Source organism: Somniosus microcephalus, unplaced genomic scaffold, assembly GCF_052327205.1.
Source record: "Somniosus microcephalus isolate GS21.2 unplaced genomic scaffold, FLI_Smic_1.0 scaffold39, whole genome shotgun sequence".
Classification (NCBI taxonomy): Eukaryota; Metazoa; Chordata; class Chondrichthyes; order Squaliformes; family Somniosidae; genus Somniosus; species Somniosus microcephalus.
The window spans coordinates 292,697-436,875 of record NW_028225226.1 but is presented as its reverse complement, the minus strand read 5'-3'; the positions used below and the strand labels follow the sequence as shown (position 1 = coordinate 436,875).

At 47.7% G+C, this 144,179-nt stretch overlaps 1 protein-coding gene and 2 non-coding genes across 3 annotated transcripts; 1 reads left to right on the top strand and 2 right to left on the bottom strand.

The window, feature by feature from the left end:
* Positions 1–24,134: 24,134 nt before the first annotated feature.
* LOC147083699 (NACHT, LRR and PYD domains-containing protein 3-like) lies at positions 24,135–80,236 on the top strand. Its single transcript, XM_085980113.1, has 12 exons — positions 24,135–24,330; positions 25,730–25,901; positions 35,798–35,893; positions 39,636–39,802; positions 47,510–47,681; positions 47,787–47,852; positions 57,881–59,618; positions 68,197–68,283; positions 68,426–68,596; positions 68,739–68,909; positions 69,045–69,212; positions 69,360–80,236. The coding sequence occupies exons 3-12, from the start codon at positions 35,830–35,832 to the stop codon at positions 69,445–69,447; spliced, it is 2,892 nt and encodes a 963-aa protein (XP_085836239.1). The 5' UTR covers positions 24,135–24,330; positions 25,730–25,901; positions 35,798–35,829; the 3' UTR covers positions 69,448–80,236.
* A 19,945-nt stretch (positions 80,237–100,181) lies between these two features.
* Positions 100,182–100,255, bottom strand: trnan-guu (transfer RNA asparagine (anticodon GUU)). Its single transcript has one exon. It is a non-coding gene; the product is annotated as a tRNA-Asn (tRNA).
* A 25,035-nt stretch (positions 100,256–125,290) lies between these two features.
* Positions 125,291–125,362, bottom strand: trnaq-uug (transfer RNA glutamine (anticodon UUG)). The gene has a single exon. It is a non-coding gene; the product is annotated as a tRNA-Gln (tRNA).
* Between the last annotated feature and the right edge of the window lie 18,817 nt (positions 125,363–144,179).

The window sequence follows — 144,179 nt, the reverse complement described above, 5'->3', positions numbered from 1 at the left end:
CAGAGAGATCACACAGTGTGTAACCCAGGGAGGATGGGCAACGTGAGATCAGACAGTGTGTAACTCAGGAGGATGAGTCCAGTGAGATCAGACAGTGTGTATCCAGGAAGGATGGGCCCAGTGAGATCAGACAGTGTGTAACCCGGGGAGGATGGGCCCAGTGAGATCAGACATTGTGTACCCCGGGGAGGATGGCCCCAGTGAGATCAGGCAGTGTGTAACCTGGGGAGGATGGGCCCAGTGAGATCAGACAGTGTGTAACCCAGGGAGGATGGGCCCAGTGAGATCAGACATTGTGTAACCCGGGGAGGATGGGCCCAGTGTGATCAGACAGTGTGGAAACCGGGGTGGATGGGCCCAGCGTGATCAGACAGTGTGTAACCCGGGGTGGATGGGTCCAGTGTGATCAGACAGTGTGTAACCCGGGGAGGATGGGCCCAGTGTGATCAGACAGTGTATAACCCGGGGAGGATTGGCCCAGTGAGATCAGACAGTGTGGAAACCGGGGAGGATGGGCGCAGCGAGATCAGACAGTGTGTAACCCGGGGAGGATGGGTCCAGTGTGATCAGCCAGTGTGTAACCCGGGAAGGATGGGCCCAGTGAGATCAAACAGCGTGTAACATTGGGAGGATGGGCCCAGTGTGAACAGACAGTGTTTAATCCGGGGAGGTAGGGCCCAGTGTAATCAGGCAGCGTGTAACCCGGGGAGGATGGGCCCAGTGAGATCAGACAGTGTGTAACCCGTGGAGGATGGGCCCAGTGAGATCAGACAGTGTGTAACCCGTGGAGGATGAGCCCAGTGAGATCAGACAGTGTGTAACCCGTGGAGGATGAGCCCAGTGTGATCAGACAGTGTGTAACCCGGGGAGGATGGGCCCAGTGAGATCAGACAGTGTGTAACCCGTGGAGGATGAGCCCAGTGAGATCAGACAGTGTGTAACCTGGGGAGAATTGGCCCAGTGAGATCAGACAGTGTGTAACATTGGGAGGATGGGCCCAGTGAGATCAGACAGTGTGTAACATTGGGAGGATGGGCCCAGTGAGATCAGACAGTGTGTAACCCAGGGATGATGGGCAATGTGAGTTCAGACAGTGTGTAACCCGGGGAGGATGGGCCCAGTGAGATCAGACAGTGTGTAACTCGGGGAGGATGGGCAACGTGAGATCAGACAGTGTGTAACCTGGCGAGCATGGGCCCAGTCAGATCAGACAGTTTGTAACCCAGTGAGGATGGGCCCAGTTAGATCAGACAGTGTAATCGGGGGAATATTGGCCCAGTGTGATCAGACAGTGTGTAACCCGGGGAGGATGGCCCCAGTGAGATCAGGCAGTGTGTAACCAGGGGAGGGTGGGCCCAGTGAGATCAGACAGTGTGTAACCCGGGGAGGATGGGCCCAATGTGATCCGACAGTGTGTAACCCAGGGAGGATGGGCCCAGTGAGATCAGACAGGTGTAACATTGGGAGGATGGGCCCAGTTAGATCAGACAGTGTGTAACCCGGGGAGGATGGGCCCAGTGAGATCAGAGAGCGTGTAACCCGGGGAGGATGGTCCCAGTGAAATCAGACAGTGTGCAACCCGGGGAGAATGTGCCCAGTGAGATCAGACAGTGTGTAAGCCGGGGAGGATGGGCCCAGTGAGATCAGACAGTGCGTAACCTGGGGAGAATGTGCCCAGTGAGATCAGACAGTGTGTAACCCTGGGAGGATGGGCCCAGTGAGATCAGGCAGTGTGTAACCTGGGGAGGATGGGCCCAGTGAGATCAGACAGTGTGTTAGCTGGGGAGGATGGCCCAGTGAGATCAGACAGTGTGTGACCTGGGGAGGATGGGCCCAGTGAGAGCAGACAGTGTGTAACCTGGAGAGAATGGGCCCAGTGAGATCAGACAGTGTGTAACATTGGGAGGTTGAGCCCAGAGGGATCAGACAGTGTGTAACCCAGGGAGGATGAGTCCAGTGAGAGCAGACAGTGTGAATCCAGGAAGGATGGGCCCAATGAGATCAGACAGTGTATAACCCGGGGAGCATGGACCCAGTGAGATCAGACACTTTGTAATCCGGGGAATATGGGCCCAGTGAGATCAGACAGTGTGTAACGCAGGGAGGATGGGCCCAGTGAGATCAGACATTGTGTAACCCGGGGAGGATGGGCCCAGTGAGATCAGGCAGTGTGTAACCTGGGGAGCATGGACCCAGTGAGATCAGACACTTTGTAATCCGGGGAATATGGGCCCAGTGAGATCAGACAGTGTGTAACCCGGGGAGGATGGACCCAGTGAGATCAGACAGTGTGTAAGCCGGGGAGGAGGGGCCCAGTGAGCTCAGGCAGTGTATAACCCGGGGAGGATAGGCACAGTGAGATCAGACAGTGTGTAACCCAGGGAGGACGGCCCCAGTGAGATCAGACAGTGTGTAACATTGGGAGGATGGGCCCAGTGAGATCAGACAGTGTGTAACCCGGGGAGGATGGCCCCAGTGAGATCAGACAGTGTGTAACCCAGGGAGGATGGGCCCAGTGAGATCAGACAGAGTGTAACATTGGGAGGATGGGCCCAGTGAGATTAGATAGTGTGTAACCTGGGGAGGATGGGCCCAGTGAGATCAGAGAGTGTGTAACCCGGGGAGGATAGGCCCAGTGGGATCAGACAGTGTGTAATCCATGGAGAATGGGCCCAGTGTGATCAGACAATGTGTAACACGGGGAGGATGGGCTCAGTGAGATCAGACAGTGTGTAACCCGGGGAGAATGGGCCCAGTGAGATCAGACAGTGTGTTAGCTGGGGAGGATGGGCCCAGTGAGATCAGACAGTGTGTGACCCGGTGAGGATGGGCCCAGTGAGATCAGACAGTGTGTAACCCGGTGAGGATGGGCCCAGTGAGATCAGACAGTGTGTAACCCGGGGCGGATGGGTCCAGTGAGATCAGACAGTGTGTAACCCGGGGAGGATGGGCCCAGTGAGATCAGACAGTGTATAACCCAGGGAGGATCGGCCCAGTGTGATCAGACAGTGTGTAATCCGGGAAGAATAGGCCCAGTGAGATCAGACAGTGTGTAACCCGGGGAGGATGGGCCCAGTGAGATCAGACAGTGTGTAACCCAGGAAGGATGGGCCCAGTGAGATCAGACAGTATGTAACATTGGGAGGATGGGCCCAGTGAGATCAGACAGTGTGTAACCCGGGGAGAATGGGCCCAGTGAGATCAGACAGTCTGTGACCCCGGGAGGATGGGCCCAGTGAGATCAGACAGTTTGTAACCCGGGGAGGATGGGCCCAGTGAGATCAGACAGTCTGTAACCCGGGGAGGATGGGCCCAGTGAGATCAGACAGTGTTTAACCAGGGGAGGATGGGCCCAGTGAGATCAGACAGTGTGTAACCCGGGAAGGTTGGGCCCAGTGTGATCAGACAGTTTGTAACCCGGGGAGGATGGGCCCAGTGAGATTAGACAGTGTGTAACCAGGGGAGGTTGGGCCCAGTGTGATCAGACAGTTTGTAACCCGGGGAGGATGGGCCCAGTGAGATCAGACAGTGTGTAACCAGGGGAGGTTGGGCCCAGTGAGATCAGACAGTGTGTAACCCGGGGAGGTTGGGCCCAGTGTGATCAGACAGCGTGTAATCCAGGAAGAATGGGCCCAGTGAGATAAGACAGTGTGTAACCCGAGGAGGATGGGCCCAGTGAGATCAGACAGTGTGTAACCCGGGGAGGATGGGCCCAGTGAGATCAGACCGTGTGTAACCCGGGGAGGATGGGCCCAGTGAGATCAGACAGTGTGTAACCCGGGGAGGTTGGGCCCAGTGTGATCAGACAGTTTGTAACCCGGGGAGGATGGGCCCAGTGAGATCAGACAGTGTGTAACCAGGGGAGGATGGGCCCAGTGAGATCAGACAGTGTGTAACCCGGGGAGGTTGGGCCCAGTGTGATCAGACAGCGTGTAATCCAGGAAGAATGTGCCCAGTGAGATAAGACAGTGTGTAACCCGAGGAGGATGGGCCCAGTGAGATCAGACAGTGTGTAACCCGGGGAGGATGGGCCCAGTGAGATCAGACCGTGTGTAACCCGGGGAGGATGGGCCCAGTGAGATCAGACAGTGTGTAACCCGGGGAGGATGGGCCCAGTGAGATCAGACCGTGTGTAACCCGGGGAGGATGGGCCCAGTGAGATCAGACAGTGTGTAACCCCGGGAGGATGGGCCCAGTGAGATCAGACAGTTTTAACCCGGGGAGGATGGGCCCAGTGAGATCAGACAGTGTGTAACCAGGGGAGGATGGGCCCAGTGAGATCAGACAGTGTGTAACCCGGGGAGGTTGGGCCCAGTGTGATCAGACAGCGTGTAATCCAGGAAGAATGGGCCCAGTGAGATAAGACAGTGTGTAACCCGAGGAGGATGGGCCCAGTGAGATCAGACAGTGTGTAACCCGGGGAGGATGGGCCCAGTGAGATCAGACCGTGTGTAACCCGGGGAGGATGGGCCCAGTGAGATCAGACAGTGTGTAACCCGGGGAGAATGGGCCCAGTGAGATCAGACAGCCTGTAACCCGGGGAGGATGGGCCCAGTGAGATCAGACAGTTTGTAACCCGGGGAGGATGGGCCCAGTGAGATCAGACAGTGTATAACCCAGGGAGGATCGGCCCAGTGTGATCAGACAGCGTGTAATCCGGGAAGAATGGGCCCAGTGAGATCAGACAGTGTGTAACCCGGGGAGGATGGGCCCAGTGAGATCAGACAGTGTGTAACCCAGGAAGGATGGGCCCAGTGATATCAGACAGTATGTAACATTGGGAGGATGGGCCCAGTGAGATCAGACAGTGTGTAACCCAGGGCGGATGGGTCCAGTGAGATCAGACAGTGTGTAACCCGGGGAGGATGGGCCCAGTGAGATCAGACAGTGTGTAACCCGGGGAGAATGGGCCCAGTGAGATCAGACAGTCTGTAACCCGGGGAGGATGGGCCCAGTGAGATCAGACAGTTTGTAACCCGGGGAGGATGGGCCCAGTGAGATCAGACAGTCTGTAACCCGGGGAGGATGGGCCCAGTGAGATCAGACAGCGTGTAATCCAGGAAGAATGGGCCCAGTGAGATCAGACAGTGTGTAACCCGGGGAGGATGGGCCCAGTGAGATCAGACCGTGTGTAACCTGGGGAGGATGGGCCCAGTGAGATCAGACAGTGTGTAACCCGGGGAGGATGGGCCCAGTGAGATCAGACCGTGTGTAACCCGGGGAGGATGGGCCCAGTGAGATCAGACAGTGTATAACCCAGGGAGGATGGGCCCAGTGAGATCAGACAGTGTGTAACCCGGGGAGGATGGGCCCAGTGTGATCAGACAGCGTGTAATCCAGGAAGAATGGGCCCAGTGAGATCAGACAGTGTGTAACCCGGGGAGGATGGGCCCAGTGAGATCAGACCGTGTGTAACCTGGGGAGGATGGGCCCAGTGAGATCAGGCAGTGTGTAACCCGGGGAGGATGGGCCCAGTGAGATCAGACAGTGTGTAACCCGGGGAGGATGGGCCCAGTGAGATCAGACAGTGTGTTGTAATGATCAGTAACCTGGCATTCTGGAATGGTACACTATGTGGTGCTGTATGTATATAAGAGTGGGCTACCCACAATGCACCAGGCAACCCACAAGGTAGCAGTCAAGATGGATGCCTTTACAGATACTGTACCTAGTCCACATGTGCTCAATAAAGTGTCTAACAAAAGCTAGATGTTCCTAATAAAAATAAATAGTTATTAATGAACATAACATGGTACCAGGATTGGTAAGATCTGTTGAATATTGTGCAACGCGAGATGGAGAATTTGAAGCAACCAGAGCGTTTGAAACTCACAGGAAATATCGACAACAATTGGCAGACTTTTAAACAACAATTCGAACTCTACATTGCTGCCATCGGATACGGTATGAAGCCAAACGCAAGGAAAATAGCGTTGCTGCTCACGGTTGCAGGCCCACAGGCGATAGAGGTATTTAAAACATTTCTATTTAATCCAGAGCAGAACAGAGAAAAATTAGATGATGTGCTAAAGAAGTTTGATACACATTGTTCTCCCAAAAAGAATGAAACCTATGAGAGGTACATCTTCCATTCTCTGACACAGCAGCAAAATGAGACTTTTGATAGCTTTATGACTGATCTGAAACTGAAAGCACAGACATGTAATTTCTCTGAGCTGAAAGCATCCATGATTCGTGACCAGATTGTGTTTGGTATTCATGATAAAAAAGTCAGGGAACGTCTGTTGAGAGAAACCGAACTAACATTGGAGATTGCTGTGAAAATATGCCAAGCCAGCGAGCTAGCTCAAAAGCACGCGAAGACTTTCAGTGAAATCAATAATGATGCGATTGTAATGAGTGATGATGCTGCTGTCGGTGCTGTGTCCTACAAGGGGAAGAAACGTGGGCAGAACAGAAATGAAAAGCAATCGGAGGATGAAATTTTTAATTGTAAACGCTGTGGTTACAGACACCAGTTAAAACAATGCCCAGCGTTTGGAAAAATGTGCACAAAGTGTAATGGAAGGAATCACTTTGCCAAACAATGCTTTTCAAAAGTAAAAACAAAGAAAGGGCAACGAGTTAATGTGATTGAGGACACTGATTTAAGTGAGACATGTTTTGTAGGAATGGTGTCATGTGACAATATCAAAAAGGATACAGAAAATGTGCAGCCCTCAGGAATAACAGTGCTGAACATAAAGTTAATGCAGTAGAAGAGAACAAATGGATGATCCCACTGCAGGTAAATGGAGCATTAGTTACATTGAAACTAGACACTGGGGCAAAAGCAAACTTAATCAGTATGAGTGACATTAACAATATGAAAGAAAAGCCCAAAATACAGAAAATGTCAGTACTACTGTGGTGCGCTATCAATTACCCAAAAGACTGAGGTTAAGCGAGTAACTAACAGGCTTTTATTAACAAGAGAATGAAGGTGTGCCTCGAGTGGTCGACCAGTCCAGAATACAGAGGGACTGTGGAGCAGTCACCTTTATACCTGGACTTGTGGGAGGAGTCAGCCGAGGCATGTACAGACATGTACACAGTGGAATACAAACACCCATACAGGCAGGTATAACAGTGGTTTATCACATTCACCCCTTGTTTAAAAATGAGTCCGGCGGGGTGAAGTGTATTAAAAGTTTGTGTATTGGAGTCTCTCCGGAGGTCTTGTCTGCCGCTGTGATCGACGTGGCGATGGCAGGGGTAGTGAAGCTCCCGGCGTTGAGTCCCGCGTAGGCTGGGGCACTGGTGTGTAGTCCTCATGGGTGTCGAGCGGGTCGCGGGGCCCAGGCATGCCATCTGTTGGGGTTGGATATTGGATCGTGGGGGGGGGTGGTAGTGGGTAGTGGGTTACTGGGGCCCCCGAGGGTGCGAGGTCTCGTATGGAGACTGTGTCCTCCCGCCCGTCCGGGTACGCAATGTAAGCATACTGGGGGTTGGCGTGGAGGAGGTCGACCCTCTCGACCAGGGGGTCCGTTTTATGGGTCCTCACGTGTCTTCTCAGTAGAACCGGCCCTGGGGACATCAGCCATGGTGGTAGCGATGTCCCCGATGTGGACTTCCTTGGGAAGACAAACATTTTCTCATGAGGGGTGGCGTTAGTGGCAATGCAGAGCAGTGACCGAATAAAGTGGAGCGCATCGGGGAGCACATCCTGCCAGCGGGAGGTCGGAAGGCCCCTAGACTTTAAGTCTAGCAGGGCGGCCTTCCAAACTGTCGCATTCTCTCTTTCCACCTGTCCGTTCCCCCGGGGGTTGTAACTGGTGGTCCTGCTTGTGGCAATACCCCTAGCGAGCAGGTACTGGCGGAGTTCGTCGCTCATAAACGATGAGCCCTGGTCGCTATGGATATAGCTGGGGAAACCGAACAGGGTGAAGAAGTCGTTCAGACATTTAATGACCGTGGCAGTGGTCATGTCCGGGCAGGGGATGGCGAACGGGAAACGGGAGTACTCATCAATAATGTTGAGGAAGTACACATTGCGGTCGGAGGAGGGGAGAGGCCCTTTAAAATCAACGCTCAGGCACTTGAAGGGGCGAGTGGCTTTTATCAGGTGAGCCCTGTCTGGTCTAAAAAAGTGCGGTTTGCACTCAGCGCAGACTTGGCAGTTCCTGGTCATGGTCCTGACCTCCTCAATGGAGTAAGGCAGGTTGCGGGCCTTGATGAAGTGGAAGAACCTGGTGACCCCCGGGTGGCAGAGGTCATTGTGGAGGGCCCGCAGTCTATCGATCTGCGTGCTGGCGCAGGTGCCACGTGATAGAGCATCCGGGGGTTCATTGAGCTTCCTGTGCCGGTACAAGATCTCGTAATTGTAGGTGGAAAGTTCGATTCTCCACCTCAAGATCTTGTCGTTTTTGATTTTGCCCCTCTGCTTGTTGTTAAACATAAAAGCAACTGAACACTGGTCAGTGAGCAGGGTAAATCGTTTTCCGGCCAGGTAGTGCCTCCAATGATGCACAGCCTCCACAATAGCCTGGGCCTCCTTCTCAACAGCGGAGTGTCTGGTCTCCGGGCCCTGGAGGGTTCGTGAAAAGAAGGCCACGGGTCTCCCCGCCTGATTAAGGGTAGCGACCAGGGCAAAGTCGGACGCATCGCTTTCCACCTGGAAGGGGATGGATTCGTCCACTGCGTGCATGGTGGCTTTGGCAATGCCTTCCTTGATACAGTGGAAGGCTAAGCGGGCCTCTGCTGTCAAGGGAAAAGAGGTGGACTTGATCAGCGGACGGGCCTTGTCCGCATAGTGGGGGACCCACTGGGCGTAATAGGAGAAAAACCCTAGGCACCTCTTCAGGGCCTTGAGGCAGTGGGGCAGAGGGAATTCCATAAGGGGATGCATCCAGTCGGGGTCGGGACCGATGACTCCGTGTTCCACAACACAGCCAAGGATGGCAAGGCGGGTTGTGTGGAATATGCACTTCTCCTTGTTATACGTCAGGTTCAGGAGTTGGGTGGTGCAGAGGAATTTTTCGAGGTTTGCGTCATGGTCCTGCAAGTCATGGCCGCAGATGGTCACATTGTCCAGATATGGGAAAGTGGCCTGCAACGCATTTTGATCGACCATCCGGTCCATCTCCCTTTGGAAGATGGAGACCCCGTTGGTGACGCCAAAGGGAACCCTAAGGAAGTGATAGAGGCGGCCGTTTGCCTCAAAGGCAGTATACTGGCGGTCCTCAGGGCAGATAGGGAGCTGGTGGTACGCTGATTTCAGGTCAATGGTCGAGAAGACGCGGTACTGCGCGATCTGGTTGACCATATCAGCTATGCGGGGGAGTGGGTAAGCATCCAGCAGGGTGTAGCGATTTATTGTCTGGCTGTAGTCGATGACCAGGCGCTGCTTCTCGCCGGTCTTAACGACCACAACCTGGGCTCACCAGGAGCTGGTGCTGCCCTCAATAATCCCCTCCTTCAGGAGCCGCTCTACTTTGGTTTTACTGAAAACCCTGTCCCCGGCACTGTATCGCCAGCTCTTTGTGGTGATGGGCTTACAGTCGGGGGTGAGGTTAGCAAAAAGTGGGGGGGGAGGTGACTCTGAGTGTGGAGAGGTTGCACCTGATGCGCGGCGGGCAGTTTGGAAGCTGCTGGCTGCGGACTGTGAGTGGGGGGAGGGGTCCACCGTACGCCATCGTAACACTTTTAAGGTGGCACTGAAAATCTAACCCCAGTAGAACGGCAGCGCAGAGGTGGGGCAGGACAAGAAGTTTAAAATTATCGTACACAGTCCCGTCTACTAAGAGTGTCACCACGCAGTAGCCACCAATGTCCGCCGACTGGGACTCGGAGGCCATAGAAATCCGCTGGTGCGCAGGCAGGACTGGGAGAGAGCAACGCCGCACTGTGTCGGGGTGGATGAAGCTCTCTGTGCTCCCAGAGTCAAAAAGGCAGGTTGTTTCATGACCATTTACCTTAATGTCCATTGTGGACCGGACCAGTTGGTGCGGTCTCTCTTGGTCCAGCGTAATGGAGGCCAGCGTCGGGGTCGGTGTGTCGCTGCGGGTATCAGATGAGGTGGTGTTGGGGGCCTGCTGCGTCCCGGCTGGCGTCCAAGATGGCGGCGTCCATGATCACCATGTGGCTGGAGGCGTCCAAAATGGCTGCTGTTCCGGTGGTTCGCACATGGTTGGGGAGGCCCAAGATGGCGGCCCGCACGGCCCACACGTGGCGCTGCTGTGGTTCGGGGTGGCTTTGGCCCTGCAGACGCTGGCGTAGTGTCCCTTCTTCCCGCAGCCTGAGCAGATCGCATTTTTCGCCGGGCAGCGCGCTCTGGGGTTTTTGGCCTGGCCACAGAAGTAGCATTTCTGACCTTGGGACTCTGCTGCGGTAGTTGGGCCGTTGCTGGGATGCGGCTGGGGTGGCACGGTGCTATGAGACGGTCCTACCGTGTCCCAGGCTGTCATTCCCCGCGGCGTCCACGGTGCAGAGGAGTAGGCATCCATGCCCCGGTAGGCTGCATCCAATGATAGTGCGAGTTCAGAGGCCTTGTTGAGGTCGAGGTCACTCTGCTCCAACAGTCGCTGTCGGGTGTAATTGGACCTGTGGCCCGCTACAAAAGCGTCCCGGATGAGTTCCTCTGTGTACACGGCGGCCTTTACATCCTTACAACCACAGGCCCGGCCAAGCACAGACAGTGCCTGAAGGTATTCCTCGGTCGATTCCCCAGGTTGTTGTTTACGACTCCCCAGGAGGTGCCTGGCGTACACCTCGTTCACTGGGCGCGTGTACTGGTCCTTGAGTAGCTTGAGAGCAGCCGTGTACGAGGTCGCATCCTGGATGACCGAGTACGCTCGGTGGTTCACTTTGGAGGTCAGGACATCCAGTTTGTCCTCATCCGATTTGACCGTTGCAGCAGAGGCAATCAGGAATTTTTCAAAGCACCTAAGCCAGTGAGCAAACTTGGTGGATGCGTCTGCCTCCCGATGGTCTAAGTCCAGGCATGCTGGTGTGAGGATCTTCTCCATTATAAAAAATCTTGTTAATAAAATTGATGCGCTATCAATTACCCAAAAGACTGAGGTTAAGCAAGTAACTAACAGGCTTATATTAACAAGAGAATGAAGGTGTGCCTCGAGTGGTCGACAAGTCTAGAATACAGAGGGACTGTGGAGCAGTCACCTTTATACCTGGACTTGTGGGGGGAGTCAGCCGAGGCATGTACAGACATGCACACAGTGGAATACAAACACCCATACAGGCAGGTATAACAGTGGTTTACCACATACTGAAGGACTATAATGGACAGAAAATAGATAGCTTAGGTGTATGCAGACTTAAAGTTACAGTCAAAGACAAAGTGCATCAACTCATGTTTTCTGTTGTGGCTGAAGGACGTGATTCACTACTGGGTGACAAAGCTTGTGAGGACTTAGAACTGGTCCAGAGAGTCTACCGTATAAACTGTGCCATAAGCAGGCCAGATGACTCGGTGGATTCTGTAGTGAATAATTTCCAGGATGTGTTCAAAGGATTTGGAGTTCTACCATTCACTTACAAGATCCAGCTAAATGAGGATGCTCAGCCAGTGTTACATGCTCCACGAAGAGTTCCAGCACCCCTGCGTGACCGGCTCAAGAATGAACTGGACAGAATGACCACACTTAGGAGTCATCAGGAAAGTCGAAGAGCCAACAGACTTGGTTAACTCCATGGTATGTGTAAAGAAAAAGAACAATGATCTAAGAATATGCATGGATCCAAAGGACTTAAATGCAAACATAAAACGTGAACACTACCAGATTCCCAAGCGAGAAGAAATCACCAATGAAATGTCAGGTGCCAGATACTTTACAAAGCTCGATGCCTCACAAGGATTTTGGCAACTAAAACTGGATGAAGAGAGCACCAAATACTGTACCTTCAACACACCATTTGGCAGGTATTGTTTCCTCAGAATGCCTTTTGGGATAATATCTGCATCTGAAATCTTTCATAGAGCGATGGAACACATAATTGAAGGTCTGGAAGGAGTTCGGGTCTATGTTGATGATATCATCATCTGGGGCTCCACATTGAAAGAACACAATGAGAGACTGACTAAAGTGCTACAGAGCATACGCCGGAATGCACTAAAGCTCAACAAAGCCAAGTGTCAGTTTGGCATCCAGGAAGTCACTTTCCTAGGAGATAATCTATCTGGTAAATGAATAGAGCCAGATGTGGAAAAAGTAAATGCCATACTCAAAATGCCCCGACCCACTGACAAAAAAGGAGTGCTACGCATCATGGGGATGATAAACTTCATTGGAAAGTTCATTCCTAACTTGTCAGCCATGACAGCCTGTCTGCGAGACCTGCTACGTAAAACAAATGAGTTCGCATGGACAGAAAGACATGAACAAGAGTGGATAAACCTCAAAACAGTGCTGACAACCACACCTGTACTCACCTTCTTTGACCCAACAAAAAGAATCAAAGTGTCAACGGATGCATCAAAAGATGGCCTAGGTGCAGTCTTGCTACAAGCAGAGGGTGAAGATTGGAAGCCTGTTGCCTATGCCTCCAGGTCTATGACTGATACTGAGTGTTGATACGCCCAGATTGAAAAGGAATGTCTAGGCTTGGTAGTTGGACTAGAAAAGTTTCATGGCTACATATATGGACTTCCCACCTTCACAGTTGAGACAGACCACAGCCCACTGGTTTCCATCATAAAAAAGAACCTGAATGAGATGTCTCCAAGGATTCAACGACTCATGATGAAGCTGCAAAGAAATGACTTTGAACTGATCTACACACCAGGCAAATACATAGTGTTAGCAGATGCACTATCCCGAGCACCCACCATGTGAGCTCTACTGAAGAAGACGTGGATGTTCATGTGAGTATGGTCACTGCTGCGCTGCCCGTGTCAGACACAAAATCAAAGCAAATAGCAGAAGAAACAGTAAAAGATACAGTATTACAAACAGTAATAGAGAACATTCATCATGGTTGGCCAAAAGGTTCCTGTCCAAAATATTTTCACATAAGGTCAGAATTGAGTGTCGCAAGTGGTCTATTACTAAAACAGAACAGAATAGTCATTCCACAGGCTCTACGTCAAGACATGCTCAAAAGGATTCACGAGGGACACCTCAGAATTGAAAAATGCAAAAGGAGAGCAAGAGACACTGTTTATTGGCCTGACATAAATAAGGACACTGAGAACATGATAGGCAAATGTGAGACATGTCAGAAACACCAAAACAAACAAGCAAAGGAACCAATGATAGTAGCTGACATACCAACAGCACCATGGCAAAAGGTTGGTATGGACCTTATTCATTTAAATGGTAAAGACTATCTAATGGTGATTAACTACTATTCTAACTATCCTGAGATGGCGCTGCTCTCAATCACCACAGCAAGCAGTGTCATAATGCATGTGAAATCCATCTTCGCCAGACAAGGAATTCCCAGGATTGCCGTTAGCGACAATGGTCCGTGCTTCAACTGTAAGGAGTGGCAACAGTTTGCAGCACATTATGACTTTCAACACATCACATCCAGTCCTTTGTATGCTCAGTCGAATGGTAAGGCAGAGAAAGGTGTTCAAGTTCTCAAGCAGCTACTGAAGAAAGCGACAGAAAGCAAGTCTGATCCTTATCTCGCCCTGCTGAGCTACCGAGCCTCACCTTTAGACTCTGGTTCTTCACCTGCTGAACTCCTAATGGGTCACAAGTTGCGTACCACACTACCCTGCTGTGCAAAAGAAAAGCAGAGTAAGGAACTGAGACAGTGACTTCAACTGTTAAAGCTGAAACAGAAATCATACTATGACAAGTCATCCAAAACTCTGAAACCATTGACAAGGGATGATGTTGTCAGGATTGAAGATCCAGATGCATGGAACAGGAAAGATACAGTTCTTGAGGAAGTAGGATGAAGGTCATACACTGTTAGAACTGAGGAAGGACAGATTCTCAGGAGGAACCACTGTTCCCTCCTAAAAACACAGGAGACTATCGAAGAGCAAATCGATGACAATGCCGCAACTGAATCTTGTCACTCACCACCAAAACAATCTAACACAAATAAACATACAGGCTCTCATGAAAACACATCAGACTTACCTGTGCTGAGAAGATCCACACGTGAAGTAAAAAAGCCTGATAGACTTAATCTTTGATTAAAAAGAAAACTACATTGAAAATGTATTGACTGTTGAAGATGTTCATGTTGTTATGATTGATTGATATTGATTGATACTGATTTTGTTTAAGCTCAAAGAAAGGGGGATGTAATGATCAGTAACCTGTCATTCTGGAATGGTACACTAGGTGGTGCTGTATGTATATAAGAGTGGGCTACCCACAATGCACCAGGCAACCCACAAGGCAGCGGTCAAGATGGTTGCCTCTACAGATACAGTACCTAGTCCACATGTGCTCAACAAAGTGTCTAGCAAAAGCTAGCTGTTCTTAATAAAAACGATTAGTTATTAAAGAACATAGCATGTGTAACCCGGGGAGGATGGGCCCAGTGAGATCAGACAGTGTGTAATCCGGGGAGAATGGGCCCAGTGAGATCAGACAGTGTGTAACATTGGGAGGATGGGCCCAGTGAGATCAGACAGTGTGTAACCCAGGGAGGATGGGCCCAGTGAGATCAGACAGTGTGTAACCCGGGGAGGATGGGCCCAGTGTGATCAGATAGTGTGTAACCCGGGGAGGATGGGCCCAGTGAGATCAGACAGTGTGTAACCCGGGGAGAATGGGCCCAGTGAGATCAGACAGTGTGTAACATTGGGAGGATGGGCCCAGTGAGATCAGACAGTGTGTAACCCAGGGAGGATGGGCCCAGTGAGATCAGACAGTGTGTAACCCGGGGAGGATGGGCCCAGTGTGATCAGATAGTGTGTAACCCGGGGAGGATGGGCCCAGTGAGATCAGACAGTGTGTAACCCGGGGAGAATGGGCCCAGTGAGATCAGACAGTGTGTAACATTGGGAGGATGGGCCCAGTGAGATCAGACAGTGTGTAACCCAGGGAGGATGGGCCCAGTGAGATCAGACAGTGTGTAACCCGGGGAGGATGGGCCCAGTGTGATCAGATAGTGTGTAACCCGGGGAGGATGGGCCCAGTGAGATCAGACAGTGTGTAACCTGGGGAGGATGGGCCCAGTGTGATCAGATAGTGTGTAACCCGGGGAGGATGGGCCCAGTGAGATCAGACAGTGTGTAACTGGGGAGGATGGGCCCAGTGAGATCAGATAACGCCGGTTGCTCTAAAGCACAGAGAAATTGTATATTTCCATCCAGATTTCTGGTAATTTTTCAGAAGCCAAAGCGGGCAGGACGAGGATCTGAGGAAATGGAGAAAATGAAACAGAAATACTCGGCCCTGAACTTTTACTTCTCTGAAAAATTGGAGGAAAATTGTACACTACAATCCACTTCACAACATCAATATTGTTCTCATTTTCTGTTCTGTGGTAATTAGATCTCCCGGGAAGTGACGGAGTAATTGAGAAAGGTCCACAGCTGGCATAAACATGGATTGTAGACTGAGGAACAACAGCAGGTGAAATAGCACAGGATTGTGAGAGCACCAACCACAGAGAACCCTTGCGATTCAAAGAGCTTCTAGAGATCGACTGGGGAGAAAGGTCAGAGAGAGTCTCATTGACTCAGATACACACTGGCACTGGAGATGGACTGGGGAGAAAGGTCAGAGAGAATCCCATTGACTCAGATACACACTGGTCCTGGAGATGGACTGGGGAGAAAGGTCAGAGAGTCCCATTGACTCAGATACACACTGGTTCAGGAGATGGACTGGGGAGAAAGGTCAGAGAGTCCCATTGACACAGATACACACTGGTCCTGGAGATGGACTGGGGAGAAAGGTCAGAGAGTCCCATTGACTCAGATACACACTGGTCCTGGAGATGGACTGGGGAGAAAGGTCAGAGAGTCCCATTGACTCAGATACACATTGGTTCTGGAGATACACTGGGGAGAAAGGTCAGGGAGAGTCCCACTGACTCAGATACACACTGGTCCTGGAGATGGACGGGGGAGAAAGGTCAGAGAGTCCCATTGACTCAGATACACACTGGCCCTGGAGATGGACTGGGGAGAAAGGTCGGAGAGAGTCCCATTGACTCAGATAGACACTGGTCCTGGAGATGGGCTGGGGAGAAAGGTCAGAGAGAGTCCCATTGACTCAGATACACACTGCTCCTGGAGATGGACTGGGGAGAAAGGTCAGAGAGAGTCCCATTGACTCATACACACTGGTCCTGGAGCTGGACTGGGGCGAAAGTTCAGGGAGAGCCCCATTGACTCAAATACACACTGGTCCTGGAGATATACTGGGGAGAAAGGTCAGAGAGAGTCCCACTGACTCAAATACAGACTGGTCCTGGAGATATACTGGGGAGAAAGGTCAGAGAGAGTCCCACTGACTCAGATACACACTGGTCCTGGAGATGGATGGGGGAGAAAGGTCAGAGAGTCCCATTGACTCAGATACACACTGGCCCTGGAGATGGACTGGGGAGAAAGGTCAGAGAGAGTCCCATTGACTCAGATACACACTGGTCCTGGAGATATACTGGGGAGAAAGGTCAGGGAGAGTCCCACTGACTCAGATACACACTGGTCCTGGAGATGGACTGGGAAGATAGATCAGAGTCCCATTGACTCAGATACACACTGGTCCTGGAGATGGACTGGGGAGAAAGGTCAGAGAGAGTCCCATTGACTCAAATACACACTGGCCCTGGAGGTGGACTGGGGAGAAAGGTCAGGGAGAGTCCCACTGACTCAGATACACACTGGCCCTGGAGGTGGACTGGGGAGAAAGGTCAGGGAGAGTCCCACTGACTCAGATACACACTGGTCCTGGAGATGGACTGGGGAGAAAGGTCAGAGAGAGTCCCATTGACTCAAATACACACTGGTCCTGGAGATATACTGGGGAGAAAGGTCAGGGAGAGTCCCACTGACTCAGATACACACTGGTCCTGGAGATGGACTGGGAAGATAGATCAGAGTCCCATTGACTCAGATACACACTGGTCCTGTAGACAGTATACAAAGTTTACAGGTTAATGCAGGAAACGGTGAGAATGGGACTGGGAGAGTCTGACCACTGAGCACAATTATCCAGCATGAGGCCGTGCAATGGGATGTGAAGTGAGATCAGTTTCTGTCTCTAAACACACAGTCACACTGAATCTTGTGTGTTGTAGAGTACAGGGATTTGATCTAAGAGGTGACTCCAGTCTGAGGCCGAGGCCAGTAGACTTTAACTATCTCCCCGCCCCCAGCACCAACTCAAAGAACTGACCTTTATGATGGCCATGATATCAGTATTATACTGCCTGTTAAGGTGATACCAGACATTCAATTATATTTCCTATCCAACTCTCTAAAGTCTTATAATTCTGAACTGGATGCTGGGTTTTACGAAAATGTATTTACTCTGATTCTTTTGCTGGATTTCACAATTGAAGTTGATTTACATGATTAATTTCTTCATAAACTGGTGATAAAATGATATATAAATCTTATATTTTAATAAAGATTTGTAAAATTGCAAACAGTTTATTATTTTGTGTGGTCACCTGATCCAGCTCCCTTCCTTGGCCTAGGGTTCTGTTTATTAAACTGAGAGAGGTGTTTGTCCCGATATTTTCTAGATTCCTTTCCCTGCTCGTTCAGCACAGTCCCCTGATTATCGTGGAGCCTAAAAACACCATGTTTCAGCTCTTCAAAGACTGACTGGAGTTTCCAGAATTGTCCTTTACTGAAATTTTGTAACATTTCAGATGTGCAACGGTGACGATCGGATATTTCGCCATCAAGTTCAGTATATTGTGTAATTTAAATGGTTACTGTTAACAGTAACAGATGGTTTAAGACAATCTGATTTTCAGCAGTCACAGGGTGTATCTCCAACAATGTGACTTTTATTGATGTATTTCTGTAGATGTGGCGCTGCTTAATGTTCTGTACAGCTGGAACTGACGGTGGATTCAGTAAATCCGCAGTGTCAGGTCTGGTGGTGTAAAAAATCCGTTATTGGAATCGCAGCTTCATGGTTAGAAACACTGGCTGAATGTTCAGGGTTAATGTTCTGAACTAAACTCCGAACATGTGATGTTGGTTTTGCTATTTCTGTGTTCAGTTATTTTCGGCAATCGAGTTCCTCTATTTCTAGATCGCAGCACAAGGGGCCTTGGCTCCAATTTATATCCGAAGGACTGTGAAACTTCAGTGTAAACTGCAGTCTATGTATTCGGTAGTCTAGTAGGAACCAGTTGTTTCTGAGCAGTAGGTTATATAGATACATATATTTCGTAATACCTCCTCTTGCTATGATTTATTAACGCTTTGTTCTAAATTTGATAACACCTGTTTCAATACATTTTGTATAGAGAATATTGTTCCACGTTATTCGGTTCTGGGCACTGCTCCCTCGTAAGATATATTGGTCTTGGAGAGGATGCTGCACAGGTTCATTGGAATGACACCAGAGATAAAAATGTTCAATTATGAGGACAGGTTGCGTAGACTAGGTTTTGTATTCCCCAGAAGATGAAGTGGTGATCTAATTGAGGTTTTTAAGATGATTAAAGGATTCGGTAGGGTGGATAGACAGAAATTATTTCCTCTGGTGGAGGAGTCTTGAACAATGAGGCAGAACCTTCAAATTAGAACTAAGCTCTAATGATGTCAAAGTATTTCTTCACAAAAAGGGTTGTGGAAAACTGGAACTCTCTCCCCCTAAAAGCTGTTGCAGCTCGTTCAATTGAAAATGTCCAAACTGAGATTAGTAGATGTTTGTTAGGCATTAAGGGTTAATGAACTACAGCGCATGCATTGAGTGAAGACCCAGATCAGCCATGATCCTTGAATGGTGGAACAGTCTGAAGGGGCTGAATGGCCTCCTCCTGTCGCTATGTTCAGTTGTATTCCTCCCAGCACTGGGGGCGATGTAGTGAACATTCCCGCTGTCCACCTTTTCCCAGGAGCGCAGTGAAAAGACATCCCAGTCCCTCTGCCTCAGTCTGAGCAAAGCCATGGAGATTGAGTTGTGATGAATTAAAAGCCTGCTCCCTCTCCAAGGAGAAACTAGACCGCGAGAGGCAGCGACAGCGACCCTCCGCTCAGCAAACTCCAGCCCGGCTTTCACACCGGGAGGCGGAGGGGGATTATCATGCAGGCGCAGTGATGTCACAGTCAGCCTGAAATATCAGAAACAACAACGGGAAATGCTGGAAAAACTCAGCAGGCCAGGCAACATCCGTGGAGAGAAAAAACAGAGTCAACGTGTCGGGTCGAACCCTTTTTCAAAACTGGAAAGGAAATGAAATAGATCGAAAGGCAGTGCTGGGAGAGAACAAAAGAAGTGAAGAGACATTAAGAGGTATTCAAAACGAGACGCGATGGTGATAGGACGAGTGGAGACAAAAGACGGCTCCAGATTAGGTGTGAGATGTTCTGGCAGAATGGGAGACAGCTGCCATGTGGGAGATCTGTTTCATTTCCTTTCCAGTTTTGAGAAAGGGTTAGACCCGAAACGTCGGCTCTGTTTGTTCTCTCCACGGATGTTGCCTGGCCTGCTGAGTTTTTCCAGCATTTTCAGTTGTTTCGGATTTCCAGCATCTGCAGTATTTTGCTATCATACTGAAATATCAGAAATAACAACAGAAAATGCTGGAAATACTCAGCAGGCCAGGCAGCATCCGTGGAGAGAGAAACAGAGTTAACGTTTCAGGTCTGGGACCCTTCATCAGAACTGGAAAAAACTGGAGATGTAACATATTAAGCAGGTGCAGAGACAGGGGTGGGGGGGGCGGTTAGGAGGGGAGGAAGGAATTGAAAGAACACCCCGTACTATTGAAAGAGGCAGGAAAGATAAAATGTTGCAAATGGGAATGGCCTCTTACCCTCTCTAGATCTTATCATTGCTAACTGCCGACGTGACGTCGGCCGTCTCCATTTCTCTGCTCCCCTCACTCACTCCAACCTACCTCCCTCTGAACTTGCAGCACTCCGTTCGCTCCGATCCAACCCTAACATTATCATTAAACCTGCTGATAAGGGTGGTGCTGTTGTTGTTTGGCGAACTAACCTCTACCGTGCGGAACCTGAACGCCAACTCTCCAACACCTCCTCCTACCTCCGCCTGGACCATGACCCCGCTAGCAAACATCAAGCCATTGTTTTCAAGCGTGTCACTGACCTCATCTCCTCTGGAGATCTTCCCTCCATGGCCGCCAACCTCATAGTCCCCCAACCCCGCACAGCCCGCTTCTACCTCCTTCCCAAGATCCACAAACAGGACTGCCCTGGTAGTCCCATCATTTCAGCCTGTTCTTGCCCCACGGAACTTATCTCTTCCTATCTCGACTCTATTTTTTCTCCCCTTGTCCCATCTCTTCCCACCTACATTCGCGACTCTTCCGATGCCCTTCGTCACTTTAACAATTTCCAGTTTCCTGGCCCCAACTGCTTCCTTTTCACCATGGACGTCCAATCCCTCTACACCTCCATCCCCCACCAGGACGGCCTGAGGGCGCTCCGTTTCTTCCTTGAACAGAGGCCCAACCAGTCCCCATCCACCACCACCCGCCTCTGCCTGGCTGAACTTGTTCTCACATTGAACAACTTCTCCTTTGACTCCACTCACTTCCTCCAAATTAAAGGTATTGCTATGGGAACCCGCATGGGCCCTAGCTATGCCTGCCTGTTCATGGGATATGTGGAACATTCTTTGTTCCAGTCCTACTCGGGTCCTCTCCCTCACCTCTTTTTGCGGTACATCGATGACTGTATTGGTGCCGTTTCCTGCTCTCGCCCTGAACTAGATAAGTTGATTCACTTTACTTCCAATTTCCACCCTTCCCTCACCTTCACATGGTCCATCTCCGACTCTTCCCTTCCTTGACTTCTCCGTCTCCATTTCTGGCGATCGGCTTTCAACAAACATCCACTACAAGCCCACTGACTCCCACAGCTACCTGGACTACACTTCCTCCCACCCCGCTTCCTGTAAGGACTCTATTCCATTCTCCCAGTTTCTCCGTCTACACCGCGTCTGTTCTGACGATGCCACCTTCCATACTAATGCTTCCGACATGTCTTCCTTTTTCCTCAACCGAGGATTCCCCTCTACTGTGGTTGACATGGCCCTTGACCGTGTCTGTTCTAATTCCCGCACTTCTGCTCGCACCCCTTCCCCTCCCTCCCAGAACCACGATAGGGTTCCCCTTGTCCTCACCTTTCACCCCACCAGCCTCCACATTCAACGGATCATCCTCTGCCATTTCTGCCACCTCCAACGTGATCCCACCACCAAACACATCTTCCCCTCGCCTCCCCTTTCAGCATTCCGAAGGGACCACTCCCTCCACGACACCCTGGTCCACTCCTCAATCACCCGCAACAGCCCTTCTCCTTCACCTGGCACCTTCTCGTGCAAGCGCAGGAGATGCAACACATGCCCTTTTACCTCCTCCCTTCCCACTGTCCAGGGCCCTAAACACCCCTTCCAGGTGAAACAGCGATTTACTTGTACTTCTTGCAATTTAATATACTGTATTCGCTGCTCACGATGCGGTCTCCTCTACATTGGGGAGGCCAAACGCAGATTGGGCGACCGCTTTGCGGAACACCTCCGTTCAGTCTGTAAGGGTGACCCCGAGCTCCCGGTGGCCTGTCACTTTAATTCACCGCTTCATTCCCACTCTGATCTCTCTGACCTCGGGCTATTGCATTGTTCCAATGAAGCTCACGTAAGCTTGAGGAACAGCACCTCATCTTTCGATTGGGTACTTTGCAGTCTGCGGGACTCAACATTGAGTTCAACAATTTCAGAAAATTATCCCTGCCCCCATTTTTCATGCAGTATGATTTTTGCCATTCCCATTTGCAACATTTTATCTTTCCTGCCTCTTTCAATAGTACAGGGTGTTTTTTCAATAACTTCCTCCCCTGGCCATCTCTGCACCTGCTTAATATCTGTTACATCTCCAGCTTTTTCCAGTTCTGATGAAGGGTCCCAGACCTGAAACGTTAACTCTGTTTCTCTCTCCACGGATGCTGCCTGGCCCTCTGAGTATTTGCAGCATTTTCTGTTGTTGTTTCTGAAATCTGAGAGTTGCATTGCCTTCCCGCGCAGGCGCAGTCGCGCTCCCTCTCTCTGACGCAGGCGCAGTCGCACTCTCTGACGCAGGCGCAGTACCGCTCTCTGACGTAGGCGCAGTACCGCTCTCTGACGCAACCGCAGTATCGCTCTCTGACGCAGGCGCAGTGCCGCTCTCTCTCTGACGCAGGCGCAGTGCCGCTCTCTCTCTCTCCAATTCCAATTCCAATTAAAATGCTTTATTGGCATGAAAGTTTACAGAGAACCATATTGCCAAAGCTTACATAGCAAAAAGGTACAGTTTTCCAACATTCTGTAGGTGTCAATCGATTTGACATTTGTTGGGTACATACAATATTACTTTTAAACAATATTAATTTTAAACAGTCTTTGTACTTCATTTGGTACGTTCAATATTAATTTTAAACAGTCTTAATTTTAAACAGTCCTCAGGTTGTGACATGTTGTTACATATTTGGCCCCAAGGTATGGTCTGTCTCCTTCTCCTAGGACTAATCTCAATTTTGACAGATCATCCAATTCCTTGAAATCTGGGGTTGTTTGGCTTAGCTTGTTGAATAATATGTTTCTTGATGTGTTGAATTTTTCGCATTTTAGGAGGAAATGCATTTCTGTTTCAACCTCGCCAGCCAGACATTGATCGCATATTCTATTCTCTCTAGGCTGCCAGGATTTCTTGTATCTGCCTTTTTCAATTTCCAGTTGGTGGTCGCTTAGTCTGTACCTGGTGAGGGTCTGTCTCTGTTTTGTGTCTCTGATGGTCGTGAGGTAGTCTGCCAGTTTATATTCTCTTTTTAGGGCCCGGTAACATTCTAATCTGCTTTGGCTTTCGGTTATTTTGTTCCAATGTTCCAGGTAGGTTTCTTTGCATTTTTTAATGATTTGGTTCACTCGGATTGGTGTTTGGGCGGCTGTGTTGGTCTGGGGCTGGTCAGGGTCCGGCTGAGTACTTAGTTTCCATAGCAGCTGACTCAGGGGACTCTTTTCTGGGTTTAGCTCTTGGGTCTGAAAGGCTTTGAAATGAAGGGTGTCTGGGGAGCTAGATTTGAGGTGATTTAGGAAGTTTAGTGCTCGTTTTTGGATGTTTATTATCAGTGGGTATCTGCCTAGTTCGGCTCTGCATGCATTTGTTGGCGTTTTCCTTTGGGTGCGAAGGATGCTTCGGCAGAATTCTGCATGTAGGGCTTCTATTGTATGTTTTTCCCATTTAGTGTAGCTTTGGTGATTTAGCGGGCCCCATACTTCACTACCGTACAGTGCAATGGGCAGGATTATGCTGTCAAATATTTTGAGCCAGATTTTGATTGGGATTTGGATGTTGTAGAATTTTCTTTTTATTGCATATAGGGCTCTTCGGGCTTTTTCTTTTAGTGCATTCACTGCTATGCTGAAGCTCCCTGATGCTGTAATAGTTAGACCAAGGTAGGTGTAGCTCATAGTGTGTCCTATAGTGATATCACTGAGGGTAAACTGGTATTTGTTTTCCTGACATCTGGGCCTTTTTTGAAAAATCATGATGTTGGTTTTCTTTAGATTTACTGTTAGAGCCCAATTTTGGCAGTATTTGTCGAGTAGGTCTAGTTGTTGCTGTAATCCCTGTTCTGTGGGAGACAGCAGAACCAGGTCGTCCGCATAGAACAGGGATTTCACTTCTCCATCTAGGAGACGGAGACCTGGTGACTCGCTTTGCTCCAGCATGTCTGCTAATTCATTTATGTATATGTTGAACAGGGTCGGGCTCAAATTGCAGCCCTGCCGGACGCCTCTTCTCTGGGTGAAGAAATCGGTGCGTTTGTCTCCAATTTTGACCCCGCATTTGTTTTTCAGATACATTGATTTAATAAGGTCATAGACTTTGCCCCCTATTCCACATTGAAGAAGTTTATAATAGAGCCCTTCGTGCCATATAGAGTCTCTCTCTCTCTCTCTCTCTCTCTCTGACGCAGGCGCAGTCGCGCTCTCTCTCTAACGCAGGCGCAGTCGCGCTCTCTCTCTGACGCAGGCGCAGTACCGCTCTCCCTCTCTGACGCAGGCGCAGTCGTGCTCACTGCCGTCATTCCAGCTCAGTTTGCCTCTGGTGCCGGGCCGGGTTGATCGATGACTGAGGGTCAGGAACAGGATCATTGCCCAGGTTACGGGGGCCGCGCTCTGTGACTGAGGGAACTCGGCTCGACAGCGGCTGCTCAGCCCGGAGTTTAGATCACAGCGAGGGAGGGTCACCGCTCTGGTCAGTAACTCCGCACAGAAAATGGCGCATTTCCGTCTACAGCAGTGAGAATGCGGAAGTCTCTCTTCTCATTTTTTATATCACAGGGAGGAAGGGGATTCACAGGATCACAGCTCCGGTTAGTAACTCCCCGGGGAATGAGCTGAACCGGCTCACAATACAGGGGCTGGTCCGGGGGTGGAGGGCGCGGTGGGTTCATCAGGTCCCGGGGAATGAGCTGAACCGGCTCACAATACAGGGGCTGGTCCGGGGGTGGAGGGCGCGGTGGTTTCATCAGGTCCCGGGGAATGAGCTGAACCGGCTCACAATACAGGGGCTGGTCCGGGGGTGGAGGGCGCGGTGGTTTCATCAGGTCCCGGGGAATGAGCTGAACCCAATACAGGGGCTGGTCCGGGGGTGGAGGGCGCGGTGGGTTCATCAGGTTCCGGGGAATGAGCTGAACCCAATACAGGGGCTGGTCCGGGGGTGGAGGCCCCGGTGGGTTCATCAGGTCCCGGGGAATGTGCTGAACCGGCTCACAATACAGGGGCTGGTCCGGGGGTGGAGGGCGCGGTGGGTTCATCAGGTCCCGGGGAATGAGCTGAACCGGCTCACAATACAGGGGCTGGTCCGGGGGTGGAGGGTGCGGTGGGTTCATCAGGTCTCGGGGAATGAGCTGAACCGGCTCACAATACAGGGGCTGGTCCGGGGGTGGAGGGCGCGGTGGGTTCATCAGGTCTCGGGGAATGAGCTGAACCGGCTCACAATACAGGGGCTGGTCCGGGGGTGGAGGGCGCGGTGGGTTCATCAGGTCTCGGGGAATGAGCTGAACCGGCTCACAATACAGGGGCTGGTCCGGGGGTGGAGGGCGCGGTGGGTTCATCAGGTCTCGGGGAATGAGCTGAACCGGCTCACAATACAGGGGCTGGTCCGGGGGTGGAGGGCGCGGTGGGTTCATCAGGTCTCGGGGAATGAGCTGAACCGGCTCACAATACAGGGGCTGGCCCGGGGGTGGAGGGCGCGGTGGGTTCATCAGGTCCCGGGGAATGCGCTGAACCGGCTCACAATACAGGGGCTGGTCCGGGGGTGGAGGGCGCGGTGGGTTCATCAGGTCCCGGGGAATGAGCTGAACCGGCTCACAATACAGGGGGTGGAGGGCGCGGTGGGTTCATCAGCAGTTTGGACAGGAAATGGCGCATTTCTGCCCAGAGCAGTGTAAATGGGGGAGTCTCAGGAGGGTGGAAATTTACTGTGAGGAAAATCTCCAAACTAAACACACAGCTCCGGAACTGGGGATCTGAGGAAAGGGACAAAATCAAACAAATACTCGGCCTTGAAATTGAATTTTTAGTAAGCAGATTAAAAGTCTACATTACATTATTTCACGCTTTCAATATTGTTCTTATTTTCTGCTCTGCAGCAATTAGATCTCCCGGTGAATGATGGTGTGATTGCGGAAGGTGATCAGCTCGAAGTAAACAGGGATTGTAGACTGAGGAACAACAGTCGGTGAACCAACACAGGATTGTGAGCACCAACCGGAGAGAACTCTTCCGATTCGAAGAGCTTCCATCGATGGACTGGGCCGAAAGGTAAGAGAGAGTCCCATTGACTCAGATACACACTGGTCCTGGAGATGGACTGGGGAGAAAGGTCAGGGAGAGTCCCATTGACTCAGATACACACTGGTCTTGGAGATGGACAGGGGAGAAAGGTCAGAGAGAGTCTTATTGACTCAGATGCACACTGGTCCTGGTGATGTACTGGGGAGAAAGGTCAGAGAGAGTCCCATTGACTCAGATACACACTGGTCCTGGTGATGGACTGGGGAGAAAGGTCAGAGTCCCATTGACTCAGATACACACTGGTCCTGGAGATGGACTGGGGAGAAAGGTCAGAGAGTCCCATTGACTCAGATACACACTGGTCCTGGTGATGTACTGGGGAGAAAGGTCAGAGAGAGTCCCATTGACTCAGATACACACTGGTCCTGGAGATGGACTGGGGAGAAAGGTCAGGGAGAGTCCCATTGACTCAGATACACACTGGTCCTGGAGATGTACGGGGAGAAAGGTCAGAGAGAGTCCCATTGACTCAGATACACACTGGTCCTGGAGATGGACTGGGGAGAAAGGTCAGAGAGAGTCCCATTGACTCAGATACACACTGGTCCTGGAGATGTACGGGGAGGAAGGTCAGGGAGAGTCCCATTGACTCAGATACACACTGGTCCTGGAGATGGACTGGGGAGAAAGGTCAGGGAGAGTCCCATTGACTCATACGCACTGGTCCTGGAGATGGACTGGGGAGAAAGGTCAGGGAGAGTCCCATTGACTCAGATACACACTGGTCCTGCAGACAGTACACACAGGTTACAAAATAAGGCAGGACTTGGTGAGAATGAGAGTGGGAGTGTCTGACCACCGAGCACAATTATCCAGCATGAGGCCGTGCAATGGGATGTGAAGTGAGGTCAGTTTCTGTCTCTAAACACAGTCACAATGAATCTTGTGTATGTTTTAAAGTGAAGGGGTTTGATCTAAGAGGTGACTCTGCAGCAGAGCCCAGCAGATGGACACGTGTCTGTTTGTTAGGTGGGGCTGAACTCACACCGACACCTTCGGACCTCAGTGTTAAAATATTTCAGATCTGGTGACAAATCAAGGGGAAAGATTGAACAGGGAAACTAATTAAAATCAATTCATTGAACACGATTCAGAGACAAACCTATAGCCTGTGACCAGATATGGAGTATTGTCAGATAGTGAATGCTGAGCACAGCGTTATTATGTCAGAAGTAGGAGCAGAAGTCTGCCACACAGCCCCTAGAGCCTGTTGCACCATGCAATAAGATCATGGCTGATCATCGACCTCAACTCCACTCTCCTGCCCGATCTCCATATCCCTGGATTCCCCTAGAGTCCAAAAATCTATCTATCTCAGCCTTGAATATACTCAATGACTCAGCATTCACAGCACTCTGGGGCAGAGAATTCCAAAGAGTCACAACCCTCTGAGTGAAGAAATTCCTCCTCACCTGAGTCTTAAATGACCGACCACTTATCCTGAGACTATGCCCCCTAGTTCTCGACACTCCAGCCAGGTGGAACAACCTCTCGGCATCTACCCTGTCAATCCCCTTCAGAATCTTATATGTTTCAATGAGATCACACCTCATTCTTCTAAACCCCAGAGAGTATAGGCCCATTCTACACAATCTCTCATAGAACATTCCTCTCATCGCAGGGATCAATCCAGTGAACCTTCGTTGCACCGCCTCCAAGGCAAGTATATCCTTCCTTAGATAAGGAGGCCAAAACTGTGCCCAGTACTCCAGGTGTGGTCTCACCAAGGCCCTGTACAATTGTAGCAAGACTTCCTTACTCTTATACTCCAACCCCCTTGCAATAAAGGCCAACATGCCATTTGCCTTCCTCACTGCTTGCTGTACCTGCATGCTGGTTTTCTGTGTTTCCTGCATGAGGACACCCAAATCTCTGATCACCAACATTTGAAAGATTCTCACCATTTAAAAAGTGTTCTGTTTTTCTTCCTCACATTTCCCTACATTATACTCCATCTGCCACCTTACTGCCCACTCACTCAGTCTATCTATATCCCTTTGCAGACTCTGTGTTCCCCTCACAGCTTACTGTCCCACCTAGATTTGTATCATCAGCAAACTTGGATACATTTCACTCGGTCCCTTCATCGAGGTCATTAATATAGATTGTCAATAGCTGAGGCTCCAATACTGATCCTTGCGGCACCCCACTAGTTACAGCCTGCCAACCTGAAAAAGATCTGTTTATCCCGACTCTGTTTTCTGTCCGTTAACCAATCCTCTATCCATGCTGCTTTATTATCCCCAACCCCATGAGCCCTAATCTTGTGTAATAACCTTTTATGTGGCACCTTATCAAATGCCTTTTGGAAATCCAAATATACTACATCCACTGGTTCCCCTTTATCTACCCTGCTAGTTACATCCTCAAAAAACTCTAATTAATTTGTCATACACGATTTGCCTTTCATAAAACCATGTTGACTTTGCCTAATCATGTTATGATTTTTAAGTGCCCTGATACAACTTGCTTAACAATCGATTCCAGCATTTTCCGAATGACTGGCCTGTTGTTCCGTTTTCCCTCTCCCTCCTTTCTTGAATAGCGGTGTTACATTTGCGACCTTCCAATCCGCTGGGACCGTTCTAGAATCTAGGGAATTTTGGAAGATCAAAACCAATGCATCCACTATCTCTTCAGCCACCTCTTTTAGAACACTAGGATGTATGTCATTGGGTCCAGGGGATTTGTCGGCTTTTAGTCCCATTAGTTTCTCTAGTACTTTTTCTCGACTTGTATTAATTACCTTAAGTTCCTACCCTTGGTTCCCCACCATTTTTAGTCTGCTTTTTGTGTCTTCTACTGTGAAGACAGATACAAAATATTTGTTTAACGTTTCTGCCATTTCTTTATTCCCCATAATTTCTCCTGTCTCAGCCTCCAAGAGACCAATGTTTAGTTTTACTACTCTCTTCCTTTTTACATACTTGTAGAAGCTCTTACAATCTGCTTTTATATTTCTTGCTAGTTTTCTCTCATTGTATTTTTCCCTTATCAATGTTTTGGTCAACCTTTGCTGGTTTTTGAATCTTCCCCCAGTCCTCGGGCTTACTATTATTCTCTGCAACATTATAAGCTGCTTCTTTCAATCTAATGCTATCCATAACTTCTTTAGTTAGGGTGGGGGGCGGGGGGCTGGGCCAGTGGGTGTGGGGGGGGGCAGAGGCCTGGGCCAGTGGGGGAGAGCGGGGGCCTAGGCCAGTGAGGGGGCGGAGGCCTGGGCCAGTGGGGGAGAGTGGGGGCCTAGGCCAGTGAGGTGGCAGGGGGCTGGGCCAGTGTGTGTGGGGGGCGGAGGCCTGGGCCAGTGGGGGAGAGCGGGGGCCTAGGCCAGTGAGGTGGCGGGGGCCTAGGCCAGTGAGGGGGCGGAGGCCTGGGCCAGTGTTGGGGCGGTGCGGAGTGCTGGGCCGTAGGGGGCGGGTATCTGGGTCAGTGAGGTGGCGGGGGGCTGAGCCAGTTTGGGGGAGGGGGTGCTGTGCCCGTGGGGGGACAGAGGAACAACATCACTTGAATTGTACAGGATCGGTCAGAAGGTAAGTTCCATGTTGCTGAGCCTCGCTGCAAGTAAAATATGCATTGAATGAGGTGTTTGATAGAAACATAGAAGATAGGAGCAGGAGAAGGCCATTCGGCCCCTCGAGCCTGCTCCGCCGTTCAATTGGATCATGGATGATCATCCAATTTCAGTACACTGTCCCTGCCTTCTCCCCATATCCCTTGATCCCTTTAGCCTTTAGAACTATATCTAACTCCTTGAATATATTTAATGAATTGGCCTCAACTGCCTTCTGTGGTAGAGAATTCCACATGTTCACCACTCTCTGGGTGAAGAAATTCCTCCTCATCTCAGTCCTAAATGGCTTACCCCTTATCCTTAGACTGTGACCCCTGGTTCTTGACTCCCCCACCATCGGGAACTTCCTTCCTGCATCTAGTCTGTCTAGTCTTGTTAGAATTTTATACGTTTCAATGTGTCCTCCTTTGTGAAGACAGAACCAAAGTATGTATTTAATTGGTCTTCCATTTCTTTGTTCCCCATTATAAATGCATGAGGGAGAAAGGAATCTCAGGTTATGCTGATGGGGTTAGATGAAGAGTGCTGGCAGCAGGCTCGTGTGGACCATCAAGTGGCACAGACCACTTGGGCTGAATAGCTTGTTTCTCTGCTGTTAATTCCATGTAAAACAGGAGGTGACGATGCTGCATTTTCTGAGACAGTTTGGTATAAAGAGAACATCAGAAGCTTTGCTCTAATTCTGTAACCTGCAACAAGCAAACTCCTCCGGTGGAACTGGGAGATTCCAGTCGCCCAGCCAGAGCACGTGGAATATTCTGTAAAAGTGAAATGAGTTTAACTGTTTCTATAACATTGAATCACAGATAAGGTTTGTGTATTTCACAGAAGAGGGTTTGATCAGAGACTCGTCCCGTTTGACACGTGGGTGAAGAGTCAGGCAGGTGCATCTCCATCTCCAGCCTCCCTTTCCTCAGTGTTTTGCCACCTCCTGAATTTCTGCCCATCTTTTTCACAGCCTCATGTTTGAATCTCTCCAATCAGGTTTCTGCTCCTGCCACAGCACTGAAATGGCAGCAACCAAAGTCCCAATCGACACATTCTGAGACTGTGACCATGGTAAATGATCCCTCCTCATTCTTCTCGACCTCTGCCGTCTTTGACACGGTCGAGCACGACATCCTCCAAGGCCTCTCCCCCGTTGTCCAGCTCAGTGGGACTGCCCTCACTTGGTTCCACTTTTACCTACCCAGTCGTAGCCAGAGAATCTCCATCAATGGCTTCTCTTCCCGCTCCCGCACTGTTAACACTGGAGTCCCCCATTGATCGCCCCTCGCCCCCTCCTGTTTCTCATCTCCGTGCTACCCCTTGGAGACAGCCGAAGACAAGTGGTCAGCTTTCACATGTACCCTGACCCCACTCTGCTCCACATCTCCACCAGCTCTCTCGAACCCGCCACTGACTCTGCTTTCTCACGCTGCTTATCCAACATCCATCTGTGATTAGCTGCACATTTCTCCAATTAAACATTGGTAAGACCCAAGACATGGTCTTTGGCCCCTGCCAGGAATTCTGTTCCCTCCTTGTACCCAATCAGTGTCTCAGATTTAAACATACCATTCACACGTGATATCAAGAAATGGCTGCCTGCACTGGATACAGGAAAGGGTATGGGCCCCGACAACATCCCAGCTGTCGTGCTGAAGACTTGTGCTCCAGAACTAGCCGTGCCTCTAGCCAAGCTGTTCCAGTACAGCTACAACACTGGCATCTATCCGACAATGTGGAAAACTGCCCAGGTGTGCCCGGTCCACTAAAAGCAGGACAAATCCAACCTGGCCAATTACCGCCCCATCAGTCTACCCTCAATGATCAGCAAAGTGATGGAAGGTGTCGTCGACAGTGCTATCAAGAGGCACTTATTCACCAATAACCTGGTCAGTGATGCCCAGTTTGGGTTCCACCAGGACCACTCAGCTCCCGACCTCATTACAGCCTTGGTCCAAACATGGACAACAGAGCTGAATTCCAGAGGTGAGGGGGGGTGAGAGTGACTACCCTTGACATCAGGGCAGCATTTGACCAAGTGTAGCACCAAGAAGCCCTAGTAAAACTGAAGACAATGTGAATCGGGGTGGGGGGGGGAAACGCTCCACTGGCTGGAGTTATACCTAGCACAAAGGAAGATGGTTGTGGTGGTTGAAGGTCAATCATCACAGCCCCAGGATATCACTGCAGGAGTTCCTCAGGGCAGTGTCCTAGGCCCAACCACCTTCAGCTGCTTCATCAATGTCCTTCCCTGCAACATAAGGTCAGAAATGGGGATGTTCGCTGATGACTGCACAGTGTTCAGCGCCATTCGCAACTCCTCCGATAATGAAGCAGTCCATGCCCGCATGCAACAAGACCTGGACGACGTTCAGGCTTGGGCTTATAAGTGGCAGGTAACATTCGCACCACAGAAGTGCCAGGCAATGACTATCTCCAACAAGCGAGAGTCTAATCACCACCCCTTGACATTCAATGGCATTACCATCACAGAATCCCCCACCATCAGCATCCTGGGGCTTACCATTGACCAGAAACTTAAACTGGACCAGCCACATAAATACTGTGGCAACAAGAGCGGGTCAGAGGCTGGGTATTCTGCGGCGAGTGTCTCACCTCCTGACTGCCCAAAGCCTTTCCACCATCTACAAGGCACAAGTAAGGAGTGTAATGGAATACTCTCCACTTGCCTGGATGAGTGCAGCTCCAACTACACTAAATAAGCTCAACACCATCCAGGACAAAGAAGCCGTTTGATTGGCACCCCATCCACCACCTTAAACATTCACTCCCTCCACCACCGGCGTACCGTGGCTGCAGTGTGTACCATCTACAAGATGCACTGCAGCAACTCACCAAGGCTTCTTCGGCAGCACCTCGCAAACCCGTGACCTCTTCCACCTAGAAGGGACAAGGGCAGCAGGCGCATGGGAACACCACCACCTCCAAGACCACCTCCAAGTTCCCCTCCAAGTCACACACCATCCTGACTTAGAAGTATATCACCGATTCTTCATCATCGCTGGGTCAAAATCCTGGAACTCCCTACCTAACAGCACTGTGGGAGTACCTTCACTATAAGGACTGCAGCGGTTCAAGAAGGTGGCTCACCACCACCTTCAAGGGCAATTAGGGATGGGCAATAAATGCTGGCCTTGCCAGCGACGCCAGCTGCCATTAGCGAATAAAAAATAAAAAAAAGTTTTATGGGATGGACAATGGAGACGTGGAACATAGAAAAGGATACCAGATGAGAATATATCGAATGCTGTTGGAAGGTGAATGATGGACAAGGAAGGGTTACACACCATGGTCACAGTCACAGAGATTGGAGTTTGTGACTGTTCAGGGCAGATTAGATTTACATCGATACTGCAGCAGAGAAACAGTCCATTCGGCTCTAGTGGTCTATGCTGTGTTTATACTCCACGGGAGCCTCCTCCCACTCTAATTACATCTTGACACCGTATCCACTTACATTCAAGGGCGTTAGACTCGCGACACCAATATTAAATAACATTCAGAATGCCGGAGAACCCATCCTCCTGGAATGGATTGAGCGAGTTTGTCACACTCCCCTCACTTCAGGAAAAATGAGCTCATTCACGTTGGACCTAAAAAGGATAGATCAGAGAATTTTCTAAATGGTTAGAAGTTAGGAACTATGGATGATCAGAGAGAACTTGGGGGCCAAGTACAGAAATCACTAGAAGCTAGTTGATGGGCACCAAAATAAGTAAAAGTCTGATGGAATGTTGGGCTTTATCGCGAGGGCTGGAATACAAAGGGGTAGAAGTTCTGTTCCAGCTGTACAGAGCTCTGGTTAGACCCATTTAGAGAACCGCACCTTGGGAACAATATCTTGGCTTTGGAGGTGGTGCAGCTCAGATTCACCAGAACGATACCGGGACTAAAAGCTTTAAATTATGAGGATAGATTGCACAGACGAAGCTTTTATTCCCTTGATTATACAAAGTTAAGGGGTGATCTAATTGAGGTGTTTAAGATGATCAAAGGAATTGCTAGGACAGAGAGTTAAACTATGTCCTTTGATGGACCAGTCCAGAAAAAGGGGGCATAACCTTAAAGGCAGAACGAGGCCGTTCAGGGGTGATGTTAGAAAGCACTTCTTCAGACACAGTGTAGTGGAAATCTGGAACACTCGCCCTCAAAAAGCTGTTGAGTTTCGGTCAATTGAAAATGACAAAACTGTCATTGATAGATTTGTGTTAGGCAATGGTATTTAGGGTTATGGAACCAAGGCGGGGAGATGGAGCCATGATCGAATTGAATGGCGGAACAAGCTAGAACGAGTGAGTGGCCTACTCCTGTTCCTATGTTCCTGGGCCTCTATTTATAAAGCCAATGTTCCCATATATGTTTCTAAAAGCCGTATCGCCATGCCCTGCCACCTCATTGAAACTTATAAAATTCTGACAGGACTGGACAGACTTGATGCAGGAAGGGTGTTCCCGATGGTCGGGGAGTCCAGAACCAGGGGTCACAGTCTAAGGATAAGGGGTAAGCCATTTAGGACAGAGATGAGGAATTTCTTCACCCAGAGAGTGGTGAACCTGTGGAATTCTCTACCACAGAAGGCAGTTGAGGTCAATTCATTAAATATATTCAAGAAGGAGTTCGATATATTTCTTAAGGCTAAAGGGATCAAGGGATATGGGGAGAAGGCAGGGACAGGGTACTGAATTTGGTTGATCAGCCATGATCTCATTGAATAGCGGAGCAGGCTCGAGGGGCCGAATGGCCTACTCCTCCTATCATCGATGTTTCTATGTCAAAGATTTCTGTATCTATACCCCAAAGTACTTCTGTTCCTGCAACCTCTTTAAATTGTACCAGTTGGTTTAAATTGCATCGCCTCATTCTTCCTTCCATAATGCAGCATTTCACACTTCTCTGCATTAAATTTCACCTGCCATGTGTCAGCCCATTTCACCAGTGTCTCGATTTCCTCCTGAAGTCTTCTGCTATCCTCCTCGCGGTTTACGACTTTTCCGAGATTCGTGTCATCGACAAACTTTTAACTTATGCCCTGTATACCCAAGTCCATGTCATTGAAATATATCAAAAAGAGCAGTGGTCCTAATCCCGCCCCCTGGGGACACTGTATACTTCCCTCCAGTGTGAACAATATCGGTTCACAACTACTGTCTGTTTTCTGTCCCTTCACCAATTTAGTATCCACGCTGCCACTGCTCCTTTAATATCATTGGCTCCAATTTTGTTAACCAGTCTATTATGAGGTACTTTATCAAAGGCCTTCTGAAAGTCCATATACAGAACATCAGCTGCACCACCTTCATCAACCCTCCTATTTCATCGATTCGTTCATTCAAGTCAGCCAGATTTGATTTGCCTTTTAAAACAAATCCATTTTGGCTGTCACTAGTTAACCCATGCTCTTCCAAGTGACGGTTAATTTTGTTTTGGAAATGTTGTCCCGAGGAGTTTCATCAACACCGATGTTAAGCTGAGTTGCCTGTGGTTATTTGGTTCATCACTCTCTCCTTTTTTGAACAATGAAGTAATGTTTGCAGCCCTCCAGTCCTCTGGCACCTTTCTCAGATCCAAGGATTGGAAGATTGTGGCAGAGCGGGTGACATTTCTGCTTTGAGCCCAATCAACCGTTTTAATACATCGTCCTAATCGATTTATACCCTGTCCAATTTCTCTACCACCTCCTCCTTCACTGTACGATTGGCAGCATCCTCTGCTTTAGTGAATGCGGAGGCAAAGTGCTAATTTATTACCTCAGCTGTGTCCTCTGCTTCCACAAGATGATTGCCTTTTTGGCCCTTAATCGGCCCCACCTTTCCTTGGACTATTCTTTCACGCTTTATATGTTTATAAAAGGCGTTCGTGTTCCCTATTATGTTACCACTAATCATTTCTCATACATTCTCCCTGCCCCTCTGTTGCTGTTGTGTGTTTATTACACTAGTGGCAGCGTTTATAAAATTCAGTACGTTGCCGTTTCATTAAGTCTCAAACTGGTACTGAATTAACTGAATCGCTTTGACATTTCCACAGTGGGGAAAGGAAAGACCGCTGATTGATAGTTTCAATGGACACACGTGCGCGGGCTCACGCACAAATGGAGAATTATGATTGTAAAACAGCAGTCACATCTACCATTTGTATATTCATGGTGTTTTCTGAGATCCCAGAGCTGCCAGCTGCTGCACTGTTGAGGGAGGAGGGCCTTGATATCATGTTTAACAAGGCAACGTTCTCCTCATCATTTTAATATTTCCCTCGAACCCTCCTATTAATATATTTGTTACAGAGCATCAGAGCCTGGGAACGCCTGTCACCGCCATGGCCGAAGGTCCAAACAGGGAAGAAGATCCAACATCTTCAAAAAGAATGAGAATGGACACAGGTAGGTTCACAAAATACTTCAAATACAATTGCTGTCCTGATAAAATGTCCAGAACTAGTTCAAGAACCTGCAGCTCTCACAGGTCGAGGGAACAGGACAGGGGCTGAGTACGAAGAGGGAAACGAGTGACCATCTAGAGGGTCACTGCAGTCTCGGGTGGAGGCAGTCTCTGAGTACTGAAACTGTCCAATGGATGCCTGGTATTGGGGACTGTAAGGTGGAGAGAGTGATCAGAGGAGGGTTTTCCTGAGCAAACAGTGTGACTCCAGAGAGCAGGAGGCCACCCAGCAGGGTGAGAGTGAGAGGTAGGTGGGGCCCAGGAATAGGAGAGCGGTACTGGTGGCAGATTGTATAGTCAGGGGAATAAACAACCTCATCTGCGGCCCTGAGCATGCCCCGAATGGTTAGTTGCCTTCCTGGTGCCAGAGGGAATAACATCCTGGAACAGGTGGGGCCACCTCTGGGAAGGAAAGGAGAGCAGAAAATAGCCATGTTCAGAACCCGTAACACGGATAGAAATACGTTTCTAGAGGGACTATTGAGACTGAGGCACTAAACTAAGAAACCAGGCCTCAAGCTGTTGAGCTCCGGATTGTTTTGCACTGGGCTGCTTAAGGCGGGAAATATGAGGCTGGTCAATGTGCGGCTGCAGGGCTGGAGCAGGAGGGAAGTGTTCACGTTCTTGGGGTGTTAGTGAGTTCCGATGGAAGGGAAGCGACGGCCGCCATCTGTACCGACCAACAATAACGGTTTTACAGAAAAGGTGAATGGAGCAGTGGGAGGGTATCGGGATGTGACTGGAGATTGGGAAATATCCGGATCGGAGACAAGAGAGCGGAATTAATAAAAATGTAGGAGCTGAAACAGAAGATTTAAGAAATAGTGAAAAAGGTATTAGCAAGAAAAAGGAAGGAGGATTTGAAATAGTGAGAAACAAATTCACTTGGTTTTTAAAAAAAAAAAAAGAAACTGGGACAAGTCAACATTCCCAGTGTTGGAGCTAGTATTGAGTGTTGTGTGTGTGTACAAATCATTCCAAACATTCAGAAGTATGAGATATGTGATCAGGTATCTATAAGACAGGGCCTTGGTTTTCACAGGACTCAGAGGGAGATGTTCCTGGTGATAACATTTTGAGGGAAGAGTGAAAGTTTGTGACTGCCAGTATTAATAAAGCATTCGATGACAGCTTAGAACAACAACATGGACACACTTACGTTTATATAGCACCTTTAAAGTAGTAAAACGTCTCAAGGTGCCTCACAGGAGTGTTAGCAATCAAAGTTTGACACCGAGTCACATAAGGTGATATTAGGACAGGTGAGCAAAAGCTTGCTCAAAGAGGTAAAGTTTAAGGAACGTCGAAAGGAGGAGAGCGAGCAAGAGAGCGAGGCGGAGAGGCTTAGAAGATAAGGGTGTTCCAGGGAGCTATGCTAAGATGGAATCCATATGTACACAGTTCAGCAATAGGAAGGGAGTTAGCACAATTCTCAGTGGGTTTTACAGGTCAGCGAGCAGTGGAGCTGAGATAAAGGTGGGACTGGGGAAACTAGCTGTGAAGGATGCAATTTTGGGGAGATACCAAATATTTCCTTAACTTTCTAAAAATGATGGTTGAAGTGAGAATGTTGATGTACTGGAGGAGAATGTGGGTCCATAGTTAGAGATCACTGTAGAGAAGGATTTGGATCTGAGTAAAATAGCCAAGGTGGAGAAGTCACTGGGCTCAGAAATAATGCAGCCCAGACTGTTAGAGGAAGTCAGAGAGGCAATAGGAGGGACTGCCCCCAGCATTTCAACCCACGTTTAATATCAAAAATATACTGGTGTACTGAAGAAGCCCAAGTGATGATTCTGTTCTAATGTGGAGAGTGGATTAACCTGGTAACCAGAGACCATTGTATAGAAACTCCACCAAATCTGTTAATCCAGGTCGAATTAGTGAGCATTTAGCGAGAAAGAGTATGCTGAGGGGAGGCTGGAACGGATTGGATGTAGAAAAGTCGTATATGACAATTTTACGAACAATGACGGACAGGTAAAGATCCATTGGTCCATCCAGACTCTCCCAGGCAATTGCGATGCTTTGCCATACTTTGTTCTAGCCATCCCAAACCAAACCATGGGTGAGGTGAAAAAAAACAGGTAAAAACACAGGCCAATTTGGGGGATTAAAATAGGGGAAATTCCTCTCCGACCCTCTAGGCAATTGAAACTAGTCCAGCAGATGAATCTTACACTGAATTCCCGGAAGTGTCTTCCTGTTGTAAGAGGTGATGTCCGCACCGAACAGGAACAGGTCCAGCTCTTGCCTGAAGGAGTTCACCGAGTCACTGTCCACCGCCAGAGAAGGTATCCTGTTCCAGAGGTCGACTATCCTCTGGGAAAAGAACCACCTCCTGACACCTAACTTAAATCTGGCCTTGCACAACTTAAAATTGTGACCCCGGCCCTCCGTAAGCTATGTAATTGGAACAAAGTGTCAAATGGAACACAATCGATTCCCTCCATCATCTTATAAACCTCAATCAGATCACCGCTAAGTCTTTGCTTCTCTAAAGTATAGAGTCCAAACTCTTAGCCTATCTTGATAACTAAGCTGCTTTATACAGGAAACTTTGTGCTATCCGGCACCCATGGGACCGAGCTACTGCCGTTTTTTTAAAAGCTCCGGATAGACCAGCGTCAATGTTATCAGATAGGAGCTTTTCATCGCAGTATCTGACCACAAACACTGTTGCTCAGCAACAGCTTGTAAACACTCGGCCCGTGGCTTGGAAGCGTCTCTGAAGCTGTTGCTAAGATACAGAGACGCTTTCTAGAGCCTGCTGTATCTGACCACAAACACTGTTGCTCAGCAACAGCTTGTAAACACTCGGCCCGTGGCTTGGAAGCGTCTCTGAAGCTGTTGCTAAGATACAGAGACGCTTTCTAGAGCCTGCCGTGTCTGACCACAAACACTGTTGCTCAGCAACAGCTTGTAAACACTCGGCCCAGTAGCTTGGAAGCGTCTCTGAAGCTGTTACTAAGCGACAAAGACGCTTTCCAGAGCCTGCCTGTGAAAAGAATGCTAGGAGAAAAAAAACACCTAACCAAAACAGCTGCTGATTTCTGCCATTAGATCAAAGTTGCTGGACATTCAACTTCCGGATAGCACAAAGTTTCCTGTACTGGAAATTAGTCTAATGTCCCTCCTCTGCAACAGTTTAAAAGCCTCAATCTCACCCACCATGTGAGGAGACCAAAACTGGACACAGTATTGCAAGTGAGGCCTTTACCAAGGTCTTGTACTAAGAGAAAATAGGTTGTCTTGTACCCAACTGTCCTATGAATGCACCCTAATACCCCTTTGTTCTAACTATCGCTTCACGGCATTGCTCCTGTACTTTTAGAGATGTATGTACTAGAATGCCCGGATCTTCCTTTCTTCCCCTTATTTAATGCCATGAAGGGTGTATGAATGTTGAGCACTCGCCCTGCCCACAGGCATAACATGGCACTGATCCAAGCTAAACATCATTTGCCAGTCATGTGCCCAATCTCCCAACACATTAAGATGCAGTTTTGTGGAGATGTGACTATACAGGGTTTTGGAATGTTGCCCATGCGGTGTGAAAGTGTTATCAGAAGGTGATCGATAATGTGGCTCACAGGAAGCTGCAGCCGTTTGGTATACGATGAAATGTAGCCGCCTGGGTAGAAAGTGGATAATGTGTTTAGTTTTCTCCATTTGTGTTCACAGATCCGGACTCTACAATCACTGAGTTCTTGACAAAGTGCGACGATTACCAGCTGTTCCAGTTCACGAAATTCTACCGGGACAGACTGGAACAGGCGATTGAAGGAGGGGTGGACGGAGTCAGCTCGTTGTTAACATACGAGAGGCATTTCAGTGGACAAGAACATCGGGTGAGTGGGAGGCACACAGAATGAGTTTGGAATATTTAAACATCACAGAACTGACAGGATATCAGAACTTAGAATCACAGAATGTTACATAAGAGAAACATGTCAAATAGGAAAGAAATGGATAAAACGGAAAATATTTATAAGGCCCAGAAATTCGGGTCTCCACGGGTGACTACGCACGGGGTATTCACCCGTAGGCCCAATGGAAGTGCCGGTTTCCTGCATGCACGGGAAACCGGCACTTCTGTTCCCCTGAAAGATGGGGTTAAGAGGTCGAACACGTGCGCAGGAGAGGCTGTGCGTGCGCATCGAACTTGTGTTCTTTTTGCAGGTTTTCCCGGGAGGGTAAGTCTCCAGAAGTTACACATTTAAAAAGCAGGCGTAAGGCCTGTTTTTTTACAAGGTAAGTGGTGAATTAATTAAAATTAAAACATTTTTTCCACAGGTTTATTATTTTTAAATACTTTAAAGCAAGGTAAGTTTATTTTTAGCCCCGTTAGAAAATAAAATTATTTTTTCAAATTTAAATTATTGTATAAAAGTTATTTCATGTAATTTATAGTTTATTTAAAAAATGTGATTTTTTAAAAATTTATTTGAAGATTTAGTGATGTTTTGGGGCCCGTAGTATTTATAAGTTTTGACAGCTCTTCCTGTCAAACTTATGAATGATGCATACCCTGCTCCCCATGGCCCACGTGATCCCAGGGGACGCATCAAACTAACTGCGCCCCTGGGATACGCAAGCACTGCGCGCCGACAGTTGGAGGAGGCCCAGGATCGGAATCCCACACGGGCCCACAGCTCAACGGTCGGCGCGCTAGGTAAGTGCAGGTCGGGGGCTTGCACCCGCGGGAAGCCCCCGACCCGAATTTCTGGGCCATCGTGAATCTGAAACGATACAAAGAGGTGAAAATACCCAGCGGATCCATCCCTATCTGTACAAGGGACAGGGGAACGGTTTGGGTATAACTCTTTGTGGACTGAAAACAAAGGGAAACAGTTTTAGTGGGACTGGGAAAAGGAGAGACCAGAGGCAACAGACAGCAGTATTTTGCTATCGTGTTAGAGGGAAGGTCATGAGTTTACTGACTTGCAAACGACTTAACGTAAATTAAGGAACTGGGAGATGACAAAAATCACCTGTAGAGTAAATGAGAGGTATTTCAAGAACAAAAACAAAATGGTAAAATGGTTAAAATGTAGAGACCCGAACAAGAAATCTTAACGCCCAAAAAATGGGAATTGAAAACCCAAGGCAGTGCAGGTTTTTCCTCCCCCTGCATCACCAGGAGTCAATTCCAACTTCGGCAAGAGACTCAATACGAGCGCTAGAACCTGTCGTGGAGCGTCACTCCCCGGGACAGCACTTCAGGAAATTACAGCAAGCAGCCTGTAATGTTCTATCAATTACCTGTAATGAAACAGAACTAAATGGAAATTATAATCGGGCAGGGTGTATAATGGACGGTTGATCTGCGACCACATTTCCAAGTTAATAATCTGGGAAACTTACTCTCATCCCAACCTCCTGCTCACTACGCATTACTGTTAATATCCCACCTAGTCTAATCCCAACCTCCTGCTCACTACCCATTACCGTTAATATCCCACCTAGTCTAATCCCAACCTCCTGCTCACTACCCATTACCGTTAATATCCCACCTAGTCTAATCCCAACCTCCTGCTCACTACCCATTACTGTTAATATCCCACCTAGTCTAATCCCAACCTCCTGCTCACTACCCATTACTGTTAATATCCCACCTAGTCTAATCCGAACCTCCTGCTCACTACCCATTACCGTTAATATCCCACCTAGTCTAATCCCAACCTCCTGCTCACTACCCATTACTGTTAATATCCCACCTAGTCTAATCCGAACCTCCTGCTCACTACCCATTACCGTTAATATCCCACCGAGTCTAATCCCAGCATCCTGCTCACTACCCATTACTGTTAATATCCCACCTAGTCTAATCCCAACCTCCTGCTCACTACCCATTTACCGTTAATATCCCACCTAGTCTAATTCCAACCTCCTGCTCACTACCCATTACCGTTAATATCCACCTAGTCTAATCCCAACCGCCTGCTCACTATCCATTACCGTTAATATCCCACCTAGTCTAATCCCAACCTCCTGCTCACTACCCATTACTGTTAATATCCCACCGAGTCTAATCCCAACCTCCTGCTCACTACCCATTACCGTTAATATCCCACCTAGTCTAATCCCAACCTCCTGCTGACCGCATAATGTTTAGAATTCCAATTAGTCCAGGTGTATTCTTCTGTTCAGCCCCCATACTCCAGCATTACCTTCTATCCACGCAGCAATAGAAATAGATTTTATCAAAAAAATGTTGACTTGCTTCCACAATAGTCTGTGGTTGAATTATGCTTTCTTTCTTACCACCTCATGTGTAAATACATTTATCAACCTTCACCTCAATTCTTCAAATTAGCCTAAATATGTACCTGCTGGGCAATCAGTGGAAACTATCAGTAACTTTTTTGATCTTAGCTATTCCAAATCTGAAGACTTGCAGCAACTCCTCACTTAATCTGCTCACCTCTAGTGGAATGAGCCCAATGTTCTCAAATCGCACTCTCTGACAGTAACTCCACATCCCTGGGAACATCCTAGTGCAATTACACGCCAGTTTTTCCATTGCTTTTACATCCTAAACATGGAGTGTCCAAACCTGGACATAACTGGTTAAATTACCTGCCCCTGTGCTCTTGGTGTGGAACGTCACTCCCCAGGGGGGAACATGAGGAAATTGAGATTTCTCAGTCTGTAATTACCTGCCCCTGTGCTCTTGGTGTGGAACGTCACTCCCCAGGGGGGAACATGAGGAAATTGAGATTTCTCAGTCTGTAATTACCTGCCCCTGTGCTCTTGGTGTGGAACGTCACTCCCCAGGGGGGAACATGAGGAAATTGAGATTTCTCAGTCTGTAATTACCTGCCCCTGTGCTCTTGGTGTGGGACGTCACTCCCCAGGGGGGAACATGAGGAAATTGAGATTTCTCAGTCTGTAACATTCCGTCCACTCACTTTAATGGTTTGGTTTCTGCACCATTTTTTTCACTGGGTGAGTGACTGGTAGTTTCATATTTTCGCAATAGGACAGATTTTGCGGTAGAAATAACGATGGGGCTAACAGCGCTCACTTATTAAAGTGTAAATTGGACAGTAACTTCCGACGACTGCACATGCGGAGTTAAACACGAAAATGGTGAAGGTCCTGTCCGAGTTGCCCTGCTGCTCCCAAAGCTGCACGAGGATGGTATCTCGCCGAGAGACTCGCCATTGAAATGCATGGAACGGCGTAAAATGACTGTACTTACCTGATAGATACACAGGAAACTCACCAGGAAAAGTCGGGGCTTGCCTATTCCAGTGTAATTATTTGTTTAACAGCGTGATCAGTCTTAACTAATGCCAAGCAACCTCTCTGGTGCAGAAAATTAACTTTTACAAGTGTGGAGTCTCATTCCTTTGGATTTTAATTATTGTTGAGCTGTATAAACAAAAATTCAATAATGTTTGTATCTTTTCTATCTGACTCTTTTTTCGCTCCCTCTGAACATAAGAGGATAAGAAATATTAGCACAAGTAGGCCATTTATCCCTTTGAGCCTGCTCTGCCATTCAGTAAGATCATTGCTGATCTATCTCATCTCCCCTTTCCTGCAATATCCCCATGTCCCTTGATTCCCTTAATATTCAAAAATCTATCGATCTCTGTCTTGAATATACTCAACGACTGAGCCTCCACAGCCCTCTGGGGTAGAGAATTCCAAAGATTCACCACCCTCTGAGTGAAGAAATTTCTCCTTACCACAGTCCTAAATGGCCGACCCTTTTTTCTAAGACTGTGACCCCTGGTTGCAGACTCCCCAGCCAGGGGGAAACATCCTCCCTGCATCTACACTGTCAAGCCCTGTAAGAATGTTGTATGTTTCAGTGAGATGCATTCTGAATCCAATCTTTCTTTCCCTCTCTTTATTTCACTTTCTGCAGGTGATTTGACATTGCATTCTATATTCTAACTAAGACTTCCTGGTTCAGACTTTGCGTAAAGATTCTTCAAACTGATTGGTTAAGGAAGCATACAGTCGCTTCTCCTGTTCCCTCTGTAGAGGGTGCTGGGCGTTTTGGCTTTAATTTACACTGACGATGAAGGAACGGCGATACATGTTCAAGTCAGGATTGTATGTTACTTGAAGTGGAACTTGGAGGTGGCGGTGTTTCCATGCGGATGCTGCTCTTGTCCTTCTAGGTGGCAGAGGGCGCGGGTTTGAGAGGTGCTATCAAAGAACCTTGGCGAACTGCTGCAGTTCTCTCTGTAAATAGCACACACTGCATTGATGGTGCACCGTTGGTGGAGGGATTGGATGTTTAAGGTGGTGGGTGGGCTGCTGATGAAGCGTATTTCTCTGTCCTGGATTGCGTGGAGCTTCTTGAGTGTTGTTGCAGCTGCACCTATCCAGGCAAGTGGAGAGTTTTCCATCACACGCCGCAGTTGTACCTTATAGGTGCAGGAGAGGCTCCTGGGTGGCCAGGAGTTGAGCCACTCGCCACAGAATCCCCAGCCTCTTACCTGCTCTAGCAGCCACGAGTTTTTTTGTGGCTAGTCAATGGTAGGGATTTGACGATGGCAATGCCAGTTAATAACAAAGGGACATGGTTGGACTCTCTTGTTGGAGATGGGCATTGCCTGACACTTGTGGGACGCGAATGTTGCTTGCCACTTGTCTGCCCAAGCCTAGATTTTTGTCCAGGACTTGCTGCATGCGAGCATGAACCGCTTCATTATCTGACAAATTGAAAATGGAGCTGAACACTGCAATCATCAGAGAACATCCCCACTCCAGGCTTTATGATGGAGGGAAGGTAATTGGCGAAGCAGCTGAAGTGGTTAGTCTGAAGACTCTGCCCCGAGGAACTCCTGCAGTGATGTCCTGGTGCTGAGACGATTCTCCTCCAATAACCACACTCCATGGTGCCACACACGTCGAATACTGCCCCGAGGAACTCCTGCAGTGATGTCCTGGTGCTGAGACGATTCTCCTCCAATAACCACACTCCATGGTGCCACACACGTCAAACACTGCCCCGAGGAACTCCTGCAGTGATGTCCTGGTGCTAAGACGATTCTCCTCCAATAACCACACTCCATGGTGCCACACACGACGAATACTGCCCCGAGGAACTCCTGCAGTGATGTCCTGGTGCTAAGACGATTCCCCTCCAATAACCACACACCATGGTGCCACACACGATGAAAACTGTCCCGATGAACTCCTGCAGTGATGTCCTGGTGCTGAGACGATTCGCCTCCAATAACTACACTCCATGGTGCCACACACGTCGAACACTGCCCGAGGATCTCCTGCAGTGATGTCCTGATGCTGAGATGATTCGCCTCCAACAACCACACTCCATGGTGCCACACACGACGAACACTATCCCGATGAACTCCTGCAGTGATGTCCTGGTGCTGAGACGATTCGCCTCCAACAACCACACTCCATGGTGCCACACACGTCGAATACTGCCTTGATGTGAAGCACAGTCACTGTCACCTCACAGCTGGAATTCAGTTCTTTGGTCCTTGCTTGGAGTCGATTGGTCCTGGTGGAACTTAAATTGAGCCTCGGTAAGCAGCTTTTTTGTGATTAAGTGCTGCTTGTTAGCAGTGTTGATAACTCCTTCCAACACTTTGATGATGATTGCGAGCGGGCTGATAGGGCGGTAATTGACCGGGATGGATTTGTCCTGCTCTTTGTGGAATGGACATATTTGGACAATTCTCCATCTGTGTTCACTATGGAGAAGGACGATGTAGGCATAGAAATCAGGCGGGGGGTTGTGATATACTTGAACACATTAGTATTGAGAGGGAGGAGGTACTAGCAGTTTTAGCGGGCTTAAAAGTGGATAAATCCCCAGGCCCTGACAAGATGTATCCCAGGCTGCTGTGTGAGGCAAGGGAGGAGATTGCAGGGGCTCTGACATTTTTAGAACCTCTCTGGCCAAAGGGGAGGTGTCAGAGGACTGGAGAACAGCTAACGTAGTACCATTATTCATGAAGGGTAGTAGGGATAAACCAGGGAATTACAGGCCAGTGAGCCTAACATCAGTGGTAGGGAAATTATTGGAAAAATTCTGAGGGACAGAATCAGTCTCCACTTGGAGAGGCAAGGATTAATCAAGGATAGTCAGCATGGCTTTATCAGGGGGAGATCATGTCTGACCAATTTGAATGCATTTTTCGAGGGGGTGACTAGGTGTGTGGATGAGGGTAGTGCAGGTGATGTGGCCTACATGGACTTCAGTAAGGCTTTTGACAAAGTCGGGCATGGGAGACTGGTCAAGAAGGTAAGAGCCCATGGGATCCAGGGCAACTTGGCACATTGGATCCAAAATTGGCTTAGTGGCAGGAGGCAGAGGGTGATGGTCGAAGGTTGTTTTTGTGACTGGAAGCCTGTGTCCAGTGTTGTACCGCAGGGATAGGTGTTGGGTCCTTTGCTGTTTGTAGTGTACATTAATGATTTAGATATGAATGTAGGAGGTATGATCAGTAAGTTCGCAGATGACACGAAAATTGGTGGGGTGGTAAATAGCGAGGAGGGAAGCCTCAGGCTACAGGACGATATAGATGGGTTGGTCAGATGGGCGGAACAGTGGCAAATGGAATTTAACCCTGAAAAGTGTGAGGTGATGTATTTTGGATGGACTAACAAGGCAAGGGAATACACAATGAATGGTAGGACCCTAGGAAGGACAGAAGATCAGAGGGACCTTGGTGTGCATGTACATAGATCCCTGAAGGCAGCAGGACAGGTAGATAAGGTGGTTTTAAAGGCATATGGGATACTTGCCTTCATTAGCCGAGGCATAGAATATAAGAGCAGGGAGGTTATAATGGAGCTGTACAAAACGGTAGTTAGGCCACAGCTGGAATACTGTGTGCAGTTCTGGTCGCCACACTATAGGAAGGATGTGACTGCATTGAAGAGGGTGCAGAGGAGATTTACCAGGATGTTACCTGGGCTGGAGTGCTTCAGCTATGATGAGAGACTGGACAGGCTGGGGTTGTTTTCCTTAGAGCAGAGAAGGCTGAGGGGGGACCTGATTGAAGTGTACAAAATTATGAGGGGCATAGATAGAAAGGAACTTTTCCCCTTAGTAGAGGGGTCAATAACAAGGGGGCATAGATTCAAGGTAAGGGGCAGGAGGTTTAGAGGGGATTTTAGGAAAAGCTTTTTCATCCAGAGGGTGGTGGAATCTGGAACTCACTGCCTGAAAGGGTGGTAGAGGCAGGAACCCTCAACATTCAAGAAGCATTTAGATGAGTACTTGAAACGCCATAGCATACTAGGCTACGGACCAAGTGCTGGGAATTGGGATTAGAATAGACAGGGCTTGATGGCTGGTGCGGATGCGATGGGCCGAAGAGCCTCTTTCTGTGCTGTATGACTCTATGACTCTAAATTTCTTGGCCATTAATGAGTGAAACAAGATACTTACAGAATATTCAGCCCATGTTCAGAATGGATCGGAACCCGGCCCAGTGATTACTTTTTGTGCTCAAGAAATAGGAGATCCCATCACTGAGCAGATTCTTTCCTTCTCATTCTCCGTGTTTATCTTTCACTTCGCTCCTCAATATATTCATTATTATTCTTTACAGAAAGTCACTGATCTCGCGGAGAAGGGAAACCGGGCGGACAGTTCCAAACTTCTCCTAAATCTGGTGATGGAGAAAGGAAACCGGGCCCGAAGGGTGATGTGGGAATCCTTTGTGAAAATGCGCCATGGGGTGCCAAAGCTGGAAAAAATACTGAAAGAAATACAGGAACGTGGTACGGTAAACTCCGACACTGCATTCAATTTCAGATTCAAACACTGCAGATTTTACTGTAATATTACACAGATCTGAGTTCATGAACTCTCATTGATTTAAACAGGTTTTGACCAATATGATTACATGAACATCGCACACGGTTTATCCGAAGTACCCAGTCAACTGAAAGGTAAGTGATGAAGTGGAGATTTCAATACATTTATCTCACTTCTGAAAATCCGAATATTTGACTGGATCCGATTGTTTAAAGATTGTCAGAAGCTGGGAATGAGAAGTTCAAAGGCTAAGGAAATAGAATTGACCATTGTTTGGATTCTTGATTAATCCACAAAAGTTCAGCATAGATTCAATTTACAATTAACGCCGATTTTTGATTTATTAAATTTAAGGGTCTTGTATGCTCCAGTTATTGCAACACACAACACATAGACGTGGCAGGATCCTGATACACTGTGAAACCCCATACACACCAGGCAGGATCCTGATACACTGTGAAACCCCATACACACCTGGCAGGATCCTGATACACTGTGAAACCCCATACACACCTGGCAGGATCCTGATACACTGTGAAACGCCACACACACCTGGCAGGATCCTGATACACTGTTATACCCCATACACACCAGGCAGGATCCTGATACACTGTTATACCCCATACACACCTGGCAGGATCCTGATACACTGTTATACCCCATACACACCAGGCAGGATCCTGATACACTGTGAAACCCCATACACACCTGGCAGGATCCTGATACACTGTGAAACCCCATACACACCTGGCAGGATCCTGATACACTGTGAAACCCCATACACACCTGGCAGGATCCTGATACACTGTGAAACCCCATACACACCTGGCAGGATCCTGATACACTGTTATACCCCATACACACCAGGCAGGATCCTGATACACTGTGAAACCCCATACACACCTGGCAGGATCCTGATACACTGTTATACCCCATACACACCTGGCAGGATCCTGATACACTGTGAAACCCCATACACACCTGGCAGGATCCTGATACACTGTTATACCCCATACACACCTGGCAGGATCCTGATACACTGTGAAACCCCATACACACCTGGCAGGATCCTGATACACTGCGAAACCCCATACACACCTGGCAGGATCCCGATACACTGTTATACCCCATACACACCAGGCAGGATCCTGATACACTGTGAAACCCCATACACACCTGGCAGGATCCTGATACACTGTGAAACCCCATACACACCTGGCAGGATCCTGATACACTGTTATACCCCATACACACCTGGCAGGATCCTGATACACTGTGAAACCCCATACACACCTGGCAGGATCCTGATACACTCTGAAACCCCATACACACCTGGCAGGATCCTGATACACTGAAACCCCATACACACCTGGCAGGATCCTGATGCACTGTGAAACCCCGGCTACCGACCATAGAGCACATATACCAGAAACGCTGTTTACGGAGGTCACGGACCATCATCAAAGACCCTACCCACCCCAGCCACAGTCTGTTCACCCTCCTGCCATCTGGGAGACGCTACAGATGCATTCGCACCCGAACGACCAGATTTAGGAACAGCTTCTTTCCCAGGGCTGTCATCCTACTGAACTCGACAAACAAACTCTAAAGCCTGCACATCTGCCAATGCACTTTATAATGTTTATGTTAATGTATTACAAGCCAAATGAATGTTGTATGTTTAAATGTCTCCAAATGTACACACTCGGGAGCCGCAAGCCTACGTTTCGTTGTACTGCACTTGTGCACTAACAATGACAATAAAGTTTATTATTATTATACCCCATACACACCAGGCAGGATCCTGATACACTGTGAAACCCCATACACACCTGGCAGGATCCTGATACACTGTGAAACGCCATACACACCTGGCAGGATCCTGATACACTGTGAAACCCCATACATACCTGGCAGGATCCTGATACACTGTTATACCCCACACACACCTGGCAGGACCCTGATACACTGTGAAACCCCATACACACCTGGCAGGATCCTGATACACTGTGAAACCCCATACACACCTGGCAGGATCCTGATACACTGTTATACCCCATACACACTTGTGTATTGTGGGGTGGATGAGGGAAATGCTGTGGATGTGGTTTACATGGACTTCAGTAAAGCTTTTGACAAAGTCCCGCATAGGAGACTGGTCAAGAAGGTAAGAGCCCATGGGATCCAGGGTGCCTTGGCGCGTTGGATCCTAAACTGGCTGAGTGGCAGGAGGCAGAGGGTGATGGTCGAAGGTTGCTTTTGTGACTGGAAGCCTGTGTCCAGTGGGGTACCTCAGGGATCGGTGCTGGGTCCCTTATTGTTTGTGATCTACATAAATGATTTGGATGAGAATGTAAAAAGTATGATCAGTAAGTTCGCAGATGACACGAAAATTGGTGGGGTGGTAAATTGCGAGGAGAAAAGCCTCCGGCTACAGGACGATATAAACGGGTTGGTCAGATGGGCGGAAAAGTGGCAAATGGAATTTAACCCTGAAAAGTGCGAGGTGATGCATTTTGGACGGACAAATAAGGCAAGGGAATACACAATGAGTGGTAGGACCCTAGGAAGTACAGAGGGTCAGAGGGACCTTGGTGTACATGTACATAGATCCCTGAAGGCAGCGGAGCAGGTAGATAAGGTGGTTAAAAAGGCATATGGGATACTTGACTTCATTAGCCGAGGCATAGAATATAAGAGCAGGGAGGTTATGATGGAGCTGTACAAAACGCTGGTGAGGCCACAGCTGGAGTACTGTGTGCAGTTCTGGTCGCCTCACTATAGGAAGGATGTGATTGCTTTGGAGAGGGTGCAGAGAAGATTCACCAGGATGTTACCTGGGATGGAGCGCCTCAGCTATGAACAGAGGCTGGACAGGCTGGAGTTGTTTTCCTTGGAGCAGAGAAGGCTGAGGGGGGACCTGATTGAGGTGTACAAAATAATGAGGGGCATAGATAGGGTAGATAAAGAGGAACTTTTCCCCTTAGTGGGGGGGTCAATAACAAGGGGGCATAGATTCAGGGTAAGGGGCAGGAGATTTAGAGGGGATTTGAGGAGGAACTTTTTCACCCATAGGGTGGTTGGAATGTGGAACTCAATGCCTGAAAGGGTGGTGGAGGCAGGAACCCTCACAACATTCAAGAAGCATTTGGATGAGCACTTGAAATGCCATTGCATACAAGGCTATGGACCAAATGCTGGAAAATGGGATTAGACTGGACAGGGATGGATGGGCGGCGCAGACACGATGGGCCGAAGGGCCTCTTTCTGTGCTGTAAAACTCTATGACTCTATGACACCTGGCAGGATCCTGATACACTGTTATACCCCACACACACCTGGCAGGATCCTGATACACTGTGAAACCCCATACACACCTGGCAGGATCCTGATACACTGTGAAACCCCATACACACCTGGCAGGATCCTGATACACTGTGAAACCCCATACACACCTGGCAGGATCCTGATACACTGTGAAAACCCATACACACGTGACAAGATCCTGATACACTGTGAAACCCCATACACACCTGGCAGGATCCTGATACACTCTGAAACCCCACACACACCTGGCAGGATCCTGATACACTGTGAAACCCCATATACATCTGGCAGGATCCTGATAAGCTGTGAAACCCCATACACATCTGGCAGGATCCTGATAAGCTGTGAAATCCCATACACACCTGGCAGGATCATGATACACTGTGAAACCCCATACACACCTGGCAGGATCCTGATACACTGTGAAACCCCATACACACCTGGCAGGATCCCGATATACTGTGAAACCCCATACACACCTGGCAGGATCCCGATACACTGTGAAACCCCATACACACCTGGCAGTTTCCTGATACACTGTGAAACCCTATACACACCTGGCAGGATCCTGATACACTGAAACCCCATACACAGCTGGCAGGGTCCTGATACATTCTGAAACCCCATACACACCTGGCAGGATCCCGATACACTGAAACCTCATACACACCTGGCAGGACCCTGATACACACGGAAACCCCATACACACCTGGCAGGATCCTGATACACTGAAACCCCATACACACCTGGCAGGATCATGATACACTGTTATACCCCACACACACCTGGCAGGATCCTGATACACTGTGAAACCCCATACACACCTGGCAGGATCCTGATTCACTGTGAAACTCCATACACACCTGGCAGGATCCTGATACACTGTGAAAACCCATACACATGTGACAAGATCCTGATACACTGTGAAACCCCATACACACCAGGCAGGATCCCGATATATTGTGAAACCCCATACACACCTGGCAGGATCCCGATACACTTTGAAACCCCATACACACCTGGCAGGATCCTGATACACTGTGAAACCCCATACACACCTGGCAGGATCCTGATACACTGTGAAACCCCATACACACCTGGCAGGACCCTGATACACTGTGAAACCCCATACACACCTGGCAGGATCCTGATACACTGTGAAACCCCATACACACCTGGCAGGATCCCGATATATTGTGAAATCCCATACACACCTGGCAGGATCCCGATACACTTTGAAACCCCATACGCACCTGGCAGGATCCTGATACACTGTGAAACCCCATACACACCTGGCAGGATCCTGATACACTGTGAAACCCCATACACACCTGGCACTTTCCTGATACACTGAAACCCCATACACACCTGGCAGGGTCCTGATACACACGGAAACCCCATACACACCTGGCAGGATCCTGATACACTGAAACCCCATACACACCTGGCAGGATCCTGATACACTGTGAAACACCATACACACCTGGCAGGATCCTGATACACTGTGAAACCCCATACACACCTGGCAGGATCATGATACACTGTGAAACCCCATATGCACCTGGCAGCATCCTGATACACTGTGAAACCCCATACACACCTGGCAGGATCCCGATATACTGTGAAACCCCATACACACCTGGCAGGATCCCGATATACTGTGAAACCCCATACACACCTGGCAGGATCCCAATACAGTGTGAAACCCCATACACAACTGGCAAGATCCTGATACACTGTGAAACCCCATACACACCTGGCAGGATACTGATACACTGTGAAACCCCATACACACCTGGCAGGATCATGATACACTGTGAAACCCCATATACACCTGGCAGGATCCTGATACACTGTGAAACCCCATACACACCTGGCAGGATCCCGATATACTGTGAAACCCCATACACACCTGGCAGAATCCCGATATACTGTGAAACCCCATACACACCTGGCAGGATCCCGATACACTGAAACCCCATACACACCTGGCAGGATCCTGATACACTGTGAAACCCCATACTCACCAGGCAGGATCCTGATACACTGTGAAACGCCATACACACCTGGCAGGATCCTGATACACTGTTATACCCCACACACACACCTGGCAGGATCCTGATACACTGTGAAACCCCATACACACCTGGCAGGATCCTGATACACTGTGAAACCCCATACACACCTGGCAGGATCCTGATACACTGTGAAACCCCATACACATCTGGCAGGATCCTGATACACTGTGAAACCCCATACACACCTGGCAGGATCCTGATACACTGTGAAACCCCATACACACCTGGCAGGATCCCGATATACTGTGAAACCCCATACACACCTGGCAGGATTCCGATACACTGTGAAACTCCATACACACCTGGCAGGATCCCGATACACTTTGAAACCCCATACACACCTGGCAGGATCCTGATACACTGTGAAACCCCATACACACCTGGCAGGATCCTGATACACTGTGAAACCCCATACACACCTGGCAGGATCATGATACACTGTGAAACCCCATATACACCTGGCAGGATCCTGATACACTGTGAAACCCCATACACACCTGGCAGGATCCCGATATACTGTGAAACCCCATACACACCTGGCAGGATCCCGATATACTGTGAAACCCCATACACAACTGGCAAGATCCTGATACACTGAAACCCCATACACACCTGGCAGGATCCTGATACACTGTGAAACACCGTACACACCTGGCAGGATCCTGATACACTGTGAAACACCACACACACCTGGCAGGATCCTGATACACTGTGAAACCCCATACACACCTGACAGGATCCTGATACACTGTGAAATCCCATACATACCTGGCAGGATCCTGATACACTGAAACCCTACACACACCTGGCAGGATCCTGATACACTGTGAAACCCCATGCACACCTGGCAGGATCCTGATACACTGTGAAACCCCATACACACCTGGCAGGATCCTGATACACTGAAACCCCACACACACCTGGCAGGATCCTGATACACTGTGAAATCCCATACACACCTGGCAGGATCCTGATACACTGAAACCCCATACACACCTGGCAGGATCCTGATACACTGAAACCCCATACACACCTGGCAGGATCCTGATACACTGTGAAACCCCATACACACCTGGCAGGATCCTGATACACTGAAACCCCATACACACCTGGCAGGCTCCTGATACACTGTGAAACCCCATACACACCTGGCAGGATCCTGATACACTGTGAAACCCCATACACACCTGGCAGGATCCTGATACACTGTGAAACCCCATACACACCAGGCAGGATCCTGATACACTGAAACCCCATACACACCAGGCAGGATCCTGATACACTGAAACCCCATACACACCTGGCAGGATCCTGATACACTGTGAAACCCCATACACACCTGGCAGGATCCTGATACACTGAAACCCCATACACACCTGGCAGGATCCTGATACACTGAAACCCCATACACACCTGGCAGGATCCTGATACACTGTGAAACCCCATACACACCTGGCAGGATCCTGATACACTGAAACCCCATACACACCTGGCAGGCTCCTGATACACTGTGAAACCCCATACACACCTGGCAGGATCCTGATACACTGTGAAACCCCATACACACCTGGCAGGATCCTGATACACTGTGAAACCCCATACACACCAGGCAGGATCCTGATACACTGAAACCCCATACACACCAGGCAGGATCCTGATACACTGAAACCCCATACACACCTGGCAGGATCCTGATACACTGTGAAACCCCATACACACCTGGCAGGATCCTGATACACTGAAACCCCATACACACCTGGCAGGATCCTGATACACTGTGAAACCCCATACACACCAGGCAGGATCCTGATACACTGTGAAACCCCATACACACCTGGCAGGATCCTGATACACTGTGAAACCCCATACACACCTGGCAGGATCCTGATACACTGAAACCCCATACACACCTGGCAGGATCCTGATACACTGTGAAACCCCATACACACCTGGCAGGATCCTGATACACTGTGAAACCCCATACACACCTGGCAGGATCCTGATAAACAGTGAATCTGAATACAAACCACCTCTGTGCCACGCAGACATTCTGGGATCACCAAGTGCCTTGGGCCAGTTATTCAGGTTTTCCTGCGACCCTAGAAATCTGTTCCACCATAGAGTGCAGGGAAAGATCGTGACATGCGTAATAGTAAAATGTTAGCACATCTCAGCACAAAATAAGGTTTTGGAAATTGCCATACCTGATCTGAGAAGATGTGCAGGTGTTCACACAATGGAACCTTATTCCGTGTCGAAATGTGAGAAGTGTACTATGTTCAGTTTGACTAGGAAGTTATTGGCTTTCTTCATTATGGTATTGAACGAGAGACCCTCATTCTACTCCAAGAATAGTCCTTTAAATCACGTGTATTTTAACCCAATGTAACGACTAACAGAAACACGTTTGTAATTACCCAAACCAACACTTTAGGAAACTTATAACAAATTGAAAAAACAACAGAACAGTTCAAATCGACGGTGAATGTTTTCTGCTCCAACATTAAACTGGGTGAAGTGGGCGGCAGTTCTATTTCTAATTCTAAAGCAAGATACTGCGGATGCTGGAAATCTATTTCTAATTCTAATCGGTGATATAACAGGCTTGTTATAAAAACATATTTAGTGATTTTATGTTTAAAACTGCTGAAACATTGTTTGTGATTTCAGAGATAAAATGTAAGCAGAGAATGATTAGGGACAGGAAAATACCGGTCGGGTCAATCCAGTCTGTCCCTGTTAGAGAGATGAAGCCACCGAAGATTCCTCTGAGTATCCACAGAAACACCTTCAATTGTCTCTAGACCCCACTTACACTGCCCTTTAGTGCCCTTCCCTGGTAACTGGTCTCCCTGCTGTATTACCCTGTGGGTGAAAAAGTGCCCTGATTTCCATTCTTACTTTTGATTTTCAATTTTCTCCATTATTAATTATTTTGCTACTTGTTTCCTGCACTAATGTTGTGAATTCCATTAAAACATTTCATAACTATATCTCTTGGCCAAAACACCCTCAAGCTAAACTCCTAAAATCTTAAATCATCTTCCTAATTCCCCTCTGTACCATCAGAATGCCAGTAACCTTTACCTGTGTTCAGGTAACTTTAGCAGTGCAGGTAATACCCCAGATAACTGCGGTCAATTCACAGTCTGCCTCTCTCTCTATGCACAACACACCAGATAACCTGCCCGAGTCCTGATTTAATACCAGTGGAACTTCTGTTAAGAGAAGGAGAGGATTCGGGAGGGATTTCCAGAGCTTCGGGCCCAGGAAGCTGATGGGGCGTCCGCCAATGGTGGAGCGATGACAATCGGAGATGCACAAGAAGCTAGAATTGGAGTAAGGCAGAGATCTCTGAGGATACTAGGGCTGGAGATTACAGAGATAGGGAGGGACAAGACCATGAAACAATTTAAAAATAAAAATGTGAAAATTAAAACCAAGGCGTTGTTGCGTCAGGAGCAAATGCAGCTCCGCGAGCGCATGAGGTGATGGATGAACGGGAGTTGGTGCAAGTTAGAATATGAACAGTAGAGTTCTGTATTAGCTCAAGTTTATGGCAGGTACATTGTGGGAGGCCGACCTGGACAGTATTGGAATAGTCGAGTCTGGATGTAACAAATGCATTGATGAGAGTTTCAGTAGCAGATGAGTTGAGGCGGACAGAGATGAGCAATGCTTTGGAGGTGGAAGTAGGCGGTGTTGGTGGTGAACAGATATACAGTCGGAAGCTCAGCTAAGGGTCAAATAAGCCCCCGATTAGAACTTCTGACCTCTTAGTCTGTTTCACACCCAATTCACACAATACCCCAGCTGCCATGCCTACGGTCCGATATAGGAAGAGTGGACCAGCTGAACATTTCGAGTTTATCCCACTCCCAGTACACACAATCCTCCAGATAACCATCCCACGGTCTGATACAATGAGAGTGGGACTCCTGGCCATTCACAGTCCATCCATCTCCCAATATGCGCAATCCTCCAGATACCCTTCCCACGGTCTGATACAATGACATTGGGACCCCTGGTCATTCACAGTCTGTCCCTCTCACAGTACACACAATCCTCCAGATAAAATTCCAACGGTCTGATACAATTACTGTGGGACTCCTGGCGATTCAATCTGTCCCTATCCTCCTCCTCATGTCTTCTAGCTGCTCCCTTTGAAGATTGATCAATGAGAACCACTACTGTTGTATAACCAGGATCATGTGTGGATTTATAATGAGATGTCTGTTATAAATCTCCTCATCATCAAGAAACTACTCATGAAATAACACAGGACGGCCAGCTGGTGGTGCCGTCCAAGGAGTAAAAATACTCGGGCATGGGCCCAGCTTATCCAGGGACATTTTGTAAGACAAGGAGCTAGTGAAATACAACTAGACTTCCATGTTCTGAAACAAGTTGATTCAGGCCTTGCTTTATGCTCAAACCAAGTGTGTAGTGAGTTTTATTACATCAATGTTTCCAGTACAAAGCAGGGCTGATGGCATTAACCGTCCGAGGGAAAATATCACTCGTAGAAATCTCCATATTCAGTGAATATTAGAATCAAGAGGATTTGAAACTTTTCTCGGCCATTGTTAACTTTCCAACAACGTTTCCATTAACTGAGTTTTAATTTCTACACGCAACTCTATTGAAGTTGTGAATTAAATTTTGCAATATTTTACTGAATAGTGAAATGGTATTGAGAAGTTGCTTTATGTCAATGCAACTAACATTGAGACCACTTTCTATCTTTTTTATTGAAGATGTTCAACAGAAACACAAGGAAACACTCCGGGTACAAACTGAAACACTGAGCGTGAACACGATCCTAATAAAGGAGAAGGTTCAGATTTTCCAGCTGGTTGATCGATACGCTGAGCTAACGATCATTTCTAATGTTCGAGATCGGACACTTGTAGAACATGAACTGCTGGCAAGAGGCCGAGACCATGAAGAGTTGAGAGAGAAACATCTCCGGAAAGAACTGGAAAAAATCCGAACTGATCAATTGTTCCAGAGCAGTTTTTCCCGGAGAAAATCCAAATCTGGGAGTTCAGCAGCAGTGAGCGGAGTCCCTGGGATTGGAAAAACAACAATGGTACAAAAGATTGTTCATGACTGGGCCACTGGGAAAATATACCCACACTTTCAATTTGTTTTCTGTTTTAAATTCCGGAATTTGAACGCTATTAACTGTAAAATAAACCTGTGGAACCTGATAATCATTTTCTATCCTTACATCGGGAATATTCTGGGAGAGCTCTGGAAGAACCCGGAGGGATTGCTGTTTATATTCGATGGTCTGGATGAATTCAAGGACGGGATCGATTTTGCTGACAATCGGAGAAAGACAGAACCTCAGCACATGTGCACAGATCCCGAATTCCGGTGTGAAGTGTCTGACATTGTGTACAGTTTAATACAGCACAAGCTGCTCCCAGGATGTTCAGTGCTAGTGACCAGCCGCCCCACTGCATTACATTTATTGGAAAAGGCTGAGATCAGTGTCTGGGCTGAAATCCTGGGATTTGTTGGTAAAGAACGGAAGGAATATTTCAACAAGTTTTTTGAAGATCAGACGGTGGCAGCAGCTGTTTTCAAACACGTGGAAGAGAACGAGATTCTGTACACCATGTGCTACAACCCTTCCTACTGCTGGATCCTCGGTCTGTCACTGGGCCCCTTCTTTACACTTAGAGACAGGAATCAGCAACAAGTTCCCAAGACCATCACCCAACTATATTCCTACTATATTTACAACATTCTGAAAAACCATGGCCGAGAGATTGAAAGCCCCCGTGATGTGTTACTGAAGCTTGGTGAGATGGCCTTCACAGGAGTCTCCGAGAAGAAGATTGTGTTTAGAAATGGAGATTTGATCAAGTACAATCTGCAACCTTCCCAGTTCCTGTCCGGGTTCATGATGGAACTTCTGGAGAGAGATGATTCTGTCCAGAGCGTGGTGTACACATTCCCGCACCTCACCATCCAAGAGTTTGTAGCCGCACTCGCACAATTCCTGACTCCAGATCCCGGGGACATCCTGAAACTCCTCAATGAAGCCCACAGCGAGGAAGATGGGCGATTTGAGATATTTCTCCGTTTTGTTGCTGGTCTCTCCTCCCCACAGGCAGCTCGGCCCCTGGAGGAGTTTCTGGGCCGATTTCTTCATCAAACCACCTGCCGAGTGATTGACTGGGTGAAGGAGAAGGTGGAAGGACAGATTGGGAACACAGAGAGTGAAATTGGTAAAAGGAACCTCCTGAACACATTCCACTACCTGTTTGAGTCCCAGAATAAAGCACTGGCTCGGATAACAGTGGGGTCTGTGGAAACACTGACATTTAGCGGATTGACATTGACCCCGATTGACTGTGCAGTCCTGTCTCACATCATTGGTCTGTGTGATACAATAAAAGAACTCGATCTACAATACTGCCACATTCAGTGTGAAAGACTGCAGCGGCTGGGACCCGTACTGCACAAATGCCAGGTGTTGAGGTAACTGTTTATTTTTCTCTAACTGTTGGGCGAGTTGTAGACCAGTCACGGAACATAAAAACTGACTGTAAAAGCTTCTACAGATATGTGAAGAGAAAAAGATTGGTGAAGTCAAGCATAAGTCCCTTGCAGTCAGTATCGGGGGAATTTATAATGGGGAACAAAGAAATGGCAGACCAATTAAATACATACGTTGGTTCTGTCTTCACAAAGGAGGACACAAAAAACCTCCCACAGATGTCGGGGAGCATAGGGTCCAATGAGAGGGAGGAACTGAATGAAATCAGTATTTGTAGGGAAATGGTGTTAGGGAAATTGATGGGATTGAAGGCCGATAGATTCCCAGTGCCTGATAATCTACATCCTAGGGTACTTAAGGAAGTAGCCCTAGAAATAGTAGATGCATTGCTAGTCATTTCCAAAATTCTATAGACTCTGGTACAGTTCCCATGGATTGGAGGGTAGCTAATGTTACCCCACTATTCAAAAAAGGCAGTGGAGAGAAAACGGGGAATTATAGACCGGTAAGCCTGACATCGGTAGTGGGGAAAATGCTAGAGTCCATTATAAATGATGTAATAGCAGAGCACTTGGAAAACAGTGACAGTATCAGACAAAGTCAACATGGATTTACAAAAGGTAAATCGTACTTGACTAATCTACTGGAATTTTTTGAGGATGTAACTGGTAGAATAGATAAGGGAAAACGAGTGGCTGTGGTGTATTTGGATTTTCAGAAGGCTTTCGATAAGGTCTCACATAAGAGATTAGCATGTAAAGTTAAAGCACATGGGATTGGGGGCAAGGTACTGACTTGGATAGAGAACTGGTTGGCAGACAGGAAGCAAAGAGTTGGAATAAATGGGTATTTTTCAGAGTGGCAGGCAGTGACTAGTGGGGTACTGCAGGGATCGGTGCAAGGACCCCAGTTATTCACAATATATATTAATGATCTAGACGAGGGAACTAGATGTAATATCTCCAAGTTTGCAGAAGACACATAGAAACACAGAAGATAGGAGCAGGAGTAGGCAATTCGGCCCCTCGAGCCTGCTCCACCATTCAATGAGATCATGGCTGATCATCCAAATTCAGTACCCTGTCCCTGCCTTCTCCCTATATCCCTTGATCCCTTTAGCCTTAAGAAATATATCTCACTCCTTCTTGAATATATTTAATGAACTGGCCTCCACCGCCCTCTGTGGCAGAGAATTCCACAGGTTCACCACTCTCTGGGTGAAGAAATTCCTCCTCATCTCAGTCCTAAATGGCTTACCCCTTATCCTTAGACTATGACCCCTGGTTCTGGACTCCCTGGCAATCGGAAACATCCTTCCTGTATCTAGTCTGTCCAGGTCTGACAGAATTTTATAGGTTTCGATGAGATCCCCTCTCAATCTTCTAATCTCCAGTGAGCATAAGCCCAGTCAACACATTCTCTCCTCATACGTCATTCCTGCCATCCCAGGTATCAGCCTGGTGAATCTTCGCTGCACTCCTTCCATGGCAAGAACGTCCTTCCTCAGACAAGGCGACCAAAACTGCACACAATACTGAAGGTGCGGTCTCACCAAGGCCCTGTACAATTGCAGCAAGACATCCTTGTTCCTGTACTTGAACCCTCTTGCTACGAAGGCCAACATACCATTTGCCTTCTTAACTGCCTGCTGCACCTGCATGCTTACCTTCAGCGACTGGTGCACAAGGACACCCAGGTCTCTTTGCACTTCCCCTTCTCCCAATCTATTGCCATTCAAATAATCTGCCTTCCTGTTTTTGCCACCAAAGTGGCTAACCTCACATTCATCCACATTATTGTGCATTTGCCATGTTTCTGCCCAAGCACCCAACCTGTCCAAATCGTACTGGAGTTTCACGACATCCTCCTCACAGCATAGCCTCCCACCCAGCTTTGTGTCGTCTGCAAATTTGGAGATATTGCATCCAATTTCCTCGTCCAGATCATTAATATATATTGTGAACAGCTGGGGCCCTAGGACCGATCCTTGTGGTACCCCACTAGTCACTGCCTGCCACTCAGAAAACGACCCGTTTATTCCAACTCTTTGCTTTCTATCCGCCAACCAGTTCTCTATCCAAGTCAATACCTTGCCCCCAATCCCATGTGCCTTAATTTTGCCCGCTAATCTCTTATTGACACAAAGCTGGGTGGGACTGTGTGCTGTGAGGAGGATGCCTAGAAACTCCAGTATGATTTGGACAGGTTAGGGGACTGGACAGATGCAGTATCATGTGGATAAATGCGAGGTTATCCACTTTGGTGGCAAAAACAGGAAGGGAGATTATTGTTTGAACGGCAATAGATTGGGAGAAGGGGAAGTGTAACGTGACCTGGGTGTCCTTGTGTACCAGTCACTGAAGGTAAGCATGCAGGTGCAGCAGGCGGTTAAGAAGAAAAATGATATGTTGGCCTTCGTAGCGAGAGGATTCGAGTACAGGAACAAGGATGTCTTGCTGCAGTTGTGCAGGGCCTTGGTGAGACCACAACTTGAGTATTGTGTGCAGTTTTGGTTGCCTTATCTGAGGAAGGATGTTCTTGCCATCGAGGGAGTGCAACGAAGATTCACCAGACTGATACCTGGGATGGCAGGAATGACATATGAGGAGAGATTGGGTTTATACTCGCTGGAGTTTAGAAGAATGAGGGGATCTCATTGAAACTTATAAAATTCTAACAGGACTAGACAGACTAGATGCAGGAAGGATGTTCCCGATGGCGGGGGAGTCCAGAACCAGGGGTCACAGTCTAAGGATAAGGTGTAGGCCATTTCTGACAGAGATGAGGAGGAATTTCTTCACACAGAGAGTGGTGAACCTGTGGAATTCTCTACCACAGAAGGCAACTGAGGCCAAGTCAGTAAATATATTCAAGAAGGAGTTAGATATATTTCTTAAGGCTAAAGGGATCAAGGGATATGGGGAGAAGGCAGGGACAGGGTACTGAGTTTGGATGATCAGCCATGATCTCATTGAATGGTGAAGCAGGCTCGAGGGGCCGAATGGCCTACTCCTGCTCCTAGCTTCTATGTTTCTATGTCTATGTTTCTATTGGGCTGGATTTTAATTCAGGGGCTGGTTGGAGTCGTGTAATCCGCATTTTGTGTTATCCACACAAATCCAAATCGATGTGGGAGATTGATGCGATTTTAACTTAATTGGCCAATTGATTTCCAGCGTGTGGCAACCCATGGCAAATGATTTTTTCCAGTCTGAAATTCGCCGCTGATGACGTCATCATTGCTGCTGCATTTAATGTCTGCAACAAGCCTTGCTTCTTCCGCAGACTGCCAACATTTTGGCCTTTCATGCTACAGGGACCTGGAGGCAGAATGGCCTGTGAAAGACCAAGGTCTGCTCCAAGGTTTGACGACGTTGCCCTGCAGACTTTAGTTGAGGGAGCAAGAGCTCACAAGGAGGTGCTCTTCCCTTCTTCATGGAGGAAAAAGCCTCCCCAGCAGACCAAGGCTGTGTGGCTGCAAGTGGCAGAGGAGGTCAGCTCATTCTCAGTTACCTGCAGAACCTGGACACAGTGCAGGAAGAGATTTCACGACCTTCTGCGCACTGGAAAAGTGAGTATGAATTTCCCATCACCCTCAATCTAATCCCCATTGCTCCTCCTCACCAGCACTCGGCTTTAGCAATTTCTTCCTCCACATCCCACTTGACACTGCCATCCATGCACCCTTACCCATTCCCTCGCTCTCTATGGTCACATTCACCTAACTATTCCAATATGCAGCCCTCACACTCCCTATCACTGTGATGCTATGAAAACAACTAACAACACACAGGGAGGGCCCTTGGTCTTGCCACCTCATTCCATCTTTGTCTCCTTCTAAGTATCTATGCTATGGAATCTCTACACTCACTCCTTCATTCTCACTCACCCTCCACTTGTCTCCGTCTTTACAGGAAAAGGGAGCTCACAATAAGCGCGAAAGAGCGAGGACAGGAGGAGGGCCACCCTCAGTAGCCCACCTCACCCGCTGGGAGGAGGTGGTCCTGGAGATTGTAGGAGTGGAGGAAGTTGCGCAAGTGGCGACGGACAGAGGGGTGCATCACAACAAGCTGGTGACAGAATAGTTTTCCATCTCTCTCACTGACATTGCATGAGTCACTGATAATGATTCTGAAGCTCTAATAGATGGACTTATGATCATCTGCAATGTGCATATAACCTTGGCATCACATCTCTGACTCTTTCCTTTACTCCCCCACAGGACCATCGCAAGCACCCGTCCCCACTAGCCTGGAGGAAGGGCATGAGCCTCAAGACTCCTCAAAGGAAGCTGCAACATCTGAGGGCGTAGCATCAGCAGAATTAAGCGCATCCAGCACCAGCACAGACACTCTCACCTCAGTGGGACCTTCCGGACATAGAGTAGTGTTGTCACCTGGTGTATCACAGCTCACAAGTGAGCATCAGCAAATTGTGGAGACAGGAACAGCAGTGGAGAGTCCTAGTCGGAGGGCGCAGGACTCTGCCAGCTCGGCTCAGCTGCATGGCAACCCTCTGCCTCTGGGTCCATCCATAAGATCAGCAGTGCTGGAACTCCAGGAACAGATGCAAGAGTCTCTGGCAGGTTTTGTCTCCAGGGTCGCTGTGAGTGTGGAGCGAATGGAGGAGTCCATAGCAAACATGAACAGAGCCTTTGTGAACGCATCAGCATGGAAAGGATGGCAGCCTCCATGGAGGTGATAAGTCACCAGAATGCAGAAAACATGGTGAGTGTTCAGAATAGAATGACATCTCTGGAGGAGCGATGGTGATCTATTGAACAGAGAAACCAGACCTTCATGGAAGTCCTCCTGAGTAGGACTGCCAGTGCAGATACGGGTCCCTATGGCCCCCCGATATGCAGCAAGGTGCTCTCAAGCCACTTACAAGTGCTGAGGGGGACCTGACCCATGAGAGGGAAGTTGGTGGCAGACATCAAGGAATTGGGGGCTCCTCTCCAAACATTCACACTTCCATGCCACTGCAGAGCCCTCGGTCGCAGAGCCCTCGGTCACAGCCCCACCAGAGTCCACACCCAACTGAGATCGGCGACTCAACCCCTGCACAGCCGCAGGAGCAGCAGGCTGTTGACGAGCCCTCACAGGTTCGCAACCCAGAGGACGATCGCCAAAGGTGTCGAGACAGGAGCAGCAGGAAAGTGAGCAAGGGGCCTCCACATCTGCTGAAGCCACAGGGGAAGCACCACGTAGGAGCACGCGTAAGAGAATGATACTGCACAAATAGTCACAATGGTAGTCACTTGGGTGAAATTTGATGTTTTCTGTGAAAAAGCCATCAGATGAATAATGTAAAGAAAAAATCTGATGGCTACTGCTGTAGTTGTGGCGTGTGTCTTTTCGCAAATGGGACTTTCACATTGAGGGCTTAGGATTACTTGCAATTGCCAGTATGGTGGTGAAATTGCTTGAAATCCGCTGGTCCTTGGCCATTGTCGATGCTCAGGTAAGAAGCTGCGAGGCAAAAGTGCTTAATTGGCTAGGCTAAGCAAATTTGGACAAGGTGAGTGCGTTCCTTGCATCCTGGCCAGCAATGTGGTCGCGCGCTGGCGCCTTCTGGCCTGTGCAGCTTCAGGTGGGTGAGCGGGAGCTTGGCGCACCTGCTGTTGCTGCTGCTGTTGGTGGTGCTGTTGTTCATGGTTCTGCTGGTGCCGTGGCTGGTCTTCGTCCGAATCTGATGTCCAGGAGGAAAGGAAATAAATGGTTCCCATGCTTCTGGTATATGCCTCAGTTGAGGAAGCGCTCCGTGAAGGTGGCGAGAGGGGTTTCCCAGGAGGTCACACTGGAGATGGGTGTCAGGCTCGAAACTTCCACAGCTGTGGTTAAGCCTTCTAAAAGTTACCCCAGACCTGAGACTACAAAGTCCTGCCACCTGCAAATGATGGCTGATCAAATCTCCTCTTTCATGGTTGACCTGCAGCTGATAGTCAGCAATCCAATTGTGCTCCCGCCAGTTTTCACCGTCGTGTTTCAGAACAGGCGTGTTTCATGTGGGAAAAGGGTGAAAATCGCAAAGGCCTTTCAAAATGGCATTTTAGAGCCAATTTAGTGCTTGTTAAGGGCCTTAACGGCCTCTCCCGCCTCCTGGAGGTGGCACGGAGACAGGACCACTAGACATGAATGATTTAAAATTGATTGGAAACGGGATGGAGGCGGGGTTGGGCCCGCCTGCCAGTTTATGCAATTTTAACCCCCCACAAGCCTCCAATCCCACCTCCATGGCCCAATGAAAATCCAGCCCATTAATTCTGTTTTTCTCTCTAGATGCTGCCTGACCTGCTGGGTATTTCCAGCATTTTCTGTTTTTATTTCAGCATAAATTCTCCTTATATAAAATCCTGGGGGACGGATTTTACAGCAGCAGTTACCGTTTCACAATATAACTCACCCCGATATATTATACAGATTAATATAACGCAGAGAGTATAAATTACAGGGAAGCACCGCTTTATCATTTAATTCTGGGAAAATCATCCCATTTCCATAAAGTCCGGGACTTAAGGAGCAGCAAAAATGAGACAAGTTGCTCCAACCATGACGAGGCCGGTCACTGAGCTCCAGGAGCTAATTCTGATCATCAGGGAATGAGACCGGACTGAGGGACATTTAAAGGCTTCGCACAGACAGCACTTTATTTAATTAATACATTTACGGACAGTCCCTGAATATATGGGAAGTTGGACAGAGTGAGATTAAATCCCAGTGACAGGAATAGTGGTGAATTTCGCAGGGGTCAGCGGGCGTGATCGGTGCCAGGTAGGATGGGCAACTGGATTTATTCCCAGCGGGTCGGGACCCCACTGTCAACCCGCCGCCATGCCCCCGCCCCCACCCCCAGACCTGACCTGCAGTGGCAGGGGAGGCAATTCAGGTCATTATGACCTTGCTAACAAAGGATTAACAACTATTTTCAGCTCACCTTCAGAGTTTATCAGGTCACCCGTGTGGTCTGCGCTGCTCGGGGATCACGTCAGGTAAGCTGGGCGGGAGTTGAAAGGCCATGGAACCATTTCATTACTTGACAGCTGGAAATGTGCTATAAAAGCTCCCATCTCACAGCTGTTCACTTTCCAAGCTCAGAAGCTGTTGCTTCCTGCATTTGGAAGACGGATTGAGCTTTATGCAGTTTGCAAGTGTTTGGAGCAAACCCTCTATCCAGTGACCCCTCAATGGATCAACCTCTTTCACCTTTGACCGTTTGCTTCTGTAATCTCAAGTTCACCTGCCATCTATTACATCAGAATGTGTACGGTTTATACTGTCTCACCTTGGGCCTCAGAGTCACACCACGATCAGCCCCAACACCTGCAGGACCAGGCACACCAGCAGCACCAACACCAACCTTCACCATAACTCCTGATTCTGCACAGCACAGATGGCATCAACACCCGATCACATTGCTGACCGGGTCACCAGAGATAGCCTCAACATGGTCAGATATACTTCACATAACGCTGGATGCCACATGATGTGCCAGGTTAACACCAACCCACACCAACAACACAAAGCATCCCATCAATGCCCAAACCATTCCTGTCACACTCATCATCATTGCGGGGGCAACGTTATGTCTCACCAGTCAATGAAACTCACTAAGCCATTTCCGAAGGTGCACACAAATCTGTCAAAGAACGGAAAGTGTTGAAAAGAAAGATTTCAATGTTTGACAAAACATTAACAGAAAGATCACATGAACATTGGCTAAAACACACAATTGCCTACCCTTGTGTGTTGTTAGTTGGTTCAATTGGACTAGGATGAGGGTGAGTGTGATGGCTGTCTAGTGAGATGGGGATGTGATAATATAGACAGAGGGATGGGTGGAGGTTCAAGGTAAGTTGGTGTGAGTAAGAATGTGCAGGAGTATGGTAGGGAAGGCAGAGTGAAGGGGATGTGATGAGTAGCACAGCAGGATGAGGTTGAGGATGCCTTTGCAGTAACGTTTCGTGATCTACTGAGATCATTGAAATGTTTGCGCCACTGCAGGCTGGTCCTCCTGACAACATTCCTGCTTGAGCCCCACTGTGCAATGTGCAACCAGGCTGTGTTTGTCTTTTCCACCCCTTGGAAGTGACGCGAACCTCCTTGCATGCTGTGGCTCCCTCCATACGCATATAGAAGGAGTTATGGGAGATCCTGGGTGCAGCCCTGCTCCTCTGTGCTGATGTTGTCAGTGTTTGTAGCACCTCAATACTGTAGAACACTGACATCACAATGGTCAAACTCATGTTGTCAGTGTTTGTAGCACCTCAATACTGTAGAACACTGACATCACAATGGTCAAACTCAATGTGTGAGTCATCAAATGAGGTCATCAAACCCGCTTCCCCCAATTCTCCAGAGCGAGGCCGCGACCCGGCCCCACCCCCACCCGACCCGACCCCGGCCGCACCCATCCTGCCCAGGGAGCGAAATCGCGGGAGGTAATTGGTTTATTAATTTCCTGAAATACTTTCAGTGATTAATGTAATATCCAAGAGAGAAAAATATATCAGATCCGGGCTTTGATTCAGTTTGTTTCCCTCTCTGTGTTTGTGTTTAGACTGAGTTACAATAAACTGGGAGATTCAGGAGTGAAACTATTGTCTGCGGCTCTGAGGAACCCGGACTGTAAAATACAGACACTGTGGTAAGTACCAGACTCTGTGAGATTGTGTTTATAATAACTGGATGTCTGACACTGAACATTATTATTAGTATCAGTAACAGTGTTAGTGTCAATCCACAGAGTTTACTCTGATTCCTGTTATTTCTCTCTCTCTGGTCCCCAGGCTGAGTGATGTTGGTCTCACAGATTCTTGCGCCGGGGATCTCGCCTCCGCTCTCAGTACAAACCGGTCATTGATGGATCTGAACCTGGGTAATAATAAACTGGGAGATTCAGGAGTGAAACGACTGTCTCCAGCTCTGAGGAACCCGGACTGTAAAATACAGACACTGTGGTAAGTACCGGACAGTGTGAGATTGTGTTTATAATAACTGGGTTTCTGACACGGTACATTATTATTAATATCAGTGATAGTGTTATTAAGAAACACTGGGGATTTACTCTGATTCCTGTTATTTCTCTCTCTCTGATCTCAGTCTACGGGCTGTCGGTCTCACAGATTCTTGTGCCGGGGATCTCGCCTCCGCTCTCAGTACAAACCGGTCATTGATGGATCTGAACCTGGGTAATAATAAACTGGGAAATTCAGGAGTGAAACTACTGTCTGTGGCTCTGAGGAACCCGGACTGTAAAATACAGAAACTGGAGTAAGTACCAGACCGTGTGAGATTGTGTTTATAATAACTGGATGTCTGTGACACTGTACATTAGAATCAGTAATAGTGTTATTAATAAATACTAGGGATTTACTCTGATTCCTGTTATTTCTCTCTGATCCGCAGGCTGTATATTAACGGTCTCACAGATTCTTGTGCCGAGGATCTCTTCTCCGCTCTCAGTACAAACCGGTCACTGATGGTTCTGAACTTGGTAGCAAACTCCTTCACAGACCCATCTGTCCCCGCTCTCTGCCGCATCATACTGACCTGCAGGAGTCTGGAACGGATCGTGTGAGTGTGTTAATGTTAATAGGATTCAGTCACATTTTTGAGTAATATTTGTCTATAATTATTATTGAAAAATTAACCCCAGGCTCTCTGTTATTTACACTGTTGTTCAATCTGTTTATTTCCTGTTTAATCTTTAATCTGTTTCAGGCTGTTGGGGAATCAGTTCAGTTCAACCGGAAAGAAACAGCTGGAGTCGCTGCAGGGATCCAGACCCGGACTGAGTGTGGATGTGTGAACATTTCAATTGATGACGTCACTGCTCTCATTATTTGACTATTTTTGGCCGATGACTTGATTTTAATTTAATTTAAGGGTTTCCAGCTCGAGCTGATCGCGTCATCTCCCATTGTGAGGTCAGAGGCCCAGCCACAGGGTCACGAGCCTCAGCCGGCCAGCCCCACAGCACTGCTTCTGCAGAATATCCAGGGCTGAATGTTCCCCAATGGGGCACTGGGCAAATGCACAGACAGGAAGTGCCCAGGGTGGGGCTCAGTCTGGGCTGCAGTGGGACACTGACTATTCCACTCAGTGTTCCTGGGTGTCTCTCCCAGTGAGGAGTGAGGCTCTGTAACCAGTGTCCCTGTGTACAGTGTGTATCTCTCCCAGTGAGGAGTGAGGCTCTGTAACAAGTGTCCCTGTGTACAGTGTGTATCTCTCCCAGTGAGGAGTCAGGCTCTGTAACCAGTGTCCCTGTGTACAGTGTGTCTCTCCCAGTGCGGAGTCACACTCTGTAACAAGTGTCCCTGTGTACAGTGTGTATCTCTCCCAGTGAGGAGTGAGGCTCTGTAACAAGTGTCCCTGTGTACAGTGTGTGTCTCCCCCAGTGAGGAGTCAGGCTCTGTAACAAGTGTCCCTGTGTACAGTGTGTATCTCTCCCAGTGAGGAGTCAGGCTCTGTAACAAGTGTCCCTGTGTACAGTGTGTATCTCTCCCAGTGAGGAGTGAGGCTCTGTAACAAGTGTCCCTGTGTACAGTGTGTATCTCTCCCAGTGAGGAGTCAGGCTCTGTAACCAGTGTCCCTGTGTACAGTGTGTCTCTCCCAGTGAGGAGTCAGGCTCTGTAACCAGTGTCCCTGTGTACAGTGTGTGTCTCTCCCAGTGCGGAGTCACACTCTGTAACAAGTGTCCCTGTGTACAGTGTGTGTCTCCCCCAGTGAGGAGTCAGGCTCTGTAACAAGTGTCCCTGTGTACAGTGTGTATCTCTCCCAGTGAGGAGTCAGGCTCTGTAACAAGTGTCCCTGTGTACAGTGTGTGTCTCCCCCAGTGAGGAGTCAGGCTCTGTAACAAGTGTCCCTGTGTACAGTGTGTGTCTCTCCCAGTGCGGAGTCACACTCTGTAACAAGTGTCCCTGTGTACAGTGTGTGTCTCCCCCAGTGAGGAGTCAGGCTCTGTAACAAGTGTCCCTGTGTACAGTGTGTATCTCTCCCAGTGAGGAGTCAGGCTCTGTAACAAGTGTCCCTGTGTACAGTGTGTGTCTCCCCCAGTGAGGAGTCAGGCTCTGTAACAAGTGTCCCTGTGTACAGTGTGTGTCTCCCCCAGTGAGTCATAGAGTTATACAGCACAGAAAGAGGCCCTTCGGCCCATCGCGTCCGCGCCGGCCATCAAGCCCTGTCTAATCTAATCCCATTTTCCAGCATTTGGTCCGTAGCCTTGTATGCTATGGCATTTCAAGTGCTCATCCAAATGCTTCTTGAATGTTGTGAGGGTCCCTGCCTCTACCACCCTTTCAGGCAGTGAGTTCCAGATTCCAACCACCCTCTGGGTGAAAAAGTTTTTCCTCAAATCCCCTCTAAACCTCCTGCCCCTTACCTTGAATCTATGCCCCCTTGTTATTGACCCCTCTACTAAGGGGAAAAGTTCCTTTCTATCTAACCTATCTATGCCCCTCATAATTTTGTACACCTCAATCAGGTCCCCCCTCAGCCTTCTCTGCTCCAAGGAAATCAACCCCAGCCTGTCCAGTCTTTCTTCATAGCTGAAGCACTCCAGCCCAGGTAACATCCTGGTACATCTCCTCTGCACCCTCGCCAAAGCAATCACATCCTTCCTATAGTGTGGCGACCAGAACTGCACACAGTTCTCCAGCTGTGGCCTTACCAGCATTTTGTACAGCTCCATCATAACCTCCCTGCTCTTGCCTTCATTAGCCGAGGCATAGAATATAAGTATCCCATATGCCTTTTTAACCACCTTATCCACCTGTTCTGCTGCCTTGAGGGATCTATGTACATGCACACCAAGGTCCCTCTGATCCTTTGTCTTTCCTAGGGTCTTACCATTCATTGTGTATTCCTTTGCCTTGTTAGTCCGTCCAAAATGCATCACCTCACACTTTTCAGGGTTAAATTCCATTTGCCACTGTTCCGCCCATCTGACCAACCCATCTATATCGTCCTGTAGCCTGAGGCTTCCCTCCTCGCTATTTACCACCCCACCAATTTTAGTGTCATCTGCGAACTTACTGATCATACCTTTTACATTCACATCCAAATCATTAATGTAGACCACAAACAGCAAGGGACCCAGCACCGATCCCTGCGGTACCCCACTGGACACAGGCTTCCTGTCAGAAAAACAACCTTCCACCATCACCCTCTGCCTTCTGCCACTAAGCCAGTTTTGGATCCAATGTGCCAAGGCACCCTGGATCCCATGGGCTCTACCTTCCTGACCAGTCTCCTATGTGGGACTTTATCAAAAGCCTTACCGAAATCCATGTAAACTGCATCCACTGCACTCCCCTCATCCACACACCTAGTCACCACCTCGAAAAATTCAAGCAAATAGGTCAGACATGATCTACCCTTGACAAAGCCATGCTGGCTATCCCTAATTAATTCTTGCCTCTCCAAGTGGAGACTAATTCTGTTCCTCAGAATTTTTTCCAATAATTTCCCTACCACTGATGTTAGGCTCACTGGCCTAATTCCCTGGTTTATCCCTACTGCCATTCTTGAATAATGGTACTACGTTAGCTGTTCGCCAGTCCTCTGGCACATCCCCTGTGGCCAGAGAGGTTCTGAAAATTTGTGTCAGAGCCCCTGCAATCTCCTCCTTTGCCTCACATAGTAGCCTGGGATACATCTCGTCCAGGCCTGGGGATTTATCCACTTTTAAGCCTGCTAAAACCGCTAGTACCGCCTCCCTCTCGATGCTAATATGTTCAAGTATATCACAGTCCCCCTGCCTGATTTCTATGTCCACATCATCCTTCTCCATAGTGAACACAGATGCAAAAAATTCATTTAAAACCCCACCTACATCTTCTGGCTCTACACACAGCTTGCCACTTTGGTCCCTAATGGGCCCTACTCTTTCCCTAGTTATCCTCTTGCCCTTAATATACTTATAAAACACCTTAGGATTTTCCTTTATATTGCTCACCAGTGTTATTTCATGGCCCCTCCTCGCTCTCCTAATTTTTTTTTGAAATATCCCCGTGCACTTTTTATACTCCTCTAGGGTTTCCTCTGTCTTTAGTCCTTTGTATCTGCAAAAAGCCCCCCTTTTTTTCCTAATCCATTCTTGTATATCCCTTGACATCCAAGGTTCCCTGGGCTTGTTGGTCCCACCCTTGACCTTTACGGGAACATGTTGCCATTGTACCCTCTCAATTTCCTTTCTGAAAGACTCCCGTTGCTCCGATGTGGATTTTCCTTCAAGTAGCTGATCCCAGTCCACATTGGCCAGATCCTGCCTTATCATATTAAAATCGGCCTTCCCCCAATTTAGAACCTTTATTTCCGGTCCATCCTTGTCCTTTTCCATGACTACCTTAAATCTCACCGAATTATGGTCACTGTCACCAAAGTGCTCACCTACTAACACATCTACCACTTGCCCGGCCACATTCCCTAGAATTAGGTCCAGTACCGTCCCCTCTCTTGTAGAACTTTCTACATGCTGGCTCAAAAAGCTCTCCTGGATGCACTTTAAGAATTCTGCACCCTCTAAGCCTTTTGCACTCTGACTATCCCAGGTAATATCCCAGTGAGGTGTCGGACACTGTAACAAGTGTCCCTGTGTACAGTGTGTCTCTCCCAGTGAGGAGTCAGACTCTGTAACAAGTGTCCCTGTGTACAGTGTGTCTCTCCCAGTGAGGAGTCGGACTCTGTAACAAGTGTCCCTGTGTACAGTGTGTCTCTCCCAGTGAGGAGTCGGACTCTGTAACAACTGTCCCTGTGTACAGTGTGTCTCTCCCAGTGAGGAGTCGGACTCTGTAACAAGTGTCCCTGTGTACAGTGTGTCTCTCCCAGTGAGGAGTCGGACTCTGTGACAAGTGTCCCTGTGTACAGTGTGTCTCTCCCAGTGAGGAGTCAGACTGTGTAACAAGTGTCCCTGTGCACAGTGTGTGTCTCTCCCAGTGAGGAGTCACACTCTGTAACAAGTGTCCCTGTGTACAGTGTGTCTCTCCCAGTGAGGAGTCACACTCTGTAACAAGTGTCCCTGTGTACAGTGTGTGTCTCACCCAGTGAGGAGTCACACTCTGTAACAAGTGTCCCTGTGTACAGTGTGTCTCACCCAGTAAGGAGTCAGACTCTGTAACAAGTGTCCCTGTGTACAGTGTGTGTCTCACCCAGTGAGGAGTCACACTCTGTAACAAGTGTCCCTGTGTACAGTGTGTCTCTCCCAGTGAGGAGTCGTACTCTGTAACAAGTGTCCCTGTGTACAGTGTGTCTCTCCCAGTGAGGAGTCAGACTGTGTAACAAGTGTCCCTGTGTACAGTGTGTCTCTCCCAGTGAGGAGTCAGACTGTGTAACAAGTGTCCCTGTGTACAGTGTGTCTCTCCCAGTGAGGAGTCGGACTCTGTAAAAAGTGTCCCTGTGTACAGTGTGTCTCTCCCAGTGAGGAGTCGGACTGTGTAACAAGTGTCCTTGTGTACAGTGTGTCTCTCCCAGTGAGGAGTCAGACTGTGTAACAAGTGTCCCTGTGTACAGTGTGTCTCTCCCAGTGAGGAGTCAGACTGTGTAACAAGTGTCCCTGTGTACAGTGTGTCTCTCCCAGTGAGGAGTCAGACTGTGTAACAAGTGTCCCTGTGTACAGTGTGTGTATCTCCCAGTGAGGAGTCACACTCTGTAACAAGTGTCCCTGTGTACAGTGTGTCTCTCCCAGTGAGGAGTCAGACTGTGTAACAAGTGTCCCTGTGCACATTGTGTGTCTCCCCCAGTGAGGAGTCACACTCTGTAACAAGTGTCCCTGTGTACAGTGTGTGTCTCTCCCAGTGAGGAGTCACACTCTGTAACAAGTGCCCCTGTGTACCGTGTGTCTCTCCCAGTGAGGAGTCGGACTCGGTAACAAGTGTCCCTGTGTACAGTGTGTCTCTCCCAGTGAGGAGTCACACTCTGTAACAAGTGTCCCTGTGTACAGTGTGTGTCTCTCCCAGTGAGGAGTCACACTCTGTAACAAGTGCCCCTGTGTACCGTGTGTCTCTCCCAGTGAGGAGTCACACTCTGTAACAAGTGTCCCTGTGTACAGTGTGTCTCTCCCAGTGAGGAGTCAGACTCTGTAACAAGTGTCCCTGTGTACAGTGTGTCTCTCCCAGTGAGGAGTCGGACTCTGTAACAAGTGTCCCTGTGCACATTGTGTGTCTCCCCCAGTGAGGAGTCACACTCTGTAACAAGTGTCCCTGTGTACAGTGTGTCTCACCCAGTGAGGAGTCGGACTGTGTAACAAGTGTCCCTGTGTACAGTGTGTGTCTCTCCCAGTGAGGAGTCAGACTGTGTAACAAGTGTCCCTGTGTACAGTGTGTGTCTCTCCCAGTGAGGAGTCACACTCTGTAACAAGTGCCCCTGTGTACCGTGTGTCTCTCCCAGTGAGGAGTCGGACTCGGTAACAAGTGTCCCATGTACAGTGTGTCTCTCCCAGTGAGGAGTCGGACTCTGTAACAAGTGTCCTTGTGTACAGTGTGTCTCTCCCAGTGAGGAGTCACACTCTGTAACAAGTGTCCCTGTGTACAGTGTGTCTCTCCCAGTGAGGAGTCACACTCTGTAACAAGTGTCCCTGTGCACAGTGTGTGTCTCCCCCAGTGAGGAGTCACACTCTGTAACAAGTGTCCCTGTGTACAGTGTGTCTCACCCAGTGAGGAGTCAGACTGTGTAACAAGTGTCCCTGTGTACAGTGTGTCTCTCCCAGTGAGGAGTCACACTCTGTAACAAGTGTCCCTGTGTACAGTGTGTCTCTCCCAGTGAGGAGTCGGACTCTGTAACAAGTGTCCCTGTGTACAGTGTGTCTCTCCCAGTGAGGAGTCACACTCTGTAACAAGTGTCCCTGTGTACAGTGTGTCTCACCCAGTGAGGAGTCACACTCTGTAACTGTGTCCCTGTGTACAGTGTGTCTCTCCCAGTGAGGAGTCACACTCTGTAACAAGTGTCCCTGTGTACAGTGTGTCTCTCCCAGTGAGGAGTCACACTCTGTAAGATGTGTCCCTGTGCACAGTGTGTGTCTCCCCCAGTGAGGAGTCGGACTCTGTAACAAGTGTCCCTGTGTACAGTGTGTCTCTCCCAGTGAGGAGTCGGACTCTGTAACAAGTGTCCCTGTGTACAGTGTGTGTCTCCCAGTGAGGAGTCACACTCTGTAACAAGTGTCCCTGTGTACAGTGTGTCTCCCCCAGTGAGGAGTCGGACTCTGTAACAAGTGTCCCTGTGTACAGTGTGTCTCACCCAGTGAGGAGTCGGACTCTGTAACAAGTGTCCCATGTACAGTGTGTCTCTCCCAGTGAGGAGTCGGACTCTGTAACAAGTGTCCCATGTACAGTGTGTCTCTCCCAGTGAGGAGTCGGACTCTGTAACAAGTGTCCCTGTGTACAGTGTGTCTCTCCCAGTGAGGAGTCGGACTCTGTAACAAGTGTCCCATGTACAGTGTGTCTCTCCCAGTGAGGAGTCACACTCTGTAACAAGTGTCCCTGTGTACAGTGTGTCTCTCCCAGTGAGGAGTCAGACTCTGTAACAAGTGTCCCTGTGTACAGTGTGTGTCTCTCCCAGTGAGGAGTCAGACTCTGTAACAAGTGTCCCTGTGTACAGTGTGTGTCTCTCCCAGTGAGGAGTCGGACTGTGTAACAAGTGTCCCTGTGTACAGTGTGTCTCTCCCAGTGAGGAGTCAGACTCTGTAACAAGTGTCCCTGTGTACAGTGTGTGTCTCTCCCAGTGAGGAGTCGGACTGTGTAACAGGTGTCCCTGTGTGCAGTGTGTCTCTCCCAGTGAGGAGTCACACTCTGTTACAAGTGTCCCTGTGTACAGTGTGTGTCTCCCAGTGAGGAGTCAGACTGTGTAACAAGTGTCCCTGTGTACAGTGTGTGTCTCTCCCAGTGAGGAGTCACACTCTGTTACAAGTGTCCCTGTGTACAGTGTGTGTCTCCCAGTGAGGAGTCAGACTCTGTAACAAGTGTCCCTGTGTACAGTGTGTGTATCTCCCAGTGAGGAGTCAGAGTCTGTAACAAGTGTCCCTGTGTACAGTGTGTATCTCCCAGTGAGGAGTCGGACTCTGTAACAAGTGTCCCATGTACAGTGTGTCTCTCCCAGTGAGGAGTCAGACTCTGTAACAAGTGTCCCTGTGTACAGTGTGTCTCTCCCAGTGAGGAGTCACACTCTGTAACAAGTGTCCCTGTGTACAGTGTGTCTCTCCCAGTGAGGAGTCGGACTCTGTAACAAGTGTCCCTGTGTACAGTGTGTGTCTCTCCCAGTGAGGAGTCGGACTCTGTAACAAGTGTCCCTGTGTACAGTGTGTGTCTCCCAGTGAGGAGTCGGACTCTGTAACAAGTGTCCCTGTGTACAGTGTGTGTCTCCCAGTGAGGAGTCGGACTCTGTAACAACTGTCCCTGTGTACAGTGTGTCTCTCCCAGTGAGGAGTCACACTCTGTAACAAGTGCCCCTGTGTACAGTGTGTGTCTCCCAGTGAGGAGTCAGACTCTGTAACAGGTGTCCCTGTGTACAGTGTGTCTCTCCCAGTGAGGAGTCACACTCTGTAACAAGTGTCCCTGTGTACAGTGTGTCTCTCCCAGTGAGGAGTCGGACTCTGTAACAAGTGTCCCTGTGTACAGTGTGTGTCTCCCAGTGAGGAGTCACACTCTGTAACAAGTGTCCCTGTGTACAGCGTGTGTCTCTCCCAGTGAGGAGTCACACTCTGTAACAAGTGTCCCTGTGTACCGTGTGTCTCTCCCAGTGAGGAGTCACACTCTGTAAATGTGTCCCTGTGTACAGTGTGTCTCTCCCAGTGAGGAGTCACACTCTGTAACAAGTGTCCCTGTGTACCGTGTGTCTCTCCCAGTGAGGAGTCACACTCTGTAAATGTGTCCCTGTGTACAGTGTGTCTCTCCCAGTGAGGAGTCGGACTCTGTAACAAGTGTCCCTGTGTACAGTGTGTCTCTCCCAGTGAGGAGTCACACTCTGTAACAAGTGTCCCTGTGTAGTGTGTCTCTCCCAGTGAGGAGTCAGACTGTGTAACAAGTGTCCCTGTGTACAGTGTGTCTCTCCCAGTGAGGAGTCACACTCTGTAACAAGTGTCCCATGTACAGTGTGTCTCCCCCAGTGAGGAGTCTCACTCTGTAAATGTGTCCCTGTGTACAGTGTGTGTCTCTCCCAGTGAGGAGTCAGACTGTGTAACAAGTGTCCCTGTGTACAGTGTGTGTCTCTCCCAGTGAGGATTCAGACTGTGTAACAAGTGTCACTGTGTACAGTGTGTGTCTATTCCAGTGAGGAGTCAGACTGTGTAACAAGTGTCCCTGTGTACAGTGTGTCTCTCCCCGTGAGGAGTCGGGCTCTGTAACAAGTGTCCCTGTGTACCGTGTGTCTCTCCCAGTGAGGAGTCGGGCTCTGTAACAAGTGTCCCTGTGTACAGTGTGTCTCTCCCAGTGAGGAGTCGGACTCTGTAACAAGTGTCCCTGTGTACAGTGTGTCTCCCCCAGTGAGGAGTCACACTCTGTAACAAGTGTCCCTGTGTACAGTGTGTGTCTCTCCCAGTGAGGAGTCGGACTCTGTAACAAGTGTCCCTGTGTACAGTGTGTCTCTCCCAGTGAGGAGTCACACTCTGTAACAAGTGTCCCTGTGTACAGTGTGTCTCTCCCAGTGAGGAGTCAGACTGTGTAACAAGTGTCCCTGTGTACAGTGTGTCTCTCCCAGTGAGGAGTCACACTCTGTAACAAGTGTCCCTGTGTACAGTGTGTCTCTCCCAGTGAGGAGTCAGACTGTGTAACAAGTGTCCCTGTGTACAGTGTGTCTCTCCCAGTGAGGAGTCACACTCTGTAACAAGTGTCCCTGTGTACAGTGTGTCTCTCCCAGTGAGGAGTCGGACTCTGTAACAAGTGTCCCTGTGTACAGTGTGTCTCTCCCAGTGAGGAGTCACACTCTGTAACAAGTGTCCCTGTGTACAGTGTGTCTCTCCCAGTGAGGAGTCGGACTCTGTAACAAGTGTCCCTGTGTACAGTGTGTCTCTCCCAGTGAGGAGTCAGACTCTGTAACAAGTGTCCCTGTGTACAGTGTGTCTCTCCCAGTGAGGAGTCAGACTCTGTAACAAGTGTCCCTGTGTACAGTGTGTGTCTCTCCCAGTGAGGAGTCGGACTCTGTAACAAGTGTCCCTGTGTACAGTGTGTCTCTCCCAGTGAGGAGTCACACTCTGTAACAAGTGTCCCTGTGTACAGTGTGTCTCTCCCAGTGAGGAGTCAGACTCTGTAACAAGTGTCCTTGTGTACAGTGTGTCTCTCCCAGTGAGGAGTCAGACTCTGTAACAAGTGTCCCTGTGTACAGTGTGTCTCTCTCCCAGTGAGGAGTCGGACTCTGTAACAAGTGTCCCTGTGTACAGTGTGTCTCTCCCAGTGAGGAGTCAGACTCTGTAACAAGTGTCCCTGTGTACAGTGTGTCTCTCCCAGTGAGGAGTCGGACTCTGTAACAAGTGTCCCTGTGTACAGTGTGTCTCTCCCAGTGAGGAGTCGGACTCTGTAACAAGTGACCCTGTGTACAGTGTGTCTCTCCCAGTGAGGAGTCAGACTCTGTAACAAGTGTCCCTGTGTACAGTGTGTGTCTCCCAGTGAGGAGTCGGACTCTGTAACAAGTGTCCCTGTGTACAGTGTGTCTCTCCCAGTGAGGAGTCACACTCTGTAACAAGTGTCCCTGTGTACAGTGTGTCTCTCCCAGTGAGGAGTCGGACTCTGTAACAAGTGTCCCTGTGTACAGTGTGTCTCACCCAGTGAGGAGTCGGACTCTGTAACAAGTGTCCCTGTGTACAGTGTGTGTCTCCCAGTGAGGAGTCGGACTCTGTAACAAGTGTCCCTGTGTACAGTGTGTCTCTCCCAGTGAGGAGTCAGACTCTGTAACAAGTGTCCCTGTGTACAGTGTGTCTCTCCCAGTGAGGAGTCACTCTGTAACAAGTGTCCCTGTGTACAGTGTGTGTCTCCCAGTGAGGAGTCACTCTGTAACAAGTGTCCCTGTGTACAGCGTGTCTCTCCCAGTGAGGAGTCGGACTCTGTAACAAGTGTCCCTGTGTACAGCGTGTCTCTCCCAGTGAGGAGTCACACTCTGTAACAAGTGTCCCTGTGTACAGCGTGTCTCTCCCAGTGAGGAGTCACACTCTGTAACAAGTGTCCCTGTGTACAGTGTGTCTCTCCCAGTGAGGAGTCACACTCTGTAACAAGTGTCCCTGTGTACAGTGTGTCTCTCCCAGTGAGGAGTCACACTCTGTAAATGTGTCCCTACAACCCTCCGAGATTTCTCCACTCCTCTGACCTGTTGCACATCCTCGATTTTCGTTGCTTTGCATTGTTGCCATAACTTCAGCTGCCAAGACACTGAACTCTGGTATTCCCTCCCTAAACCTCTTCGCTGCTCTACCTCTCCATCCTCCTCCATTAAACGCTTTTTAAAACCTACCAGATACCCCGAGTTTTGGGCCATCTCTGATAAAATCTCTACGTGGCTGTGTGTCAGATTTTGTCTGCTAATTGCCTTATGTCGGTTCATTTCATTAAAGCTGTTATATAAATACAAGTTATTGTTGTTGTCCCTGTGTTGTGTTAATAAAACTCCACCGCTTCAGCTCATGCCTGGTCTCCTCGACATTCTCAATAACTGGTTTCACTGTTTTAATATATTAAATAAAGGTTTCTCTTAAGTACATCCCAACTACTCCCCCTCTGAAGAAGGCCTCGGTCGGTCCCCTCTGAAGAAGGTCTCGTTCAGTCTCCTCAGGACCAGGCCTCGGTCGGTCCCCTCTGAAGAAGGTCTCGTTCAGTCTCCTCAGGACCAGGCCTTGGTTAGTCCCCTCTGAAGGACATCTGACAGTAAAAGCTGCTGTGGAATCTTTGCATTATTCTACTTCCCCTCTACTCAAATCAAGACAAGACAGGCAGGCAGACAGACATATGAAATTAAGACAACATGCAGAATAGAAATCAAAACAGAAAATGCTGGAGATACTCAGCAGGTCAGGCAGCATCTGTGGAGAGAGAAACAAGAGTTAATGCGTCAGGTTGACGACCTTTCGTCAGAGCCTTGACAGAATCTGACGAAAGGTAATGGAGATGATACGTTAACTCTGTTTCTCTCTCCATTGATGCTGCCTGACCTGCTGAGTATTTACATCATTTTCTGTTTTTATTCCCATTTCCAGCATCTGCAGAATGTTGCTTTTGATGCCGAATGGAGAGCCTGTAGCTGTAGGACGCAAAAATTAAAAGACAAGATACTGAAAAGTGTATTTTTGCTTATAAACTGCCAAACACAGCAGAGCAACGAGAGAAATCAACTTTCTTTCATTGCTGATAGTGTTGTGTGCCAATTTTACAGGCTGGCCTGTGTGAAAGAGAGAGAGAGAGACAGCATTAGCTGGTGTTTATGCAGGGCTTGGCTGAGTTCAAGTTACCTGCCGTGTGCATTGGTATTGCATCTCATGTCTGAAAAAACAACGTATACACCATTAGATCATACTGATTTAATTCCAGACTGCAATGCTGTGGGATGTTACTTTGCCTTTCTTTCAAGACTTTTGTAAAAAGCAAAGCTACACATATACATCAAGCAAATTGATTTTTTCTGTACTTTATCGAGGAATGTATGTGGGCTGTTTCAGAGCATATCTTGCAGTGGGATCTTACTCTACCATTAAGCCCAACCCAACCAAACCAAGTCAAGACTTTTGTAAAAACAAAGCATATATATAAAAAATATTTTCAGAATAATCCATTTGATGTTTTTCGGGACTGGTCTTTATTGGGGAATGTGCTTGGGGTGTTTTCAGAGCAAAAGCTGCTGTGGGATTATTCCATTCATTTTATTCCATTCCACTCAAATCACAGACTAGCAAACATTTAGTTAACAAAATTAAAGTCAATATATTATTATTTATCCCTGATTGTATTTCCTTCTTTTCACCCTCCCGGTCTTTAATTTCCTTGTGGTGAACTGGATTTCTGGGGCCTCGGCTTCTTCTCTTCCTGTTGGATTCTCCTCATCAAACATGGCCGCAGAGCCAGAAAGGGACATCATCAAAAATAGACACTCCCAGGCTGCAGCCCTTTCAAAATGGAAGTGTGAGTTTCTGCAAATTGCAGAGTCTGTCTGAGTGTGTCTATATGGGCGTGGGTGTCTGTTTCTGCAAATTGCAGAGTCTGTGTGAGTGTGTCTATATGTGCGTGGGTGTCTGTTTCTGCAAATTGCAGAGTCTGAGTGAGTGTCTATATGGGCGTGGGTGTCTGTGTTTCTGCAAATTGCAGAGTCTGTGTGAGTGTGTCTATATGGGCGTGGGTGTCTGTTTCTGCAAATTGCAGAGTCTGTGTGAGTGTGTCATGTTACTGTAAATTTTAGTTCAATGTAGGATGGAGGGAGACTGAGTGACACACAGACAGTCAGTGCGAGCGAGAGAAACATGAAATCAAAAGGCAAGTTGCAGAATAAAGCCTGTGTCTGTAGGCCACAAAGTGAAAAGATAAGATACTGAAAAGTGTCTTTTTGGTTTTAATCTTCCAACATGGCAGTCATCCCTCTGCAGGCTGGCCAGGCTATGAGTGTGTGTGAGAGAGAGATAGAGAGGGCAAAAGCTGGTGTTTGTGTGAGATGTGGTCTGCTGTCTTATTACCTGCTGTTGTTGTATTGAACCCTATTGATGTCATTCTGGTCTGGCCCACATGTGATGCTGCTGTGTATCACTTCATTGCACTTTATTTCACTTTACTTCAAGACAGACAGTCAGTCAGTGAGATACTGAAAAATGCCTTTGAGGACTATCTGACAATAAAAGCTGCTCCGGGATCTTTTCATTATTGTTATTCCACTCCACTCAAACCAAGACAAGGCAGACAGGCAGTGAGAGTCACCTGAAATCAAGACAACAGGCAGAATAGAAATGAAAACAGAAAATGCTGGAAATACTCAGTAGGTTATACAGCATCAGTGGAGATACAGAGAAACAGAGTAAACGTTTCGGCTCAATGACCTTTAGTCAGAACCTTGCCACAATCTGACAAAAGGTAATCGAGCTGAAACATTAACTCTGTTTCTCTCTCTCTCTCTCCACAGATACTGCCTTACCTGCTGAGTATTTCCAGCATTTTCTGTGTTTATTTCAGATTTCCCACACCCACAGCATTTGCTTTTGATGCAGATTAGAAAGCCTGTTCCTGTAGGCCAGAAAATGAAAAGATAAAGGCCTAGAAATTGGGTTGGGGTGCCAAAGTCGCCTGAGCGCAGGATTTAGCGCAGCGTTCATGGCTTTAGCGATCGTCAGATATTCAGTTTCATTGCCCCTAGAGGGAGACGGGGCGAGGCTCCAGGTGCTCCGCGTCCCTCTTAGGGTGCTGAAACTGAATATCGCAGCGCAACGTGCCGCAGTGCCACACGCTGCGGCACGGCACGCTGCGGTACTGCAGGCCTTCCTCCCATCGTTAAGGGGGAGGGGCCTGCAACAGCACGGTCCCCGCTCACGAGTGCCGGCAAACGAGCCCGGCACCAAGGAGAAGTGCCAGGCTCTCAGGAAACAGTCGGCAATGCCGCGGGGGGGTGGTTAGGAGGCCGGGGACGGAGGTGCTGGCAGGCGGCCGCCCCGCACCTCCACCTTAACTTGCGCCGCTGCCGGCACAGCAAGGCCCCGTGAACCGGGCGCGGGTAGCGAACGGCGCAACTGCGGCGTTCGCTACCAAATATCGCGAAAGGGGCGCTAATGGGGTGCGGCGCACACCGATGACATAATCGGTGGCGGCGCAGCGCAACAGGCTAACGCCACCATTATCGCCCTAACTCAATATCGTAGGTGGCGCAGCCAGTGGCGCTAAAGCCACTGACTGCCTCTTTAGGCGCTAACAGGTGGCGCTACTCACCCAATTTCTCCCCCAAAATACTGAAAACTGTCTGTTTGCTTTTGAACTGCCGAACACAGTGGAAGAATGATAGAAATCAACTTTCTTTCATTTCTGACAGTTTTGTGGCAGTTTTAAAGCCTGTTTGTGTGTGTGACAGACAGACAGACAGCAAAATCTGGTGTGTATGCAGGGCTTGTCTGTGTTCAAGTTATCTGCTGTGTGCATTGGTACTGCATCTCATGTCTGGGAAAAAAAACAAAGTATATACCATTAGATCATACTGATTTAATTCCAGACTGCACTGTTGTGGGATCTTACTTTGTCTTTCTTTCAAGAATTTTGTAAAAAGCAAATCTACATATACACATCAAGCCATTTGATATTTTTCTGGACTGTACTTTAGAGGGGAATGTTTGTGGAGTGTTTCATGGCACATCTGCAGTGGGATCTTACTCTCCCTTCAGCCCAACCCAAACAAGACAAGACATTTGTAAAAAAAAAGTATGTATTATTCCTATTTAATTATTTTCAGAATAATCCATTTGATTTTTTCTGGACTGGGCTTTATTAGGGAATATGCTTGGGATGTTTTCAGAGCAAAAGCTGCTGTGTGATCTTTCCATTCATTTTATTACACTCCGGGCAAACCACAGACAGGCAGATTGTTAGTTAACAAAAGTAAAGTATATATATTATTTATTCCTGATTGTATATACTTCTTTTCACCCTCCCGAGCTTTCATTTCCTCTCGGGGACCTGGATTTCTGGGACCTCGGCTTCACTTCTTCCTGTTGGATTGTCCTCATCAAACATGGACTCACAGCAAGGAATGGACATCATCAAAAATAGACACTCCCAGGCTCCACATCTTTAAAGATAAATGTGTGTGAGAATTTCTGCAAATTGCAGAGTCTGTGTGAGTTTGTCTGTATCTGCGTGGATGTCTGTGTTTGTGCAAATTGCAGAGTCTGTGTGAGTGTGTCTGTATGTGAGTGGGTGCCTGTGTTTCTCCAAGCTTCAGAGTCTGAGTGTGTGTGTCCTGTTAATGTAAATTTTAGTTCAATATGGGTGGGAGGGAGACTGTGTTAGTGAGAGCCCAGACAGACAGTCAGTGAGAGACATGGGCCTCGATTTTCATTGGGCCGTGAGGCGGGCTTTTCGGTGTGTGGGGTGTTAAAATCACAAAAAAAATGGCGGGCGGACACCCCCCACCCAGCCTGGTTCCCAACTCCAAGCAATTTTAACTCAGGCGTGTCTGCTGGTCCTGACTCCGTCCCGCATCCAACAGGCGGGACTGGTCTTGAAGGCCCTTAATTACCACTAAATGGCCTCTATAATCCTATTTTAACAGGCCCTTGCAACTTTAACCCTTTTCTCACATAAAACACGCCTGGTGGGAATCACGAATGTGAAACCTGGCGGGAGCACTATTGCATTAGTGACTTTCAACTGCAGGTCAACCACTAAAGTTGAGTTTTGATCAGCCATCATTTGCAGGTGGCAGGACTTCGTGGTCTCCGGTCTGGGGCAACTTTTACAAGGCTTAACCACACCTGTGGAAGGTTGGTGCCTCACACCCATCTCCATTGTGACCTCCTGGGAAACCCCTCTCGCCACCTTCACTTAGCGCTTCTTCAACGGAGGCATATACCAGAAGCATGGGAGCCATTTACTTCCCATCTGGGCATTAGAGGAGCTCGAGCACCAGCCACGCTACCAGCAAAACCAAGAACAACAGCAGCAGCAGGAGCACCAGGCTGCTGCTCACCCATCTGAAGCTGCACAGGCCAGAAGGGGCCAGCACCTGGAAGCCCGTCGGGGCAGGAGATACCCCCCAAACAGGGTCTACAGACGCAGGGTCTGCTACCTCAACATGTCTGGGCAGCAGTGCCAAAAGCGGTTCTGACTTTCACGAGAGGTAGTGACTGACATCTGCGCAATGCTACAGCAAAACCTGCTGCCCCGAGGACCAGGTGGACTACCATTACCAGTGGCCGTCAAAGTCACCAGCGCACTCAACCTTTTTGCCTCAGGCTCATTCCAGGGATCAGCAGCAGATATCAGTGGCATCTCCCAGGCGGCCGCACACACTTGCATCACGCAGGTAACCGATGCCCTCTTTGCCCTCGCGCACAATCACATCCATTTCACCAAGGATCGAGCAAGTGTCACTGCGCGAGCGGTTGGATTAGCTCATCTGGCAGGCTTTCCAAGGGTGCAGGGCGTGGTTGACTGCACACATGTGGCCCTTAGGGTACCCCATCGTAATCCAGGTATTTTTGGCAACCACAAGGGCTTCCACTCCCTCAACATTCAGCTGGTGTGTGACCACAAGAAGGAAATTTTGCATGTTTGTGCCATGTACCCTGGCAGTTGCCATGACTCCTTCCTACTGCGCCAGTCTAGTGTGCCTCCACTATTCAGTCCGCCAGACCAACTTAACAGATGGCTATTTGGAGACAAGGGCTATTCCCTCAGGACATGGCTAATGACGCCATTGAAGAGGCCAGCCAACGAAGCGGAGGAGCGCTGCAACTCCAGCCACATTTCCACCAGATCCAGTATCAAGCAAACCATCGGTTTACTGAAGATGCGCTTCAGATGCCTGGATAAATCAGGTGGAGCCCTACAGTACTCAGCAGCCAGGGTCTCCAGAATCGTCGTGGTTTGCTGTGTACTTCACAACATGGCAGCGTCGTGGCTTGCAGATTCCTGAGGACCAAGTGGCTCCTCACGCATCCTCCTCCTCAGAGGAGGAGGAGGGCGAAAATGAAGATCCTGCAGAGGCCCATCAACCAGCGGCAGCATTACGCGACAACATTGCTGCCCGGGATGCAAGGAACGCACTCATCCTGGCCAGATTTGATTAGCCTAGTCAATCAAACACTTTTGCTTCGCAGCTTCTTACCTGAGCATCGACAATGGCCAAGACCCTGCGGATTACTAGCTATTTGACCAGCATACTGACAAGTGCAAGTAATCCTAAGCCCTCAATGTGAAAGTCCCATTCGCGAAATGACACATGCCAGAACTGCAACAGCTGCCATCAGAATTTTTATGTACAAGAACCAACTGATGGCATTTTTACAGTAAACTCATTTCACCCAAGTGACTACCCTTGTGACTACGTGTGCAGAATTTTCCTGTTACGCATGCTCCTACGTAGTGCTTTCCCTGTGGCTTCAGCAGATGTGGAGGCCCCTTGCTCACTTTCCTGCTGCTCCTGTCTCGACACCTTTGGCGGGCCTCCCCTGGGGTTGCGAGCCTGTGAGGGATCATCAACAGTCTGCTGCTCCTGCGGCTGTGCAGGGGTGGAGATGCCTATCTCACTTGGGGGTGTGGACTCCGGTGGGGCTCTGACCGAGGGCTCTGCAGTGGCATGGAAGTGTGAGCGCTTGGAGAGGAGCCCCCACTTCCTTGAGGTCTGCCACCAACCTCCCTCTCATGGGTCAGGTCCCCCTCAGCACCTGCAAGTGGCTGGAGAGCACCTTGCTGCACATCAGGGGGCCATGCGGACCCGTATCTGCAATGGCAGTCCTACTCAGAAGGACTTCCGTGAAGGTCTGGTTTCTCTGTTCAATAGATACCCATCACTTCTCAAGAGATGTCATCCTATTCTGAACAATGACCATGTTTTCCATACCCTGGCAACTAAGCTCCTCCATGGCCATAGCCCTCCTCGCCTCTACCGTAGCCATCCTCTCCTGCACGGTAGCCAGCCTTAACACGGAGGTCGCCATCCTTTCTGTGTTGATGCGTTCATTTGCCAATGACTCCACAAAGGCTCTGCTCATGTTCGCTATGGACTCCTCCATTCGCTCCACAATCGCAGCAACCCGAGAGACAAAACCTGCCAGAGACTCCTGCATCTGTGCCTGGAGTTCCATCACCGCTGATCTCATGGATGGAGCCAGAGGCAGAGGGTCGACATGATGCTGAGCCGAGCTGGCAGAATCCTGCGCCCTCCGAGTTACAGATGTGATGCCAAGGCTACATGCACATAGCTTTTTGCAGATGCTCATAACTCCATCTGTCACAGCTTGAAAATCATTATCAGCGACTCATGCAATGTCAAAGAGAGAGATGGGAAACTTGTGTGTCACCAGCTTGCTGTGTTGCACCCGTCTGTCCGTCCCCCATGCGCGAATCATCCCCAATACCAATGATTTCCAGGACGGCCTCCTCCCAGGGCGTCAGGTGGGCTATTGAGGGAGACCCTCCTCCTGTCCTGGCTCGCTCTCTTTTTTGTTGTGAGCTCTCTTTTCCTGCAATGAAGGAGACAAGTGGAGGTTGAGTGAAAATGAAGGAGTGAGAGTAGAGATTGCATGGCATAGATACTTAGAAGTAGACAAATATGGAGTGCGGTTACAAGACCAAGGGCCCTCCCTGTGTGTTGTCAGTTGTGTTCAGAGCATCAGAGTGAGAGGGAGTGTGAGGGCTGCATGGTGGAATAGTTATGTGAATGTGAGCATAGAGAGAGAGGAAATGGGTAAGGGTGCATGGATCTCAGTGTTAAGTGGGATGTGGAGGAAGAGAGTGCTGAAGCTGAGTGCTGGTGAGGAAAGGCAATGGGGATCAGATTGAGGGTGATGGGAAATTCATACTCACTTTTCCAGTGCGTTGAAGGTCATGAAATCTTTTCCTGCACTGTGTCCAGGTTCTGCGGTTGACTCCCAAGGAGTTGACCTCCTCAGACACCTGCATCCACACTGCCTTGTTCTGACTGGGAGGCCTCTTCCTGATGAAGGGAACAAGACCTCCCTGTCGGCCCGAGCCCCATCCACCAATGCCTGAAGTGCCGCCTCGTCAAAGCGAGGAGCTGCTCTTGCCCTCCCGCTTGCCATCTCTCCTGCAGGTCCCTCTGACACCAAATGGAGGAAGCTTGGCAGCCTGCAGAAGAAGCAAGGCTTGCTGTGGACCTTAAATGTAGCAGCAATGATGACGTCATCGGAGGGGACATTCAGTCATGAAAAAAACATTTGCAAAGGCTTCCCACACTTTGGAAATCAATTGGCCAATTGAGTTAAAATTGCATCAATCTCCCACATCCATTTAGATTCGTGTGGGAAACACGAAATTCGGATAACATGACAACAGCCCGCAACTGAGTTAAAATCATGCCCACAGTGTGTGAGAGAGTGAATCTGAGAGAGTGAGTCTCGGATAGATAGTGTGTGAGAGAATGAGTCTGAGAAAGACAGTGTGTGAGAGAGAGTCTGAGGGAGACAGTGTGTAACACATTGCGACAGAGAGAGAGAGTGTGTGAGAGCGAGTCTGAGAGAGACAGCGTGTGAGAGAGTGAGTCTGGGAGAGTTGTGTGAGAGAGTGAGTCTGAGAGGGACTGTGTGAGAGAGTGAGTCTGAGAGGGACTGTGTGAGAGAGTGAGTCTGAGAGGGACTGTGTGAGAGAGTGAGTCTGAGAGAGACAGTGTGAGAGAGTGAGTCAGAGAGACAGTGTGTGGGAGAGTGAGTCTTTGAGAGAGACAGTGTGTGAGAGTGAGTCTGAGAGACAGTGTGTGAGAGTGAGTCTGAGAGTGTGTGAGAGTGAGTCTGAGAGAGACAGTGTGTGAGAGTGAGTCTGAGAGAGACAGTGTGTGAGAGTGAGTCTGAGAGAGACAGTGTGTGAGAGAGAGTCTGAGAGAGACATGTGTGAGAGAGGGGGAGTTTGAGAGATGAAAGTGTGTGAGTGAGACTGAGAGCGACAGTGTGTGAGAATGAGACTGAGAGAGACAGTGTGTGTGAGTGTGAGTCTGAGCGACAGTGTGAGGGAGTGAGTCTGAGCGACAGAGTGTGTGAGAGTGAGTCTGAGAGAGACAGTGTGTGAGAGAGTGACTCTGAGAGACAGTGTGTGAGAAAGAGTCTGAGCGAGACAGTGTGTGAGAGAGTGACTCTGAGAGACAGTGCATGAGAAAGAGTCTGAGCGAGACAGTGTGTGTGAGAGTGAGTCTGAGCGAGACAGTGTGTGAGAGAGTGACTCATAGAGAGACTGTGTGTGAGAGACAAAGTGAGAGTGACAGAGTGAGAGAGAGTCTGAGAGAGTGTGTGTGAGTGAGTCTTAGAGAGACAGTGTGTGAGAGACAGTGTGTGAGAGATTGTGTCTGAGAGAGACAGTGTGTGAGAGAGAGTCCAAGCGAGACAATGTGTGTGAGAGTGAGTCTGAGAGAGACAGTGTGTGAGAGAGAGTCTGAGCGAGAGAGTCTGAGAGAGTGTGTGAGAGACTGCGTCTGAGAGTGACAGTGTGTGAGAGAGTGAGTCTGAGAGAGACAGTGTGTGAGAGTGATTCTGAGAGAGACAGTGTGCGAGTGAGTGAGTCCAAGAGAGACACTGTGTGAAAGAGTCTGAGAGAGACATTGTGTGAGAGAGTGAGTCTGAGAGCGATGGTGTGTGAAAGAGTGAGTCTGAGAGACAGTGTGTGAGTGAGAGATTCTGAGAGACAATGTGTGAAAGAGAGAGAGTCTGAGAGAGACAGTGTGTGAGAGAGTGAGTCTGGGAGAGAGTGAGTCTGAGAGAGACAGTGTGTGAGAGAGAGAGTGAGTCTGAGAGAGAGTGAGTCTGAGAGAGAGTGAGTCTGAGAGAGACAGTGTGTGAGAGAGTGAGTCTGAGAGAGACAGTGTGTGAGAGAGTGAGTCTGAGAGAGACAGTGTGTGAGAGAGTGAGTCTGAGAGAGACTGAGTCTCAGAGGCTGTGTGTGATTGTGAGCATGTAAATGAGGGAGGGAGGGTGAAAGATGTTGATACAAGAGTGAGAATGAGACAGACTACGGGCAACAAAGGGGAGAAACAATTTTTATTGAGAAGGACAGAGAAATGTGGTAAAGAGTCTGTTTGTGTCCGAGAAATAAGGGATAAAGAACGTGAGAGGATGGAAAGGAGAGAGGCAGAGAGACAGGGAGACAGAGACAGAGATGTTAACAGCTGTTTTTTGCACTGGAAGGATTTAAACAGTGGTGATCCCCAGGGGTCAGTGTGGGTGCCATTGCTTTTCTCAGTATATGTGGTTATGATTGACCTGAATTTGGGTGTTAGGAGCACAATATCAAACATTGCAGCTGCCACAAAGTTAAGGAGTGCGGTTAACCATAAAGAGGACTGTAGGCAACTTCAGGAGGAGAGAGAGAGACAGGTGAGCAGATTAGACAGGTAGATGTCAGATGGAAGTTAATGCAGAGAGATGTGAGGTGAGAAGAATAAGGAGAGGAAATAGACACTATACGGTAACACTGTAAATGGAGTGGAGGAGCGGAGAGATTCAGGCATTCAGATGCACAAATCTTTAAAATTAGGAGGCAAGTTGATAAAGCTGTTCTACAAAATTCCACATGAGATCCGAGGATTTATAACATAGAAACAGAGAAGATAGGAGCAGGAGTAGGCCATTCGGCCCCTCGAGCCTCCTCCGCTATTCAATGCGATCATGGCTGATCATCCAAATTCAGTACCCTGTCCCTGCTTTCTCCCCATATCCCTTTAGCCTTAAGAAATATATCCAACTCCTTCTTGAATATATTTAATGAATTGGCCTCTACTGCCTTCTGTGGTAGAGAATTCCACAGGTTCACCTTTTTCTGGGTGAAGAAATTCCTCCTCATTTCTGTCCTAAATGGCTTACCCCTTACCCTTAGACTGTGACCCCTGGTTCTGGACTCCCCGACCATCGGGAACATCCTTCCTGCATCTAGTCTGTCCAGTCCTGTTAGAATTTTATGAGTTTCAATGAGTTCCCCTCTCATTCTTCTAAACTCCAGTGAGTATAAGCACAATCGACCCAATCTCTCCTCATACGTCATTCCTGCCATCCCAGATATCAGCTTGGTGAATCTTCGCTGAACTCCTTCCATGGCAAGAACATCCTTCCTCAGATAAGGCGACCAAAACGGCACAGAATACTCAAGATGTGGTCTCACCAAGGCCCGATACAACTGGATCAAGACATCCTTGTTCCTGTACTCAAACCCTCTCGCTACGAAGGCCAACATAGCATTTGCCTTCTTAATCACCTGCTGCACCTGCATGCTTACCTTCAGCGACTGGTGCACAAGGACACTCGGGTCTCATTGCACTTCCCCTTCTCCCAATCTATTACCATTCAGATAATAATCTGCCTTCCTGTTTTTGACACCAAAGTGGATACATACGGGCACAGATTATAAATGGAGATTTAATGCTACACCTGGACAAATCATTGGTTAGGCCACAGTCAGAATATTGTTCCCAGTTTTTGGTGCATTACTTTAGTAAGAATGTGAAGGCCATGGAGAGGTGCAGAAGAGATTCACTGAGATGATCCCAAGGACGGGAGTCTTCATGTAACATTCCTTAATAGATACGTTGAAAAGGAGATCAATTAGAGGGGTTCAAAATTTTGAGGGGGTTTTTGATCAAGTAACTGATAAAAAAATTATCCCCACTGGTTAGTGAGTCGGGAACCAGAGGATATTAATTTAAGACCAAAATAATTAAGTGGAAGGTTGATTTTTCCTTTTATAACAATGTCTTCCTGAACACATTTACAGTCTCATTACTGTTTGTCAAATCTGCTACTTTTGTGCCATCAGCAAATGTTCAGCTTGTGCTCCTGATTCCCAAATCCGGACAGTCTCTGTATAGGGAGAAGAAAAGTGGGCCCAGCACTGAGCCCTGGGGTAACCACTTCCAACCCTTCACCAATCTGAGCAACTCCCATTAACACTGAGCCTCTGTTTCCGATCCTCAGCCAACTTTCTCCCCGCACTGTTCCACTTCCTTTTAAACTGCCCACCTGAACAGAGTGGCCATTACCCCGGGGATCCCCAGTTACCTGAACAGAGTGGCCATTCCCCCGGGGATCCCCAGTTACCTGAACAGAGTGGCCATTACCCCGGGGATCCCCAGTTACCTGAACAGAGTGTCCATTACCCCGGGGATCCCCAGTTACCTGAACAGAGTGGCCATTACCCCGGGGATCCCCAGTTACCTGAACAGCGTGGCCATTACCCCGGGGATCCCCAGTTACCTGAACAGAGTGTCCATTACCCCGGGGATCCCCAGTTACCTGAACAGAGTGGCCATTACCCCGGGGATCCCCAGTTACCTGAACACCGTTGCTCGCCATGTCCCTGATTTCACTTTACGTCCTTCACAGTCTCATCAAATTGTCTCGGTGCCTTCCGGCCATGTGATCATCCAAAGCGGTTTCCAGTGGGAATGAAGTTTTCTCCGGAACATTTCTTCAACCCCAGGGCCGCCCTCCCTCTAATCTCAGGGGCCGCCCGCTCGCTCTCTCTGGCCGGAGACTGGAGCCGCCCCCTCACACCTGACCCTCGGCCCCGGGGCAAACCACCAATCAGCGGCCCTCTGACATCAGCCAGCATTGTGGCGTCACCCGCCGCACGGCCACCATCTTGGTGCGACCCAGCTCACTGCGCATGCGCGCTGTTTACGGCCATAAAACCGCGCGCGATTAAAAGGAAAAGTGACGTCAGCTTCCAGCAAAATCAGCGCTCGCTCTTAACCGAGAGACTGAAAGTTTGTCCCGCGCCGCAGAGAGAAAGCGGCGGCTCATCGGGTGCCTCAGGTGCGCATGTGCGAACTCTGCTCCCAGAGTGCCGCGCGGCCTGTCACAGACATAGGGTCCTTTCACTGGCGCTCGGCATTGTGGGAGCTGCAGCCCACCATGGCGCCCCGGCTACAAATCAAATCGAAAGCTTTCGACTGAAGATATAATGGTCCCTGGTTCAATCCCGGGTTTCACTAATTTTGTTTCATTTGTTTTTCCTTCACTATAAGGGGAGAGAATCAGGAGAGATTTTCGGATCTTGAACCCATGCCTCCCAGGCCAATAGGAATAAATTTGGTCCACCAATCTATGATTCGGATGAGGGGACCAAATGTATTATATCAAAGTCGGCTGATGATACAAAGCTGGATGGGAATGTAAGTTGTGAGGAGGATGCAAGGAGGCTTCAAAGGGATTTAAACAGGTTAAGTGAGTGGGCAAGAACATGACAAATGAAATATAATGTAGAGAAATGTGAAGTTATCCACTTTGGTAGGAAAAACAGAGTATTTTTGAAATAACAACAGAAAATGCTGGAAAAACTCAGCAGGCCAGGCAACATCCGTGGAGAAAAAATAGAGTCAATGTTTCGGGCCAAACCATTTCTCAAGACTGGAAACGCACAGGAAATGAAATAGATTAAGAGGCCAGGCTGGGAGAGAACAAAAGAGAAGTGAAGAGACATTAAACGTTTCAAAATGTTGGTCTTTATTACAAGATGATTTTGAGTATAATAGTAAAGACTTCTTCCTGCAATTATATAGGCCCCTGGTGAGACCATACCTGAAGTATTGTGTACAGTTTTGATCTCCTTACCTCAGAAAGGATACACTTGCCATAGAGGGAGTGCAACGAAGATTCACCAGACTGGTTCTTGCGCTGGGTTGATGCTCCTATGAGGGGAGATTGAGTAGACTAGGCCTATATTCTAAAGAATTTACAAGAATGAGAGGTGATCTCATTGAAACATACACAATTCTTACAGGGCTTGACTGGTTGGATGCAGGGAGGATGTTTCCCCTGGCTGGGGGAGTCTAGATCCAGGGATAACAGTCTCAGAGTAAGGTGTTGGCCATTTAGGACTGCGATGAGGAGACATTTCTTCACTCAGAGGGTGGTGAATCTTTGGAATTCTCTACCCCAGGGGGCTGTGGAAGCTCAGTCGTTGACTATATTCAAGACAGAGATCGATAGATTTTTGAATATTAAAGGAATCATTTATGTTCTTATGATATGGGGATAGTGCAGGAAAGTGCATATGAGGTAGAAGATCAGCCATGAACTTATTGAATGGCGGAGCAGGTTTGAAGGGACAAATGGACGACTCCTGCTCCTATTTCTTATGTTCTTATATGTAAACCACATCTGACCCTCTGGATCCGGCTCCAGCCACCCGCTGCGTGTTCGAGTCCGGTTGTGGTGACAGCGGCTCAGGGTCGCGCTGGCTGGTTTTGTATCAGGACAGTGTTTGAGGGAGGGACTGTTCAGCGGTGGTGTGATAATAATTTTCAGAATTAGGTTTGTTATATTAAAGAGCTCTTTTTCTGTTACGTTCGATTTACACTCTGCCCAGTTGTATAAATGAACAGTTAACAATGTTTAAGCATTGTGGTGTGTTCAATGTTTGTGCAGTAAATCTGTCACCCAGTGTGAGCCTGGAATACAATCAACCAGCCTGGGCTCGAACCTATCCAAGGGGCGCTTTGTTGCCGGTTACCTCAATTGCTGAGAGTGTGGTGCTGATAACGCCAAGGTCACGGGTTCGATCCCTGTCGGGGTCATTAGAAGATTTTCAGCATGTAACGGTTTTTCATAGCATTTAAAATACAAACTTGATAAGGAAACAAATCCACAGCGAATCTCAATGGGGCATTATTTGGATGAACATCCATTGCACCTTTGACACCGGGGCGGAGAGACACATAGACCATAGAATCATAGATTGATACAGCACAGACGGAGGACATTCGGCCCATTAAGTCTGCACTGGCACATTGAAAGCGCTCTCCAATTAGTCCCACTCCCCTCCTCTTTCCCCACAGCCCTGGAAATTTGTCCTTTTCAATATTTATCCAATTCTCCTTTGAAAGTTATGACTGAATCTGCTTCCACCGTCCTTTCAGGCAGCGCATTCCCAATCACAATAACTCGCAGCGTAAAAAAACTCCTCATCTCCCCTCTGGTTCTTTCGCTGGTTATCTTCAATCGGTTTCCTCTTGTTACCGACCCTCCTGCCACTGGAAACAGTTTCTTCCTTATTTTGAAAACCTCAATTAAATTTCCTCTTAACCTTCTGAGGAAAACCATCCCAACATCTCCAGTCTCTCCACATAACTGAAGTCCCTCTCTCTCTGTGTCTCTATCTGTGTCTCTCTTTGTCTCTGACTCTCTCTCTTTGTCTCTGACACTCTCTCTTTGTCTCTGACTCTCTCTCTGTGTCTCTATCTGTGTCTCTCTTTGTCTCTGATACTCTCTCTTTGTCTCTGACTCTCTCTCTTTGTCTCTGACTCTCTCTCTTTGTCTCTGACTCTCTCTCTTTGTCTCTGACTCTCTCTCTTTGTCTCTGTCTCTCTCTCTCTTTGTCTCTGACTCTCTTTGTCTCTGACTCTCTCTCTTTGTCTCTATCTGTGTCTCTCTTTGTCTCTGACACTCTCTTTGTCTCTGACACTCTCTCTGTCTCTGACTCTCTCTCTCTGTCTCTGACTCTCTCTCTTTGTCTCTGACTCTCTCTCTCTGTCTCTGACTCTCTCTCTTTGTCTCTGACACTCTCTCTTTGTCTCTGACTCTCTCTTTGTCTCTGACTCTCTCTTTGTCTCTGACACTCTCTTTGTCTCTGACTCTCTCTCTGTCTCTGACTCTCTCTCTGTCTCTGACACTCTCTCTTTGTCTCTGACTCTCTCTCTCTCTGTCTCTGACTCTCTCTCTTTGTCTCTGACTCTCTCTTTGTCTCTGACACTCTCTCTTTGTCTCTGACTCTCTCTCTCTGTCTCTGACACTCTCTCTCTGTCTCTGACTCTCTCTCTTTGTCTCTGACTCTCTCTCTCTGTCTCTGACTCTCTCTCTTTGTCTCTGACTCTCTCTCTGTCTCTGACACTCTCTCTTTGTCTCTGACTCTCTCTCTTTGTCTCTGACTCTCTCTCTTTGTCTCTGACTCTCTCTCTTTGTCTCTGACTCTCTCTTTGTCTCTGACTCTCTCTCTCTGTCTCTGACACTCTCTCTCTTTGTCTCTGACTCTCTCTTTGTCTCTGACTCTCTCTCTTTGTCTCTGACTCTCTCTTTGTCTCTGACTCTCTCTCTCTGTCTCTGACTCTCTCTTTGTCTCTGACTCTCTCTCTTTGTCTCTGACACTCTCTCTCTGTCTCTGACACTCTCTCTTTGTCTCTGACTCTCTCTCTCTGTCTCTGACTCTCTCTCTTTGTCTCTGACTCTCTCTCTTTGTCTCTGACTCTCTCTCTTTGTCTCTGACTCTCTCTCTCTGTCTCTGACACTCTCTCTCTGTCTCTGACACTCTCTTTGTCTCTGACACTCTCTCTTTGTCTCTGACACTCTCTCTCTCTCTGTCTCTGACACTCTCTCTTTGTCTCTGACTCTCTGTCACTGTCTCTGACTCTCTCTCTTTGTCTCTGACACACTCTGTCTCTGACACTCTCTCTTTGTCTCTGACACTCTCTCTCTGTCTCTGACTCTCTCTCTTTGTCTCTGACTCTCTCTCTCTGTCTCTGACACTCTCTCTTTGTCTCTATCTGTGTCTCTCTTTGTCTCTGACACTCTCTCTTTGTCTCTGACTCTCTCTCTCTGTCTCTGACACTCTCTCTGTCTCTGACTCTCTCTCTTTGTCTCTGACTCTCTCTCTTTGTCTCTGACTCTCTCTCTGTGTCTCTGACTCTCTCTCTCTGTCTCTGACTCTCTCCCTTTGTCTCTGACTCTCTCTCTTTGTCTCTGACTCTCTCTCTCTGTCTCTGACTCTCTCTCTTTGTCTCTGACTCTCTCTCTTTGTCTCTGACTCTCTCTCTCTGTCTCTGACTCTCTCTCTTTGTCTCTGACTCTCTCTCTTTGTCTCTGACACACTCTCTCTGTCTCTGACACTCTCTCTTTGTCTCTGACACTCTCTCTGTCTCTGACTCTCTCTCTCCGTCTCTGACTCTCTCTCTTTGTCTCTGACTCTCTTTGTCTCTGACTCTCTCTCTCTGTCTCTGACTCTCTCTCTTTGTCTCTGACTCTCTCTCTTTGTCTCTGACTCTCTCTTTGTCTCTGACACACTCTCTCTGTCTCTGACACTCTCTCTTTGTCTCTGACACTCTCTCTTTGTCTCTGACACTCTCTCTCTGTCTCTGACACTCTCTGTCTCTGACTCTCTCTCTTTGTCTCTGACTCTCTCTCTCTGTCTCTGACACTCTCTGTCTCTGACACACTCTCTCTTTGTCTCTGACTCTCTCTCTTTGTCTCTGACACTCTCTCTCTGTCTCTGACTCTCTCTCTTTGTCTCTGACACTCTCTCTTTGTCTCTGACACTCTCTCTCTGTCTCTGACTCTCTCTCTTTGTCTCTGACACTCTCTCTCTGTCTCTGACTCTCTCTCTCTGTCTCTGACACTCTCTCTCTGTCTCTGACTCTCTCTCTCTTTGTCTCTGACTCTCTCTTTGTCTCTGACACTCTCTGTCTCTGACACTCTTTGTCTCTGACACTCTCTCTCTGTCTCTGACTCTCTCTCTTTGTCTCTGACTCTCTCTCTCTGCCTCTGACTCTCTCTCTTTGTCTCTGACTCTCTCTCTTTGTCTCTGACTCTCTCTCTTTGTCTCTGACTCTCTCTTTGTCTCTGACTCTCTCTCTTTGTCTCTGACTCTCTCTCTCTGTCTCTGACTCTCTCTTTGTCTCTGACTCTCTCTCTCTGTCTCTGACTCTCTCTCTCTGTCTCTGACTCTCTCTTTGTCTCTTGACACTCTCTCTCTTTGTCTCTGACTCTCTCTTTGTCTCTGACACTCTCTCTCTTTGCCTCTGACACTCTCTCTTTGTCTCTGACACTCTCTCTTTGTCTCGGACACTCTCTTTGTCTCGGACACTCTCTCTGTCTCTGACTCTCTCTTTGTCTCTGACACTCTCTCTCTGTCTCTGACTCTCTCTTTGTCTCTGACACTCTCTCTCTTTGTCTCTGACTCTCTCTCTTTGTCTCTGACACTCTCTCTTTGTCTCGGACACTCTTTGTCTCTGACTCTCTCTCTGTCTCTGACTCTGTCTCTGACTCTCTCTCTTTGTCTCTGACACTCTCTCTTTGTCTCTGACACTCTCTCTCTGTCTCTGACTCTCTCTTTGTCTCTGACACTCTCTCTCTCTGTCTCTGACTCTCTCTCTTTTCTCTGACTCTCTCTGTCTCTGACTCTCTCTCTTTGTCTCTGACTCTCTCTGTCTCTGACACTCTCTCTCTGTCTCTGACTCTCTCTCTTTGTCTCTGACACTCTGTCTCTGACTCTCTCTCTTTGTCTCTGACACACTCTCTCTTTGTCTCTGACACACTCTCTCTCTGTCTTTGACTCTCTCTCTTTGTCTCTGACTCTCTGTCTCTGACTCTCTCTCTCTGTCTCTGACACACTCTCTCTTTGTCTCTGACACTCTCTCTTTGTCTCTGACACTCTCTCTCTGTCTCTCTCTCTTTGTCTCTGACACACTCTCTCTTTGTCTCTGACACACTCTCTCTCTGTCTCTGACTCTCTCTCTTTGTCTCTGACTCTCTCTCTTTGTCTCTGACACTCTCTCTCTTTGTCTCTGACTCTCTCTCTTTGTCTCTGACTCTCTCTCTGTCGCTGACACTCTCTCTCTGTCTCTGACACTCTCTCTCTCTGTCTCTGACACTCTCTCTTTGTCTCTGACTCTCTCTCTTTGTCTCTGTCTCTCTCTTTGTCTCTGACTCTCTCTCATTGTCTCTGACTCTCTCTCTTTGTCTCTGACTCTCTCTATGTCCGACTGTTCTGTCTCTTTCTCACTCTGTGCACAGCTCGACTGCTGCTCTGACAGTTTCGGTATCTGTTCGTTCCTCGTTAGTATAGTTGTGAGAATCCTCGCCTGTCACGCGGGAGACCGCGGTTCATATTTCCCAATGGAGAGGAGCTTTTTAACATCCCCAATGTTTAACCTTTGGGCAGCTTCTTATATTGCTCCTTGGAACAGTTGAACAGAAAAAAGAATTCGGGACACAAATTTGAGGTGTTGGGCAAGAGATAAAGAGGGGATGTGAGGAAAAACTTTTTTACGCAGCGAGTGGTGAGGATCTGGAACTCACTGCTGACGGAAGTGGTGGAAGCGGAGAAACTCAATATTTTCAAGGGGAGAATGGATAGGCACTTGAGGGCAATAAACTTGCAGGGCTACGGGGATAGAGAGGGGGAATGTGACAGACTGGATTGCTCCACAGATAGCCGGCATGGACTCGATGGTCCGAAAGGCCTCCTTCTGTGTCTTGTGACTCTGTGATTCTATGACACTGTTACCTGCATTTGTAGAACGCCGTTCTCTTCTGTGATGTTCTTACTACAGCTCACGGAGATGAGTTTCCGTCGTGTAGTGGTTACCACATTCACCTAACACGTAAAAGGTCCCGTTAGAAACCAGGCGGAAACATTTTGTAGAACATTCCCCATTAAAATTGAATTAATATGATAAAGTTGAATAAATTTTCTGATTAAACATGAATAAAATAAAATATCACATAAAACACGTGTATTTTCTCTGTACAATTCTGGAGCATCAGCAGCAGCAGAATTGTATTCAACCACAATCTGTAGCCTCCTAGCCTGGCAGATCCCTCACTCTACCATTACCGTCAAATCAGGAGACCAAACCTGGTTCAATGAAATGTGTAGAATAGCAGGCCAGGAGCGGCACCAGGCGCACCTAAAAATGACGCCATTCCAAACTGGTGAATCTGGATATGGAACCAAGGCGGGCCAATGCAGTAGAGATACAGATTATCCAGGATCTAATTGAATGAAGGAACAGGGCTGAATGGCCTCCTCATGTTCATATTAGTTGGTCACCATTAAGAAAATGCTTATCTCGGATCCCAGTGGAAGACCTCATACTCACCGACATTGTAACCAGTGCTACAGTTTATCCCATTATCTTGCAGCCAAAATACACATTTTGATAAACCTAGAAATGTTAAAACACCGTCCCTGGGTGGGCTCGAGCCACCAACCTTTCGGTTAACAGCCGAACGCGCTAACCGATTGTGCCACAGAGACCTGCTGGAATACTGATTACAACATATACTAAAGCCGGAGAGTACCGAGATAAAACCTCAGGTCACAGAGAGCAAGACAATAATTGTCCAGTCTCTGTTTACTTGTCCAAATTAAAGAAATGTAACATTCATTGTCGGAACATGGAAATAGTCGCTGAAAGAAAATCTATTAAAAGAATTGTTTTGAAAACCCGCTTTGAGCCATTAGATCGGTTCATCAACCAATGGTGTCGGTGAGATATTAACATGGTGTCTGGGTTTCTCACAACTGTTGGAATCTTCCCACGAGTTCTTTTGCTGTTATATTTGTTCATCAATGTGGAGATCAGATATACACGTGGTCGCGTCACTGGGTGCCCCGGGAACCAGATACAACAGAGCACAGGCAAATGATGGGACTCTGCCCTGTCTGCTCTATGTGGGGGTCAGTAGAAACTGAATGAGAACAAAGAACGACAGGCCTGGACTGGAGCCTTGGCCCATCCATCTGTGTGGGGCTCAGCACCATTCTGGATGAGATCAGCAAACTGAGCGCAGTCCGGGAACGGATCCTGATAACACCCTGCTCTTAGTGGCTCCACTGTGTGAGAACATCAGCACAGGCCGGATATGAAGCCTGGGCCCTTCCTGCTCCATGGGGCTCAGTAACACACTGCTTGAGATGGAGTAACATACCACAGGCCGGGGATGGAGCCTGGGCCCTTCCTACTCTGTGGGGCTCAGTAACACACTGCTTGAAATGGAGTAACACACCACAGGCCGGGGATGGAGCCTGGGCCCTTCCTACTCTGTGGGGCTCAGTAACACACTGCTTGAAATGGAGTAACACACCGGGGATGGAGCCTGGGCCCTTTCTACTCTGTGGGGCTCAGTAACACACTGCTTGAGATGGAGTAACATACCGGGGATGGAGCCTGGGCCCTTCCTACTCTGTGGGGCTCAGTAACACACTGCTTGAAATGGAGTAACACACCGGGGATGGAGCCTGGGCCCTTTCTACTCTGTGGGGCTCAGTAACACACTGCTTGAAATGGAGTAACACACCGGGGATGGAGCCTGGGCCCTTCCTACTCTGTGGGGCTCAGTAACACACTGCTTGAAATGGAGTAACACACCGGGGATGGAGCCTGGGCCCTTTCTACTCTGTGGGGCTCAGTAACACACTGCTTGAGATGGAGTAACACACCACAGGCTGGAGATGGAGCCTGGGCCCTTCCTACTCTGTGGGACACAGTAACACACTGCTTGAGATGGAGTAACACACCACAGGCCGGGGATGGAGCCTGGGCCCTTCCTACTCTGTGGGGCTCAGTAACACACTGCTTGAGATGGAGTAACACACCACAGGCCGGGGATGGAGCCTGGGCCCTTCCTACTCTGTGGGGCTCAGTAACACACTGCTTGAGATGGAGTAACACACCACAGGCCGGGGATGGAGCCTGGGCCCTTCCTACTCTGTGGGGCTCAGTAACACACTGCTTGAGATGGAGTAACACACCACAGGCCGGGGATGGAGCCTGGGCCCTTCCTACTCTGTGGGGCTCAGTAACACACTGCTTGAGATGGAGTAACACACCACAGGCCGAGGATGGAGCCTGGGCCCTTCCTACTTTGTGGGGCTCAGTAACACACTGCTTGAGATGGATTAACACACCACAGGCCGAGGATGGAGCCTGGGCCCTTCCTACTCTGTGGGGCTCAGTAACACACTGCTTGAGATGGATTAACACACCACAGACCGGGGATGGAGCCTGGGTTTCCCTGTTCTTCGTGGGACTCAGCACCACACCGCCTGCAATAAACTAACAGGCCTAAGGCCGAGGAAGGAACCTGATCACATTCTGTTGTGTGGGACTCAGTAGCACACCAGGTAAGATCTGAAAACTCTGCTCACAAGCGGAGCCCCTGGGGCAGAGCCACCAGCTGCCTCCCTGCAATAACAGACAGGGAGGAGGGAGTGAGGCTGTTATTTCAATGTTTTAAGCTGATTTCACAGGCGATCCCCAGCTGTGAATCTCCCAGCAGAGAATTCAAGGAGAGTTTGATATAAATGAGATCCAAGAACAGTGTCCGAACATTACTCCTTGATTCGGGACTCTGATCTCTCTCCAGCATCTCGCTGCTGAAGATTGAATTTGCTATAATTTCACCTTGTCTCGTGATCAGTGCGGCTCATTGAGACTTCGGCCCGTCTCTCCCTTCACAACCCATCAATGTGGAGAAAAGAACAGGGAATTTTACACATGTGTTGTGCTCTGTAACTTTATTTGAACATTTCATTGCATTTCACGCTGTGTCCAACACGGTGAGGTCCCCCGTGCTGTGTCAGCATTGTATCTTTATCAACACTCCAGCTTTACATTAACACAACCTGAGCTCCGAGATCTGGTCGGGTCACATTGCCCCGAAAGTGAGGAATGAGCGGGAGGGGCAATTGCGCCCGGGGTTAGATTTTCCTCCAAGTGGATGATACAACATTTAATTTACTGTGAAGCCGAAATAGCTCAGCTGGGCGAGCGTTAGTCTGAAGATCTAAAGATTCCGGGTTTTGGCATTTCTTGGTTAGTTTATGTCTCCTTCACTATAAGAGGATAGAATCAGAAACGACTTTCAGCGCGTGGACCCGCATCCACCAAACGAATGGGAGTGAAACCACTTCTGACCCGCTAGATCCTGCTCCAATCGCTCGCTGCTGCTTCAAATCCAGTTGGGGTCCCGCAGGCTGTTTGTACACCGTGACTGAGGTAGGGGCTTTTCAGTGGTGGTGCATTCATGATTATTAGGATGAGGTTTGTTAGATTAAAGATTTCTTTTACTGATTCTTTCGATTTACACTGTGCCCAGTTGTATATAGGAACAATGTTTAAGCGATGTGGTGTGATCAATGTTTGTGCAGTAACTCGGTCACCCAGTGTGAGTCTGAAAGACAATCCTCCCAGCCTGGGTTCGAGCCTGTCCAATGGTCGCTCAGTTGGTGAGAGCATGGAGCTAATAACACCAAGGTCATGGGTTCGATCCCCGTATGGGCCATCAGAATGTTTTCATAATTTTAAGCTTTTTCGAAATACTTAAAATGCAAACTTTATAAAGAAACAAATCCATACAGAATCTCACGGGGGAATTATTTGGATTAAAATCCATTGCACCTTTGACACCGGGGCGGAGAAACACAAACTTTTTGGGTTTGCTGATGAACGTTGAACAGGCGGCCTGTTCCCGATAATGGTCACAAGCAGGTAAGAGGCAGACAGAGCGGCTCTGACCCCGCGAGATGGGCAAAAGGCTTCAGTTCAGGACAAATGCATCAATGAATTGTTCACACAGCACCGAGAGAGACAACATCCAGAGAAAAACACAGGAGGATACAGATCAATCTAAAATGTTATAAATAATTCCCATTCTTGATATCTGTCTATTCAATCGCCACACCTTCACTGCCGGAAAGTAATTCCAGATTAAATCGTTCAGTTCGAGAATGGCAGCGGAAAGTAACTCGAATGAATTGAAAACTGCTGAATCCCGGGATTGAATACGGGACCATTATTAAATCTGTGGAGAGAAAAACAGAGTTAAGGTTTCAGGTCGATGACCGTCCGTCTGACGTTAACTCTGTTTCTCTCTCTACAGATGCTGCCTGACCTGCTGAGTATTTCCAGCAGTTTCTGTTTTTACTTCCAATTTCCAGCATCCGCAGTATTTTGCTTTTGTACTTTTATAAATCTTCAAGTCGCTCCTCCCCACTGAGCTATTGCGGATACGGAGCAACCTACAGTGCGTCATCCTCTCGGAGGGAAAGGGAAGGGTTTGTGTCCTGAACCCGCTGCGTTTACATCAAGCATCTAATTCACCTGCAGGCTGGAGGAGCAGAGGATGCTGGAGGGAAAGAAGTGATAGGAGCCGAAGGAGAAGACATTTGAAAATGGCAGAATCTTGTGTCTGTCTGTTGTTTCAAATGATGCAGGACAGCCCTGCGTGGATTTGCAGTTTTCCCAGGAGCTGCATTGTTCGGTGTATGCATTTTAGACATGGAAACATGTACATCTGGAGCTTGTGCTAATAGTTCACCTCACTGCATTTCAGGTAGATGCCTACCCGCACTTGGTGCTGTGGTTGCGCGAACATGTCTTTTGTGTTCTCACCTGAAATGTCATTTTGTAGACACAGTTTGCCTGGCGTGATATATTTAAAAAGTGGACTTAGACTGAAATGGACGGGGTTGCTGCGGTGGGTGAAATATGGTGACGATCTATTGTTATTATCCAAGGCAACGCTGCAGGATCCTTTAACGAGCTCCCATGGATCCACTGAAACCAGCCGAATGTGCAGCTTTGAGAGTGGCTTTCTGCACCGTCAGGGCAGGAAACGGGAGTGAGGGCGGGACACTGTCGGCATCTGTGCTGAGTGTGAGTCTGTGCAGCATTGTACAGAGAAAATATACGGGTTCTGCGAGATTTTTCACTTTATTGAAATTTAACCACAAGATCAGTTGTTCCTTTTTTATATATTAATTCAATTTTAATGGGGAACGTTTTCAAAATGTTTCCTTCCGGTTACAAACCGGGTAATTTTCCCGTGTTATGCGACCGTGCTAACCATTACACTACGGAAGCTCTGCCATTGGTTGGGCCAAGAACATCACAGAAGAGAACTGCGATCTGCAAACGCAGGTCCGGGATTAACTTTTGCATTAATATACTTTATTATCTGAATTTGACAAAGCTCAATAAACTCTTTAAAAAGGTGAACAATTCTTCTAATTGACAAATCAACTTTCTGTTTCAGACTGAAGGAAATCCCAACATGGTCACCGAGTGACAGGCAAAACTTTCATAAGTGTTTTGTCTTTTGCTTGTGATGAATTTTCACCAGTTCTCATTTTACAGACGGTATTTGAGGAGTTGGTTAAAAATGTTCAGTGTTTATCACACCGGGAATCTGGTGCAGCCGTTGTTCAGTTTAACAGGGACCAACAATTGTCGTCGCTTTTACACAGCGGAAGAAACTCACCCCTGGAGGCTCACCTGGAGCAAGTTCCAAAATCATTCATCCCGCCCTGGAGCGGAACCGGGGGCATTTCGCGTGTAAGGCGAGCGTGATAATTGCTGCAGTCCCGAAACCTCTGCTCAGTTTGTCAGCCGCGAGTCAGAAGGATGTGTTAAGGGAGAAGGTGTCCCGCTGACTCACCTCTCTCTGCACTGATTGAGATTGTGTCGCTTCTCCGTCAAACAACATCACTTCTGTCCCACACTAAAAACTCTCAATCCTTCTCCTCCGCTCGCTTTCTATTCAAGTAATTGGACAATGAATCAGTAATAAGGTTCCCTCGGGCTTTTGCTGGTGGATTTACTGATAAACCGGGGAATTGAGAGGAAACTGGAGCACAGGCAGGGTCCTTGCGACAGACCAGTCCGGCTAGCCCAGTCGGTGGAGTGTCGGATACTTCATCCCCACGGTGGGGAGTTTGCGCTTAAAATTTTTGGGCTGATTTTAAAGGCGATTCCCAGCTCGGTCAATGAGTGTTTCATATAAATGCGGTTCAACAAAATAAGAAAATCTCTCCTTGATTCCGGAATCTTGTCTCTTTCCAGCCACCCGCTGCTAAAGATTGAACTGACTTTAATTTCACCTTGGCTCGGGGTCAGTGCGGCTCAGTGGGACTTCGGCCCGTCTCTCCCTTCACAACCCATCAGGGCCGACAAAACAACGGGGAATTTTACACACGTGTTGTGTTCTGTAACTTTTTATAAACACTTCAGTGTATTTCACTCTGTGTCCAAGACTGTGAGGTCTTCCCTGGTGTGTCAGCTTCCGGTGTTTATAAACACTTCAGATTTCCTGATAATGTTGTTGAATCGCATTTTTTGAAAGAGTCATTGACCGAGAGGTGCCGGGGGATTTAGAGCTGGGGATCGCCGGTGAAAGCAGCCCAATAATTTGAAACACAAACCGCCCCTGAGATTAAGAGTCTCAGGCTCTCCCGACTGAGCTAGCCGGGCCGGTCTGACCCCGCGCACTGCTTGTGTTACAAACCATGAACCAGTTTCCCCTCAATTCCCAGCTTTACCAGTAAATCGGCCAACAAAAGCCCGAGAGAACCTTATTACTGGTACTTTATCCAATCACTTTAATATGTGTTTTCTGGTTAGCAACACTTCTGCCGCCGGAAAATGTTCTCCTTGTTTACTTTATTAAAACTCTTCATGACATTGAACACGTCGACAAAATCTCCCCTTATCATCTCTGCTCTGAGGAGAACAACCTCTTCTTCTCCACTACTCCACGGGACTGAAGTCCTGCATCCGTCCTAAAGCGCAGTGCCCGAATTACACACAATACTCCAAAGGTTTGAAATAACTTCCTTCCTTTTGCCCTCTATGCCTCTGTCTGTAAAGCCCAGGATTCCGTTTGTTTTTCTAACACAGGATAAAATGCTGCGGATGCTGGAAGTTTGAAATAAAAACAGAATTCGCTGGAAATACTCAGCAGCTGTGAATGGTAGGCGAGTTGGAAAAAAGCGAATTGGCCTCAAAAATGCTGTGTAAGGGTTTCATGCTGCAATGGGGAGCATTCTGGACTTTGAATCCAGCGATCTGAGCCTCGGTGGAACCAGGTTTCTTCTTGTCCCAGCTGGGGACAAATAAAACAAATTTTGATCGCAACTCTGTGATTGGCTGCTCAGCAGTGGCAAAGTGTAGACGCTGAAGGTGTGGATGAGAAAAGGCCGGGCCAAAATGGAATGGTGGAGTTAAAATTGTCCAGTTCTTCCAATATTGCTGCTGGACGGGGTGTGCAAGTAGCCTTGAGAGGGCAGTGATGTATCGCCATTGCAGTGCTGGTCCCCGACACATACTCCGTTCCCGAGCCACCGATTTCATCCCAATCCCTGGCCACTGAGACTGAACCAGACAGCTTGCAACCTTGGTATTTGTCCCCGAGATGAGCTTCTGCGCAAGACGGTCTACTTCCACCTCCGTATCATCGCCCGACTCCGCCTCTGCCTCAGCTGATCTGCTGCTGAAACACTCATCCTTGCCTTTGTCACCTCCAGACTTGACGATTCTAATGTACTCCTGGAAGGCCTCCCATCACCCTCCCTCCATAAACTTCAGCTCATCCAATCCTCTGCTGCCCGTATCCTAACTCGCACCATGTCCCGTTCACCCATCACCCCGGGTCTCACTCGCCTCCATTGGCTCCCTTCAGGCGACAGTTCAGTTTTCAAATTCTCGTCCTTGTTTTCAAATCCCTCCATGGACTCGCCTCCCCCTATCTCTGTAACCTTCTCCAGCCCTACACCCTCTGAGATCTCTGCACTCCTCCAATTCTGGGTTCTTACACATCCCCGATTTTAATCCTTCCACCATCTGCCGTGGTGGGATTGTGAGCTCAGGTCTCCAGATCATCATGAAGTCTGCGGCTGAGGAACAGTCTGTGGCGGGACCAGCACTGCAATGGCGATTCATCGCTGCCCCCTCAAGGCAAACCTCTCCACCAGCAAGCACTGGACAATTTTCTCCTCACCATTACACTATTCCTCTGGAATACTGGTCGATTAACAAACTCACTGTGCCGCCCTACCTCATAAATAATTGATTGAAGATTCGTTAATGAGCAGCGCAGTCTGAACCAGGATCTGTTCGAACAGTGAATTCAATGTCAAATCAGGCACAGAAAGCGAAATAAATAGAGCGAAATAAAGGTTGGATTTAGAGAGAGAGAAGAAAAATAGAAAAATGTAAAAACATTTTTATTATATAAAAAATATTCAACGGCAATTTATATCTGAAGGAATGAGATTCCACACTTATAAAATATATTTTCAGTGCCAGAGAGGTTATTTGGCAGTAATTAAGACTGTTAAAAAGGGGACTTAGACTGAACTGGTCGGAGTTGCGGCGGTGTGTGAAATATGGTGACGATCTATCATTATTAGCAGAGGCGACTCTGCAGGATTATATTAAAATCTCCTGCGGATCCACTGAAGCCAGTCGAATGTGCAGCTTTGAGAGGGGCTTTCTGCACCATCAGGGCAGGAAACGGGAGTGAGGGAGGGACACTGTCGGTATCTGTGCTAAATTTGAGACTGTGAAGAATGGTGTGGGCTCAGATAATATACGGGCTCTATGAGATATTTTATTTTATTGATATTTAATTACAATATGAATTTTTCCAATTTCATATTTATTCAATTGAAATGGGGAAGGTTTCTTTCCAGTTTTGAACCGGGGACCATTTATCGAACATAATGCTTGCGCCCGGGATTGAATCGGGGAGTTTGCACTTATGAGGTGAACGTGATAACCACTACAATATGGAAACCTCTGTTTAGCTAAATATCCAGAAAGAACTGTTCAGCGAGAAGGTGAAATGCTGGATCCCAGATTCTGGATTCATTACCTTTCAGTAACATTTCTCTGGCCGAAACTGCACAAGTCAAGAATGTTCCTTTCAAAGTCATTAAACTCTCGAATTTCCGCGTCGCCCCCGAATCCTCTGAATCAGATGCCTCCAGTTTTTCCACTCAATCAATGTCCCTTTGCAATTCCCTGTTCCCATCCACATTAATTATTGTGCCACTGTCGATCAGTGATAATTGATAGTCCAAGTGATCAGGCCATGCTTGCTCAGTCGGTAGCAGGCTCCTGGGTTCGTGCCCACGTTGGTTGAAGGTTTTTGTTAAACTTTTTCTTTGTTGCTTTTACGGTAAAGCCTCATGAATTAACCGACAATTTTCTTTGTCACAATGAAAGAAATACTAACTGAGGGAGAGTCGACAATTCAATAATTTGTACTGTTACCCATATCTCATTTTACACACTGTACTTTAGGAGTCTGGTTTAAAATGATCATTGCTGATGACACCAGGAATCTGGGGAACTTTGGTCAAATTGAACAGGACCAGTTATTTCTACCATGCGCACAAAATAGAAGCAGTTCTGAATTTAAAATCCCATGGTGCTGACATTCAGATTAAACGCAGTCAGCGTTGAAATAAAGTGAAAGAATTTTACAGTGAAAAGATTTGTCAGTAAGTATTTGTGCCTTTAATTAAAGTTTGTGGCTTTTGATTCCCGCTCATGTCTCGTCTTCCTCTGTTGAATAAAAAACAAGGGATTTGACATTTGACTGCGCTGCGCCTGATATCTGTGAGCTCATCCTTTATATTGAGCGGTTTTTCACCCTTTGATCGGCGTCAGCTTTAGCTCAGCAGTTACTTCGCAGCACCAACTTAATTCTCAGTTCGAACCCTGTTTCACCGCGGGCGCTGCCTGGCGTTTTTTTGTCATTTTCAATCTCCTTATTTTACACCGAAACAAATTGCAGCCGTGATTTTAATTTAGCAGAGTGATATTTTTCGAGGGCACCTTTATATGATTCAATAAGCTATTCTGATCCGTAAGTGTGACCGCGTTCGATTCCCGGTTAGGGAAGTAACTTTGACATCACTGGTTTTAATTAATTAAAGCGAAGAAATTTGAGTAAATAAATAACATGCAACTAATGTGAAAAAATAAGAAATGTTTTAATCACCATTAATTAACCGACAGCCTTCTTTTGCAGAATGAAAAATATTATAATATGGTGACTGAGTGTCAGTCGAAACTTCAGTCATTTATTTTGCTCTTTGCATGTGCTGAACTGTTAACCCATACCTCATTTTACACATTGTAATTTAGGAGAATAGTTTAAAATGTTCATTGCTTGTGAGAGCAGGGATCTGGGGAAACTTTTGTTAAATTAATCAGGACCGTTTTCTTCACAGAAAAAATATTCTCTGACATAGTTTTTTCAGACCAAACACTGACCGATCTTCCTTAGACCCAAAGTGAATGGTCTGACACGTGCCCACATTGAACTGCATTAATCACAGTTCAGGGGAGATTTAATAGAGTTGTTCAAAATTATGGGGGAAACAGTTTCCACTGGGAGGAGGGTCAGCGGGGCTATGGGGGAAGAGCAGCGGAGTGGGACTAATTGGATAGCTCTTTCAAAAATGCTCCATCAATTGTTCATTTTAATCTGCGATTGATAGATTTTTGTTAACCAAAGGTAATAAGGGATGATTCAAGTCAGTGAGACTCTTTATAATTGTTTCAATCATCATTAATCAACCCACAACATTGTGTTGCTCACTACAGGAATTGCTAACAAGTTTACTGGGTGACAGACAAACTGTAATAACTTAATATAGAATCATAGAATCAGACAGCACAGAAGGAGGCCATTCGGCCCAAATTGCCTGTGCCGGCTCTTTGAAAGAGCAATCCAATTATTCCCACTCCCCTGCTCTTTTCCCAAAGCCCTGCAAGTGTTTCTTTTTCAATTATGTCCCTTTTGAAAGTTAACATTGAATCTGCTTCCACCACCATGTCAGGCAGAAAAATATTGACATTAATATTATCCAAGTCCCATTTCACACAGTGATTTCCATGCTTTGCATGCCATGAACTTTTATCACTTCTGATTTTACACACTCTAATTTAGAAGTTTGCTTAAAAATGTTCGGTGCTTGTGACATCAGCCATTGTTAGATTTAAATGGATTTCAGCCGCTTTCCTTGGAAATCTCTGCCCCAAACTGCTGCTGATGCTCATTCGTTGAGTATATTCAAGGCAGAGATCGATAGATTTTTGGACTGTAGTGGAATCAATGGATATGTGGATAGGCAGGAAAGTGGAGTTAAGGTCGATGATCAGCCATTATCTGATTGAATGGCGCAGCAGGCTCGGGAGCCATATGGCCTACTCTTGCTTCTAATTCTTTCATTCTTATTTTCTTATGTCCTTTCACAGGAGAGCAAACTCGCCCCTGGACATGCATAAGGAGCAAGTTCCAACAAAATGATTCCGCGTATGTGATAGCTCCCACACTGCGGAAACGTCTCCACATTCAGTACCGGGTCAGATGGGAATGCTCAGCGAGCAGGTGAACCGCTGAATCACACTTTTGAGGGATGTCCCAAAGTGCTTCACAGTGGCGTCAAAAGAAATGAGTTGCACTTAGTAATTAAATATGCAGAATGTCAGAAGTGGGATTTGCACACACGCCTACCAGAAGAGACTGCGACCTAAACGCAGACGCCTTAGACCGCTCCTCAATGCTAGAAAACTCACTTGCTCACTTCTGCATTTAAAATGTTTCAGTCCTGGTGCTTGTTCAATGTTTCTCGAAGGCTCAGTGACTGTGTTATCATCTCCCCTGGGGATTTCCTGAGCCTGTGCTCGGTGTATGGGGAGGTTTGGCCCGGGTCACTGGGGTGGACAATAACAATCTGAGCTCTGGAGCTGGGGAAGAGCGAATAATTAATGGGTTTGTTTCCGTGTCTGAAATGTGGCTTAGATCTGTTGGTGTTAACCGAGGCCGGGGCTGCGAGATATTGCATTTTGTTCACTTTAAATCAGAGGAATATCCGCAGTCAGGAGCTGAAAAGGACCAAGAGCTGAAAAAACACAAGAAAAAAGAGAAGAAATGTCAGCAATTGTGATAAACTCTTCAAAGTGTTTTCTGGTAGTTTAGTGGTTTAATTGCTTTAATCACCATTTATTAACTGATAGCGTTGATTTTGCAGAATGAAAGAAATGCTCACACTGAGGGACAGTCGAATCTTCAATAACTAAACTTTAATAATTTGTGAAACTTTATTCATTGATGAAGTTTTATCACCTATCTGATTTTACACACTGTGTATCAATTAATTTCACATAAATAATAGTCTCGAGCATAATGCGCCCGCTCGGGCTCGAAGCGGGGATCGTTCACGTGTTAAGCGAACGTGATAACCGCTAACCTACAACAACTGATACACAACTTCTCCAGAAAGATCTGTTCAGCGAGAAGGTGAAATGCTGAATCCCAGATTCTGGTTTAATTTCCCATCATTAACATTTCTCTGAACAAAACTGCACAAGTCAAAAATGTTCCTTTCAAACTCATTAAAGTCCCTAAATTCCTTCTCCCGAATCTTTTGAATCAGATGCCTCTGATTTTACCCACACAATCTATGTCCCTTTGCAATTTCCTGCTCCCATCCGCACTAATTACTCTGCCACTATATTAGTGTCGTTAACCTTGGTAATATATGCATATAGAAGACTTTTGGATTACCTTTTATGTTCGTTGTCATTCTATTCTCATACCCTGTCTTTTCCCTCTTATTTTCCTATTCACTTCTCCTCTGAACTTTCTATATTTAGCCTGATTCTCAGATATATTAGGGAAGTTGAAGCCCCCATTATCACTACTCTATAGTTCATAGTCATAGAGTCAAAACGGCACAGAAGGAGGACATTCGTTCCATCAATTCTGTCCTGGCTCTCAGTGGAGCAATCCAGTCAGTCCCATTCCTGCATTCGATCCCCGTACCCCGGTACGTTTATTTCTCTCAAGTGCCTATCCAGTCTCCACTTGAAAACATTGAGTGTCTCCGTTTCCACCAGTTCCGTCGGCAGCGAATGCCAGGTCCTCACCAGTCACTGCATAAAAAAAGTTTACCTAACGTCCCCCCTGTATCTCTTGCCCAATACCTTAAATCTGTGTCCCCGAGTCCATTAACATGAACTAGTGGGAACAGCCTTTCCCCATCTAACCTATCCAAGCTCATCATAATCTTGTACACCTCTATCAAATCACCCCATAACCGCCTTTGTCTTTAAATACTCCTGTGCAGCGCCTTGGGAGGATTTACTACGTGAAAGGTGCTATATAAATACATGTTTTTGTTGTTATAATGAAAACAAATGCAGCTTCTCCAACCTGTCCTTGTAGCTAAGATCCCCCATCACCGTGACCATTCTGGTAAATCTCCTCTGCTCCCTCTCAAGGGTCTTCACATCCTTCCTTAAGTGTGGTGACCAGATCTGGATGCAGTACTCCAGTTGTAGCCTAACCAGTGCTTTATAAAGGTTCCACATAACTTCGCTACCTTTGTACTCATTACCTCTATTTATGAAGCCCAAGATCCCATATGTTTTTTAACCACTCTCTCCATATGTCCTGCCACCTTCAACGACCTATGCTCATTAACTCCCAGGCTCCTCTGTCCCTGCACACTCTTAAAACTGTGCCATGAAGTGTATATTGCCTCTCACTGTTCCTTCTGCCAAAATACATCACCTCACACTTCTCTGTATTAAATTCCATCTGCCACTTGTCTGCCCATTCTGCTAGGCTTTCTATTTCTTGCTGCAGTCGATTGGTATCATCCTCACTGTTTGCTACACACCCACGTTTGGTGTCGTCGGCAAATTTAGAAATTCTACTCTTTATTCCAATATCCAGATCATTTACAAATATCACAAAAGTAATGGCCCCAGCACTGACCCTTGGGGAACCTCCTCCAGTGTGAAAAAACAGCTATTTACCACAACTTGCTGTTTTCTGTCCTTAAGCCAGTTCCTTATCCAAGCTGCCACTGACCACCTATTCCATGAGCATCAATTTTGTTAACCAGCCTTCTATGTGGTACTTTGTCAAACACCTTCCTAAAATCCCTGTGGACAACATCCATTGCATTCCCTTCTGTGCAGTCTTCAGGGAACATCCCCATTTCTGTCCTTATTTTGGATGGAAGGTCATTGATGAAGCAGTTGAAGGTGGTTGGGCCTAGCACACTGCATTCCTTTCTTTTTTAAGCATTTATGGGATCTGGTCGTCGCTGGCAAGGCCAGCATTTATTGCTCATCCCTAGTTGCCCTTGAGAAAGTGGTGGGGAGCCGCATTCTTGAAACGCTGCAGTCCCTATGGTAATAGTGCTCCCACAGTGCTGTTCGGCAGGGAGTTCTAGGTTTTTCACCCAGTGACGATGAAAGATCGATGATATACTTCTACATTAGGAAGGTTTGTGACTTGGAGGGGAACTTAGAAGTGGTGGTGTTCTCATGTGCCTGCTGCCCTTGTCATTCTAGGTGGAAGAGATCGCGGGTTTGGGAGGTGCTGCCGAAGAAGCATTTGCGAGTTGCTGCAGTATATCTTGTAGATGGTACACACTGCAGCCACGGTACACCAGTGGTGGTGGGAGTGAATGTTTAAGGTGGTGGATGGGGTGCCAATCAAGCGGGCTGCTTTGTACTGGCTGGTGTCGAGCATCTTGAGTGCTGTTGGAGCTGCACTCATCCAAGCAATTGGAGATTATTCCATCACATTCCTTACTTGCGCCTTGTACATGGTGGAAAGGCTTTGAGCAGTCAGGAGGTGATTAACTCGCCACAGAATACCCAGCCTCTGACCGGCTCTTGTTGCCACAGTATTTATGTGGTGGTCCAGTTAAGTTTCTGGTTAATGGGGACACCAAGATGTTGATAGTGGAGGATTCGGCGATGGTAATGCCATTAAATGTCAAGGGGAGGAGGGTAGACTCTGGCTTCTTGGAGATAGTCATTGCTTGGCACTTCTGTGGCGCGTATGTTACCTGCCATGTATCAGCCCAAGCCTGAGGTCGAGTTGCATGCGGGCATGGATGGCTTCATTATCTGAGGGGTTCTGAATGGCGCTGAACACTGTGCAGTCATCAGGGAACATCCACAAATCTGACCTTATGTTGGAGGGAAGGTCATTGATGAAGCAGCTGAAGATGGCTGGGCCTAGGACACGGCGCTGAGGAACGCCTGCAGGAATGTTCCGGGGCTGTGATGATTGACCTTCAACCACCACAACCATCTTCTTTTGTGCTAGGTATAACTTCAGCCAGTGGAGCGTTTTCCCCCTGATTCCCATTCACTTCAGTTTTGCTGGGGCTCCTTGATGTCAGACTCGGTCAAATGCTGCCTTGATGTCAAGGGCAGTCAGTCTCACCTCACAATTGGAATTCAGCTCCTTTGTTCATGTTTGGACCCAGGCTGTAATGAGATCTGGACCCGAGTGTTCCTGGCGGAACCCAAACTGGGCATCAGTGAGAATATTATTGGTGAGTAAGTGCTGCTTGATAGCACTGTCGATGACTCCTTCCTTCATGTTTTGATGATTGAGAATAGACTGAAGGGGCGGTAAAATGCCGGGTTGGATTTGCCCTACATTTTGTGGGCAGTTTTCCCCATTGTGGGATAAATGCCAGTGTTGTAGCTGTACTGGAACAGCTTGGCCAGATGCGCGGCTAGTTCTGGAGCACAAGTCTTCAGCACTATTGCCGGGATGTTGTCCGGGCCCATATCCTTTGCTGTATCCAGTGCGCTCAGCCGTTTCTTGATATCACATGGCGTGAATGGAATTGGCTGAAGACTGGTTTCTTTGATGGTGCGGATCTCGGGAGTAGGCCGATATGGATCAACCACTCGGCACTTCTGGCTGAAGTTGTTTGCAAACGCTTCAGCCTTGTCTTTTGCACCCACGTGCTGGGCTTCACCATCATTGAGGATGGGGATATTCTTGGAGCCTCCACCTCCCATTAGTTGTTTAATGGTCCACCAACATTCACGACTGGGTGTGGCAGGACTGCAGAGTTTTGATCTGATCTGTTGATTGTGGGATCGCTTAGCCCAGTCTATTGCATGCTGCGTCTGGTATTAAGTCCTGTTTTGCAGCTTCCCCAGGTTGGCACTTCATTCTTAGGTACGCCTGGTGCTGCTCCTGGCATGCTCTTCTACACTCGTTGTTGAATCAGGGTTGGTCCCCTGGCTTGGTGGTAATTGTAGAGTGAGTGATATGCCTAGTCATGTGATTACAGATTGTGGTGGAATACAATTCTGTTGCTTCTGATGGCCCACAGCGACTCCTGGAGGCTCAGTTTTGAACTGCTAGTCTGTTCTGAACCTATACCATTTAGCACAGTGGTAGTGCCACACAACACAAAGGTGGGTGTTCTCAGAGTGAAGACGGGACTTCGTATCCACAGTGTTTTTGCGGTGGTCACTGCTGCCAATGCTGTCATGGTCAGAAGCATCTGCGACAGGTAGATTGGAGAGGAAGAGGTCAAGGAGGTTTTTCCCTCATCATCTGTCACAGTCCCAGACTGGCAGTTATGTCCTTCAGGACTCGGCCAGATCGGTCAGTAGTGGTGCTGCTGAGCCACTCTTGTTGATGGACATTGAAGTCCTCCACCCAGAGTATAATCTGTGCCCTTATACACTCAGTCCTTCTTCCAAGTGGTGTTCATATATTTTGGCCAGTAAAAGCAGCAAACCTGAGGATTAGGAGCAGTTTAGGATTCATCAAAGGAGGGAAAATGGATTAATTAATAGGGGAATAAAGATTATGAGAGTAAGCTTACAGGGAACATAAAAACTGAATGTAAAAGCTTCTATAGATATGTGCAGAGAAAAAGATTGGTGAAGTGAAGCATCGGTCCCTTGCAGTCAGAATCAGGGGAATGTATAATGGGGAACAAGGAAATGGCTGACCAATTAAATACATACTTTTGTTCTGGCTTCACAAATGAGAACACAATTACCCTCCCAGAGATGTCGGGCAACATAGGGTCTAATGAGAGGGAGGAATTGACTGAAATCAGTATTTGTAGGGAAATGGTGTTAGCAAAATTGATGGGATTGAAGGCCAATAAATCCCCAGGGCCTGATAATGTACATCCTAGTATACTTAAGGAAGTGGCCCTAGAAATAGTCGATGCATTGCTGGTCATCTTCCAAAATTCTATGGACTCTGGAACAGTTCCCATGGATTGGAGGATAGCTAATGTAACCCCACTATTTATAAAGGGTGGTAGAGAGAAAACAGGGAATTATAGAATGGTACGCCTGACATTGGTAGTGGGGAAAGTACTAGAGTCAATTATAAAAGATGTAATAGCAGAGCACTTAATAAACAGTGACAAAATCAACATCGATTTACCAAAGGTAAATCATGCTTGACTAATCCAGTGGAATATTTTGAGGATGTAACTGGTAGAATAGGTAAGGGAGAACCAGAGGATGTTGTGTATTTGGACTTTCAGAAGGCTTTTAATAAGGTCCCACATAAGAGATTAGCGTGTAAATTTAAAGCACCTGGGATTGGGGGTAAGTAATGACTTGGATAGATAACTGGTTGGCAGACAGGAAGCAAAGAGTTGGAATAAACGGGTCTTTTTCTGAGTGGCAGGCAGTGACTAGTGGGGTACCGCAGGGATCGGTGCGAGGACCCCAGCTATTCACAATATATATAAATGATCTAGACAAGGGAACTAGATGTAATATCTCCAGGTTTGCAGACGACACAAAGCTGGGTGGGTGTCTCTGCTGTGTGGAGGATGCAGATAAACTCCAGTATGATTTAGACAGGTTAGGTGATTGTACAGATGCATGACAATTGCAGTATATTGTGGATAAATGCGGGGTTGTCCACTTCGGTGGCAAAAACAGGAAGACAGATTATTATCAGACCGGCAATAGATTGGGAGAAGGGGAAGTGCAAGGAGACATGGGTGTCCTTGTGCACCAGTCGCTGAAGGTAAGCATGCAGGTGCAGCAGGTGGTTAAGATGGCAAATGGTATGTTGGCCTTCATAGCGAGAGAATTTGAGTACAGGAGCAAGGATGTCTTGCTGTAGTTGTTCAGGGCCTTGGTGAGACCACACCTTGAGTATTCTGTGCCGTTTTGGTCGCCTGATCTGAGGAAGGATGTTCTTGCCATGTAGAGAATGCAGCGAAGTTTCACCAGACTGATACCTGGGATGGCAGGAATGACGTATGAGGAGAGATTGGATCGATTAGGCATACATTTGCTGGTGTTTAGAAGAATGGGAGGGGATCTCATTGAAACTTATAAAATTCTAACAGGACTAGACAGACTAGATGCAGGTAGGATGTTCCTGATGGCGGGGGAGTCCAGAACCAGGGGTCACAGTCTAAGGATAAGGATTAAGCCATTTAGGACTGAGCTGAGGAGGAATTTCTTCACCCAGAGAACGTTGAACGTGTGGAATTCTCTGCCACACAGGGAAGTTGAGGCCAATTCATTAAGTATATTCAAGAAGGAGTTGGATATATTTCTTCAGGCTAAAGGGATCAAGTGATATGGGGATAAAGCAGGGACAGGGTACTGAATTTGGATGATCAGCCATGATCTCATTAAATGGCGGAGCAGGATCGAGAGGCCGAATGGCCTACACCTGCTCCTATCTTCTATGTATCTATGTTCAACATGGAGGAGTACTGATTCATCAGCTGAGGGAGAGCAGTATGTGGTAATCAGCTGGAGGTTTCCTTGACCATGCTAGACCCCTCCTGATTTTGAACACATCTATCAAATCTCATCGCTATCTTCTCTACTCTGAGAACAACGAAAACGTCTCAATCTATACACCTAACTGAAGTCCCTCATCCCCTGAAACAAGCTTGTAAATCTTTTCTTCCTTCACATTCTTCCTGAAATGTTGTGCCCAGAATCCTCCAGCTGAGGCCTAACCAATGATATATAAAGGCTCAGTATTACTTCCTTGATTTTGTACTCTATGCCTCTATTAATAAAGCCAAGGATCCCGTGTGCTTTTTAACAGCCTTCTTAACTTGTCCCGCCACATTCAGAGATAGATATTTACACCCCCAGGTCTCTCTGTTCCTGCACCCGATTTAAAATTTTATCATTTAGTTTATATTGCCTCAGTTCAATCATCCCACCAAAATGGATCACTTCACACATCTGCTATGTCTCTGCCCATTTCATTATTTACGACAGTTCTGAGTTTCCTGTCATCTGCAGACTTTGATATTTTGCCCAGTATACCCAAGTCCAGGTAATTAATGTATATGAGAAAGAGCATTGGTCCTAATACCGAGCCCTGGGGAACAGCGCTGTATATTTCCCTCCAGTCTGAAAAATAACCGTTCACCACTATTTACAACTGATACACGTGCACAGCATCGTACTCATTCTATAAACACCCATTTTATATATAAACACCACACACATATACATAACAACAACTTGCATTTATGTAGCACCTTTAAAGTAGTAAAACGTCCAAAGGCGCTTCACAGGAGCGATTATCAGACAGAATTGTACACCGAGCCACATAAGGAGATATTAGCACAGGTGACCAAAAGCTTGGTCAAAGTGGTAGATTTTAAGGAGCGTCTTAAAGGAGGAAAGAGAGGCGGAGATGTTTAGGGAGGGAATTCCAGAGCTTAGGGCCTCGGCTCACACACACAGTTTGTATTTTTACACGGCCTTGTTTGCAGTTATGAATATTGCTTCCAGCCGAAAGTTTAATTGTTTTTCAGAAGCTGCTCGACCAGTTGTGTATTTGGAGCAGTTTCCCAGTTTATTTCCCTTTGATGTGATGATTGTGGGGGCTCGGTGTGTGTAATTGGATTTGCTGCAGTCAGCCATCAGCAGGTGGTGAAAGCGGGCGTGAGACGGTGAGTGACAGGTGAGCGCTGCTTCTGATGCTGTCTGACACCCGGGGGACTCGAGTGGGCGGGGATTTTAAAGCCCGTTCATTACTCCAAGGCAGGAGAAATGAAACAGTGTTTGATGAACGTAACATCGCTGGTTACAGTGTGGAGCTCGGGGCGCAACGGTACCGTGTCTGACTCCAGATTAGAAGGCTGCGTGTTCAAATCACGTCGAGGTCATCGTTTTTTTGGATAATCCCGTAATTAATATTTTCTTTGCTGTTTCACGATAACCAGACCCTTGCTCTAAAGTCTGTCTCACTGTTTCCCCAGTGTCAGGGAGTGAAGCGCCTGATGCCCTCATGTATTTAATTTTACTATTCACAAATACAGTTATTCGTTCAAAGTCAACCTGCAGGTGGCCACACATAGAATAAACAGAGCCAGAGAGACAGACAGAATCGGGAAACACCGGGAAATCGGCAAGAGATATTGACAAGCAGATGTTTCCGAGACCAGAACCTGTCATCATTGATGAAGAACTGGATCCGGTCCCAAAAACTATCAGCACAGAGCTGGATATACTGGGTTTTTTAAGATTGCTGATATTGCCAGCCCACCCGTCCTCTCTTGGCACTTGGTTCTTCCCATAGCCCTGAATAAAGAAGGTAATGACCTGGGGAGTGGATTACCTGAAGAAACTGAAGATGAGAACTCTACTTCTCAGATTGCTGGAAAGATGCCATAGTTTTGTGTCTAAAAGCGCTTTGCGATCAGAACATTGCCTGAAGCCCTGTGGTTAATGAAAGGGCTTTTGATGCTTGATTTTCTTACACACCTTGGAATTCAGGAGAACCTGGTTCATGGTTTGCAGGACAAGTTAAACCCCTGGAGCGGAGGCACCTGGCTGCAAGCAGCGACAAAAATGTTCAAAGTGATCAGACCCGGCGAGCTCAGTTGCCAGAGTGTGAGACTCTTAATTTCAATGTTCGTTAGTTCGAACCCCACGTTGGGCGAAAGCATTTTGATAAACTTTATGTTGCTTTCACGGTAAAGCATCATTAATTAACCAATAATCTTCTTTTGCACAATGAAAGAAATGCTAACAGTGGTAGAGTCGATAGTTCAATAATTTGTACCGTTGCCCATATCTCATTATACACACTGAACTTTAGGAGTCTGGTTTAAAAATGGTCACTGCTGATGACACCAGGAATCTGGGGAGCTTTGGTCAAATTTAACAGGACCGGTTATTTCTACCGTGCACAGAAAATAGAATCAGTAGTGAACATAAAATCCCATTGTGCTGAATTTCAGATTCAACGCAATCAGCTGAGAAATAAAGTGAAATTAATTTACAGTGAAAAGATTTGGAAGTAAGTGTTACTCGTATTTCTGCCTTTAATTCAAGTTTGTGGCTTCTGACTCCCTTTCGCGTCTCTGACTAAGAAAGGAGGGGCTTGACGTTGACCAGACTGCACGGGCCCTGATATATGTGAGCTCATCCTTTATATTGAGTTGTTTCCCACTTTTGTTTATTGGTGTCAGCTTTAACTCAGCGGTTACTTCGCTACTACTTGTTTAAATTTAAGTACTGCCTTACCGCGGGCGCTGCCTAGCGTTTGTATTGTCAGTTTCAATCCCCTTTTACATCGAAACACATTGTAACCGTGATTTTAATTTAGCAGTGTGAAATTTTTCTAGGACAACTTTAAACGATTCATAACCGATTCCTTTCAACACTTTGACCCGGGTTCGATTCCCGGTTAGGGAATTAATTTTGATATCACCGTTTTTAATTAATTAATGCGAAGTAATTTTATTAAATTAATAACATGCATCTAATGTGATAAAATAAGAATTGATTTAATAACCATTATTGAACCAATAACTTCCTTTTGCAGAATGAAATACATTAAAATATGCTTACTGAGGGACAGTCGAAATACAGTGAATTATTTTGCTCTTGCATGTGCTGAACTTTTAACCCATATCTCATTTTACACATCGTATTTTAGGAGAATGCTTTCAAATGTTCATTGCTTGTGAGAGCAGGGATCTGGGGCAACTTCTGTTAAATTAAACAGGACCGGCTATTTCACAGAAAAAAAAATTCTCTGCCAATGTTTTCAGATCATAGACTGACCGATCTTTCTTAGTGGATGACTTGACATTTGCCCACATTGACCTCCATTAATCACATTTCAGGGGAGATTTAAGAGAGTTGTTCAAAATTATGGGGGAAACAGTTTCCACTGGCATGAGTGTCAGCAGGGCTATGGGGGAAGAGCAGCGGAGTGGGACTATTTGGATAGCTCTTTCAAAGGTACAACATCAATTGTTCATTTTAATCTGCGACTGAGAGATTTTTGTTAACCAAAGGTATTTAGGGATAATTCAAGTCAGTGAGACCCTTCATAATTGTTTCAATCATCTTTAATCAACCCACAACATTGTGTTGCTCACTGCAGGAATTAATAACAAGTTTACTGGGTGACAGGCAAACTGCGATAACTTATTATAGAATCATAGAATCAGACAGCACAGAAGGAGGCCATTCGGCCCATAGTGCCTGTGCCTCTTTGAAAGAGCAATCCAATTATTCCCACTGCCCTGCTCTTTTCCCAAAGCCCTGCAAGTGTTTCTTTTTCAATTTTCTTCCCCTTTGAAAGTTAATATTGAATCTGCTTCCACCACGATGTCAGGCAGAAAAATATTGACGTTAATATTATCCGAGGCCCATTTCACACAGTAATTTCCATGCTTTGCATGTCATGAATTTGTTCTCTTCTCATTTTACACACTTTATTTTAGCAGTTTGCTCTGCAAACCATGAACCAGGTTCTCCTGAATTCCAAGGTGTGTAAGGAAATCTAGCTCACCTGTCAGTCACTGTCTCTGGCCCGCTTTCACCACCTGCTGCCGGCTGACTGCAGCAAATCCAGTTACACACACCGAGCCCCCACAATCATCACATCACAGGGAAATAAACTGGGAAACTGCTCAAAATACACAACTGGTCGAGCAGCTTCTGAACAACAACTAAACTTGCGGCGTATGGACAATATTCAGAACTGTGAACCAGGCCGTGTAAAAATAAAAACAGTGTCATAGAATCATAGATTCAACATTAACTTTCAAATGGGAAATGTAGTTGAAAAAGAAACACTTGCAGGGCTATGGGGAAAGAGAAGGGCAGTGGGACTCATTGAATAGTTCTTTCAAAGAGCCGGTACAGGCACGATGGGGCTTAATGGGTTCCTTCTGTGCTGCCTGATTCTACAAAAATGTTACTAAAGTTTGACTCTCACCTGGAAAACATGTTAGCATTCCCTTCAGTATGCAACAACAAGCAGTGGGTCGATTAAGAGAATTATTAAGTGTCTAACAGACTTGAATTATTTTATTAAACAGTTTTGTAAGAACCAATGGGTCGCGGCGATGAGAGCGCCGAATCCTAACCACTAGATCACCAGGGAACACTTGTACAAACTGCAATATCTCGCAGATCCTTGCTCGCTTACTACCAGCAGATCAAAACCGTATTTTAGTTTTGGTCACCTTACCTGTTGAAGGATATACTTGCCTTAGATGGGGTGTGAGAAGGTTCAGCAGGCTGATTCCTGCAATGAGAGGGCTGTCCTATGAGGAGCGATTGAGTAGATTGGGCCTATACTCTCTCGAGTTGAGAAGAACGAGAGGTGATCTCATTGAATCATACAATCATACAGCTACTTATGCAACTGCCTTTTGAAAACCACGATTGAATCTGCCTCCAGCACCCTTTCAGGCAGTGCATTCCGGATCCTACGATCGATAATCATAAACCAAGTCTGACAGTGGCACAGTAATTAGTGAGGATAGGCGCAGAAAATTGCAAAGGGACATTGATTGAGTGGGAAAACTGGAGGCATCTGATTCAGAAGATTCGGGGGCGACCTGAAAATTCGAGAGTTTAATGATTTTGAAAGGAACATTTTTGACTTGTGCAGTTTCGGTTAGAGAAATGTTAGTGAAAGGAAATTATTCCAGAATCTGGAATTCAGCATTTCACCTTCTCGCTGAACAGTTCTTTCTGGATGGTTAGCTAAGCAGAGGTTTCCGTAGTGTAGCGGTTTATCATGTTCACCTCACAGGCGAAAAGTCTCCGGCTCGATCCTGGGGGGAAACATTATGTTCTAGAATTGGTGCGTGGTTCAAACTGAAAATAAACCTTTCCTATTTCAATTTAATAAAAATGAACAATGGAAGAAATCATATTGTAATTATAAAGGAATAAAATAAAATATTTCATAGAGGCTGTACATTATCTGATCCTGGACTATTCTTCACAGACTCAAACTCAGCACAGATACCGACAGTGTCCCTCCCTCACTCCCGTTTCCTGCCCTGATGGTGCAGAAAGCCCCTCTCAAAGCTGCACAATCGACCGGTTTCAGTGGATCCGCGGGACAACTTTAAAGGATCCTGCAGCGTCGCCTCAGCTAATAACCATTGATCGTCACCATATTTCAGACACCGCATCAACCCCGTCCATTTCAGTCGAAGTCGTCTTAATTTCCACCAAGTAACCTCCCTAGCACTGAAAATTAACTTTTATAAGTGTGGAAACTCATTCCTTCAGATATAAATTGTTGTTGAAGATTTTTGATATTATAAAAATGTTTTTACTTTTGTCTCTTTCTTTTCTCCCTCTTAATCCAACATTTATTTTCCTCTCTTTATTTCTCTTTCTGTGCCTGATTGGACATTGAATTCCCTATTCTAATTGACTCTTCCTGGTTCAGATTCTGCGCTGCTCATTAACGATTCTTCAATCAATTAATTATGGGGTATGGCGGCATAGTGATTATGTTACTCGACCTGTAATCCAGAGGAAAAGTGGAATGGTGGGGAGAAAATTGTCCAGTGCTTGCTGGTGGAGAGGTTTGTCTTGAGGGGGCAGCGATGAATCGCCATTGCAGTGCTGGTCCCGCCACAAACTGTTTCTCAGCCGCAGACTTCATGATGATCTGGAGACCTGAGCTCACAATCCCACCACGGCAGATCGTGGAAGGATTAAAATCGGGGATGTGTAAGAGCCCAGAATTGGAGGAGTGCAGAGATCACAGAGGGTGTAGGGCTGGAGAAGGTTACAGAGATAGAGAGGGGCGAGTCCATGGAGGGATTTCAAAACAAGGAAGAGAATTTGAAAATTGAGTTGTAGCCTGGTTGGGAGCCAATGTAGGTGAGTGAGAGCCGGGGTGATGGGTAAACGGGACCTGGTGCGAGTTAGGATACGGGCAGCAGAGGATTGGATGAGCTGAAGTCTATGGAGGGAGGATGATGGGAGGCCTTCCAGGTGTACATTAGAATCGTCAGGTCTGGAGGTGACAAAGGCAAGGATGAGGGTTTCAGCAGCAGATCAGCGGCGGAGTCGGGCGACGTTACAGAGGTGGAAGTAGACCGTCTTAGGCGGAAGCTCAGCTCAGTATCAAATGCGGCACCAAGGTTGCAAGCTGTCTGGTTCAGTCTCAGTGGCCAGGGATTGGGATGAAGTCGGTGGCTCGGGAACGGAGTTTGTGTCGGGGACCAGCACTGCAATGGCGATACATCACTGCCCTCTCAAGGCTACTTGCAAACCTCGCCCAGCAGCAATATTGGAAGAACTGGACAATTTTAACTCCACCATTCCATTCCGGCCTTTTCTCATCCAAACCTTCAGCTTCGACATTTTCCCGCTGCTGAGCAGCCAATCACAATTACTTTTACAACAGCTGGGCATAAGAGGGAATCAGGTTCCACCGAGATTTGAACTCGTATTGCTGGATTCAAAGTCCAGAGTGCTCACCATTACACCATGGAACCCTTACACACTATTCCGAGCCTAATTCGCTTTTTTCCAACTCACCTGCCATTCACAGCTGCTGAGTATTTTCAGCAAATTCTGTTTTTATTTCAAACTTCCAGCATCCGCAGCATTTTGTCTTGTGTTAGAAAAGAAAACGGAACCCTGGGCTTTACAGACAGAGGCATAGAGGGCAAAAGGAAGGAAGTTATACCAAACCTTTGGAGTATTGTGTGTAATTCGGGCACTGCGCTTTAGGACGGATGCGGGAGTTCAGTTCCGTGGAGTACTAGAGAAGAAGAGGCTGTTCTCCTCAGAGCAGAGAAGATAAGGGCAGATTTTCTCGAAGTGTTCAATATCATGAAGAGTTTTAATAAAGTAAACAAGGAGAACATTTTCCGGCGGCAGAAGTGTTGCTAACCAGAAAACACATATTAAAGTGATTGGATAAAGTATCAGTAATAAGGTTCTCTAGGGCTTTTGTTGGCCGATTTACTGGTAAACCTGGGAATTGAGGGGAATCTGGTTCATGGTTTGTAACACAAGCAGTGCGCGGGGTCAGACCGGCCCGGCTAGCTCAGTCGGTAGAGCCTGAGACTCTTAATCTCAGGGGCGGTTTGTGTTTCAAATTATTGGGCTGGCTTCACCGGCGATCCCCAGCTCTAAATCCCCCGGCACCTCTCGGTCAATGACTCTTTCAAAAAATGTGATTCAACAACATTATCAGGAAATCTGAAGTGTTTATAAACACCGGAAGTGGACACACCAGGGAGGAGCTCACAGTCTTGGACACACAGTGAAATACACTGAAGTGTTTATAAAAAGTTACAGAACACAACACGTGTGTAAAATTCCCCGTTTTTTTCTCGGCCCTGATGGGTTGTGAAGGGAGAGACAGGCCGAAGTCCCACTGAGCCGCACTGACCCCGAGCCAAGGTGAAATTAAAATCAGTTCAATCTTTAGCAGCGGGCGGCTGGAGAGAGACAAGATTCCGGAGCTCGGAATCGCCTTTAAAATGAGCCCAAAAATTTAAAACGCAAACTCCCCAAGGTGGTGATGAAGTATCCTACACTCCACCGACTGGGCTAGCCGGACTGGTCTGTCGCAAGGACCCTGCCTGTGCTCCAGTTTCCTTACAATTCCCCGGTATATCTATAAATCCACCAGCAAAAGCCCCAGGGAACCTTATTACTGATTCATTGTCCAATTACTTGAATAGAAAGCGAGCGGAGGAGAAGGATTGAGAGCCTTCAGTGTGGGACAGAAGTGATGTTGTTTGACGGAGAAGCGACACAATCTCAATCAGTGCAGAGAGAGGTGAGTCAGCGGGTCACCTTCTCCCTTAACACATCCTTCTGACTCGCGGCTGACAAACTGAGCAGAGGTTTCGGGACTGCAGCAATTATCACGCTCGCCTTACACACGAAATGCCCTCGGTTCTGCTCCAGGGCGGGATGAATGATTTTGGAACTTGCTCCAGTTGAACCTCCAGGGGCGAGTTTCTTCCCCTGTGTAAAAGCGGCGACAATTGTCGGTTCCTCTTAAACTGAACAACGGCTGCAGCAGATTCCCAGTGTGACAAACACTGAACATTTTTAACCAACTGCTGTTGAAAATTCTTCACAAGCAAAAGACAAAACACTTATGAAAGTTTTGCCTGTCACTCGGTGACCATGTTTGGATTTCCTTCAGTCTGAAACAGAAAGTTGATTCTTCAATTAGAACAATTGTCCATCTTTTTACAGAGTTTAATGAGTTTTGTGAAAATCAAATAGTAACGTGTATTAATACAAAAGTTAATCCCGGACCTGCATTTGCAGATCGCAGTTCTCTTCTGTGATGTTCTTGCTGCAACTAATTACGGCAGAGATTCCCGTAGTGTAGTGGTTATCACGTTTTGAAAACCTTCCCCATTAAAATTGAATTAATATAAGAAAATGGAAGAAATTATGTGCTGACATTTCAATAAAGTTAAAAATCTCAACGAACCCGTATATTTTCTCTGCACAATTCTGCACAGACTGACACTCAGCACAGATACCGACAGTGTCCCTGCCTCACTCCCGTTTCCTGCCCTGAAGGCGCAGAAAGCCCCTCTCAAAGCTGCACATTCAACTGGTTTCAGTGGATCCGCGGGAAACCTTGAAAGGATCCTGCAGTGTCGCCTCGGATAATAACGATAGATCGTCACCATATTTCACCCACCGCAGCAACCACGTCCATTTCAGTATGAGCCCCCTTTTTAACTCTTTCGCGCCAGGCAAACTGTTTGTACAAAATGACACTTTTTAGATGAGAACACAAAAGACGTGCTCGTGAAAGCACGACACCAAGAGCGGGTAGGCATCCACTTGAAATCGATTTTCTCCTGTGTTTTTCTCTGGATGTTGTCTCTCTCGGTGCCGGGCGAACAATTCATTGATGCATTTGTCCTGAACTGAAGCCTTTTGCCCATCTCGCGGGGTCAGAGCCGCTCTGTCTGTCTCTTACCTGCTTGTGACCTTTACCGGGAACAGGCCGCCTGTTCAACGTTCATCAGAAAACCCAGAAAGACAAATAAACAGAAAGATGTGTCTCTCAGCCCCGGTGGCAAAGTTGCAATGAATGTTAATCCAAATAAATCCCCCGTGAGATTCTGTGTGCATCGGCTTCCTTATAAAGTTTGTATTTGAAATGTGCGGGAAATGCGTAAAATTATGAAAATATTCCCATGTCCCGTATGGGGATCGAGCCCACGACCTTGGCGTTATTAGCACACTTTCTCACCAACTGAGCTAACTCGGTCACAATTTACCCATTGGGCAGGCCCGAACCCAGGCTGGGAGATTGTCTTTCAGGCTCACACTGGGTGACCGAGTTACTGCACAAACATTGAACAGACCACATCGCATAGACATTGTTCCTATATACAACTGGGCAGAGTTTAAATCGAAAGTAACAGTAAAAGAGCTCTTTAATCTAACAAACCTCATTCTAAAAATTATTATCGCACCATCGCTGAACAGTTCCTCCCTCAGTCCCGGTATAAAAACAGTTGGGGGGACTCTGGCTGGATTCGAACCGGCAGCAATCGGTTGGAGCGGGATCCAGCGGGTCCGATACGGTTTTACTCCCATTCCTTTGGGAGACGCCTGCTCAGGAGTGGAAAACTTACTCTGATTCGCTCCTCTTAAAGTGAAGGAGGAAAATATAATTAAAACCTGCCGAAACCCGGGATCGAAACAGGGACCTTTAAAATGCTTTCCCAACTGAGCTATTTCGGCTTCACAGCAAATTAAATATTCTGTCACTCTTTCGGAGGATTTTCTAACCCCGGGAGGAATTGCCCCTCTCACTCATTCCTCACTTCGGTCAATGTGACCCGACCAGATCTAGGAGCTCAGGTTCTGTTAATGTAAAGCTGGGGTGTTGATAAAAATACAAAGCTGACACAGCACGGGGGACCTCACCATGTTGGACACAGCGTGAAATGCACTGAAATGTTCAAATAAAGTTACAGAGCACAACACATGTGTAAAATTCCCTGTTCTTTTCTCCACACTGATGGGTTGTGAAGGGAGAGACGGGCCGAAGTCTCACTGAGCCGCACTGATCACGAGACAAGGTGAAATTATGTCAAATTCAATCTTCAACAGCGACATGCTGGAGTGAGATCAGAGTCCTGAATCAAGGAGTAATGTTCGGATACTAATGTTGAATCTCATTGATATCAAACTCTCCTTGAATTCTCTGCTGGGGGATTCAGAGCTGGGGATCGCCTGTGAAATCAGCTGAAAACATTGAAATAACAACCTCAGTCCCTCCGACAATGAAGGTTACATTTCTTTAATTTGCACAAGTAAACAGAGTCTGGACAGTTGCTATCTTGCTCTCTGTGACCTGAGGTTTTATCTCGTAGACTCCGGCTTTAGTATATGTTGTAATCAATTTTTCTGCCAGTCTCTGTGGTGCAATCGATTAGCATGTTCGATTATTAACCGAAAAGTTGGTGGTTCGAACCCACCCAGTGAAGGTGCGTTAACCTATTCCAGGTTTTCAAAATGTGTATTTTGGTTGCAAGATCATGGGATATACTGCAGCACTGGGTACAATGTCGGTGAGTATGAGATCATCCATTGGGATCCGAGAAAGCCATTCCGTAACATTTTATTAATGGTGACTGACTAATAGGAACATGAGGAGGCCATTCAGTCCCTCAGCCTTGTTCCTTCATGATGTGCCTCAATGAATCCGAGACTCAACGTTAACGGAGCAAAGCAAGGCTTTTATTAACTCAGAAAGTAATACACAGTGGAGAAGTGTCTCTCATCCAGAGGTCTGCTGTACTGCCTGTGAGACACGCTGGGGCCTGCTTAAGTAGGGGCCAGGTATGGGCGGAGCCCTACACACAATACAATACAGGTAAGGAAATGAAACTGAAACTAAACTCCCCTGCTTGCCACAGTCACAGGCACACTCAAACACAGAGAATACAGAGTGCCTGATGAATGGCATATTTCATCACATTCACCCCTTCTACAGATTTAGTCTGTTCGGGGGTTTGATAGTCCTCTGTGACTGACATTGCTGTTGTGGTGCCGCGGGTGTCGGCTGGGTGTCCCTGGTGGCCTCCTGGGTCTCTGCCGGTGGCGCCGCCAGGGTTGTTGAAGGGATAGTTGGTGGGGGCACCGTTGGTCGATGTTCTTCCGGGGGTGATGAAAGGATAGTGGGTGGGTAAGATTTGCTGTGATCGTTGTTGCTGTTGTTGTCGTGGTTGTTGTCATTACCGGCTGGGGCGACGTCTTTTATGGACACGGTGTCCTCCCTTCCGTCGGCGTGCCGGACATACGCGTATTAGGGTTTGGCGTGCAGTAGGTACACTGACTCCACGAGAGGGTCCGTCTTGTGGCCCCTCACATCCCTTCGTACAAACACTGGACCTGAGGTGGAGAGCCATGACGGCATGGATACGCCTGAGGTGGATTTCCGTGGAAAGACAAACATTCGTTCATGAGGCGTGGCTTTAGTGGCAGTACACAATAGCGACTGTATCGAATGGAGCACATCTGGGAGGACTTCCTGCCAGCGGGAGATAGGGAGGCCCTTGGTCCTTAGAGCTAGAGTGACTGCTTTCTATATTGTCCCGTTCTCTCGCTCCTCCTGGCCGTTACCCTGGGGGTTGTAGCTGGTGGTACGGCTCGTGGCGATCCCCCTGGACAGCATGTACTGGTGTAGCTCTTCACTCATGAAGGACGCCCCCCTATCCGTATGGATGTAGCTCGGCATACCGAACAGGCAGAACAGGCTGTTGAGGCATTTAATGACCGTGGCGCTGGTCATGTCTGGGCAGGGGAAGGCGAATGGGAAACGGAAGTATTCGTCCACAATGTTCAGGAAGTAAACACTGCGGTCGACTGACGGGAGGGGGCCCTTGAAATCTAAGCTGAGCCGCTCAAAGGGCCGTGTAGCTTTGATTAAGTGGGCTCTGTCTGGGTGGTAGAACCGAGGCTTGCATTCAGCGCAAGTGCGACAGTTCCTGGTCAGAGACCGAACTTCCTCAATCGAGTAGGGTAAGTTGCGGGACTTTATGAAGTGGAACAGCCGTGTGACCCCTGGGTGGCAGAGGTCGTTGTGGATGGTCTGTAGCCGATCCCCGGTGGCGCTGGTACACATCCCTCGTGAGAGGGCGTCGGGGGATTCGTTAAGGGCCCCTGGCCAGTAAATGATGTCATACTCGAAGGTGGAGAGCTCGATCCGCCACCTGAGAATCTTATCATTTTTAATCTTCCCCTTCTGTTTATTATTAAACATAAACGCTACCGACCGCTGGTCGGTAAGTAGGGTGAAGTGTTTGCTGGCTAGGTAGTGGCGCTAGTGGCGCACTGCCTCCACGATGGCTTGGGCCTCCTTTTCCACGGAGGAGTGTCTGATCTCGGGCCCTTGGAGGGTCCTCGAGAAGAAAGCTATGGGCCGCCCCACCTGGTTGAGGGTGGCCGCCAAGGCAAAGTCAGACGCATCACTTTCCACTTGAAAGGGAGTGTTCTCGTCCACTGACTGTAGCGTGGCCCGCTCAATATCCCGCTTAATGCTTTTGAAGGCGGCATGGGCCTCAGCAGAGAGCAGAAAAGAGGATGCTTTCAAGAGGGGGCGGGTTTTGTTGGAGTAGTTGGGGACCCATTGGGCATAATAAGAAAATAACCCCAGGCACCTTTTCAGGGCTTTGGGAGTGTTGGGCAGGGGCAGCTCCCGTAGGGGGCGCAGTCAGTCGGGGTCTGGTCCGATTTCCCCATTCTCCACCACGCTGCCTAGTATGCAGAGGCGCGTGGTGTTGAAAATGCACTTGTCCTCGTTGTAAGTGAGGTTGCGTTTTTGTGCGGTTTTCAGGAACCTCTCGAGGTTCGAGTCGTGATCCTGCTGGTTGTGACCACAGATGGTGACGTTGTCGAGGTAGGGGAAGGTTGCCTGCAAGTGGTGGTCATCGACCATGCGGTCCATCTCCCTCTGGAAGACCGAGACCCCATTCGTCACCCCAAAGGGGACTCTGAGGAATTGGTAGAGGCGTCCGTTCGCCTCGAAGGCGGTGTATGGGCGGTCTTCTGGTCTGATAGGGAGCTGGTGGTACGCTGACTTGAGGTCGATGGTGGAGAACACCCGGTATTGGGCAATTTGGTTCACCATTTCTGATATGCGGGGTAGCGGGTAGGTGTCTAGTTGGGTGTATATGCTGATCGTTTGGCTATAGTCGATCACCATCCGTTTCTTCCCGCTACCCCTCACCACCACCAATTGGGCGCACCACAGGCTGTTGCTATGTTCAATAACGCGCTCCCTCAGCAGCCTGTCCACCTCCGTCACGATAAACCGCCTGTCCTCCCAGCTGTACCTCCTGCTTTTGGTCGCTATTGGCCGGCAGTTGGGAGTAAGGTTCGCGAATAGCGAAAGCGGCTTTACCTTCAGGGTAGCCAGACCGCACACTGTGAGGGGCGGCTGGGACCCACCGTAATTGAGCGTGATGCTTTGGTGGTGGCACTGGAAATCCAGGCCCAAGATCATGCTCGCACATAGACTCTTCATGATTAGTAATTTAAAATTATCGTATACAGTTCCGTTAACGGACAATTGTACCGTGCAGTAACCCATAATGGTCGATGTCTGGGTTTTATCAGCCATAGAGATGGTGCCCCGAGCAGGGACCACCATTAGAGAGAGTTGTTGTGCTAGTTCAGGGTGGATAAAACTCTCCGTGCTTCCACTGTCAATTAAACATTTAACCCTGCACCCGTTTACCTCGATGTCCACCATTGATTTGGATAGCGGGTGCGGTCTGGTCTGGTCCACTTTGACCGATGCCACTGTAGGGCCCTGATCGAGACAAGATGGCGTCCACGCTGTCTGCTCACAAGATGGCGGAACCCACGAGGTCGGGCCGCTCCCACGGCGCACACGCAGCGGTGGCGGGTTTTCCAGCGGGGTTTCCTCTGCACACCTTCCCGAAGTGCCCCTTCTTATCGCACTTAAAGCAGGTGGTGCCTTTCGCCGGGCACAGGTTTCTGGTGTGCTTCGGCTGCCCGCAGAAGTAGCAGTTGGGGCCTCGACACGTCACGGCTGTCGTAGGGCTTCTGGGGGGAGAGCGGGGCCCCGACGGTGTCGGGCTTTTGGGCGGGGAAGATGCCTTCCAAGATGGCAGCGCCCTTGGTGCACACGTGGCGGCGTGGATGGCGCGGGCTGAAGAGTAGGCACCCAAGTTTCTCTGGGCCACAGCCAGGGATCGCGCTGTGTCCACAGCCTGTTTCAGGTCCAATCCCGTTTTTTCCAGTAGTCTCTGCCGGATGTAAGTGGAGCTGAGGCCTGTGATAAAGGCATCACGAACAAGCTCGTCAGTGTACACTGCGGCTTTTACATCTTGGCACTTGCAGTCTTTGCCAAGCGTTTTCAGGGTGACTAGGAACTCATCCAGCGATTCCCCAGGTCGCTGTGTGCGAGTAGCGAGCAGATGCCTAGCGTACACCTCGTTCGTAGGCTGCTGGTAATGCACCTTTAGGATGTCGCAGGCGGCCGGGTACGTGTCGGTGTCTTGGATGAGGGGGTAAACCCGGTGGCTTACCCAATTCCGCAGGATTCCGAGTTTCATACTTTCAGCATCCGTAGCGTCTGTGATGGCTGCGGAATTGTCCAGGAAGAATTCTATACACTTAAACCAGTGTCCGAATCGTGCCGATACGTCCGAAGCATGCAGGTCCAAATCCAAACGTTCGGGTTTCAAGAGTTGATCCATTGCGTTGAAAATTGAGTTAATAAATTTGATGTGCCTCAATGAATCCGAGACTCAACGTTAACGGAGCAAAGCAAGGCTTTTATTAACTCAGAAAGTAATACACAGTGGAGAAGTGTCTCTCATCCAGAGTTCTGCTGTACTGCCTGTGAGACACGCTGGGGCCTGCTTAAGTAGCGGCCAGGAATGGGCGCAGCCCTACACACAATACAATACAGGTAAGGAAATGAAACTGAAACTAAACTCCCCTGCTTGTCACAGTCACAGGCTCAATCAAACACAGAGAATACAGAGTGCCTGATGAATGGCATATTTCATCACACTTCATTCAATTAGATCCTGGATAATCTGTATCTCAGCTGCATTGGCCCGCCTTGGTTCCATATCCAGTTTCACCAGTTTGGAATGGTCTCATTTTTAGGTGCGCCTGGTTCCGCTCCTGTCCTGCTCTTCTACACATCTCACTGAACCAGGTTTGGATCCTTGGCTTGAGGGTAATGGTAGAGTGATGGATCTGCCCGACCAGATTGTGGTTGAATACAATTCTGCTGCTGCTGATGGCCCAGAATTGCACAGAGAAACTATACGTGTTTTAAGAGATTTTATTTTATTCATCGTTAACCACAAACTTAATTAACTTATTCATGTTAATTCATTTTTAATGGGGAATATTTTACAAAATGTTTCCGACCCAAAGTGGTGGAACCGGAGACACTCAATGTTTTCAAGGGAAGACTGGATAGGCACTAGAGGGAAATAAACTTGCAGGGCTACGGGGAGAGAGCAGGAAATGAGACTGACTGGGTTGCTCGACAGAGAGCCGGCACGGACTCAATGGTCCGAATGGCCCCCTTCTGTCCTGTTTTGACTCACTGATCTTGAGCCAATAACTTTCTTTTGCAGAATGAAATACATTAAAATATGGTTACTGAGGGATAGTCGAAATACAGCGAATTATTTTGCTCTTGCATGTGCTGAACTTTTAACACATATCTCATTTTACACATTGTATTTTAGGGGAATGCTTTCAAATGTTCATTGCTTGTGAGAGCAGGGATCTGGGGCAACTTCTGTTAAATTAAACAGGACCGGCTATTTCACAGAAAAAAAATATTCTCTGCCAATGTTTTCAGATTATAGACTGACCAATCTTTCTTAGTGGATGACTTGACATTTGCCCACATTGACCTCCATTAATCCCATTTCAGGGGAGATTTAAGAGAGTTGTTCAAAATTATGGGGGAAACAGTTTCCACTGGCAGGAGTGTCAGCAGGGCTATGGGGGAAGAGCAGCGGAGTGGGACTATTTGGATAGCTCTTTCAAAGGTACAACATCATTTGTTCATTTCAACCTGCGATTGAGAGAATTTTGTTAACCGAAGGCATTTAGGGATATTTCAAGTCAGTGAGAACCTTCATAATTGATGCAATCATCATTAATCAACCCACAACATTGTGTTGCTCACTGCAGGAATTAATAACAAGTTTACTGGGTGACAGACAAACTGCGATAATTATTATAGAATCATAGAATCAGACAGCACAGAAGGAGGCCATTCGGCCCATAGTGGCTGTGCCTCTTTGAAAGAGCGATCCAATTATTCCCACTGCCTACTCTTTTCCCAAAGCCCTGCAAGCGTTTCTTTTTCAATTTCCTTCCCCTTTGAAAGTTAATATTGAATCTGCTTCCACCACCATGTCAGGCAGAAACATATTGATATTAATATTATCCGAGGCCCATTTCACACAGTAATTTCCATGCTTTGCATGTCATGAATTTTTTCCCTTCTCATTTTACACACTTTATTTTAGCAGTTTGCTCTGCAAACCATGAACCAGGTTCTCCTGAATTCCAAGGTGTGTAAGGAAATCTAGCTCACCTGTCAGTCACTGTCTCTGGCCCGCTTTCACCACCTGCTGCCGGCGGACTGCAGCAAATCCAATTACACATACCGAGCCCCCACAATCATCACATCACAGGGAAATAAACAGGGAAACTGCTCAAAATACACAACAGGTCGAGCAGCTTCTGAACAACAATTCAACTTGCTGCTTATGGACAATATTCAGAACTGTGAACCAGGCCGTGTAAAAATAAAAAGTGTCATAGAATCATAGATTCAACATTAACTTTCAAAAGGGAAATGTAGTTGAAAAAGAAACACTTGCAGGGCTATGGGGAAAGAGCAGGGCAGTGGGACTCATTGAATATTTCTTTCAAAGAGCTGGCACAGGCACGATGGGGCTTAATGGGTTCCTTCTGTGCTGTCTGATTCTACAAAAATGTTACTAAAGTTTGACTCTCACCTGGAAAACATGTTAGCATTCCCTTCAGTGTGCAACAACAAGCAGTGGGTCGATTAAGAGAATTATTAAGTGTCTAACAGACTTGGATTATTTTATTAAACTGTTTTGTAAGAACCAATGGGTCGCGGCGATGAGAGCGCCGAATCCTAACCACTAGACCACCAGGGAACACTTGTACAAACTGCAATATCTCGCAGATCCTTGCTCGCTTACTACCAGCAGATCAAACCGTATTTTAGTTTTGGTCACCTTACCTGTTGAAGGATATACTTGCCTTAGATGGGGTGTGAGAAGGTTCACTAGACTGATTCCTGCAATGAGAGGGCTGTCCTATGAGGAGCGATTGAGTAGATTGGGCCTATACTCTCCGGAGTTTAGAAGAACGAGAGGTGATCTCAGTGAATCAGACAATCATACAGCTACTTATGCAACTGCCTTTTGAAAACCACGATTGAATCTGCCTCCGGCACCCTTTCAGGCAGTGCATTCCAGATCCTACGATCGATAACCGTAAACCAAGTCTGACAGTGGCACAGTAATTAGTGAGGATAGGAGCAGAAAATTGCAAAGGGACATTGATTGAGTGGGAAAACTGGAGGCATCTGATTCAGAAGTTTCGGGGGCGACCTGGAAATTCGACAGTTTAATGACTTTAAAAGGAACATTTTTAACTTGTGCAGTTTCGGTCAGAGAAATGGCAGTGAAAGGAAATAAATCCAGAATCTGGAATTCAGCATTTCACCTTCTCGCTGAACAGTTCTTTCTGGATGTTTAGCTAAGCAGAGGTTTCCGTAGTGTAGCGGTTTATCATGTTCACCTCACAGGCGAAAAGTCTCCGGCTCGATCCTGGGGGGAAACATTATGTTCTAGAAATGGTGCCCGGTTCAAACTGAAAATAAACCTTTCCTATTGCAATTTAATAAATATGAACAATGAAAGAAAACATATTGTAATTAAATATGAAAAAAATAAAATATTTCATAGAGGCTGTACATTATCTGATCCCGGACCATTCTTCACAGACTCAACCACAGCACAGATAACGACAGTGTTCCTCCCTCACTCCCATTTCCTGCCCTGATGGTGCAGAAAGCCCCTCTCAAAGCTGCACATTCGACTGGTTTCAGTGGATCCGCGGGAGATCTTTAAAGGATCCTGCAGCGTCGCCTCGGATAATAACCATAATAACCATAGATCGTCACCATATTTCACACACCGCATCAACCCCGCCCATTTCAGTCGAAGTCGTCTTAATTTCCACCAAGCAACCTCCCTAGCACTGAAAATTAACTTTTATAAGTGTGGAATCTCATTCCTTCAGATATAAATTGTCCTGCTTTTTGTAGACAGGACATACTTGGGCAATTTACCACACAGGGAAAGAAACTCGTCCCTGGGATTTCACCTGGAGCAAGATCCAATATCATTCATCCCGTCCTGGAGCGGAACCGGGGGCATTTCGGGCGTAAGGCGAGCGTGATAATTGCTACAGTCCCAAAACCTCTGCTCAGTTTGTCAGCCGCAAGTCAGAAGGATGTGTTAAGGGAGAAGGTGACCCGCTGACTCACCTCTCTGCACTGATTGAGATTGTGTCGCTTCTCCGTCAAACAACATCACTTCTGATCCACACGAAAAGCTCTCAATCCTTCTCCTCCGCTCGCTTTCTATTCAAGTAATTGGACAATGAATCAATATTAAGTTTCCCTCGGGCTTTTGCTGGTGGATTTACTGATAAACCGGGTAATTGAGAGGAAACTGGAGCACGGGCAGGGTCCTTGCGACAGACCAGTCCGGCTAGCCCAGTCAGTGGAGTGTCGGATACTTCATCCCGACGGTGGGGAGTTTGCGTTTTAAATTTTTGGGCTGATTTTAAAGGCGATTCCCAGCTCGGTCAATGAGTGTTTCATATAAATGCGATGCAACAAAATAAGAAAATCTCTCCTTGATTCCGGAATCTTCTCTCTCTCCAGCCGCCCGCTGCTAAAGATTGAACTGACTTTAATTTCACCTTGGCTCGGGGTCAGTGCGGCTCAGTGGGACTTCGGCCCGTCTCTCCCTTCACAACCCAAGTATGTCCTGTCTACAAAAAGCAGGACAAATCCGACCCGGCCAATTACCGTCCCATCAGTCTACTCTCAATCGTCAGCAAAGTGATGGAAGGTGCCGTCGACAGTTCTATCAAGCAGCACTTACTCAGCAATAACCTACTAACCGATGCCCAGTTTGGGTTCCGCCAGGGCCACTCAGCTCCTGACCTCATTACAGCCTTGGTCCAAACATGGACAAAAGAGCTGAACTCAAGTGGTGAGGTGAGAGTGACTGCCCTTGACATCAAGGCAGCATTTGATCGAGTGTGGCATCAAGGAGCCCTAGCAAAACTGAAGTCAATGGGAATCAAGGGGAAAACTCTCCATTGGTTGGAATCATACCTAGCACAAAGGAAGTTGGCCGTGGTTGTTGGAGGTCATTCATTTCAATCACATGACATCACTGCAGGAGTTCCTCAGGGCAGTGTCCTAGGCCCATCCATAGAAACATAGAAACATATAAGATAGGAGCAGGAGTAGGCCATTCGGCCCTTCGAGCCTGCTCCGCCATTCAATGAGATCATGGCTGATCATTCAAATTCAGTACCCTGTCCCTGCCTTCTCCCCATATCCCTTGATCCCTTTAGCCTTAAGAGATATATCCAACTATTTTTTGAATATATTTAATGAACTGGCCTCCACCGCCCTCTGCGGCAGAGAATTCCACAGATTCACCACTCTCTGGGTGAAGAAATTCCTCCTCATTTCAGTCCTAAATGGCTTACCCCTTATGCTTAGACTATGACCCCTGGTTCTGGACTCCCCGGCCATCAAAAATATCCTTCCTGCATCTAGTCTGTCCAGGCCTGACAGAATTTTATAGGTTTCGATGAGATCCCCTCTCAATCTTCTAAACTGCAGTGAGTATAATCCCAATCGACACAATCTCTCCTCATACGTCATTCCTGCCATCCCAGGTATCAGCCTGGTGAATCTTCGCTGCACTCCTTCCATGGCAAGAATGTCCTTCCTCAGGTAAGGCGACCAAAACTGCACACAATACTCAAGGTGTCGTCTCACCAAGGCCCTGTACAACTGTAGCAAGACATGCTTGTTCCTGTACTCGAACCCTCTTGCTACAAAGGCCAACATACCATTTGCCTTCTTAACCGCCTGCTGCACCTGCATGCTTACCTTCAGCGACTGGCGCACAAGAACACCCAGGTCTCTTTGCACTTCCCCTTCTCCCAATCTATTGCCATTCAAATAATAATCTGCCTTCCTGTTTTTGCCTCCAAAGTGGATAACCTCACATTTATCCACATTATAGTGCATTTGCCATGTTTCTGCCCAATCACCCAATCTGCCCAAATCGTACTGGAGTTTCACGACATCCTCCTCACAGCTTACCCTCCCACCCAGCTTTGTGTCATCTGCAAATTTGGAGATATTACATCCAATTCCCTCGTCCAGATCATTAATATATATTGTGAACAGCTGGAGTCCTAGGACCGATCCTTGCGGTACCCCACTAGTCACTGCCTGCCACTCGGAAAACGACCCATTTATTCCAACTCTTTGCTTTCTGTCCGCCAACCAGTTCTCTATCCAAGTCAATACCTTGACCCCAATCCCATGTGCCTTGATTTTGTACGCTAATCTCTTATGTGGGACCTTATCGAAAGCCTTCTGAAAGTCCAAATACACCACATCCACTGGTTCTCCCTTATCTATTTTACCAGTTACATCCTCAAAAATTTCCAGTAGATTAGTCAAGCATGATTTACCTTTTGGAAATCCATGTTGACTTTGTCCGATCCAGTCACTGCTTACCAAGTGCTCTGCTATTACATGTTTTATAATAGATTCTAGCATTTTCCCCACTACCGATGTCAGGCTTACCGGTCTATAATTCCCCGCTTTTTCTCTACCACCTTTTTTGAATAGCTGGGTAAAATTAGCGACCCTCCAATCCATGGTTACTGTTCCAGATTCTATCGATTTCTGGAAGATGATCAGCAATGCATCTACAATTTCTAGGGCCACTTCCTTAAGTACCCTGGGATGTAGATTATCAGGCCCTGGGGATTTATCGGCCTTCAGTCCCATCAATTTTCCTAACACCATTTCCCTACAAATACTGATTTCTTTCAGTTCCACCCTTTCATCAGGCCCTATGTTCCCCGGCATCTCTGGGAGGTTATTTGTGTCCTCCTTTGTGAAGACAGAACCAAAGTATGAATTTAGTTGGTCTGCCATTTCTTTGTTTCCCATTATACATTCCCCTGATTCTGACTGTTAGGGACCTACGCTTGACTTCACCAATCTTTTTCTCTTCACATATCTATAAAAGCTATGTCAGTTTTTATGTTCCCTGATAGCTTACTCTCATATTCTATTTTCCCTTTCTTAATTAATCCCTTTGTCCTCCTTTGTTGAATCCTAAACTTCTCCCAATCCTCAGGATTACTGCTATTTCTGGCCAATTTATATGTCATCTCCTTGGATCTTATGCTATCCCTAATGTCCCTTGTTAGCCACGGTTGAGTCACCTTTTTTGTTTTATTTTTATGCCAAACTGGGATGAGCAAATTCTGTAGCTCATCCATTCGGTCTTTGAATGTTTGCCATTGCCTATCCACCGTCAACCCTTTGAGTGCCATTCCCCAATTAATCCTACCCAACTCGCTCCTCAGACCATCGTAGTTTCTTTTATTTAAATTGAGGACCCTAGTCTCTGAGTCAATTACTTCATTCTCCATCTTAATGAAGAATTCGATCATATTATGATCGCTCAGACCCAAGGGGCCTCGTACAACAAGATTGCTAATTAATCCTTTCTCGTTACATAATACCCAGTCTAAGATGACCTGATCTCTGGTTGGTTCCTCGACATATTGGTCCATGAAACCATCCCGTAAACACTCCAGGAATTCCTCCTCCACAGTATTGTCACTAATTTGGTAGGCCCAATCTATATGTAGATTAAAGTCACCCATGATGACTGCTGTGCCCTGATTGCACGCTTCTTTAATTTCCCTTTTAATGCCATCCCCAACCTCTGCCTTACTGTTGGGAGGTCTATATACCACTCCCACTAATGTTTTTTTCCCCTTAGTTTTTCTCAATTATACCCATACAGATTCCACATCATCAGAGTTAATGTCCTTCATTACAATTGTATTAATCCCTTCTTTAACCAGTAATGCTACCCCACCTCCCTTTCCTTTTTGCCTATCTTTCCTGAATATCGAATACCCCTGGATGTTGAGTTCCCAGTCTTGGCCATCCTTGACCCACGTTTCCGTAATCCCAACCAAATCATATTCGTTTACCTCTATTTGCGCAGCCAATTCATCCACCTTATTACAAATGCTCCTCGCATTTCAGCTGTTTTACCAATGACCTTCCCTCCATCATAAGGTCAGAAGTGGGGATGTTTGCTGAAATTGCACACGGTTCAGCACCATTCGAGACTCGTCAGATACTGATGCAGTCCGTGTCCATATGCAGCAAGACCTGGACAACATTCAGACTTGGGCTGACAAGTGGCAAGTAACATTCACACCACACAAGTGCCAGGCAATGACCATCTCCAACAAGCGAGACTCTAACCATCTCCCCTTGACATTCAATGGCATTACCATCGCTGAATCCCCCACTATCAACATCCTGGGGGTTACCATTGATCAGGAACTGAACTGGACCAGCCATATAAATACTGTGGCTACAAGAGCAGGCCAGAGGCTACGAATTATGCAGCGAGTGTCTCACCTCCTGACTCCCCAAAGCCTTTCCACCATCTACAAGGCACAAGTCAGGAGTGTGATGGAATTCTCTCCAATTGCCTGGATGAGTGGAGCTCCAACAACACTCAAGAAGCTCGACACCATTCAGGATAAAGCAGCCCGCTTGATTGGCACTCCATCCACTACCTTCAACATTCACTCCCTCCATCACCAGCACACTGTGGCTGCAGTGTGTACCATCTACAAGATGCACTGCAGCAACTCACCAAAGCTCCTTCAACAGCACCTTCCAAACCCGTGACCTCTACCACTTAGAAGGACAAGGGCAGCAGACGCATGGGAACATCACCACCTACAAGTTCCCCTCCAAGCCACACACCATCCTGACTTGGACCTGTTTCACCGTTCCTTCACTGTCGCTGGGCCAAAATCCTCGAACTCCCTTCCTAACAGCATTGTGGGTGTACCATATGGACTGCAGCAGTTCAAGAAGGCGGCTCACCACCATCTTCTCAAGGGCAATTAGGGATGGGCACTAAATGCAGGCCTCGCCAGCGACGTCCACATCCCATCAACGTTCATCAGCAACCTCAGAAAGACAAATAAATAGAAAGATGTGTTTCTCAGCCCCGGTGGCAAAGGTGCAATGGATGTTAATCCAAATAAATCCCCCGTGAGATTCAGTTTGCATCGGCTTCCTTATAAAGTTTGTATTTGAAATGTGTGAGAAAAGCGTAAAATTATGAAAATATTCCGATGGCCCGTACAGGGATCGGAGCTGCGACCTTGGCGTTATTAGCACCACGCTCTCACCAACTGAGCTTACCGGCCACAATGCGCTCGTGGGCAGGCTGGAACCAAGGCTGGGAAATATGTCGTTCAGGCTTAGACTGGCTGACCAATTTACTGCACAAACTTTGAACACACCACATCGCTTAAACATTGTTCCTATATACAACTGGGCAGTGTGTAAATCGAAAGTAACTGTTAAAGAGCTCTTTAATCTAACAAACCTCATTCTAAAAATGATTATCGCACCACCGCTGAACAGCCCCTCCCTCAGTCCCGGAATAAAAACAGTCGGCGAGACCCCGACTAGATTCGAACCTGCAGCGAACGGTTGGAGCAGGATCTAACGAGTAAAATGTGGTTTTTACTTGCATTTCCTTTGGGAGACGCCCGTGCGAGAATGGAAGATTTCTCCTGATTTGCTCCTCTTATAGTGAAGGAGGTGACTATGATTAAAACCTGCCAAAACACGGGATCGAAACAGGGACCTTTAAAACGCTCTCCCAACTGAGCTATTTCGGCTTCACAGCAAATTAAATATTCTGTCATTCTTTCGGAGGATTTTCTAACCCCGGGAGGAATTGCCCCTCTCGCTCATTCCTCACTTCGGGCAATGTGACCCGACCAGATCTCGGAGCTCAGGTTGTGTTCATGTAAAGCTGGAGTGTTGATAAAGATACAAAGCTGACACAGCACGGGGGACCTCACCGTGTTGTACACAGCATGAAATGCACTGAAATGTTCAAATAAAGTTACAGAGCAGAACACGTGTGTAAAATTCCTTGTTCTTTTCTCCGCACTGATGGGTTGTGAAGGGAGAGACGGCGAAGTCTCACTGAGCCGCTCTGATCACGAGACAAGGTGAAATTATAACAAATTCAATCTTCAGCAGCGACATGCTGGAGAGAGATCAGAGTCCCGAATCAAGAGTAATGTTCGGATACTAATGTTGAATCTCATTTATATCAAACTCTCCTTGAATTCTCTGCTGGGGGATTCAGAGCTGGGGATCGCCTGTGAAATCAGCTGAAAACATTGAAATGACAACCTCAGTCCCTCCGACAATGAAAGTTACATTTTTTAATTTGCACAAGTAAACAGAGTCTGGACAGTTGCTATCTTGCTCTCTGTGACCTGAGGTTTTATCTCGGTAATCTCTGGCTTTAGTATATGTTGTAATCAATCTTTCAGCCAGTCTCTGTGGCGCAATTGGTTAGCGCGTTTGGCTGTTAACCGAAAGGTTGGTGGTTCGAGCCCCCACAGAGGCGATGCATTAACTTTTTCCAGTTTTTCAAAATGTGTATTTTGGCTGCAAGATCGTGGGTTAAACTGTAGCACTGGGTACAATGTCGGTGAGTATGAGATCATCCACTGGGATCCAAGAAAGCCATTCCGTAACATTTTCTTAATGGTGACAGACTAATCGGAACATGAGGAGGCCATTCAGCCGCTCAGCCCTGTTCCTTCACTCAATTAGATCCTGGATAATCTGTATCTGAGCTGCATTGGCCCGCCTTGGTTCCATATCCAGTTTCACCAGTTCGGAATGGTCTCATTTTTAGGTGCGCCTGGTGCCGCTCCTGGCCTGCTCTTCTACACATCTCACTGAGCCAGGTTTGGTCCCCTGGTTTGAGGGTAATGGTGGAGTGATATGCCCGACGAGATTGTGGTTGAATACAATTATGCTGCTGCTGATGGCCCAGAATTGCACAG

What these genes read in the sequence shown, in the direction of transcription:
- LOC147083699 (XM_085980113.1), top strand. Translation starts at nt 35,830, where the DNA reads ATGGCCGAAGGTCCAAACAGGGAAGAAGATCCAACATCTTCAAAAAGA. An exon ending in AAGAATGAGAATGGACACAG is followed by an intron (nt 35,894 to 39,635) that starts GTAGGTTCACAA and finishes TTGTGTTCACAG; the next exon opens with ATCCGGACTCTACAATCACT. An exon ending in TCAGTGGACAAGAACATCGG is followed by an intron (nt 39,803 to 47,509) that starts GTGAGTGGGAGG and finishes TATTCTTTACAG; the next exon opens with AAAGTCACTGATCTCGCGGA.